Consider the following 142314-nt stretch of genomic DNA (forward strand, 5'->3'; position numbering starts at 1 on the left):
GTTTACACCATTTAGATACTGAGATTTTTAACATTGCCATAATGTTGGAATTTTACCATCCCCTCCCATGATCTCTCCTTTAAAATCATACACTCAGGATCTGCACTCTGAGGCTGACAGTGTGCTTTTCTGTTTTGTTTATTTGATTCTTTTTTTTTTTTTTTTAAAGTGAGGATCGTAAGAGGATGTATGCACTTTGGCAGTTAAACACCCTAAGTCCCAGTCTCCACATCTGTAAAAGTGGAATAATAATTAGGTCTTCTGGGGGTCAGTGTGAAGAGAAAAGTGAAATATAATATGCAAAGCTCCTGGTGCAAAGCTGGGCACGTAGTAAATGCTCAATAAACAGCTGGAGCTGTCAATTTCAATGCGATGCATCACCTGCCTCTATTTTTCTTTGGAAGATGCCAAATGTACATTTTAAAATACCCTTCTACATTAAGGGCTTAAGTGAAACCAAACAGAGACTTGATAGAGATAGACAATGTCATGCCAGATGCCCTTTCATCTAAACCATGAGTCTCAGCTTTGGTGTTATGAAAACAGACTCTCCCAGCAGATGACCGTCACCGTGTATTTGCATTTCAGATGCCGTCTCTATAGCTGCCACAGAAGACTTCCCTTTCCAGAAACACATCTTGCTCTTCAACATCTCCATTCCCAGGCATGAGCAGATCACCAGGGCCGAGCTCCGACTCTACCTCTCCTGTCAAAGTCACGTGGACTCCTCTCACGAGCTGAAAGGAAACATGGTCATTTATGATGTTCTGGATGGAGCCAATGCCTGGGATGCTTCTGGGGGAACCAAGACCTTCCTGGTGTCCCAGGATATCCGGGACGAGGGCTGGGAGAACTTTGAGGTGTCCAGTGCTGTGAAGAGGTGGGTCCGAGCAGACCCCACTAAGAGCAAAAACAAACTGGAAGTGACAGTGGAGAGTCACAGGAAGGGCTGTGACAAGCTGGATATCAGTGTCCCCCCCAGCTCCAAAAACCTGCCCTTCTTTGTCGTCTTCTCCAATGACCGCAGCAATGGCACCAAGGAGACCAGGCTGGAGCTCAGGGAGATGATCGGCCACGAGCAGGAGAGTGTGCTCAAGAAGCTGTTCAAGAGCGGCCTGATGGAGGCAGGTGAGAAGAAGGACGAGGAAGAGGAGGAGGATGTGCAAAGCCACGTGGCCGTGAGCTCGTCTTCGGCCAGACGGAAGAGGAGTGCCGGGGCCAACAACCACTGTCAGAAGACCTCCCTGCGGGTGAACTTTGAGGACATCGGCTGGGACAGCTGGATCATCGCGCCCAAGGAGTACGATGCCTTTGAATGTAAAGGCGGCTGCTTCTTCCCCCTTGCTGACGACGTGACCCCGACAAAACACGCCATCGTGCAGACCCTGGTGCATCTCAAGTTCCCCATGAAGGTGGGCAAGGCCTGCTGTGTGCCCACCAAACTGAGCCCCATCTCCATCCTCTACAAGGATGACATGGGGGTCCCCACCCTCAAGTACCACTATGAAGGGATGAGCGTGGCCGAGTGTGGGTGCAGGTAGTGCTGGCCCGTGGGTGGGGGAGGCAGGGTGGAGGGGGCTCCTAGTGAGAGGTCCTGTGTCCTGCTGGGCATGACAGAGACTAAGTCCACCTGGGTGGCAGCCTGGAGAAGGAAGGGGAGGCACCAGGTCCTTGCAGTAAAGACCTGCTCTCCCTCTCACGGCCCACCCCAAGCACACACCACTGGGTTGAACTGCAGGGGAGGGGATGCCAACAGGCAATGGGGGTTTGGGGAGAAGAGGAAAGCCTGGAAGTGTTGCTGGGGTGGAAGGGGAGATGAAGAAAAGGGGACAAGAGAAAAATTATCCAGAGTCAGCAGAAAACTGAGCGAAAACGAGGCCGAGGAGTATAGATGGGAGATGCGCAGAGATTAATGGAAACTAAAGGACGTGAGAGGCATGGGGTTTATTCCAATAACCTCAGGGAGTGAAGGGGAAAGGAATGGGCTGTGTGCGCCACACCCACTCCACGTTATTCCCACAACCTGTGAGATGGGCGTCGTGACTCCCAATTCACACACGTGGAAGCCAAAACTCGGGCAGTTCAAGTAGCAACAGTCAATGGCATGATTCCAACCCACGGGTCTCCATAGGTCTGTCGATCACCGAAGCCCAGGACCTCCCCAAGTACCCCACTGAGGTTTAGCAGGTCACCTGGTAGCTGAAGACAATTCGACTTTGGGGGCTGGGGAGTGCGGGGCAAACGGGACTGAGGCCGGCCAGTACCCAGCAGGATGACTGGGCTGCCTGTCACATCCAGGGCACGTTCTGACCGCTCCGCGCCTCTGCTGATTCAGTGTCCAGGTGCTTTATAAGATGACCCCTGAGTCACTGAAAACTATCCCCTAAAGCAACTGCAGGATGGAGAGAGGGCAGGACGGAAGCCCTCAGGCTGCAGTGAACACTGTGGCTGGAGGTACTTTGACCTGCTGGTTCCTACAGGGTCACTCGCCGCCGTGGACTCAAACTGCAAGATGGTTTGGAAGGGGGTGCACAGCTAACCCTGAGGGGTGGGGCAGCCCGTGGCCTGTGTCTCTGCAGCTACTTAGCACCACCAGCTCACCAGCCTCACACACCATGGGCTCCCCTCCCACAAGGACTCCATGGATGACAAGACCTTGATTTGAATTTGTTGGAATAAATGCACTCTTGCTTCGGTATTTGCAACGTCCCTATTCTTACTCCATGTACTCAGGTGATGACATCCAGTCCTCCTGGGGGAGGGCTCCTGGCCACTGGCGAACTCAGATCCTTACTGGCCGCATTTGGCTCTGGCTGCACTCGCTGGCTTTCTTGAGCAATGTGTGTCCAGCCCTGGTCCTGGGCTTGGGCCTTGGGACCAGGCTCCTTCCCCACTGACCGCAAAAGAGGACCTCTGACTCTTAAGGTCACACGTGGAATGGGGTGGAGTAGGAAGTTCTGACCGCTGACCAGAGCAGAGCCTATAGGAGGCCTGGAGAGACCTGGGCCATTCCCACTGGTTGAAGTTCCCAGAATATTTTTTTTTTAATGGTTTGTGTTAAATGTTTACATGGAACCAATGAACAGCTTTAACACAAAAATGCAATAAAAACATTATTGTTTAATTACTGGAGTTACAGAAAATACTAATTCCTGGTACGACAATGTTGCTCAATTGTAAGGATGGATGACAGACATCTTTTAGCCCCGGTGGTGTATTTCTGTGCCTGCATCAAAGTCTCACTTGGAAATAAACTCAGAAGTCTAATCTGTGGCCTTTCTTGGGTGTGAGACCTGGGCCTGATGGTCCCCTAGCCCCACACCCTGCCCACCCCTCCCTTCAGGCCCTTCTTTCCCTGGGGGGAAGTGGAAGGGAGAGTCACGGAGAGGGGTGGACACATGTGGGTGGTGTCTCTGCAGGTCGGGGGGAATGGACGCGTCTGTGTAAGAGCCCGTGTGTGGGTATGCGGGCCTGGGTGTGAGCAGGTGTGAAGTGGATACTTGCAAGTGGAAAACGACAGTCAGCCCCATGCCTTCCTTGACCTCCCCACACGTCAGGGGCAGGAGGCTGGGCTCTGGCAGAGAGACACATCCGGCCGTAGATCCTGTCTGCCCGGTGTCCTGAGGCCTGCACAACTCTTCCAGCCTCTGCTCGCTCTACATCCCTGCTCAGACGCCCAGCTCCAGCCAGATACACTCAAGGTCACCCCCTGTTCTCAGCCCTCAGGTGACTGCCGTGGCTGCCCCGTCCCCAGCTCTGCAGCCCAAGTCCACCTTCCATGAAGGCCCAGCTCTAGTGTCCCCTACACACGCCCCCTGGCCCCTCTCTTGATGCTCCAATTCTGATCTTCTTGGCTCTAAGGGACATTACAGTGCTTTTGTCTCCTGGTTGCCATTGGCCTGGTGTGGCGTCTTACTGACCTCTTATCTTGAGCCTCCTGGGGCACCGAGTCCTCTGGGGACAAGGCCCAAGGCCCTCTGACCTCAGTCACTCCCTGGAGGGCTGATGTGGGTTGTGGCTCAGGACAAAGTGATTTGGACGGATGTGCTGGGACAGAACTTGCAAGGAGATCCTGAGAAACACCCTCTGCCTTCCATTTCACTGTGTTCTTTCCACCAGACCCTCCAAAGCTTGTTCAGTCCCAGGCAGAGAATGAAATCCAACAGTGCCATCCTCTGGACACTCTGTTACGCGGCCAATCAACCCTCTGCCTAATGACTGCCGCAGTCAATGCTGTATTTGTAGTGTGTCCTGAAGCGTTTTCATGTTTATCCTCTCAGGGTGATGATCACGGATATGAAGTGGCAGTCCCACAGGGCCACTTAGTGTCATGTTCTGGTCTTGCCATCTCGAAATTCATAATAAATTTTAAACAAGGGTTCCACATTTTCATTCTGTGCCTGGCCCCGCAAACGATGCAGCTGGTTCTAGATGCTTGTGTGTGGTTGGCATCTTGGTTTCCCGAGTCCCAGGGACACTCTGGAGGCTGCTTCAGGCCCAGACACTGACATGATCCTGTAGAACAGCGTGTCGGAGGTTGGCTGCTGAGAGCTTCCCCGGGGTGTGAGTGAAAGGACCAGCCCTGCCCCTCCTCCCTGGCCCACGCCGAGGGGGCCCAGGGGCTTCTCTGGTCTGTGACCAAAGGCAGCAACGCTGTTTGGCTCTCAAAGGCTGGTCCATTCCATCTATATGGCAGCTCCCATGGGAGCAGCCTGACACAAAGGGGGTCCCACTTTTCCCAGATGCGCCTTGAAGGGGAGGCCAGAGACTGTACCCTAGACAGGCCGCACTGGTGGCACACAGATGGCTTCCGTGAGACCAGACCGAATAAACCTTTCGGAACTTCTTTCCTGTTCAAATCAGATCATCTAACTCAGGTAGAAATCTCACACCGTTGTCTCAGCTTCCCTGAACACCTCTCACTAAGACGAGCACCCCTCCCCGAGGAAACCCTTTTCATCAGCATACTGCTCCGCTCCGCAGAAAGATGTCCCTGGGCCCGCAGCAAACGGCTGCTCCTCTGCGGCTCTCGCCCGTGAGCTTCTGTTCTGGATGAGGGTTCCCTTCCTCCCAGAGAGCCTGACACCTGAGCTGTCTTGATGGGGGCTGAGCCCGGAGAGCATTGCTGGGTCTGAGGAGCTAGACAGTGAATATGTGAGCTTCGTGGCCCTCTCAGGACCCCAGTATCACACTTGCATTCTGGAGGCCATTTGGGGCCGCACTTCCAGTGCCTTCCAGGTCATCCACGTCAGTGCCCGACTGTCCTTCCTTCGCCTGGACCATGCTCCTGCTGGGCAGTGCTTGGCCGACGTCTTCCTCTGGCTCAGTGACCATCACCCTGATTTGTCTGGGATGGGCCTGGTTAATGCGTGTTGTCCATGTATAATTGAAATTAGGGCCTCTGTTTGGATGACAGGTTATATGGTGTCCATAGTCAGGGACAGCTCAGGGGCCAATAGCAGAGGGCAGTTGGGAGCAGCAGGGTGGCTGAAGAGCACCGGGTGTGGGGTTGCCTGGCCTGGGCTCAGGTCCTGACCAGGTCACTCACTGGTTCATGGTCACATCAATGGTCACTGAGTCTTGAGGTCCTTGCTTATCACCCCCAAAATGACATGCAAATGCTTCCCGGGTACTTTGGAAAAGTTCATGTAGGTTCTTGCTTCTCTTTCTGAGTAACACTTGGAAAAACGTTAGAGCTACACTATTACCTTTTATTACACTCTTTCACTCTGAATCTTCATTTCTTTCCTCATTATCTTTTTTTATTTCCCTCCTCTTCATTTTTCCCCATGCTCTCCTAGTATCTTCGGCCTTCCTACCTGTACCTGGGTTGGAAGCAAGAGTCACCTCTGCCTACATGTGCCCTCCCCGTGCACATGCACCAGAGGTCCTCCATGTGCTGGGCACCCAAACCTGAAATGTAGCCAGACGTCTGGGAACTGCAAAGACAACTCTCTACTTCCTTGATTTGCCTGGACCCAGGGGTCTCATGGAGAAAATCCTGATGCCTCTTAATTATTGGGGTTCATACATATACAGACATGTCTGATAAACCTGGGAGAAAGAAATGCAAGAAGAACGGCTAAGTCATGGGGGAAAAGTGAGGTCAGCATCTGGAGGGCAGGCCCTGCTCACCAGCAATGTACCGATGACCCCAGACTCAGGGTGAGGCCACCCCAGGCAACACATGTGGACAGAGAGGGCTACAGGTAAACCAGGCCAAAGAGCACCATTGAGAGGGAAAGCTGGAAGAATTAGAGCATGAGGCATGCTAGCTCCCTGGTCTTCCAGAAAAGAGCTGGCACAAGAAAAGGGAGACTTTTCTTAGTGCCTGGAGAGAGAGAAAAAGAAAGAGGGGAGAGAGAGAGAGAAAGAGAGAGAGGAATGAACAGGAGAGAGCAGGAGACAGCCCTCCTGGAGAGTAGATGCTCAAGGGACATCAGAGGTTGAGGACAGCTGAGCCCAGTGGCCTGAGCAGAGCCCCAGGCCCTCCAGGGTCTGCCCCCCGACCTGTTCCAAGACCTCCAGGTGGACCTGCTCTTAGATTTCCAAGGTTGTGTTCCATTCACCATTCCCACCACTCCCATCTCATCCGTCTTATCCTGTGGATTCCCATGGGATGGGGGGGAGATGTTCTGGGTTCAGGCTTCACATCAGCATCCAGCAGACTATCTGCCCTGGAGTTACAGAGACATGGCATTGCTGGGGTTACTAAAGCCATAGGGGATCTAGGCCCTACTCATGTCCCCAACCCCCCCTCTCCCCACAAGTCCATGCCTGGGGTTTCGACACAAAGAGAGGAACCAAAACCCAGGTAAGGGAGGATGGCAATGTCCTCCCTTCCTTCGGCCAATCCACTGCTCCTCAGCTCTGTGATCTTGGGCATGTTCTGTAACCTCCCCAAGCCCCAGCTTCCTCACCCATAAAATAGGAGGAAGGATGGTTTAGGAGAAATCACCTTAGAAGCAGGATGTGAACAAGACCTATGAATGAAGGCATCACCCGTGAACAAATACTTACTGCACAAGACCTTGCGGACTTGGGGCAGCAGGAAACCTACTTGACCCTTGTTTACTATTCTTATGGTTTTACCTCTCTGGTAAAAATGACTGCTTATGCATAAATTATCTCCAGATTTAATTTAAAATAAATCTCATTTATTTGTAAAAAGCATGTGTTCCCAGAACCTCTTTAAGCCCTGCACTCCTGTGCTTTGTCTTTAGGCTGGTTCTGGCCACAACTTTCATTGTCTGTAAACTGGAATTTCTGTCCTCACTGCACAGAAAATGTTTGATACAGGGAAGAGTCAAGGCAGCCACGCGCTTCATAGAGGTTTACCCCCTGCAGAGAAAGCATGTGGGTGATGTTCCCACTGCCGTCAGGACTGTGGTCACTACTCAGAGCGCCAGATACACCTCAGAACTGATCCCAGTTCAGAGCACCACCCCCGCCCCGCCCCGCCCCCCCGGCTCATTGTCTGACACACAGCGCCCCTGGAGGTGCCAATGGGAGCTGCACCCACAGTTACCCTAGGTCTCTTCTGCATCAGGCAAATAATGTTATTTGGGGGCTCTGAACACTTCTTATGTGAACACTTCTTATGTGAGTGATTAACAGCTGGAACGATCTTTATTCTGGGACTTAACTTATTGTTTTCCTTTCATGGCACAAAACTGTAAACATGCTTTGTTGGGAAGTGGGAATAAGGAATAAAGAGAACCAGCCCTTCCTTGCCTAGAGCAGTACTTCTTAGCTCTTCAAATAATTAAAATAATATCGATTCTACATGAACTGTCCCATAAAATAGAAAAAATTAAGGAATAGGAAGAGAAAAAATCCTTTCCAACTCATTTTATGAGGTCAGAACTACCTTAAAGCCAAAGCCAAAAGAAAAGACTACATATGGATAGCCCTCATGAGCATGCAAAAATCCTCAAAAAAAAACAAGTAAATTGAATCCAACAACATATAATAGGATAATACATAATGACCAAGAGAAATTTATCCCACAAATGAAAGACTGGTTAAATATTAGAAAACCAATCAATGTAATCAACCATGTTAACAAACTAAAGAGGAAAAAACATGATCATCTCAATAAATGCATTCCAGAATACTTAACATCTATTCATGATTTTCTTATTAATTCTTAAATACTAAGAATATAAGAGAATGTTCTTAAACTGATAAAGAGCATCTATCAAAAAACAAAACAAAACAAAAACAGATGTACAGTTAACATTACACTGATGATGAAAGACTGAATTGTTTCCCCCTAAGATCAGGATCAAGGCCCCAGAGGTCCTAAGGAGTGCAATAAGGCAAGGATAAGAAATGAAATCTGTAGATGGGAAAGAAAGAAATACAATATGAATATCCCTCTAGAAAACTCTAAGGAATCTATTAAAAACACAATGGATGAATAAATGAGTTTAACAAGGTTGCAGGATATAAGATTAATACACAATGAATAACTAGAAATTAAAATTTTAAGAAAAACATATCATTTACAATAGCACCTGAAAATAATGAGAAATACTTAAGTATAAAACTAACAAAATATTGAATGGGAGAAAATATTTGCAAATGAAGCAACTGACAAAGGATTAATCTCCAAAACTTACAAGCAGCTCATGCAGCTCAATATCAAAAAAACAAACAACCCAATCCAAAAATGGGCAGAAGACCTAAGTAGACATTTCTCCAAAGAAGATATACAGATTGCCAACAAACACATGAAAGAATGCTCAACATCATTAATCATCAGAGAAATGCAAATCAAAACTACAATGAGATATCATCTCACACCAGTCAGAATGGCCATCATCAAAAAATCTAGAAACAATAAATGCTGGAGAGGGTGTGGAGAAAAGGGAACACTCTTGCACTGTTGGTGGGAATGTAAATTGATACAGCCACTATGGAGAACAGTATGGAGGTTCCTTAAAAAACTAAAAATAGAACTACCATACAACCCAGCAATCCCACTACTGGACATATACCCTGAGAAAACCATAATTCAAAAAGAGTCATGTACCACAATGTTCATTGCAGCTCTATTTACAATAGTCAGGACATGGAAGCAACCTAAGTGTCCGTCGACAGATGAATGGATAAAGAAGATGTGGCACATATATACAGTGGAATATTACTCAGCCATAAAAAGGAACGAAACTGAGTTATTTTTAGTGAGGTGAATGGACCTAGAGTCTGTCATATAGAGTGAAGTAAGTCAGAGAGAGAAAAACAAATACCATATGCTAACACATATATATGGAATCTAAAAAAAACCAAAAAACAAAATGGTCATGAAGAACCTAGGGGCAGGATGGAAATAAAGACGCAGACCTACTAGAGAATGGACTTGAGGACACAGGGAGGGCAAAGGGTAAGCTGGGACGAAGTGAGAGAGTGGCATGGACATATATACACTACCAAATGTAAAATAGATAGCTAGTGGGAAGCAGCCGCATAGCACAGGGAGATCAGCTCGGTGCTTTGTGACCACCTAGAGGGGTGGGATAGGGAGGGTGGGAGGGAGGGAGACACAAGAGGGAAGAGATATGGGGACATATGTATATGTATAACTGATTCACTTTGTTATAAAGCAGAAACTAACACACCATTGTAAAGCAATTATACTCCAATAAAGATGTTTTAAAAAATTAAAAACAAATAAATAAATAAAAGTTAGGTTATTTATCTTTTTATTGTTGAGTTGTAAGTGTTCTTTATATGTTCTAGATACTAAACCCTTATCAGATAAATGATTTTCAAATATTTTCTCCCATTCTGTAGGTAAATACCAGTGTCTTTTAATAAATAAAAATACTTTTGAGAACAAAAACAATAAAAATAAAACTAACAAAATATTTACATAATTTATATACTGAAACCATACAACACTGATAAATCAATGAAGACATAAATAAATGGAGTTATACCATTTTCAAAGATTGGAAGTCTCAGTATTGTTAAGATGTCAATTGTCCCCTAACTGATCTATAGCTTCAGTTCAATCCAAATCAATTGTCTGATTCTAAAATCAATTATTGGTATCTAAAATGTACATGGCTTTGGATAAATCCATATAAATCCAAAGGAACTAGAATAACCAAAATAATTTTGATGAAGAATAACAAAGTTCGAGGGATTACATTACATGATTTCAAGACATACTATAAACTATAGTAACCAAAACAGTGTGGTATTGGTGAAAAAACAGACAGAATACAGCAGAACAGAGAGTACAGAAATAGACCCACTCATATGTGGTTAATCACTTTTTGACCTAATGCCAAGGCAATTCAATAGGACAGAAAAGTTTTTTCAACAACTAGTGTTGGCAACTGGACATTGACATGGAAAAAGAAAATCTTGACCCCTTCCTTGTACAATAAAATAAATATACACATACACAAAAATTAACTCAAAATGAATTATAAATGTAAAACCTAAAACTATGGAACTTCTAGAACAAAATATTAAAGAAAAGCTTGGTGACCTTGGACTAGGCAAAGATTTCTTAGATATGGCACCAAGAATATGAATCATAAAAGAAAAAATTGATAAATTGGAATTCATCAAAAACAAGAACTTTTAATCTTCAAAAGACACTGTTAAGGACATGAAAAGACAAGCCACAGATTGCAAAAAAATATTTGCAATACATACATCAGGCAAACGACTCATATCTAAAATGTACAAATAATTCTTACTTGATCAATAGTAAGACAAAAAACAGCCTCCTCCCCCTACCCCCTACAAATGGTAAAAGGGTTTAAACAGACATTTTACTACAGAATATATACAAATGGTCAATAAATATACAAACAGATGCTCAACACAATTAGTCATCAAGGAAGTCCCAATTAAAATCACAATGAGAATGTACTATATACCCATTATAATAGTCAAAATTTAAAAGTCTGACCATGCATACAAATTGTTGGCATTAATGTGGGGGAATTGAAAGTCTCATATGTTGCTGATAGAAATTTCAAGTTTGGAAAACATTTAGATTGTCTCTTAAAATGTTAAACATGCATTCTTGTCCTAGTAAAAATAAAAACATACATCCACGCAGAAACTTATACTCAAATATTCACAGCAGCTGTATTTGTAATAGTTACACTCTGGAAGCAAACTGTAGTTCTATCAACATGTGAGTGGATAATAAATTGTAGTATATCTATACAATGGAATACTACTCAGCAATAAAATAAGTGACCTAATGGTACACTCAACAGCATAGCTGTTTGTCAGTGTTTGTCTGGAGATGGAGACGCAAGGGGATGGATAACAAAGGGGCATGAGGAAAATCTGAGGATGAGGGCAAGATACATTACCTTGCTTGTGGTGATAGTTTCATGGGTGTATACACATGTCAAAACTCACCAAATTGTACATTTCAAAGATGGGCAGTTTATTGTATGTCAATTGTACATAAATAAAGTTGTAAAAAAAAAAACAGAAAAAATACACATTTATTATATAATTTTAAAGTTACTGAAAATATAATAAAGAAAAAGAATAAATAAACAAGTGTCCAACCATTTGATTCAGCAAGCCCAGGTTTGGAAATTTTTCTACAGAAGCAAGAAGCACTAGTCCTAAGAACATGTGTTTGAGAACACTTATCACAGTATTGTTTATAGAAGCAAAAACAGAAACAACTTAAAATATCTTTTGCTAGGGAAACAGATCAGTAAGTTGTCAAGGACAATTATGCAGCCATTAAAAGAACAAACTTTATGCTTCAACTTGGAAGGTTGTTTCTGCTGTATGCTTAAGTGAGTAAAACAAAATGCAAATTATCCTGTGTGCTATTATGAGGTGACACTAGGTAGATGGACAGATGGATGAGCATCATAGATGGGCAGATCCATGGATGGACAGATAGATCTCCTACATATGTGCTTCCACATATGAGCACAGAGAAAAATGAGGACAGCTACACATTAAACTGTTATTATTGGCTGGATTAGAAAGGCTTTGGGAGAAGATTGTTCATACATTTATGAATTATTTAACTTGCAAATATGAGTATGTTTTACTTTATTTTTAGAAAAGTAAAAAGAAAAAGGATTAAAATAAAGTAAAGGCAAGATTCAACTTGCTTTGAAATACATCCCAAAAATATGTTGGCTTGAGGGTTAGAGAGGGGACCAGAGAGACAGAGGTGAGAGAAAGGAAGGGTAATAAAATGTCAATGGTAGAATCTAGGTGAATAGGTCATGGATATTTGCTGTGCCAATTGAAAATGACCATAATGAACACTGAGGGGAAAACTAACATAAAACAATAGATAGGTAGGTATGTAGATAGATAGATAGGAAGATGAATGGATAAATAACCAGACAGACAAGGCCTCTGACCACTGCAAAAAGGGAATCCGTAATGTAGCAGGAGATTAACTTTTTCTGGGATTGCCCAGGCTCCAGGTGTGCTCCATTTGACTCCCAGTAGCACACCATCTGTGCCATTGTCCCCCTTTTAATCTCCCTGGAGTATGCTCTGGAGTGAACACTGTGTCAGGGCCTTTCTCAGGTGTACAGACTCTCCAGATACACAGAAGCCCATGGAAGGTTTGGGTCTTCAGAAGCACTTGGTACCCCCAGGGTCCCTAAGACAACCCCTGCCTCTTGGGTTATCTCTCCCCAACCCCACTGGGGAGTTCTGATCACAGGCTCTCTGCCACTCATCAGCTGCTACTGTGACCTCAGCTTCTTCATTATACCTGCTGACACTGTCACAACAATACTGTGAAGCTCTTCTCCTTACCCTGTTTCCCTTTTGAGGAAGCCAAGGCACAGAGCAGTCATGTCACTTGATCTGGGTCTGTACTTTAGAAAGCGGTAGGGTTTGGGGGTGGCTCCTGAGCCCGTGCTCTTAACACCTCTGCCCACATGGCTGCTTGTACAAGTGAGGGGGAGGCAGGGGCTTTGACTGCATCCCAACTCCAAACTCAGCCCCCAAGATCACAATGGGACTCTCTGTAGCCCCTGGGCCGACAGCTGGCAGAGGCTGCTTGGAAGCTCCTCCTGGCTCCCACAGTGGGACTTGCCCAGAACGTGCTCACCTTAGACAGCTGCCACCTGCTTATGCCCCCCTCATCTGGGGGCCAGGACATCCCTTCCTCCTGGAGAGTTTGGGGAACTCTGGGGACAGAATTTCCTCCCACTGGCCTCAGGCCACACCCACAGGAGGACACATCATCTCCCCTTGCAGGCACTAACTTGGGCACCTCAGGGACTTGCAACAGACCCCAGGCCTGCTTCTACGTCCTCCCTGAGGCTCTGGGCCATCCACACAAATCAAAGCCCCACACCAGCTCCAGGCATCCCATCCCGAGACTGCATTTTAATGAGTCCAGGGGAAACACTTTCCCCAAAGAGATACTTATTCCTGCTTATCTTCATCCACACCTTTCCTGGTCCAAAGGCTTTGCCTGGGTTCAAGCGATGATGGAAAAGTGCCCTCAGAGGATGAGACTGGCATGTTCCGAGTTGTGATTCCCCAGGCGGCGGTGGAGCAGAGGGCTCAGCCTTCCCAGTGGGGACTAAGGAGGCCTTATTATTATAATAAATCAGTCTCACTTGATTGGCTGCAAACGGTGCAGTGATGTGACCATATGTCACTTGGGCATTAAACAAATCCTAATGAGCTAAGAATATGTTTGTTTTAGCTAATTGACCTCTTTGGCCTTCATCAACCACTTGGTAAACATCCTCAGATAATGATTTCCAGAGAGCGGATTGTGGCTCTCGAGTGTGCTGAGAAGGTCCCCCGGCCCCAAGACCACCTCCTCCGGCTGCCGGCTGAGGCACACGTGCGCGCCTGCCTATGGCCACCCGGTCCCAGGAGGGTGCACTGGCAGTAACGGGGCGAAGGGAAAAGAGTGCAGCCAGACGGCTCTCCCAGCGCTCCTCCCTGCCTGTGTGACCACACTCTGAGCCATAGCTGTCTCGTCTGTTAAGTGAAGGCAATGCCCACTCCCAGAGGGATGGGGAGACAAAGCAGGGGTTCTAGGGTCTAGGCTCCGTGGTAGGTATTCTTGGAAATCTGTGCCAAATCAGTCATAAGCTGGACCAAGGTCACTTCTATGCGAAGGAGCAGGAGTCCAGCAGTTCTCTGGGGACTGATGATCTGGATACCTGTGGGGTCTGGACCACAGAGACCTAAGTCCTCCAACTTAGTTCTCCTTGCAAGCAGTGGGCCAGGGGCCGAGCCCTCAACCAGCGAGGGTCTTCTTTAGCCAGCATAATGGATGCTTGTTAGATCTCAGAGCTAACTTCATCTGCCCTGGAATCACCAACCCCATTCATCATGCCCCACAGTGAAGTTCAGACATTTCACTCCAATCATCTGAAAGCTGTCGGGGGGAACCACTTTGGTTCCCTGGATGCATTAGCAAGACAGGGGAATAAACTTCAAGCCGTGAAGTAGATGGAGCCTCAGACTCAACCTCGGCACGGTCTAAGTGACTGTGACCCCACAGGCTTCTTCTGGCTGCCCTCACATCCCCCCACCTAGGATGGTGGGCTTCCGTTAGCTACTGAACTCTGTTTCTTCAGCTACAAAACAGAGCAACTATCTGACACAGAGAACTTATCAGTAATTGAGTGCTTCCTTCTTCCCTGATGCTGTCAAGTGCCTTACCCATATTTTGTCACTTAATCTACACAATAAGTAAGACACTTCCCTAAGGCCACAGAGTAGAGGGTGGCAGCATCAGGCCCCCGAGTTCTCCCTAATTCCAGAGGGGTGTGTCACCCAGTGCAGTGGGGAAATGCTATTTACTTGCAGGTTAACAACTCTGCTTTGCAAGGTAGAGACTGTCAGCCTGTAAAGCATGGGGCACAGTGCCTGGCATGTGGCAGGAACTCAAACGGTAGTTATTCACGTTAGTCTACCAGAGGTGGCGCAGCAAGATGAGACCCCACATACCTTCTGAGTCAAACCACTTCCGCCGCTTCTCCCCAGTCCCCAGGGCTGATGCGCTTGAATTAGACAGGATTAAAGGCTTACCGGAGCTGGAAGCTGCAACCCAACTCCCATGTTTAGCCCCAGACCTTCTGTCCGCTGGCTGAGAAGGACACGGGAGAAAGGCAGCCACGCAGGGCAGTGCTGTTGCCTGGAGCACGGTGTCAAGAGAGCTTTTGTGCAGGAGCCAGCCCTCCCTCTGGATCCCCATGTCAAGAAAATGGGCCCTGCTCTTGCCCATGCTGCTCTGCAGCCTGACTGGCCCTACACACCTATTCCAGCCGAGCCTGGTACTGGACATGGCCAAGGTCCTCCTGGATAACTACTGCTTCCCAGAGAACCTGATGGGGATGCAGGAAGCCATCGAGCAGGCCATCAAGAGTCGTGAGATCCTGGCCATCTCAGACCCTCAGACTCTGGCCCATGTGCTGACAGCTGGCGTGCAGAGCTCCTTGAACGACCCTCGCCTGGTCATCTCCTATGAGCCCAGCACCCTCGAGGCTCCCCGGCAAGCCCCAGCACTCATGAACCTCACGCTAGAGGAACTCATTGCAGGGTTGCAGAACGGCCTCCGCCATGAGGTTCTGGAAGGCAATGTGGGCTACCTGCGGGTGGACGACATCCCGGGCCAGGAGGTGATGAGCAAGCTGAGGAGCTTCCTGGTGGCCAACGTCTGGAGGAAGCTCATGGGCACCTCTGCCTTGGTGCTGGACCTCCGTCACTGCACTGGGGGCCACATTTCTGGCATACCCTACGTCATCTCCTACCTGCACCCAGGGAACACAGTCCTGCACGTGGATACCATCTATGATCGCCCCTCTAATACGACCACTGAGATCTGGACCCTGCCCGAAGTCCTAGGAGAGAACTATGGTGCCGATAAGGATGTGGTGGTCCTCACCAGTGGTCGCACCGGGGGTGTGGCTGAGGACATCGCTTATATCCTCAAACAAATGCGCAGGGCCATTGTGGTGGGCGAGCGGACTGTGGGGGGGGCCTTGGACCTCCAGAAGCTGCGGATAGGCCAGTCTGACTTCTTTCTCACCGTGCCCGTGTCCAGGTCCCTGGGGCCCCTGGGCAAGGGCAGCCAGACTTGGGAGGGCAGCGGGGTGCTGCCTTGTGTGGGGACACCGGCCGAGCAGGCCCTGGAGAAGGCCCTGGCCATCCTCACGCTGCGCCGCGCCCTGCCGGCAGTCATCCAGCGCCTGCAGGAGGCCCTGCGGGAATACTACACACTGGTGGACCGCGTGCCTGCCCTGCTGCACCACCTGGCCAACATGGACCTGTCCTCGGTGGTCTCCGAGGAGGATCTGGTCACTAAGCTCAACACCGGCCTGCAGGCCGTGTCCGAGGACCCCAGGCTCCTGGTGCAGGTGGTCAGGTCCAAAGAAACCTCTTCTGGGCCCGAGGATGAAGCTGAAGAACCCCCGGAGATGGTCTCAGAAGTGCCCGAGGACGAGGCTGCCCGGCGGGCCCTGGTGGACTCCGTGTTCCAGGTGTCCGTGCTGCCGGGCAACGTGGGTTACCTGCGCTTTGACAGGTTTGCCGACGCCTCAGTGTTGGGGGTGCTGGCCCCGTACATCCTGCGCCAGGTGTGGGAGCCCCTGCAGGACACGGAGCACCTCATCATGGACCTGCGGCAGAACCCTGGGGGGCCGTCCTCCTCCGTGCCCCTGCTGCTCTCCTATTTCCAGGGACCCGACTCCGGCCCCGTGCGTCTCTTCACCACCTACGACCGGCGCACCAACGTCACTCAGGAGCACTTCAGCCAGACCGAGCTGCTGGGCCAGCCATACGGCACCCAGCGCGGGGTGTACCTGCTCACCAGCCACCGCACCGCCACCGCAGCCGAGGAGTTGGCCTTCCTCATGCAGTCACTCGGCTGGGCCACGCTGGTGGGCGAGATCACGGCGGGCAGCCTGCTGCACACGCACACGGTGCCCCTGCTGGAGACGCCCGAGGGCGGCCTGGCGCTCACGGTGCCCGTGCTCACCTTCATCGACAACCATGGCGAGTGCTGGCTGGGGGGCGGCGTGGTCCCCGATGCCATCGTGCTGGCCGAGGAAGCCCTGGACAGAGCCCAGGAGGTGCTGGAGTTCCACCGAAGCCTGGGGGAGTTGGTGGAGGGCACGGGGCACCTGCTGGAGGCCCACTATGCCCGGCCAGAGGTCGTGGGGCAGACAGGCGCCGTGTTGCAAGCCAAGCTGGCCCAGGGCGCCTACCGCACAGCAGTGGACCTGGAGTCGCTGGCCTCCCAGCTCACGGCAGACCTGCAGGAGATGTCTGGAGACCACCGTCTGCTGGTGTTCCACAGCCCCGGCGAGATGGTGGCTGAAGAAGTGCCCCTACCACCTCCCATCGTCCCCTCCCCAGAGGAGCTCTCCTACCTCATCGAGGCCCTGTTCAAGACAGAGGTGCTGCCGGGCCGGCTGGGCTACCTGCGTTTCGACGCCATGGCTGACCTGGAGACGGTGAAAGCCATCGGGCCGCAGCTGGTACAGCTGGTATGGCAGAAGCTGGTAGACACGCCCGCTCTGGTCGTCGACCTGCGCTACAACCCCGGCAGCTACTCCACGGCCGTGCCGCTGCTCTGTTCCTACTTCTTCGAGGCAGAGCCCCGCCAGCACCTCTACTCCGTCTTTGACAGGGCCATGTCGAGGGTCACAGAGGTGTGGACCCTGCCCCAGGTGGCAGGCCAGCGCTACGGCTCCCAAAAGGACCTCTACATCCTGGTGAGCCACACCAGCGGGTCGGCGGCTGAGGCTTTCGCTCACACCATGCAGGACCTGCAGCGCGCCACCATCATCGGGGAGCCCACGGCTGGAGGGGCGCTCTCCGTGGGCATCTACCAGGTGGGCAGCAGCCCCTTATATGCCTCCATGCCCACGCAGATGGCCCTGAGTGCCAGCACCGGTGAGGCCTGGGACCTGGCTGGGGTGGAGCCAGACATCAACGTGCCCATGAGCGTGGCCCTCTCCACAGCCCAGGACATAGTGGCCCTGCGTGCCAAGGTGCCCACTGTGCTGCAGACAGCTGGGAAGCTCGTAGCAGATAACTACGCCTCCCCCGAGCTGGGAGCCAAGATGGCATCCAAACTGAGCCGTCTGCAGAGCCGCTATGCCAGGGTGACCTCAGAAGCTGCCCTGGCCGAGATGCTGGAGGCTGACCTGCAGATGCTGTCCGGGGACCCACACCTGAAGACAGCCCACATCCCTGAGGATGCCAAGGACCGCATTCCTGGGATTGTACCCATGCAGGTGAGTTACAAGGGAGACTTGGTCCAGCACAGTCCCAGGAGAGAGTCAACCAACTGTCCGCACATCCAGGGCTCTGTGCAGGGTGCAAGGCAACGGCTTCCAGACGTGTTTTCATGTTAAATTTTTCACCAGTCACGTCTTTTCCTCTCTCTCACCCTACCCTCCAGTCCCTCATGTGCCCATGAGGTCCCTGAGCACCTCAGTAGATCATTGGTACCCACAGGAGCTCAGTTTGAAAAGTGCTAGTATAGAAGGAGCTTCACTCTTGGCTAGGTAGAATGCAAGGGTTTGTAGGGCTTCTCACTGTCAGTGTTGGAGAAAGAGGTTGATAAGTCACATGAGGTCCCCGTGATTTCCTATTCTGGAAATGTGGGGTTTGTGTGCGTCCACATCACCTGCCTGCCTCAGGGGTTTGCAGCTTGTGTGAATGAGTCAGGGGGATGGAGACAGGGAATCAGCACAGGTCCTGGCATCACAGTTGCCTTGGAGCTAGAGCATGGAGCCTGGGGACAGGTCCAGGAGTGTCCACACACAGCCAGGACAACCCCTGCAGTGAGGCTGCCTTGGGTAGACACCGACTGCCTTCTCCTCCCCTCCCCCAATGCCAAGCACTGTCTCCCAAAGGAGTTGTGCTGGGTGGGCGTGCACCCTGACACAAGGGCCAACTGAATGGGAAATTCTGGGCCAGGCTGTGTGGTCAAGATATTTGAAGCCAGCACTGCAGGTCTGGGGAACACTGAAAAGGTAAATCAAGGCTGCAGGGTAGATGAGGGAAAAATTCTCCCGATCAAGGGCCAAAGCACACCGCAGGACTCACCAAGCACTCCCATCAGCAAAGAGCTGGATCTAAAGAACCTTTACAACACCTCTCCATGGTGTTTATCATCTATGATATAACTGCATAGTCACAACAAGTAGGCAGGGCAGCATTTGTCCTAGTTCCCTTGAAGCCAGGACCTGAGATAGGGGCTTAGGCGCGGTCAGTTGATGTGGGAGGTGGTCACTGCAGCAGGAGTGAGGGAGCGGGGAAAGTGGGACAGGAAGTGTGGGCGTGTTATTGAGCCTGTTGCTTCTGAAGATTGCAACACACCCTGACAAGTGTGAGGAATGCCTCTGCAGACGTGACCCCACGGTTCCCGCTCTCTGTTAGCTGAAGGTCTCCCTGGGGACGTGAACTCTCTCAGATTCTGGGGCAGCTTGGAGAAGGTCCTGAAGTAGAGAGTAAAAAACAAGGGTATGCTAGAGGCAAAGCCCTGTCAGCCTGGGTCAAGCTGTGGCTGAAATCAGAGGAGGGCTGAGGGCACCAAAAGCATCTACTGTCGAATTGTTTTCCCATTTTACAAAAAGAGGAACTGAGGCCTGGAGGGGTACAGAGGAGAGTGGCCCATGGCCCAAGGGCTTGTGACTGAGGTCAGCACAAGGCCTGGAGGCCGGGTGTCCTAGTCAGCAGGGGTGTTCCTGGTTTGGAGTCACCTGGTGTGGATTCATATTCTGGCTCTTCCACTTACTGGCTGTGTGACCTTGGACAAGTTACTTAATCACTCTGTGCTTCAGTTTTTTTCAGTAAAAAGATGGCGATAATAGTATCTTCTCTACAGTAACTACTACAACATGCTCAGCACAGGGTCAGATCCCTGGTAAAGACTCAAGCGCCCAGTAGTTCATGTCTTCAGATGATGATGTCCTTAGATGATGAGCTCAGAGACAAAAAGTGTCTGGGGAGCTCAGGGGAGTCAGAGTGGAGACCATGCCTGGGCCTTCCAGCTCTGACGCCAGGGTGAGAGGTTGGCACCCATGAGCATTCCCTGTAAGGAGGCTGCTGACCACTCATTGGGGTTCATATCCCAGGCCCACTACCCATGTAACCTCCTAGATACCATCAGGAAAGGCCCTGGCACCTACTACCTCCTTAGGAAATGTTAGCTCCCTTCCCATGGGCTCAATATATCTCATGATATAAAGGACCTCCGTGACACCCACTTTCAAATCTGACCTTTCACTGTATCTGGCAGAAGTGACAGGGGGTGGATGCTGGGCACGGTTTGGCAGGAGAACAGGGAACCATGGCTATGGGAGAGTTTGACCTGGACTTTCTTCTTTAGCGGAGTTAATTGTCCATTTAAGTACTATGATCAATAATGAAATAAAGATACTCAGAACCTTAAAAAAAAAAAAATTTGAGCTTTCAAATCTCTCCTCTCCTGACACAGAGCCGACCTCCCTCTCTTTCAGATCCCTTCCCCTGAAGTCTTTGAAGACCTGATCAAGTTTTCCTTCCACACTAATGTGCTTGAGGGCAACGTTGGCTACTTGAGGTTTGATATGTTTGGGGACTGTGAGCTGCTCACCCAGGTCTCCGAGCTGCTGGTGGAGCATGTCTGGAAGAAGATTGTACACACGGACGCCCTGATTGTCGACATGAGGTCAGTGGGCGGGGCTCAGCAGTTCCCAGCGAGGCTGGGGCAGCTGCTGGAAGACAGTCAAAGCCATGAGTCTAGTGGGGAAGAAAGGACCCTGGGACGCCGGGCAGACCCCAAGTGGAATAGCCCGCCTGGCTCTCAGGGCTCTGGCCAGCTATTCTGGGGTTCTGGTTTAATTAGCCAGGTGGGGTCCCAACACTGTTGGTTTTTTTAAGCTCAGATGACCAAGGCTGAGAACCACTGAGTTAATCCAGTGGTCCCCAAACTTACCTAGTCACAGGATTCAGTGAGGAGAGAGGGGAAGGGTGACCTTAAACACACTGATTCCAGGACCCCTCCCAGCCCTGCTGAATCCAAAGCCCCAGGAGTGAGGTCCAGTGATCTGTATATTTAACAGGCATCATCCAGGTGACTCTGATGATCAGCCATGTTTGGGACAGCTAGGCTTCCACCTGTGCTTGTGCCTCACATCTTACGAAATCAGCCCAGGACAACCCTGGTCATGAGAATCATAAAGCCAGTGGCCCAGAGAGAATTTGCGATTTAGCCACTATTGTTGCAAAAAGAACTCTTTACGCTACAAAATGATTGTTGTGGGGATGCTTTCAGCTAGACCTCTCATCTGCTTCTGTGAAGGTATGCCTCATACAGGTTGAGTTTCCTTCCGAGAGCTGGGGGAGGGGACTTGGAAAGGTAATGGGTAGAAGAATGCCCTTCAGTGACCAGGTCTCTTGTCACTCCTGGGGCCATAAGCAGACGTGCCCTGGGCACCTTCCATGGGCACTGGGAAGGGGGAAGCCAGCTCCCCTGGGAATTGGACACTTCCGCTCCCCCCTCCCCCCCATCTGCAGCTGCTGGATATACTGAGAGGGAGCTCTGGCTGCTGGCTTGCAAAACTCTTGTGATTCTTAGTCGTCACTAGGTGGCACTGGATCCCAGAGGCAGACTTTCCTCCCTGGAAGATGAACCATCTCCCAGGGCTTGGGTTTGGGTGTACACAGAACTTGAGCTTGGGGACTCCTGTGGCACCTCTGATGACTTTATTCTTCAAACGCTCTATTGAACATCCAAATGACCCTCATGCTAAGTCCCTTTCTGCTTAATTGTGTCATCCACATTTTTCTAAAGAGGAGACCCAGCCCACAGGTGTGCTTTGCTTAAAGATCCTTCCAAGCCAAGGTTTGGAGGCTCAGATGCTGAAGTCATGGGCCCTGAACACATCCGGGCCATCCTAGACAATCAACTGGAAGAGACTCCTAATACACTGCCAGCCCAGTATTCCTCATTACACAAATAAGGAGACAGGGGCCCAGCGAGGTCACACAGCAGGACAAATCCAAATAGCCTGGAATGATCACAGGATCCCTCATCCCCAATGCAGTTCCACAACTCTGAACACTCCACCACACTAAGAGCCATGTTAGGACACCTCAACTAAGATACCTAGTGGGTTTTGTGAAATTATCAAGCATGAAACTAGGGAAGACAATGCTCTCAAAATGTGCAGGCAGCATGGGTGCATGGGAGCAGGCCACGGTCAGTAAGCTGGGGAAATTTATCAACAAGTTCCCGAGTGCAGGACTTAGGGCCTTTAATATAACATATACAATATGTATCACATAATGTATTAATGTGTGAACAGAAGGGGTGGGTAAGTTATGCAGTATTTTCTAAATGAATTTGACCACAAAGTCTCTGGTTCTCAAGAATCTTGTACTCTGGGAAATGCCAACCAAAGAATTCTGTAGGAGGAAGAAAGGACACCAGACTGAGGCTGCCTGGAATTAGAACCCTCCACAGGGCAAGGATTAGGGCACCCAGAGGGGCACCGAGGGCTTCCCTGTGGGCTCCACCCCTCAGTGGGCAACATTTCCCTTCCCTCAGGTTCAACATCGGTGGTCCCACCTCCTCCATCTCCGCCATATGCTCCTACTTTTTCGACGAAGGCTCACCTATTCTGCTGGACAAAATCTACAACCGGCCCAATGACTCTGTCAGCGAGCTCTGGACCCACGCGCAGCTCGAAGGTGGGTACAGAAGCCTTTCCTTCCTATTATCATTCTAGAAGCTTCTGGGAAGTCAAGGAAAGACAGTTTGGGTTCGGGTAAAAGTAACTGTAGATAGAATATAAAGCCCCCGTCCGATGCCATGTACTCTGTACATAAGACCTTTAATCCCTGCAAAACATGTACCATTATACCTATTTTCTAGATGACAAAAATGAGTCCCAACTAGGTCAAATAGCTTGTCTAAGGTCACTCAGCTAATAAGTGATAGCTCCCAAACTCGAACACTGGTTTGTCTAAAACCAAAATGCCTGCCATTCCTGCCACAGCAACCATCAGCCTGCAAGACAAATGTAAAGCTACAAGGGTCCTCGGGCCATCACCAAATCCCACGGCTTTTCCAGTGGTTTTCCATCTCACCTGAACTCTCAGCAGCTTCCCAGCACACCTACCTAAAGGAAGTTCATGACTCTGATGGGGCTTGTGTTACCTGCCCTGGGCCCAGAGCAGTGGCCGGAGGAAGCAGTACAGGCCCTGCGCTTTACAGAGCCACGGCTGTCCAGCCACATCCCAGGTGGACAGCCTTGCTCCATCTCCCTTGCCTAGCTTGCAAAACCAAGGAACCTGCGCGTCCATCTGAAAAGAGGGGGCTGGGAAACCAATGGGGGGTGTGCCTCCTCCGATCAGAAAAGCACCCTGCAATTTTCATTTGCATACTTCCTTATCACACAAGTATTTGGAGGGAATCTTCCAAGATACACATTCAATAATATTGCAAAATGTAAATAAAAATCAGGACCAGATGAATTCTCAATTCAAATAGACATTCAAGACCAGTAGTTAAAAACAGATCTGCAGATCATGGGGTCTTGGAATTGCGATGTCCAGTACGGAAGCCACATGCCACACATGGATTGAGATGCATAAAGTGTTCAGTGCACACCAGATTTTGAAGACTTTCATGAAAAAAAGGATGTAAAATATCTCAATAATTTTATTGATGACATTTTGAGAGGAACAAATTTTAGATTTATTGAGTTAGATAAAACAGTATTAAAATTCATTCTATCAATTTTGTTTTACTTGTTTAATGTGGCTTCTAGAAAACTTGAAATGACATATGTGGCTTGCATTCCGGCTCATGTTGCTTTTCTATTGGACATCACTGTCCTAGAGGGCTGTCGTCATTAAGTCACAAACTTGGCTCTTCTGAGGGTCCAAAGTGAAGAGAGTCTGGTCAGGTTAGCCCTTTTCTCGGGTAAGTCAGTCCAGCCTCTTCCCATCACCGGTGGTAAATTCTCTCAAGCGCTGGCATGCTCAGGATCTGGCACACATCCTTATCCCCATTTTACAGATGCAGAAACTGGGGCTCAGAAAGGTGGGGTGACTTGCCTGTGGACACAAGGACACAGAACTAAATCCCTGGCCCTCCTCTCTGGAGTCTAAGCAGTATGGAGAAGGCAGGTGCCCAGGGTGAGGACTTGACTCCCTATATTGAAGGGCCTTATATCCTGCAGGTGAACGCTACGGCTCCAAGAAGCGTATGGTCATTCTGACCAGCAGTTTGACAGCTGGCGCCGCAGAGGAATTTACCTACATCTTGAAGAGGCTGGGCCGGGCACTGGTCATCGGGGAGGTGACCAGCGGGGGCTGCCAGCTGCCGCAAACCTACCACGTGGATGACACTGACCTGTACATCACCATCCCCACTGCCCGCTCAGTGGGGGCTGCAGACGGCAGCTCCTGGGAAGGGGTGGGCGTGGTGCCTGACGTGGCCGCCCCTGCAGAAGCAGCCCTCGCCAGAGCCAAGGAGGTGCTCCAGCACACTCTGCTAAGGGCGAGGCGGAGCCCACGCCTGCACGGCCGCCGCAAGGGCCACCGTAGTCGGAGCCATAAAAGGGCGGGACCTCTGGGACACATCCAAGGGACACCCAGGCATGAGGTCCTGACTGAGGCCCCCAAAGGGCAGAAAACGGGCCTGCTGCCCTCTGGTTAGGCTTGAGAATCAGAGGTACCCTTGGAGCTCATGTATCTGGTCTCTTCCCAATTGCCAGCATCCTCTCTGTTGGAACACCTCGGGACAGGAAGCTCACCCCCTTCAAAGTCCACCCCCTTCAGGGAAGTGAAGTCCAGATCTATCCCCACTCACGCTTCTTAACCACCAACCCCTGGTCCTCATGCTGTCAACTAGAGCATCTCTGTCCAATAACGTCATAACGTGAGCCACGGATGCCAGGCACATGTGTCACTTTACATTTTTAAGGAAGGTATAAAGAAGCAGGTGAAATTAATTTTAATAGTATACTTTATTTAACCCACTATATTCACAGTAGTATCATTTCAATGAGTATTCAATATAAAAGTTGTTATGAATGAGATGCTTTTGCACCAAGTCTTTGAGATCCGGTGTGTGTCCCGCGCTTATAGTACATCTCCATTGGCACATGTCACGTGTCTAGCACACAGCAACCACCTGCAGCTGGTGGCTCCCATGTGGGACAGTGCAGGCCCAGAGGTCAGGAGCCCCACTCCCCCGCTACACTGTCCCATTCTGTCCTCCCTGCACCTGCATCTTCCCCAGTAGTGTACCTCTCCCACTCTGCCCTGGGATCATTTCTGTCCCCGCCATGCTGTGTAGTCCTCAGGGGTGGAGACCGTCCTACGCATCCTCGTCTCCTACTGCCCAGCCCTTGGCATGGCACCTGACACAGGCAGTGGATACACAGTAAACACACATGCCTATCAAGCTGCAAAACTATGTTTTCCTCCAAGTGGCAGCCCTCAGACACATGAAGACAAGTTCAGTTTCACTTAGAACCCTCTCCTTCCTGCCCTAAACGCTCCCAATCCAATTCTACACAGCAAGTCTATCTTTCCTTCACGATCCTTCCATGACCTTGTTCTCCTGATTCTGCCAGGGACCCAAAAGTGAGCTCTGGTGCCACGCAGAATCCCACCATGCAGCGTTGCTACCAGAGGGGAGAGTGGCCCTGGGTGGTGGTCTGGGGACCTGCCCTGCTCGTCCAAGTGCAGCCGGTCACTGTGCCAGCTCTGGTGACCAAGCTGACTCCTAACAGGGTGAGAAGTTTGAGGCAGGCAGAGCCCAAGACCTCCCCCAGAGTTGGGCCAGCCCTGGGAGGAGACCTGGAGCCCAGGGGTAACCTGGGGGAATGAGAGGCCCCCGGCTTGTGCCCAGGGTCCATGCAACTCTGCTCTGCTAGAGTCACAGGGACCCAAAAATGAAAGACCTCTGAGGCTCTGCCCAAAGTCATGGTGGGGCGAGGCCAGGAGGGCGGGGAGATCCCAGTGCACAGTCCTTGCTCCCAGAGCTCCAGGCTCCAGGACTGCCGGGGTGAGGATGAAGTTCTGGTCCTGTCTGGCCTGGCCCTCTGGTGAGTCCAGGCTGCAGCTGCCAAAGGCGACTCCCCAGGGCACCAGGCATGGCCTGGACTTCATCAGCCCCTTCCCTAGACCTCAGAGATCTGGGGAATCTGGGCCACCACCATCCCTAGGGGTTTCTCCACCAGAACACCTCAAAACAGCCCTGTCTAAACTGGAAAGCCCTGATGGAAGGCAAGATTTCTCTCCAGCTCCTTTTCCTCCTGCTAAATTCAAGTAAGATTCATGGCATGATCGAATTTTAGTAGTTATCATATGTACTGTGATCTCACATTTTTCTTCATTAAACCTACTGCTATCCAGGCAAATGTGTGACCACATTATATGCTTACACTCTAGGACTCTCTCTCCTCCCTCTTTCTCTCTCTCTCACATACACCCACAAAGAGATATATACATATATATACATGCATATATATGTATGTGTGTGTGTATATATATATAATATACATATATATATAATATATATTATATATATATATATATATATATATATATATATACACACACACACACACACACACACACAGCTATGTGATGATTACCTAAATCAAACAATGGTTTCTTCTAGATGGTAGCATTTGGGGTGATGTTTTAACTTTCTTATTTATACTTTCTCTTTTTCTTAAATACTTCTAATTAGCATATATCATTATTTTCAAATGCAGCCGTCATTATTCCAAAAATATAGTAAATAAGATAAAATAAATTATATAACTGACTCACTACCTATACCTTAGTGATCATTAGTGGTTGTTCATTTTTTTATGGGTTTTCCTTTCACATCTTTTGGATTTCCTTGATTTGCACCACTGGTGTTTCCTGCAGCTTAATTTGTTTAAGGTGTCCCATAGGCACTGTGGGGTCACAGATGGCAAATACCCTGGTGGGTCTTAAACAGGAGAAGGGGCGGAGCAGTTTAGGGTGGGTGACATACACAGATCTCTCTTCTGAGCTTCACACCACATGGACATCCATTATTACCATCTCCACCAGAGTCAGCTCCGCCCAGAGCCTTAGACAGGATCAGTTATTCACTGGCGGTCACACATCTAGCACAGTGGATGTTTGCCCTCCTTTAGGCCACCAGCATTTGCACCCCCTTTGGATGTTCAGAGAATTGCTCCCCATATGAACCTGTGGGAAACAGACTTACTCAGAAGCAGAGAGGTGGTTAGGAGCTCAGGTTCCAGCTTGAGCCTGCCCAGATAGGAAGGTCAGCCCTGCCACTTCCAGGCTGTGTGACTCTGGGCAACTTACTTACTTCACATCTCTGTGCCTCAGTTTCCTCATCCATGTGATGGACGAGATAATAGCACCTTTGGGGCTGTGTAGATTGAATGATTAATCTAGTGCTTGGCCAATGTCAGCTCTAACCATTCCCCATGAAATCAGATGTCCTGGACGCTCACTTTTCCAGCTCCCTGGCTGTGGGATATGGACATGTGGTCCTGCCTGGGCCAACCAGAGGCCTGTGTGCCGGACTTTTTTTTTTTTTTTTGGAGCAAGTGACCCAGGGAAGCTTGGTAGCAGCAGTGGCCAGATGTCCAGTGTGCAGGGCAGCATGGCCATGCCCCCACTTATCAGGGGCAGAAGCAGCACCTTCCAGAGGTGGTTCCCCTGCCTGACCACAGCTGAGGTCCTGCTGAGTAGCTCCTTGCTTCTGCCTACTATTCAGCCTGGGCCCCCTGCTTGCCCACCCAACACTGGGTGCAGCCCTGGCTCTTCTCAAGATATCCTTTTCCGCTTCAACCAGCCACAGACTTTGCTTTCTTACAATGCACTGCACCGTCCATCCCCTCTGCCTTGTCTTGAGGTCCTGACTCGGAACCTAAATCCCCACCACAGCCTCCTGCCCCATTTCTGTGTTCCGGCCTGTAGCCAGGGCCACTGCTCTGCCATGCAACTGTCTCCCATGTCCCCCTGCTTGAGGACCCCACTGATGTGCTGTGAGAGGGGCTGGACCAGGCCGCCACCCCCTTTCCCAAGGTATCCCCAGCCACAGACAGGCTGGACTTTCACCATCAGGATCCTTGCTGGAGACTTGACCCAGCTCTCAGGCCATGCTGGAGCACCAGAGGGTAGGACCCCAGCTCTTCTCCCATCTCACTCACCCTCCTGCTTCCTGTGTGCTTCCATCTGCCAAACAGCCCAACACAAAGCAGACGGCCCCGTTTGTGTGTCAGTGAGGGTCATGGCCACCCACACAGCTTTAATGCAACGAAAGGATACAACTTGGAAAGAAAAAGGATACAGCCCGAATCACAGCTGTGGGCAAAGAAACCTGCCTCCAAGGTCTCCAGTGGAGAGCGCTCATCTCACACTTCCTGGTTTCTATAGGATTAGCTGCCTAAGGACCTCCTTGCTACCTTGCAGATCAGGGTGGCTGGCAGTGAAAATAGCCTCCTAATCCAAGCAGCTTAGACTAGCAAGGGTATCAGAGGCTACTGGCTTCCTGTCTCCTGCTCCAGGAAAACATAAGATGACTGGGGAAGAAAAAGTTACATTTAAAGAACAAGAACAGCTACCCTCCTTCCAGAAGGCACTGTCTCCCCAACGCCCATTCAAAATCGCTTTCCAAAAATTCTTCTTTTCTAGGACACGGCACAAATCAAAACACATTGGAGAATAATTTGTTTTTAAAATAAAAGTTTTATTCTATGGATTTCATATCTTACTATATGATGTTTGAACCTCACACATGACTTCTACTACAAAAACATAAACAAAATTATACATATAGGCAGGGCATGTAAAACCCCTTCTCTGAAGAGAAGTGGCCTGCAGGGGAGGCATGCTGCCACCAGGGGGCGGCAGCACCTCCCAAGGAAAGAAAGGCTGGGAGGTTTACCTTAGGACAACGCCTGCTGACTTTCACCCCTCTATAGGGTCTCTCCCTGTGCCTAGAGGAACAGGGCAGTACTGTGAGGTTAGCAGGGCCAGGCCCACCACCCAGCTGGTTCAAAGGCTGGGAGCATAACAGAGTTAGGGGTCTCCAGCTGGTGATCCTGCCCCTCCCCACGCCACCACCACTAACGTGCTTCCTTAAGTCCATGCCATTTTGGCCATCAGTTTTTTAGAGGCAGTTCCACATACGGTCCTGATTTCTGGCCTCTCTTGAGAGCTGCACTTGGCCTGGCACTAAGGATCCTTCACCTAGGACACATGAGCTCCCGGTGTCAGGACGACCCTCGCCTCCTCTTCCCTCCACACCCCCCAAGCCCAGTGGGCTACACATACTTTCATCAACATAATTATATAGTTTTTTGAGTAGGATCTGTGGTCTAAGATTCAGGAATTGGCCGGAAGTAGATATGGACCTAGGACTCTGGCCTTGTTAAGGTTTTACTTCTCTTCCAGATAAAAGCAGAAAGAAAAGCAAATCTTGGTTAAAATTGAGAACTAAAATGGATCTGAATTCAGAATGTCTCATTTTAGCCTCATTAGCACATTTGGGGGACTTTTAGAAATCTTAATGGAATGGCTGCTGTTTGGGAGGTCACATATTGAGATATAATTTGCTATTTTTCCAGCCACTATAGGTATTTTCTCTTCCATTGTCCAAAAAGCAAGCCAAGACTTTCTGTTTATTGGCTCAGTGGCTCCTGTGTTACCTGCCTAATGATGGTATTGCCAGAAAACCACCAGGGCTGAGATCCTGGGAGAAGATCCAGAGCACGTTGGAGGATAGAGGCAAAGACACCAACACAGCATGGGGATGCTGCTTGATGCCAAGAGAGGGTATTCTTAGGTGGGAGGTGCTGGGGAATGTTCTGTAAACTGGAGAGATGGGGGGGGGGGATTTTAAAAAGACAGACTGCCTGTCCTACCAGAATAGGATTACGGTAGAGAACAGATTAAATTAGATATAGAGAATTTAAGGAATGTGGTGATCCTTACGCCAGAATTGTCAAGTAAAATTCATACCTGCTGATGTGATGTTCTGTGGCAACATCATCTGCCAACTCTTAACTGGGATGGAAGGTGGCAGAGAGAGCGTGGGCAAAGTCATGATTAAAAGTGACTGATCTCCAGTCGATACAGGAGGGTAGGAGAGAAAAGGGACGAGACAGGCTTCAACTGCCATGGGGACTTTGGGAAGGCAGCCTGGTGACAAGTAGGAACTGCCACATTAATAAACTTTAAGTCATCACCTCCATGAGTCATCTTGGCGTCTGTCGATTTGAATGGCTACAAAGCAACTTGCATCTACATCAATTTTTACCAAAATGAACTCCACCTTAAAAAGTTGACTTGGGAGATGTTTTCTTGTGCTTCTTCATAAAATTAATTAACTTTAATTTTTTTTCAAAATGTCTCTCTTGCTTATGAATGACACGGTCACTATTAGTAATCATTCTGTTTGCAGCCATAGCCGAGGTTCCCAGAGGAGTGTGGGTGGGCCAGGGAAGACACACCAGTGTAGACATCTCAGGGGTCCTAGCCTTGACCTCACCACCTCTTGCTCTGCATCGCTTTGCCCGTCAGCTCACCGTGGACCTCAATGCTCACTGCTATAAAGTCAGGGGATGGGCTAGAAAGGTAGAATCCCTTTCAATTCTAAATTTCTATTGTTTTAGTATAGTGCACTTATGCCTGTCAAACTGATTTCAAAGAAATTATAGAGCAATCCAACAAGTCAGAGGAGAACAGCTGTGCATCCATTTGAACAGATGTCGAAACCCTTGTGTGAAGCTGGTTTGTCAGGAATGAGGCCAGAACCAGGCATCTCGTTCATTCTTCCCACAAAGGTCTGTCGAATGCCTGCTATTTGCCTACATTGCTCTAGCTGCTGGGGATACAGCAGCGAACAAAACAGCAAAAATCCCTTATGGAACTTACATTCTAGTGATGGGAAATACAAGAAACAAGACAAATCAGTAAAAAGAGTAAGCAAAACAGTGAAAAGTGCTCAAGAGAAGGGCAACAGAAAATGTTGGGGAGGGGAGGAAGGGTGCAAGTTGAAACTGTAGACAGGGAGTCAATGCCTGTCTTAAGTCCCAGTTTTTTCATCATCCACAATGCCACACAACCTGGCTGGGCTGAGCAGACGCATGGCAGGCTGGGAAGGATGTGAGCACAAGTGGGCAGTCCTGGGGTCTTACTCTTGTACTGCTTCTCCAGAACCCATGGTCTTAGGAAAGTCAGCTGACCTCTTGGAGTTCAGTTTCTTCTGTAGTAAAATGGGAATTAAGTATCTACCTCCTGTGGGACTTCTCTGGTGCCGCAGTGGTTGGGAGTCTGCCTGCCAATGCAGGGCACAGGGGTTCAAGCCCTGGTCTGGGAAGATCCCACATGCCGCAGAGCAACTAAGCCCGTGTGCCACAACTACTGAGCCTGCGCTCTAGAGCCCACGTGCCGCAACTACTGAGCCCACATGCCACAACTACTGAAGCCCATGTGCACCTAGAGCCCGTCCTCCGCAACAAGAGAAGCCACCACAATGAGAAGCCCGCACACCGCAACAAAGGGTAGCCCCCACTCACCGCAACTAGAGAAAGCCCACGCACAGCAATGAAGACCCAACACAGCCAAAAATTTAAAATTAATTAATTAATTAATTTAAAAAAGTATCTACCTCCTGGGCATGTCATGTGGATTAAATGGCATAACGTACATCAGTGCACGGTGTGGAGTCTCAGATCCCAACCCCATGAGGTGCCCTCTCCTGGGGACGGCAGGAGAGGGAGGCTCCCCAAAGCTTCAGCCCCCTTCTGGGCACAGCCTCCTGGTGGGCAAATTGTAGCCCCACGCAGCTCCCAAAGGGACCCGGCCAGCAGGGCTCCTCACCTCCTTCAGGGAGGGTGGGGCCTCCAAGCCTCCTTGTAGAAATGGGGGTCCTTCCTTGGTGCCTCTGGGGAGCACTGCTGCTTCCTTCCAGATGCAGAGGAAAAGGCTCAGGGGGTCCATCTCCTCTCCTCCAGCCCACTTTTCCTGCTGCAGCCAGAGGCCCCCTGGAAGGGTTTCTTGGAGCTGACCCTCCAGGGCCCTGGTCCGAACTCCTTTCCTTCGATGCCTTCCTATGTCTCCATCTCAGAGGCCCACCTCCCCACTAAGTCTGCCCCACCTGGGCCTTGGAGCAGCCTCAGACACTACAGCTCAGGACCACCTTCCCCCCAGCACTGCCCTCCCTGTCTGAATCACCAGCTCCTGCTGGACTCTGAGGCTCAGCTCACATCCCCAGCCCTCAGGAGGCCTCCAGGGGTACCCTCGTCCCCTACCCACAGGTCTGACTTGGGCATGCCCCCCGACGTGCCCAGCCCCCCGGCACAGGCCTCTGTTCTGCATCTGTCGCACTGTACCCTAATTATCTCACACCCTGAACAAGGACTATGTTCGACTCACACAGTGGGTCGAACTCACTGTGCCCCCAGCAGGGCCTGGCACACAATCTGGCACAGCACGGGTGCCCAGGGAGGCCAAGAAATGAACGAATATACCGCTGGCTGTGGAGAATGGGTGGGAGGTGGGGGGAGTGGGAGAGAGAGGGGCAGGTGTGGGCTGGGCCAGGGGGGACATGCAGCTGCCTCGGGCAAGGTGGGAGCCTGCCGTGGAGATGGAGAGGGGAGGCGGAGTCTGCGGGTGTTTGGATGGCTGGCTCGCTGCTGGCTGAGACCCCCACCAGCTCCTTCCCACCCGCAAGCCTGAGCTCTGTGACCGAGGCCCCAGTGGAGGGGTTGGAAACTGCAGGTCAAATGAACAAATCTTGAAAGTGAGGTGGAAACCACTCAAAAGAACTGCAGTGACTTGAAAGAAATTCCAACAAAGGGCTTTCACACAGACTGGCTTGTGTTACAGCAGAGTTTATGACCTGAGGTTTGCATTGTTAGGAATAAGGACAAATGTAGATAAACAGCGTAGGTACTGAAACTCAACATGCATCAAATAAACGGAACCCAGAACTCTCCCAGTCTTCACAATGTCTCAAGCCTTAAGGTTTTGTGCATGCTCACCTCCTGAGAGTTAAGGGGTGTGTGTGCGTGTATGTGTGCATGTATGCGTTGTTTCATTTTCCCATTTTCACGTATTCAGAATGTGAAGAACCAGCGACCAGGTGTTGGTTGAATTATTGGTCCCAATTCCGCCGGCCCCTGTAGGATTATACACTCACTCATGACTTCCCCGTTGGCCATATGCACACCTCACCCCTTAACTTTGGGCTTGGCCATCTACTTGTATTGGCCAAGGGGACTTTAGTGGAAGCGAGCCAAGCAGAGGCTTGAGTTGTGCTTGGGTATTTGGACTTGTCCTACTGTGCTCTTGGCGTAACCATGAGAGAAGCGCGACTGGGTAGCCCAACAGTCCTGAGAGAAAAAGCAACCTTGGAGCCAAGATCAGCCAAGCCCAGCTCAACCCCAGCCAACCCACAGGCCCATGACTGAGAAACAGGGGCTCTGCATTGTTTGCCACCAAAATTTTGTCACTTAACGATAGTTGACTAATCTGGATCATGCTAACAGTACTGTTTACTCTGTGATGACACTGCCGGGCACATGCTGGCCATTTCCCACACGTCTTCCCATACAATCCTGACAACACCCCTCAGACACAGGTGTCACCATCTCCATTTTGCAGAGAAGAACGCCGGGACTCAGATAGTTAGAGCAATTTGCCCAGGCTCAGGGCCAGTATGTGAAAGGGCCAAGATCCCAATCCAGGTCTGTCTGCCTCCAAAGCCCACGCTGGGTGCCAGACTTGCTTCCACATGGAGCAAGAGTTACAGTGACGGGAGCAGAGCCCTCACTCTTGAAAATGTCAGAAACACTTGATGCCTATTCGTCACCACACCCTGCCATTAGCAAAGCGCATCATTTCACGACTTTACTTCCTTTAAAGCACATCCTGGGGGCGGGTTGACTTTTTCCAATTATGACTGAGCTGTTCATCCTCAAATGCCCAAGGAGACAGCCCTGCGGACAACTGTGACCAGTCTTTTCGGAGGAAGGCCCCGTGAGCCATCTCAGTCTCACGACTGAGCGCTGGACGCCCTTGTTCCAAACCACCTGTTAACTGTGAGAAGTCATGTGCCGGGAGAGATGGTGGCGCTCGCGGAAGTACTCGTGGCAAACGGCGCACGTGAGGGCCTCTTCTCTCAGCCTCTTAGAATGCAGGTCGGGCCCCACGTGCTCCTTTTTGTGGTGGGACCGCATGTGGAAGACCAGGTCGGAGGTCAGGCAGAAGGAGAGGTTGCATTTGGCGCACCAGTTCTGGGTGGACAGGCCCAGGGAGGTGAGCGTGGGGGGCAGCAGGGCCCAAGAGGCAGTGGAGGAGCACGACGGAGGTGTGGGTATCTGGGCCGTGGCATGCTTGAGCCACAGCATGGGGTCACCCAGGAAAGTGCCGCAGAGAGGAGCATTTGGTGGCACCATTTGCAGGTTCCAGAAATCACCCACCAAAAGCTTGGAGTTGGAAAGTCGACCCCAGCAAGTGACATCTACTGTGTTGATGAGTCCCAGCAGCTCCCCCAGAGCGTCTATAGGTCCGCCTGCCTGGAAGACGGAGGCTGGCCCCGGTCTCCCTGCTGGACTCCTGGTGGGCTTGCTGAAGGCACTTCTCTGCTCCCTGCGGGCTCCACTGGGCCACACTGAGAAGCAGGTGATGCTAGCTGGGTCCCTGGGGATGTCCAGGGCCAGCTGCTGGGGGCCAGGCTGGCCTGCAGAGCCACTGTGCACCCTCTCCTGGGCCTGCCTGCCCCCAAACCTCTTCTTGAGCCGAGGCACCTCCATGAAGGCGCTCTGCCTCTGTTCCCAGCAAGCCTTCCGGGGCATCAGCTTTCCCAGCCTGAGCTTGCCCGGGGCTGCTGACAGCGCCATCTCGGCACAGGCCTCATCCCGGCCACCGCTGCCCGGGGCAGCCTCAGAGCCCAGGCAGTTTGTTTTCTCCAGCAGCACTGGCTTGCGGCCCCAACCCTGCTCGGGTTCACTAAGCCGCCATCTGTTTTCAGCTGAAGGGCTCCGCAGACCTCCCTTCCCGGCAGCCATGGGGACCGCAGGGCCTGGGCCAGCTGAGCAAGGTGGATTCTCCAACAGCTGTCAGTCTCCGAGGCTTCTGGGCCCGGGGGGGGGCCGTGAGACGGAAGGGCTCCCCTGGTGCTTGGGTCGGCACACTCGGACCACAGGGCTCTGCAGAGAGAGGAAGCAGAAGGCAGTGAGAAGTGCGCTCTCCACTCAGGGACGTACAGGAGCACGCAGGTTGTAGGAACTTAAAGAAAGCCTTCTCTCACCTGGGACCTCGGCGTCTCAGGGCAAGTGCTGAGAGGAGCATGAACTTGGGGCAGACAAGTGTCCATGTGAGCCCAGGCTCTGCCAGTCCTCAGCTGTGTGATGTTAGACAAGCAGCCCTTCTAATTAATCTTCTTGGCTAACTTGGCAAGAGACAGTTTTTGTCCTTTGCATCCAAAGAACCCTGACTACTACAGATGCAGCAACTCACCCTGACTCAGAGCACAATGCTTTCACCTCCAGGACTCCATGGGGGGAAGGACCACAGCGCACAATGCTCCCACCCAGAGGCCAGGCTCAGTACTGCCCCTATCTGTCAACCTCCAGACAGCAGCTGCTATCTTCTAACAGTGACACAAGGCTTCTACCAGTCAGTCTGACTTGGTTGAAAACTCTAATATGTTTGCACCCTGATTTAAAGCAGTTTTTGTTCCTTGCTGCTCAGTATGCTAATTTTTCTCCCAAATCATCAGAAATGCCAAGACACTACAAGCACTTGGAGACGGGAGCTGCTGCAGCACAGGTGACCAGAGGGTAAAAGCTGGACAGTAACATCCAGACATGGTGGGTTGGGTCTGGAGCTGTTCCTGGTCCCTGCTCCCACACCTGGGGGCAGCCACCTCTCCACCAGGCCCTGCCCCTGCACCAAGTGTGGGTCTCCCTCTCCACTCTCCTGAAGTGACCACAACTGTTCTTCACACATTCATCCACTTGCTTCTCCTCTGCTCACCCATCTACTGTCAAATGTGCCAGCTGTGCCAACCTGCTGGGCATCACCTGGGGAACCAGCCTCGGCTTTGCCCCTGAGGTGCTCATGGCATCAGGGGAGACACACAATGGCCATAAGTGAGGGTGGTACCCAGGAGGAAAGGGAGCCATCAGCCCTGCTAGGGAGACATTCATCCCTGCCCTTCCCTGATCTGCTCCACCAGCAAGTTCTTGAGGCTTGCAAACCCATCTTCAAGCACCCCCTCAGCTTGTGAGAGGTTTGCTGGACCACCCTCAGCTGAGTGTTCTGACTTTTCATCATTAACAAATATGTCTCCTGAGCCCAGGAGGACCGTGAGGAGGGGACAGCTCCGCTCCTTCCTCACAGGAACATCACTTGAGTTCAACTTAGCGCCTTCCTCTTGCCCTGCCTCCTGCCCCACCTGTAAAAGGAAGCACAGGTGCCTGCCCTCCTTCTCACTATCTTGGCAACAGGAGTCTGTGACACATGTTTTGCATATGTCACCTCCTTCCATCTTCAACACACCTGGAGAGTCATCACCCTCTTTCACAGATGAGGAGGACCCATGTCCTGCAATACTAAGCATCCTTCCCCATGTCGCCTGCAAGGATGAGGCGCAGCTGGGATTGAAACCCAAGTGTGTGTCCCCAAGCCTGCTTTGGTTTCACTGGCCATGTCGCCCTCCCAGAGCCCCCAGAGGTGAACACCAAGTCAACCATGTGACCCAAACACCAAATGAGGGCATGTTGAGGGTTTAGGTCTCCTTTTCCTGCCTTCTCTCCGACTTCTCCCAAGCTTTTACCCCATCAAAAAGTCAAATTCTTTGTCTAACCTCTGAGCTCTTGAGGAAACACATGCCAGCCCTACCTTTCAGCCCATTCCTGTGTGAGCCTGGTCTCGAGCTTTGTCAACCTGAAAGGACTTACAAGACCAGCCACCAGGGAGAGCTGAGCCTCTCCTAACATCCTTTCCAAACTGAGTCCTCAAAGGGGATGCCACTGACATCAGAGATTAGTGCCCACCAATGTTCCTTGAAGAGGAAGAGGCAGTCACATCACTCCACCAGCTGACCCTGAGATGTCCTTCCCACCTCTCTCAGCCTCGAATTCCCATCACCTAGGATTGGGCTTAATTATCTCCACAGTCCTTTCCAGATCTAACAGTGTATGACTCCAACTGGGATGAAGCCACTTCTCCCCCTTTGTCAAAGAATAACTGGTCTGCTTGAAGCCCTGATGCTGAGCTTCCGTGAGCTCACAAAGACACACACACACCCAGGGACACTCATACCCTCACATACACACACACTTTCACAACACATACACACTCACAATCTCATATACACACACTCATATACACATACACTCACATACATACAGTCACATACATTCACATACACTCAAACACATACACATACTATCACACACTCAAATGCACATACACCGTCACACAAACTCCCCCTTTCTCTCGCTCTCTCGCTCTCTGTCTCTCACTGTTCTCCAGATGACAGTTTAGAACCACCTGATGTATCCCACGGCTGGGCAGGAGGCTGCCCTGCTGACCCTGGTCCAGCTGCACCCCTGCATCCCTCTGCACACAGCCCTGCTGCACTACCCTCACAGCTTAGGCAACCTTGTCCAACCACAGCCATGTAGACCCCATTGACAGAACCGTCCAGAGTGCCCTGAGCCACAGATGGGACAACCTTCTCAGCGGTAAAATTTGGAACATGTGGTCTTACTTCAGGATGGAATGTTTGCTAACAGGATGCTTCATGATATAAGTATGCAAGTCACCATTTATTGACTATGTAGGTGTCTACATGCCAGAGATGCCAAGAGCTTAACACACCTTATTTCATGGAGTTTTCACAATAACCACGTGAGGTAATTTGCAGGTCTCAACCCAAATGTGTTCATGTCCAACCTGCAAGTGCCATATTGCTAAACTCTGTGCTGCTCCAGCTTATTGCAGATCTGGCCAACTGCTGAATCCACCCAAAATCGCTTCTGTCAATGCTATCATCCAAATCTTAATAATGATAACAAGAACAAGGAGGAGGAGGAAGAAAAGGAGGAGACCAAGGTACTGAACTGACAGGGGACCTTAGCATGCTGCCCACCCTCCCTGAGGATCACCACTCTCACATGCACCAGCACTGTTGGGTAAGATCACTCAGGCAATGCAAAGAATGTCCTACCAAACTCCATCTGGGGCCCCATCTAACCTCAGTCCACTCCATCTGCGACCATCACCAGATGGAAGTCTTTCAAATGGAAAACGATGTGAGTCTGCCGTGGCTTGTTCCTGGGGAGCCCTGCCAGCTCCTAATGCTCGCCTCCTCTTGTCGAGAGATTGCAGGCTCTTTCCCAGGGTCAACATCAGACTTTGAGCCTCATCCAGCTCCAGGCTACATGCACCTCTGCCATGGTCCTCAACTCCTCTCAAGTGACCTCTGCAGATGTGTGAGGTCATCTCTGGGTCACTCCTGGCCCTGGACAGTGAGTTCTGGGTCAGGAGACCACATGCACAGCTGCTCAGGGCTGCCTCTGTCCCCCTTTCCTACATGGACCTACCAACGCCCTTTGCAACTGGAGGCTGGTTCTCTGTCCAGACAATCGCTGGGCAAAGCAGAGCTGCTCCCTCCTCTTTCTCCCTCCACAGACACCAGCGGTTCTGGTAGCAAGTGGATCTATGCAGCCCTTGTTCTTTTGCTCCCATCCAGTATTAAAAGAACTTTGCTGTCCTCCACTCCCTTCAATAGCCTCAGTTCATTCTGGGCTCTCACCCCCTGACACTATTTACTCATCCTTGTCGCTCTATTGTGTGTGTCCTGAGAAGGGACTCTTCTTGTCTTCCTTGGTTCTTTCAGTCTGAGCTCAGCAAGACAACCCTCTGAGTCACACAGACATCCTTCAGTACCACCCATGGTCTTCCTATTGAAAGAACCTGATTTCAATTCCAGGCTCTGAACCTTTTCCCAGCCTTTAGATGATCTTGGCAACCTTCTAAAACTGAGCTCCCCAAGCCAACAGGGTGTCTGACCATGTCCAATATTCCCTATCAATGGGGATACTTATTCCTCGGGGTTCAGTCCTCCTGGGCCACCAACCATGACTCTGCTGACCAAAACATGAAGTTCTCTGAGAAATGACACCTCACCCACCCTATAGCATAAAAGCACTTGTTTCTCTGTTTATTATCTATTCCTAGATAATAGGAATCATTCATTCATCTGTGAAGCTCTGGCCACATTCTACCTTTTTGTTCATGTTCTAACCAGGCCGTCCCAGGAACCTTTCAGCTTCACATCCACATAGAGGTTAAGTGTGTGGGTTCTAGGGTCAGAATGCCTGGATCAAATATAACTCTGCTCTTACCAATCACATGACCTTGGGCAACGTGCTGATCTTCTCCCTGCCTCTGTTTTCTCATCATGGATCACCTTGGTGCCCACTTCATCAGGTGGTTGTGAAGATTAAATGGATTAACGTGTCTAGAGTGCTAAAGAGCTGGCTCAATAAATGTTAGGTAGCATCAATTTATTATCGCACTAGTTCTGAAGGTTAGAGACAGCCTCAGGGTTGCCTACCCTCCATTCATGCCCCTCCAGGGACCAGCGCACAGGAGTGTTTAACAAGTGGCCAAATGGCCTGGGCAGTTACCTCCTTTCCCCTCCATTTACAGAAGAACTCTTTGCAAACAACTGAACGACAGCATGTTACTGAGATGTCTGCAGATACTTACCACCCCAAGTCAGCTGGTCAGCCTCCAGCTGTCCCAAGCTGCAGCTCAGAAACTAGGTCTTATTTAGTGACACCATCTACACCAACAGTGCCTTCCTGCGCTGCCTTCCTCTTCAGCTAAAACAAATGAGAACAGAAAAAAATCTCCTGCGCCCCAATTCTTTGGTTTCCCCAGACTCTGGAGATGCTTCTCACACCTTTTTGGAAGATTTCTAAGGATAATCATCCATCTACCTCTTCTGCATGTGGATTGTGAGGTGCTGCGTCTTCCCGAAAAGGAAAACACACATGTTTTCTAGACATCCTCCTAGCCCTAGAACCCTGAGAAAATGAAAAATTGAGGAGTTGTCCAGGCCTTCCTGGAGGCTGGCTGGTGGTGCCATGAGGTGGGAAAGAGGACTTCCCAGCCGGCCCTCGAAGGCTCCATGTTCATCTATGCCCACATCCCTCTAGCAGCAATGCCTGCTATGTCCAAGGAAAACCAAATGCAGGATTCTCAGGATGTAGCCAGCTCCCAGGCCCACTGTGAGGTCAGCTGTGGCCCTAACACAACTTGGCCACATGGACCAATTCCTGTGGCAGCCTTCAGAGGAAAAGGCCATGGTTTGTACAACAGACTACTCAGCCAGACTCTACAATAGCATCATTAGCTAGAAAGAAGAGATGCAGCCTATTGAAGAAGGAAAAAAAAATCTAAAAGCACTGCAGCTCAAGACATAGCCTTGAATCAAAAAAAAAAAAAAAAAAAAAGATGTGATCATCTGTTTTTAAAAAAAGTTGTCATCTCCTATTTTTTGAAAAAGATATCTGCTAAGCAAAGCAGGCATGATGGTTCTAAATCATTGGAAAAGCGTGCTCTCCCCCTCCCCTCCCAAAATTCTAATACATGGGAAGTCAGTGGTTAAATGATGTGAAAGACAATTTAACTCTTCAATCCAGAGAACAGTCTCCTAAATCAAAGTGCCATGCTTATACCTATGAATGTGTCCAACGTTCTTTGATACAAAGTGGAAAAAAATTTCTTTCAATAAACACACTGAAATCCTCTTCCATCATTTTTAATTTTTGTTCAATTCTGTGTGATTTATCTATTGACAAATTTCCTTTTGCATATCAACCAAAAAGTTAAATAAGCTGAATTATCACTAAAAATCATAACAAACTCAAAGGACAGGTTAAATTAATTATAAGAACAAAAAGCTTCAAGTTTTGGGCAGTAATTTGCAGCTTTAAAACCAAACAAGTTTTCTTTTTCCAACTTAATATATATATTATGTATGTGTATGTGCGTGTTTGAACATACAGCTATACATGACATAAGAATATCATCAAATAATGAAATCATGTCTCTCTGATAAGATTATATTTTTAAGAAGCAGAAAATTGCTTTGCTATTTAATACTTTCTACTTTATTTCTCACAAATGAACCAGATTTGTTTTTCTATATTTCTTCACTTAGTATGTATCTAAGACAATCTTTGATATGATGATGAAACATTTTCACTGTGTACACAAAAACATTAATTTCCAATACCACAATAATTGTTATAAAAAGTCTGAATCAGTTAACAGTAATTATGGAACCTAATTTTTGCACACCACCAGCATTGACAAGTATATACTTTAGAAATTTATAGTTAATTTCTTATTTCAACTCTCACCCAAATGTTTCACATGCAAAGCCCTGCCCTATTGTCTTCCCACAATTGCTCTCTGAGTCCCACCCTCACTCTCCCCACCAACCTAGCCTTGCACTGCCTCCACAGAAGGATGGTGTGGGCCCCCATGTTCCCTAAATGATCCTGCAAGATTTAGCTTCCTGGTGCTGTCTGTGTCTGTAACTAAAGGCAAAAGGCCAAGAAAAGGATTCATTCAATGCCTTGTCTCTAAAGCCAAGTACTTCTTTCAGCTCACCCTGAAAACTCAGAGATTTACAACTTGATCCTTCATGTATTTTTCCCACAACAGGCACTAAACAGGTTACATGCCCAGATCCTTGGATATAATCTGTTGGAGAAAGGACCTGGGGCAAATGCATCGTTATTACCCTCGTGCCCAGTACAAGCCCTGGCTGAGAATAATGGAGCGGCACAGGGTGGGTGAATGGGTGGATGGATGAATTAAAAGAACTGCAGCCCAAAAAAGTTGACCTAGCAGAAAAAACAAAAATCCAAGGTGGAATTCTTGATGGGGGGAAGGAAAAAGGGAAGAAGCGGGGAGGAGAGAGAGAGGGAGAGAAGAAGAAAAAAGAGAGAAAGGGAAGGACAGGGGACGCAAGTAATAAAAAGATGGATAGGAAAAAGTGAGACAGATGAGAGAAAAATACAGAAGAGGCAATGAGACAAAAGACAGAGGCAGAGGGCAGGGACAGGAGTAGCACGGGAGAAAAAAAAAAAGGAGCGATGGAGAAAGCTGGTGACAGAGGGAAGAGAAGAACCGGGCAGTCAAGGGCAGGACTGAGAACCTGCCCTGGGGAAAAGCTAGTAGAAATGAGATGACTCCCGACCCCCACGCCCACTCGCGGGTCCGTCCCGGGGGGCAGGACAGCGTGTCTCACCTCGGCTCTCGCGCGGCGCTGGGCGCTGGGGACGCGCTGGCAGCCCCGGCCGCCTCCAGGTCGGGGCAGTGACACGCGGGTCGGAACTTGGCGCGCGAGCCCTGGGGGGCCGGCCAGACCCCGCCTTCCCGGGCTGCCCCCGCCTCTGGGGCGTGGCCTCGGGCACCGCCCCGTTCCTAGGGGCCCGCGGGCCTTGGGGGAGGGGCCTGTGAGTGGGCTGAACCCGCAGAAAGGGGCGCCTAGGAGACCCGCTTCCCGGGCACCGCCCGCAGCAGATCTGGACGCCGGGGTGCACGCCGGCTCCGCGCCCACTCGGCTGGGCCCGGCCCTCCCGCGAGTCCAGCTCTGCAAACCCCGGCCCGCCGTCCCCGCTGGTTCAGGCCTAGCCCCGCGCCTCCCAGGCGCGGGACCGAGGAGGGTGCCCTGGCGCGGACCTGCCTTTGGAGGTGGCCCTCGGGCCACGGCGGAGGCTGCACTTGCCGCTGCTCACTCGCCCTGTGCGCCGCGACTTCTACCCTCTTGGGTCGCGGGGACCCGGGCAACAGCCTGGTTGTCAGTGCAGGTATTCCGTGTCCTGCGACTGCGGATCCTCCGTGCTGCCCAGAGACCCCATAAGCGCGTTGGACTCTCCTTCCGCCTCCAGGCTGAGCGGCCACGCAAGCTCCATCTTTGTGGCGCACTGAGAAACTTCCAGACTTCACTGGAGCTGATCGTCGGCCTCTCAGCCTTTCCTGAGCCTCCTCAGTTCTGAAATGGCAGCATTGTGCCAAATAATGGTGAGTTCTGTGACTTCACAGAATGCAGAGGTGTCAGAGAACTTAACTACCCATGGAGGGTGGGACAGGTCAGGGCCTAAAGGGTGGGGACAGGAGGGAATGCCTTCTAAGTGACTACATTCATGCCAGGTCTTGGACTACCTAGGACATTTCCCTGTAGTGAGGGTGAGAGGAGATAGGAGTGGGGTCTCAGGTAACCAGAATTGTTGCAGTGGCAGCCAGGTGTAAGAGTCACATTGTTTGAGCCCAGAAGAGGGGCAGAGCAGGCTAGATAGGGGAGGAGAGAATCCTTGAGGGACTGAGAGGGAGCCCTGAGTCCCCGTTCCTTCCTTCCTTCCGTCACTCAGTGACTGTTCTGGATGCCCCTGAGAGGAGAAGGTGTGGAGACATAAGGAGACAAAGCTCTGTGCTCTTCCCAAAGGGTTGGGAGCATATATTACACAGATAAGATTGTAAAGGAACAAAATTATGATGAGTCTGAGGTGGGCAAAGTGAGATTCAGAACAGACATTAAAGCTCTGAGTAACGGTCCCCAAAACAAAAATTTTCTTCTGTGAAGAGAACCCATTAATGAATATGGACATGAGAGATCAAATCCCAAATGTGCAGCTCACTCAGCCTTAGTGAAATTATAGAATGTCTAGGACAAACCTTGAAAATAATCTGTCCACTTGGAATCCTGTATCTAACTGAACTGTTATTCAAGAGCGAACACAAAACAGAGATATTTTCGGAGGTACAAAGCCTAAGTTGAACACCCTCACAACCTTGGTAAAGGAACCACTAAAGAATGTATTTCAGAAGGAAGGAAACTGAACCCAGATGAAAGGAGACAGTTTCAAGAAACCATGACTGGAAGTCCAAGATCAAGGTGTCAGCAGGGTTGGTTTCTGATGAGACCTCTCTTCCTGGATTTCAGGTGGCCACCTTCCTTCTGTGTCCCCCACTGCCTTTTCACTGTGACTGTGTGAAGGACAGCACTGGCGTCTCTTCCTTTTCTTATGAGGACACTAGACCTATAGGATTAGGGCCCAACACTTATGACCTCACTTAACCTTAATCATCTCCTGAAAGGCCTGACCTCCAAGTGCAGTTACATTAAGGATTAGGGCTCAATATATGAATTTGGGAGGAAGGGCACAATTCAGTCCATAGCATTCAGTAAATATTAAATAAATTGTATCAGTAGTTTAAAGACTTTACACAAAGAAAACAGCAGATATAGGAGATATCATTCCAAATATTCAAGAAGCAGACTATTGTGATCACATTCAAAGTCATCCCAAAAACAACATAAAACACTCCCAAGTGCATTTCTGGAGGCTAGTCTTACGTAATATCAAATCCAGATAAGAGCAGCACAAAAGTAGGAAATTACAGGCCAACCTGTCTCCTGAGTATAGGCAAAAAAAACCCTAAACTAATACTAAATTCAATCCAGCAGTGTTTAAAAAATATCATGGCCAATTTGGGTCTATTTACAATATGTTAATATTGTTTCAGATGCATTAATTTAATTAGCCATATTAATAGATTACTGGAGAAAAATATATACTTCTCACAAAATATACAGAAACTTTTAGATAAAATTCAGGACTTGTTCATGATATCTAGCACACCAAGAATATTAGTGAAATACCCTTATCTGATAAAGGATTTCTACCAAAAGCTTTCAATAAATATCATTCTTAATAGTGATGTGTTAGAGGCATTCTCTTTAAAATCAAGAATGCCTCCATCATAGCTCTACTTGTTGAAGAAGTAATCAAGACAGTGTTTTTTGTTTTTTTTTATACTGACCCAATGGATTTTACAGTTAAATTTTTAGAATAAGAGAGCTTAGCAAGTTGAGTGAATATATCAACCAATAAATACATTTCTTCACAATACCAATAAACAGTTTAAAACTCTATTTTAAAATGCCATTTACACTAGCAGCAAAAATATAAGGTATTTAGAGAAGGCACTTACAAAAGAAGTGAAGATCTTCATAGGGAGATATAAATGAAAAGCATTGAAAAAGACCTAAATAAATGAAGACAATGCCATGTTCACTGATACGAGGAGCCCTGATTGCAGATTCAAATCCCTCCAAATGTATCTGTATATATGTTGATATCATAAACAAATATCAAGAGGGTTTTGGTGGAGACTTGAAGAGTTGATTCTAAAATTTGCATGAATGAGCAAATGGCCAACAATTACCCTAAGAAAAATTAGGTGGGTGATTTACCCTGTACTATCAAGGCTTGCTGTAGCACTCTGCAAATGTTAGGTTAGGTAACTGAACACCGTGTGTATCAGGTGCTACTGGGTTATCTTCTGTAACAAAACCCACCAAATCTAATCAGCTGAAAAGCACAAACTTTATTTCCCACTCATATATCTCACTGTCCCACATATACATGTCCATCCCAGGTTCCCAAGAGGGAGCAGCACGTCACAGTTACTCAGCTACCAGGCTGTTGGATTCACCTGAGTCACACCTGGGTTCTTAAAGATTCTGTCCAGAAGTGGCACATGTTACTTCTATTAACGTTTCCTTGGTGGAGTCAAGTCCAAGCCTGCCATGAATGTGGCAGGGAAGCCGTCCTCCTCTGCAAGAGGAAGGGACAGTGAGGAACAGTAATACAATCGTTCACACAATAATTTAGACAGTGCGGTTTTGACACTTTCAATATAAACCAATAGACGGATAAAGACAGTGGAACGGAGAGCACAGAACCAGGCCCACAACTATATGGAATTTGAAACACATCAGAGGTGACATAAAAATAATGAAGGAAAAAATGGAATAGACAGCAAATGATGCTGGGACAATTTGCTCTAAATATGGGAAACATAAAATCAGATCCCTGGCAAGAATCAGACTTATAAATTAATTCCAGATGGATTCAAGACGTCAGTGTGAAATCTTTAAAACTTTTAAGGTAAAATCTTTAAATCTTTTAAAACTTTAAAACTTTTAAGTTTTAAATCTTTAAAACTTTTAAGATAAAATCTGTTTCAGCTTAACAGGGAAGGATTTCTTAAATAAGATACGAACAGTGCAAATCTTAACAGTTTCACTTAAAAGTGACAAATTCAACATTTGTCATTAAAATTAAGAACTTGTAAAAGAATACATATATATACATAGAATACAAGAACATATATATATATATATGTATTCAGGAATACATATATGTAAATACAATACATATGTAAATACGTATATGTAAATATATGTATTCCTGAATCACTTTGCTGTACACCTGAAACTGACACAACACTGTAAATCAACTATACTTCAATAAAAAAATTAAGAACTTCTGTTTTATTAAAAGGCATTAAATAGAGTGAAAAAAGAGCCACACACTGAAGAAGATCTTTGCAACAATTGATTAAAGATTAATATCTAAATATACAAGGAATGCTAAGGAATCAATATGAAAGAAAAACAACTGAATTGGAGAATGGATACAGGCAGAAACAGGCATTTCACAAAGGAGAGAAAATGAATGACCTGAAATGTGTTGAATAGAAGACCAATCCCATCAGTAATGAGGGGAATGCAAATTAAGACCAAAACAGACGTTGAATCAATAGAAAAATATATAAAAATATGACAATAGCAAGTGTCATGAAGGATGTGAAGCAAGGAAAACCTAATAGGCTCTAGGGAGAAGTATACCAGATTTCATCAATTCCAAATATCATTTATTTAAGATATTCCATTATTTAAAATATCACTCAAACAACAAGAACTACAAAAATCACCAACACAATGCATTTTACCATTTGTAATTTTTGTATTTTCATTATACATATTGAAAGATCTATTTTAGACTTATTACAAATGACTTTTAGCATATATCACTCTTCTTTTGTGCATACAAAAGCCCCTGACTCCCCCCTGGGATTGTCAACAGGCAGGACACTGAGCAGAGCTGCAGGTCACAAAGTCACCATGCCAACCTTCCTGTCCATCATAAGGGACATCACAGGGAATTCTGCCTTCTTGGGGGTGGGGGCAGGCCGAGCAGGTAGTGGGCCATCCCCCAAGGCCAGCCACCTTTGCCTCTTCCGCCCTCAGGGCAGGTACAAGGGGAGGCTCACAGTGCCCCATCGTTGGAGAGCTGGAGGGGTGGAGGCTGTGGCCTGAGGTGGCCTGGAGTGGCCAGGGTCCAATGGGACTGTAGGTACAGCCAGGTAAATGGAGAGTGGCGGGCCCTGGATGCCCAGCCCTGGGCTCTTCCTGTTGCTGTTGCTGCCCCCTCCACTGCTGAGTGCAGGGAGCTTCCAGCATAGCATCCCGAACTGGAGAAATTTCCACCACCTTGACCTTGGCTGGAGAACCATTCACCGCTACCTCAGCCCAGACTGGAGAAGCTTCCACAGGGGCACCAGTCATCACAGGAGCAAAGCAAACAAGTTGTATGACTGCGATGGTGTCTTCGACCTCTACATCGTCTTGGATGCGTGAGTGGCCTTCCCATCTGGCCCCCGTGCTTCTCAAGGCACCACTGTCACCAAGGTTACTGATGGCAAGAAGTGGGCCGGGGGGATCCCAGGCTCTGAGAGAGGGGAGGCAAGGACAATCTTGGTCAGACCCAAGGAACAGACCTCTGTGGCCTCCTTGTTCCTGGACAGAAAGAAAGCCCCAGGCATTTATTTCCTGGGGCTCTTACTTCTGGAAAGGAAAAAGGTCACCATAAGGTTTCTAAATGGCTCTCAGTCTCTACATCAACTTGGCCTGGATCTGTGATCCGCATGCCCCTGAAACAGCTGGAGGGGCAGGCAATTGCTAGGCGCTGCCTTCTCAGCAGTTGTGAGAAGCTCACAGTGCGTTTGGGTTTCTTTTCTTTTCTTTCTTTCTTTCTTTTTTTTTTTTTTTTACCCAAATAACCTCTGTTTTTACTGGGCCCCAGAGAGATTGGTGTATCATCTGTTAGGCATTCTCATAGTGTCACTGCTTAGAAAGTCCTTTGCTTTGCTGGTTCTAACTGCTTTGCTGCTTTCTTTGACAACTTGGAGACCCACGTTACAATTTGTGTGCACTTTCAGAACAGTTTGGTCTGTCTGACTGTGGCCCTGGGAAACCTGTGCTGTGCATTAACTACCTTCTGGCCCTCAAAGAAGGAAAGGGAGGGGTGAATCCTCAGGCTGGAGAGATTGCCTTGGTTCCATTTTCAACTCCTCTGTGGGGCTGAGGATAAAGTTTACTTATTTAGTAGTAACAGTGGCATGACTCTTAATATCATTGAAATATTTTATGGTTTCCAAAGTCCATCACTGCACATCTGTCATCCTCAAAACAATCCTGGGAAGTAAAGTGGGAAGGTATATGCATATGCAATCTCCTGGAAAGAGGAACAGGCTCCTAGAGGTTGGATGAGGTATGACAGAAGCTGGTGGGGGTGACAGGACTGAATCCTGCTGGATTCTGCAAGTGGGAGGAGGAGCTGAGGGTGTCCAGGAAAGGGACCTACACACCCATTTCCCAGCCCCAGGCCATCAGAGAAGAGTAGACCTACAGCACAGCCATAGTGGGCCAGGCTAGGCTTGTCTGAAACCATAGCAAATTCCTCAGTTCCAGAAAAATAACATTGTCTCTCTGGGAACTGTGCTCACTCAGTCTGGTTATAGAAAGCCTTGCTGTCTTCGAAACCATCTTGATGAGAATATTTGGAGGTTGAGGACAAATTCCCTCCTGATGTCCGCTGCTACTCTTGGAGAGAGGGGAATAATGACCACTGAGGAGGCAGCCCCAGCTTTGCAGTCAGGCAGACTCCACTCATCAGTCATGCGGCCTAGGGCAAGTTGCCTCACCTCTCTCTGCCTCAGTGTCCCCATCTGTACAATGGGGACTTCATACCCACCTCACCAGGTTGTGGTGAGGATGAAGGGGAGTTTATATGGTTTGCCCAGCATGTGTCAGATGCAGTCGTGGAGGATGAGCATAAAATAAACTGCCAGGGAAGGCAGAGTCACACACCCTGGGAACTCCCCGGCACTGCAGGGGCCCCTGATCCAGCCCTGACTCCCTGGCTCACTCTCTCCACATGTGCCCTTTGTGGGGAGGTGGGGTGTGGGTCAGACACCTCTGCTGGTGGCACTCCCAAGCTTCTCTGGATCTTTCATCCATTAGCAAACAGTCTTATTCATTCTCTCATTCCCTTGTTCATCCACTCACTGAAATAATTACTGGAAAATGCTATATTCCATTCACTGTTTTGGGCAGTGGGGATAAGGCAGCAAACAAAACTTGAAAAAGTCCTCATCTCTTAGAGCTTTCATATTAGGAGACAAGAAATAAATAGATCAAAGAGGAAATATTGTGTTAGATGGGGATAAACACCAGGGGGAAAATCAGGACAGGAAGATGGGAAGTGCTGAGGTAGGGGCTGTTCTAGAGATGTGCTCAGGAAAGGCTATGCTGACAGACTGGGGCAGTGTGGGGGAGGCTTTGGTGATTTTTGAGCAGAGGAGGTGTGTGATTGGATCATGTTTAAAAGGGTCACAGTTGAAGGGCGCAAGAATAGAGCCTTCCAGGAGACCAGTGAGGGGCCTGGTGCAGGGATCCAGGGAGGAGATGATGGTGGTGTGGACCAGTAGGTATGGGTGGCAATGATGAGTGGACAGATTCTGGAGCTATTTTGAAATTAGAGGCCACAGGATTCCAGAGAGTGTGGATGGGGGGAAAGCCAGGTGTGTCCCTAGATTGGGGATAGGGGTAGGGGATGAAAGCAGTTTCATCACCATGTCTTCATCATTATGTGACTAAGTATTATTATCCCTATTTTACAGATGAGGCAAGGAGGTAGCTCAAGGCCTGGGGATGACCCACCGAAGCCTCCGTATAGAATACATGGATCCAGAATTTGAACTCTGGAATCTTAGTCTTTGTTTTCAACAGTTTGATTATAGTGTACCTTGATGTGGATCTTTTTATTTTATTGCATTTGGAGTTAGTTGAGATTCTTGGAATTGTACGATCATGTCTTTCATCTAATTTTGGACATTTTTGGATGTTATTTCTTCAAATAATGTTTCTGCTTCTTTTTCTTATTTGCTTCAAGAATTCACACCATATGTTTGTTGGTCTGCTTAAGCGTGTCCTACAGGTCCCTTAGACTCTGACCACTTTTATTCATTCTTTTTTCTTTATGCTCCCAACACTAAACAGTGGCAATTGTCCTATCCTCCACTTTGCTGATTCCTTGCTCTGCCTAGTAAAATTTGTTATTGAACCACCCTAATGAATTTTTCAATTTATTATTACACTTTCTGCTCCAAAATTTCTGCTTGGTTTTTTAATAATTTATGTTCTTGGTGATATTTACTTTCCTCATATATCATTATCCTGATTTCCTCTATTTCTTTGTCTTTATTTTCCTACCTCTGAGCATATTTAAGATGCTTTTAAGTGTTTGTCTAGTAAGTCTCATGCCTTGGCTTCTTCAGGAATGGTTTCTGTAATTTTATTTAGTTCCTTTGAATGAACAATGATCCTGTTTCTTTGTATGTTTCACTTTTTTTGTTGAAAATTAGGATTTTTATTACTATAATGTGGTATCTCTAGAAAGCAGAATTCACCACAGCTTACTGGGTTGTATTTGCTTTTATCTGTTAATGTAGACTTGTGTAGTAGTCCGTTTATTCTGCAACTTTTCCAAACTACTTTTGCAAAGAATATTCCTTGTTGTGTGAGATCACTGGAGTTTCTGTTCCCCTAACTCTTATTCACTGAATGTATTGACAGAGATTTCCCAAATGCCAGGATCTGAAACAAACATAAAACCGTTACAAAATTGTAAAAAGACATGGGGTGGCAGGGAGAGGCCACCTCTTCCATTCTTTGCAGAATGTTTCTTTGCTGGGACATTCCTTTAGCACTTAGCTAGACTACCACTGAGCCTAGGGATCAGCCTAAGGTGAAACTTAAGGTCTTCTCAAGACTTTCCTGAACTTTCTCCTGGCCTGAGCGTATGTGTCTGTTTTTAAATTCACCTATGCCCACAGCTGATTTTAAACATCCTAATTGACTCCAGCCAGGTAAGGAGAGTTTTACACAATAATTTGTAAGTAAGGTCGACACTGCTCCCTCTAGATCAAGGACAACCTGGGACTGGACCAGTGATCACGACCAAAACTGCCACCATGCCAGAGAAGGTGTGGGAGAAATGTGATGAAATATGCAACAAAACTCCTACCATTTTGAAAATAGCTATTTCTTGATTGCACATTTGCTTTATTGTTGTAATCTTTTTTTGTTTTCTAGGGCTCCTACAAAGTTGGTGCTGACAGCTTATGGTTGTTTGTTCAATGTCTCCATGGGGGAACGAGGGCTTAGATGTTCAGGTCTGCAGTTTTGGTGACATCATTCATGCTACAAGTTTCTGTTTGCAATTTTATTTTCACATTTGGGAGAAACTGAATGAACATAAATTTTAAACCAAACACTATTATTGTTCACAACAAAAATCTTGAGGCCCCTGACCCTTTCCTCCCCACTTTTGATCTCACTTCCCAGAGGCAAGCCACTTACAAATCTTCCAGATTTTTCTTCTGATAATATGACCGTGTTTCCAATGCTGTGCTTGTATCGACTGCTATTTCCTGCTTTTTGAGGTTTATACATTCTCTATTGAGTTCTTATTAGGGGAAGAGGAAAATTTAGCTTTCTGATAGCTCAGCTCCCCTGCATGATACTGCCGTAGCCACTTCCAATGTCCCAGCATAGTTATCTCACTAAGATGTTTTGGCCTCAAGCTTTAATATCAGAGATATCCTGAAATATTTGGTGACCCTCGTCTCTCCATTCTTATTTAAGAGTGGGCACTAAATCATGATTGAAGCTCTGTGTGCCAGAAGCCCATGTAGTTGCTCTGTTCCAAACTGTCTCCTTCCTGGGGACCTGAGGGTCCCTGTAGTATTTTCCACTGCCATGAGCACTCGTGTTCTTCTGCGTTCTAGAATTGAGACCTTCATTCACAATAATCACACACTGAAACCTTTTCCAGAGGAGGTGGGTGGGTTGAAGACTTTTGTTTCCTATATATCTCCTTTGGAAGATCCTCTTCAGTGGGGGAGAACACAGAGGAGAGGAGTAATGAGAAGGAAAGTGGAATGTGGTATGAATAGTTAGGAAAGGAGTTGCCACGCACTTAAGTATAGGAGCTCCTAAGGAAAAGTGTGTATTGTGGTTGGGTTGACGGAGTCTTATGCTTTGCCACCCACAGTTGTCACAGCAGTGTCTCCCACATCTGCCAAGTTCAGGGGGTAAATCATGGGGTTTGCAGCTAGTTCTGGGTTCAGGTCCATGGAAATTTTGGCAAATTCCTTGACCTGTGAGAGCCTTAGTTTTCTCATCTGTAAAATGGGAATAATGATATCATAGAACTGTTTTGGAATTGGAAATCATGCATGTAATGTGTCTGGTATATACGTACTCCATGAATGATAACCATAGTATTAGAATTATATATCCTTAGTGTACTAGCCATCTCTTGACAGTTCTAGATACAGCCAAGAGGAGGCAGAAGGAATGGTAGAGAGGAGAAGGATGCTTTTGGGTATATGGGAATTACACATATAAATATGACATTCAGGATGTTTATGGGCATGGTGATCACTGGAGGTGAAAGGAAGGAGCTCCTGGTGGTTCCTCAGACTTACAATCCGTATCAAAGACATGAGCCAACATTCACTGGGGAAGAGCCCAGAACAGGGCACCAGCCTCAGTTTCATCCCTACCATCTGCAGAACCTTGAAAAAACACTTAGCCAGTGAGACCCACATTTGCCCTCCGTAACCTGCACTAGTGCACACCTGCAGAGGCATGGGATTGAGCCCTGGCCAGTAGGGCACGTGGAAGTTCTTCCCACCTAGACAGAGGCACCATGAGGCTCCAACCCCCTTCAGCCTCCTCATTCTCCATTCAGGTTCTAAAGTCAGAGCCAATGGCAGTGAGAAACTGAAAGTAGGGATAGGAAGGTCCCACACCTTTCCCTGCTGGTGGGGTATGATGACACCAAGACAGCAGTGTCCCAGGCCTGGGTCTGTTCCTCCCCATGAGTGTTCCCAGAAAAGGCCTTCAGTGTCCAGAGTGGCTCAGCTCTGCAAGCTGATAAGAAAGTAGTGAAGTAAAATAGTCTGAGTAGCACATCCCTCTCCTGCCGGAGGCCAGGGCTCTTGTTGTGGTGTCAAAACTGGGGTACCAGGAGAGCAAACATATCAGAATTGCTTAGCCTTCTCCAACCACTGTATCCTCCCTTATTCCTTGTGTATCAGCCGTCCTGGTTTGCCACCCAAAGTCCCTCATCCCCAAGCACACGTCAGGTTGGTCACCCTCCCCACCACTCACACTGGTGAAAGTTACCACCAAGGTGATCCACTGAGCTTGCTGCGGGAGTGTGGCAGCCTTCAGCTACACGAGGTGGGGAAGAGTTGCCAAAGGGTCTGCTGGAAACGGGAGGCAGCAACTCTGCCCACCAGAAGGAGGTGCCTCATCCCTCTTAATTAAGTCTTCTTTGTTTTCAGGTCGGACAGCGTAAGCAGATCCTGGAATGACATTTGTGATTTAGTAGAAAAACTGTTGAAGAGGTTTACAAAGTAAGGCTGGTGTTTTCCTCTGACAGGCAGAGTACACAGCTCTTTACAATCGGTGGGCATGGGAGTCCTTTGGATCAGGAGCAGAGAGCCCAGGGCAGTGTTCTGAAGCAGAAAGAATTACCAATCACTGGTTGTATCAGGTGTCGACATCCTTCTTGGCTCCTGCCTGGGAATCAGGTTACAATGTGGAGGGCACAGTCTGTCTTTGAGGACCTCATAGATGAGGAAACAGGCAAATCAGTAACACATAGCTAAACACTGGGCTAAAGGGTGCCAGGGACCAAAAGAAAAGAACAAAGGAGTTACTTGCAACTTTAAGGAAAAAGCAAGTATTCTTAGGAAAAAAAAAACCAACAACACACAAGCATGACTTCCTAGAGACTGTGGAATTTTGAACTAAATCTTGAAGGATGAGGAAGGACAGGGTAACAGGAACCATCAAGGAGACTTCTTGTGCAGTTAGTGGTCTGTTTGGCTGGAAAGTGGGGTTACTTCAAGGGAGGGTTAGGAGATGAGGCTGAACAGGACAGCATGGGGCCAAGTCCATGGGGCTCATAATGCCAGGCCCTGGGGCTTATGATTTCCTGCTCTGAGCTATAGGGAGCTATAGATGATTCTAGGGCAGGGGTCTGACATGATCAAGGTTGTGCTCCAGGAGAAAAGTCTGATAATTATGGATTAAATGAGGTGGAACATGAACCAGGGGAAATGGGGAACCCAGCAAGAACCTACTGTAGCAATTTCACAAAAGATGAGAGTCAAGAGACCAGAAGACAGTGGGGGAAAGAGGGAAGGATGTATATGAATGGCTGCTGAGAGGTAGAACAATTTCCCTGAGATAAGAGGCGGGCAGGGAAGACAGGAGAGGAGGGAAGTGTGGGAAGGTCTAGAGAATTTTCCATTAGAAGAGAGGCCAGTGGAGAGGCCCTTATGCAGGAGTTTATAAGTGTCTGCCTTCTTGTGCGTGCAGGGAGCGTGTGCATATGCCTCTGTGTGTGCTGGTGTGTGTGTGTGAGACAGGGACTTTGGGGGTGTTGGGAGTGTAGGGACAGAACATGATACCATCTCAGCACTCACTTTCAGCAAGATCACACATCTTATAGGCCTCCGAATCCTTCACAAAAGGAATGAAACTTCCAGGATTCGAGAAATGCACAACAAAGCAAAAGAGTTGGGGTGGAAGGAGGGAAATTGACATGCACACCTCCCTGGCTGCTCATTGATGTTCATTTTGACCAGTGTGCATGGCTTCTTATGAGCCCATGCTTCCTCCCCAGCCCTAACCTGCGGATGTCCCTCATCACCTACTCCTCATACGGCAACGTTGTCCTAAAGCTCACCTCAGACAGGTAAGTGCCATTTTAAACCCCCAAGGCAGGCCTGGTGGGCAGGGTAACAGAGAGACACAGGCAGCTGACAGTTGCCACTGGGAGCAGGCTGGGCCGTCCCGGGCTCCCCTCATTGTCCACTCTGACCCCCAGCCCCGGCTCCATGGCTCCCACTGACCCCTGGCTGCGCTGGCCCTGGCAGACCCCGTGCTGCTAGACCATCTCCGCCCCCTCTAAGCCCTGCCCTCCACCTGTCCTGTGTCCTCTCAGCGCTCTTCTCTTTTCTGAGAACTGGCTCACTGCAAGGACTCCTGGGATCTGGTGGAGCAGATGTGTGGGCCCTTTGTGAACACTGGCCTGTGTTGGGCACCTGCTCTGTGTGTCACTCTCTGCTCTGGGCCAGTGGGGGAAGAGGGGAGGCACAGTCAGAACCAGGAGGCAGGGATGGGCAGTGCTGAAGTGCTGGAGCTTCAGTGGAGGGGAGCTTGGTCCCTTGGTGGGTCTGAGACAAGGGAGCCCATGAGTGTGGGCTGGGGTGCAGGAGGGAAGCATGACACACCAGCATCTTAGGTGGACCATTCGGTGGGCCCAGCGATGTGCCCAAAGCCCTGGAGGTGGGAAGATATGGAGCTCCTGAGTAGCCGGGAGGTTAAGATACCCGTGACGCAAATGATCGGAACCCAGGGAGTGTGTTGGTGCCAGTGCGTGGACACAGCACTCCCCATGCCTGGCTCCCAGGAGAAGCAGGGGCTGTGCTTCCTGTTTAGTGAGTTAGGGGAAGGCATGGTTTGTGCATGTTTGAGTTTAGAAGAGAGAGACCAGAGTGGGTTTGAAGTGGGAGAAAGAAAGTCCATGGGAAGGGATACTGGCAGGTGGCAGAGAGAGGCGGGGGCGGGCGGGGGCCTCTGGGGAAGGAGCTGCCTGTCGGGGAGAGGAGGACCACTGCCTCCTCCAAGGCAGGGGCCTCAAGACCCAGACTGAGGGAGGTTTGGCGAGGCTCATGGAGGGCATCCCTGGTCCTCTCTGGAGAGTGTAGGAGAGGAAGTCTTCCATGACAGAGGGTTCAGGAGAGGGAGTGGGGCTCAAGGGAGAGGAGAAGATATGAAATCCTCTATGTGTGTATGTTGGAATGGGGGGATACATATCTAGGAGGACAGCTCAAAATCAACCATGGCCCTGATGCTTCCAGCTCGGGAGGAGCCCACAGAATCTTGCTGAGAGCAAGGCTCAGCCCGGGATTGGGCATTCCCAGAACTCCCTAGGAGTTTAGGAGGGTGTGGCAGAGGGCTGGGGTGGGTCCTGGTGTACGGGGTGCGTCCAGCAGTGGCCGATGGAATCTGATACGAGGGGTGACTCTGGTGGGTCTGCAGAGCGTGTCGGCCAGGAATGGGACCAGGGATGGTGCTTTCTGAGCCCTGCCACTAGGGGGAGCAGGCTGAGGATGGCGCGGTCCACGCAGGGCTTGCTCTGGGTGCTGGAGAAGCCAGACGGCACAGGGCTGGGAAGCCCCAGGGGTGATGGCAGGGGTGGGTGAGAACTGGGAAGAGGTGGAAGGGGCTCTTATGGTATGAGAGGGGTATTTTAAGAGCAGGAGGGATTGGTGAGGGTGCTGGGAGCCTGGTGTCCCTGTATGAGAAGAGCTGGGAGGGCAGCACTAGGGAGAGCCACTCAGGTGAGAACTTTGCCTGGTGACTTGAGTCCTGGACAGGAGGCTGGGGAGGGCTGAGCGTTTCAGGATATTGCGAGGTGCGAACGACAAAACTGAAATCTTCCCCAAAGCGCCAAGACCTGTATTTATGCTAGACTAGGCAAGGCCTGCTTTGGCCTGCCCTGGCCATTGGTCCCAGGTCTCCTCTCCTCCTGAACTGGATTGAGTAGGTCTGGGGCTCTCATATCTCACCACACATGAGCATCGCTTCTGTCCACAATGAGAAATCAGCCTTCAGGGACCACATTCTCCTTAGACTTGCTGTGACTGCTCAGCCCATCACCCTGGATTAGCCTGAACCTAAGCCCCAGCCCTGGTGTGTCCCAGTCCCATCCCCTGCTATCTGCTTTAACAGAGGCTGACAGCCCATCCCCATGGCAGCCTGGGGTCACTGCTCTTCCTCTCACATGGACAGGCCTCAGGCCTCTTTTGCAGCTTGTGGTCTCTTTCTTCAGGAGCACATGAAGCCCAGGAGCCCTAGACTCTTAACGGAGCATCCTGACTACTTCCTTCAGTACCGATCCAGAAGGGGAAGTGGCTTGGAGGGACCAAGTCCACCTCAGGAGTCTGTGGCAGGGGAGGAGGGGACAGGGCAGGGGTATCAGCAGAGTGACCTTTCCAAACTCAGCCTTGCCTGTTGGAAGGTGACGTGCCCTCACCAGGGACCCCTTAGGTGCCAGCAGTACCGCCAGTCACATTGGGGGTGCTGGATTCACAGGTGCACATCCATGGGTGCTCCCCCCTCACCACGGACGGTCAAGGCAGGGCCCTTGCTGAGTCCCCTGAGGTCTGCATGCCTGAGACAGGGATGAGCACATTGAAAGCCAGGCCCCACCCATGGGGCCAGCAAAGCAGCATCCTCCACACCCACTGAATGGGAGACAGAGAAGCGTTGACCAAGGCCTGTCAGTGTCAAAGACACAGGCAGAAGGGTCACAGGGTGGCTAGTGTCTTCTCTTGTCCAGGGAGGTCTGCACAGGGCAGAATGGCACCAGGACAGCTGGAGCTGTTTTATAGCAATCAACCCTCATTGCTCCTCAACCCTCTTTTCTGATTTGTTTTCAGAAATGAGCTAAAACGTGGTCTTAAAAGACTTCGGGATGTAGTGCCCTCAGGACCCAGAAACATGCAGGCAGGATTGAGAAAGGTACAGACTCTACGGCTAAGGGAATTTACTCTGCTTTGTCGAGTTCTTAAAGAATTATTGGGTCATCTCACTGCCCTCCCCCAACATTCCTTCATTTTGTTGCAGGCAAATGAGCAGATTTCGAGAGTTTTCTACAATAGTAAGTTGCCTGCTGACGTCACTGTGCTCAGGTGGGACAGAGCCAGGCGCGGGCCTCAGCGAGGGCTGGTGCAGACCCCCTCGGCCAATTCCTAGCACTGACCCTCGGAACGAGTCCCTTGCCCTCTCTGTGCTGCAGGTTCCTCCTCTGCGCAGTGAGGATGAAAACCACCCCCAGGGATGCTTCCGAGAACCACATGGCATCATGCATTACGTTCCTGGTTCTTACTAGATATCAAGTGCTTGACCTATGGTTGGGCTGCATGAAAAAGAAAAGAGAACTTCCAGGGATGGCGAGCAGACGGGGTTCAGTTTAGGGAACAGAGACCTTGGCGTCCCCCTGGCTGCCCACACTTTGTCCACCACAGTTCTGGCTCTGCCTCCTTTCCCTTGAGCCTCTTCCCTCTGGTTGACTCTCATCCTGTGACTGTGCCTCCGACTGTGGCAATGGCTGTACTTGGCCCAGACCACCTGCATCTAGACTGTAGGGTTGCAGCCCTTGTCAGGAAAGATGCATAGGCTGCTGGGGAAAGGCGGGGAGCTGGGCGGGGGCTGCTGCCCAAGCACCTTGACAGTCATTCTGGTTGCTCCTCTCTGTGCTCACCTGAGAGGCTTGTCCTCGTCCAGTGAAGTAGCTGCAGTTGCCTTTCAGGGCAAAGGCTGTGCCACCTGCCCATAGTGAGGGTCCACTAGGAAGGGCTCTGATCTGGTCTCAGGCTCTTCCTCTGTCAAGTGGGCCCTGGGCTGAGGCCCCTTCTCCCTCCAGGCGTTCTGGGTAGTGGGTGCTCCGGTCAAGGTGGCCTCTCCCCAGGAGGGGGAGGTGTGGGAGCAGAGCTGTGGGCCCGGCAGCCTGAGGCAGGTCACTCCAGGTGCCTTGCTGACCAGGCCACTCCCTCCTTCTTCTGCAGACAGGAAAGCTGCCAGCCTAGTTTATGCTCTGACCGCTGGACCACTGCTGCCATCGACATTAGGGGATGCTAAGAATGAAGTGAGTCTAGTCCATCATTAACAGCTCTGTGCCTCATGTATTTGTGTATTTTATACTCAAAATCTTTCTTCTGTTAGGCCAGCAGGCTTCGGAATATGAAGACCAAGGTTTACTGCCTGGGTGTAAAAGACTATCAGAGAGACCAGGTAATTCAGAACAGGTAACCAGGTGCCACTCTTGAGCCCAGTTGGAGAATGCTTTCAAAGGCAGTTGTCCCATGGTCCCCCAGAGGATGGCCCTCTACCCGTCCCAAGTGTTTGGACAACAGGTAGCCACAGCAGATGAATAGCCAGTGTTGTGTAAAGCTACACACCATCGATGTGGGTGGAGGAACTTTCCACTTGCCAAGGGTGGGCTGCTGGCAGATGCCAGGGTGTGGCCATTGGAGTCCAACATGGCAAGAGGCAAGAGCCTGTCTTCTTGGATAGGATCTGCTGTGTCCTCAACCCCTGGCTGTGTGCCAACCATCTCCTCTTCCTTGTAGCTGATTCAAATTGTAGAAGGAAAGACCCACATGTATGATGTGCCCAAATCCAGTGATAAGGAAGGCTTTATTATATCGGTGAGTGTGGGCTAAATGTGAGAAGGGGGATGGGTGGCTTCTCACCATGGTCACGCCTGCCTCTCTCTCTGACCCTGCCACCCATCTGTCTGTTCCAGCTCGTGGGAAATTCCTGTAAGGAAGTTATGGGTGGGGACACATTCTATGCCTGTGTAAGAGGTACGTGCTGGAATCACTGTTCTAGACTGAATGGCATTTGTGCATGTGTGGAGTGAATGTGCCTGAGTGTGTCTGTTTGAGGATGGTGTGTGTGTGTGTGTTTGGTGTGTGAAGTGTGCATGCATGGGGTGTTTTTACAGAAATATGTCGGGTATGTTATCGTGCGTTAAGTATATAAGTAAGTGTGTGTTTGTATGAGGCATGTCTGCCACAGATTGTGGTGTGGATATTGTGTGTAATTACATTTTCTTCCAGTTTTATTGAGATATACTTGACATACAGCTCTGTGTAAATTGAAGGTATACCACAAAATGACTTGACATACATATGTTAGGAAATAACTACCCCAGTAAGTTTAGTGTAATTGCCTTTTTAAAACTCAAAACCAAAAGCTTTATTTAGACATGAGAAAAATAAAGGACAGAGTGCCTCATCCTGTTAAGAAAAAAAAGAAATAAGAAAAGATATTTTTAAACCCTGAACGGAACACTAGCAAATGAAGTCCAACAATATATGAAAAGGACAATACCTCAACACTAATTAAGGATCACCTCAGATATGCAAGTCTGATCAGTATTTAAAATACCAGTGTAGGGACTTCCCTGGTGGGCCAGTGGGTAAGACTCTGCACTCCCAACACAGGGGGCCCGGGTTCAATCCCTGGTCGGGGAACTAGATCCCACATGCATGCCACAACGAAGATCCCGCATGCCGCAACTAAGACCTGGTGCAGCCAAAATAAATAAATAAATCTTTTAAATAAATAAATAAAATATCAGTGTAATTTACCACATTAGCAAAATGGAGAAGGAAAACATGATTATTTCAATGGATGAAAAAAAGAATGGGACAAAGTTCAAGTCCAGCATCATAAGAGGAACACAGCCTGACAAAGGCATCCACACAAATATAGCCAACGCTACACCCAGTGGTTCAATGGAGTCAGCCTCTCCCTGAGGTCTGGAACTTGACAAGGATGCCCTCTCTCCCCCGGAAGGGTCCCTGCATCAGTGTGGGGAGGATCCTGTGCAGTTGCTTTTCTGGTAGAAGCCCTCTCTCTCAGTGAGCTCTGTGCGTGCCGGCTCGTACGTCCACATCACTGGGATTTGTGGAGCTGAGGTGGGTGGATAAGCACACGCTCCCACTGGTAACAGCACACAGCTGGATGCAGCTGGACGCAGACCCAGGAAGCTGGTCCTGGCCGCGGTGCTCTGAACTGCAAGGTTACAGTGCAATAGGCCATGGGGTCACACAGAGCAGTGTTTATATCCGAGCTCTGCTGCCCACGGGCACGAAACCAGCGCAAAATGCTGAGTATCTGCGAGCTCCACTTTTGTCGCCAAGAAGTAGGAACAGCAACACCCACTATCAGATCTGCAGGGAGACGTAGATGCAGTGGAGCTCACAGTGACTGGCACAGGACCTAGGAGCTGGCAGCCCTCACCAACAGGAGCTGGCACTAACACTTCCATCACTGACCCCTGGTGCTGCCCCCACCCCCGGGCTGAGCCCAAGGTGGGGAGGGAAGTGGTTAAGGAACATCCAGGATGAAAGTGTCTCCAGCTGAGCCCGCTGTGGGTGGCAGCTGTGTGACTCCTCCTGAAGCCCACACTGTGACCTGCAGTGCGAAGTGGGGACATGGGTCACTGCTTCTCTGGTGTCACGTCTGAGCCGTGCAGCACCCTGACAGCTTCAATTCTCTGATTATGTCCCTGGGACATACACAGGCCTGTCAAACCATAGAGGAAGATGCCCATTGTCATTCATGCCCTGTGGTGGCCCAGCTGAGGTGACAGGTGCCCATTGCACACCCTCTGCAAGCGTGGCCCAGCAGTGCTGCTCTGACCTTTACAGCTGCTGTCATCTTGTCAAAAGCTGCCACACAGCATGACTGTCACTTGGAGGGAAAGCTCAAGGCAGGAACCTGGACCCCAAATAAAGTAGAAGAAGCTGTTCATCAGGCTGTCCTTCTGAATAAGTCAGTGGGCTGGGTGTGAGGAAGCCGGGAGTGGGGAGGCCCTCTTCAGTCTCTCGGCCTCCCTCCAGGACTAGGCAGAGGCCTCTGCTGGCCTCCCTGCCTCCAGGCATGTGCTCCAGCCCATCCTCTTCACAGGGTCTGAGGGGCAGAGAAGGCCACTTCCCTACCCCAGCCTGACCATGGAGGCTGAGGCCCCCGAGCCAGACAACCAGACCCTCCAAGGTCCATCCTCTGCTCTAAGCCCACCTGCTGCAGAGGCTGGGGCCTGGGGGGACTGGGCTCCCTGCAAAACCTTCCTCAGCTTTACAGGGTCCAGCCCACCCAGCCTTTGAGACTTCACTCTCAGAGTGCCTCAACCCCGAAGTCTTTCCTGGTCAGCTTGCCCCATGGCTTCCCACAGCCTTTGCTCTGTTCCTGTCATTAGTCACTTGTCACCCAGTAGGAACCATGACTTCTGCCTCACTGTGTCCATGGCTTTATTTTTAAATTTTTATCATTCACCTCATATTTTTCTTCCTACCTTTTATTATGGAAATTTTCAAAACAACAGCAAAGTGGAAACAATTGTACAATGGACACCCCTCTCTCCATTACCTGGATTTACAATTTATATCTGACAACATTTCTCTTATCATTTATCACAGGGCTACCTCACCTCCAAACCCTTCACTGTGCATATCTTTACCTGGTAACGATTTTTGTTGAGTTCTCTTTTTGAAATGCAGCAAACAAGTGCATCATTTGCCGAGTTCTGACAAATGCACACACCTGTGTAATCCCCAACCCTGTGAAGGCTCAGACACTACATTTGCCCCCAGAAAGTCCCCTCAGCTCCCTTCCCAGGCAATCCCTGCCCCACCCCCTGGAGGCAGCTACTCCCTGATTTCTTCCTCCACAGGCTAGTTTGCTGCTTTAGAACCTCTCCTCAGGGACTCACAGGGGGTGAGCGCAGGGCCTGGCCTGGGGCACTCGGCACCGTGGTTTGGGGATTCATCCCTCCTGTGTGTTGCTGGGTTGGCCCAGGGCTTGGACCCCAGAGGCAGGCTGGAGGCGGCACCTGGTCACTCCTTTTCCTGTATGTGACTGGGCCAGAGTGAGTGTGTGCAAGAAGCCCAGCAGGTGGGTCCCAGCAGTGGTGGCCATAGGAGGACACAGTGCAGAGCAGGGCTTCCCTCTGAGGCCCGGCATCCAGCTCTGCGTCTCGGCCAGAGACCCTCTGGGGGGGTGGAGGGGGCAGGTTGTGCGGGGCAGGAGGACCTGCAGGATGAAGGCAGGACACACTGCGCAGACGGGGACACTCCTGCAACCAGCCTGGGTCCAGGCTGTCCTCCCACCGTGATAAGGTCCCCCTTGTCCCATCCTACTCTCTCCAGAGATAACAACCACAAAGAGTTCAGCTTTTATATGTAAAGACCTACCTAAGTGTACTTTACAAGGATATTTTTACATTAATGGATCATACAGTACATAGTACTTTCCAGCCATCTACATAGTATTCCATTGCATGGATGGAACAATTCATTTCATTAGTCTCCCTTGATCAATATACAGATTGTTCCTAGTAAGTTGATACTACAACTCACATTGTAGGGACTGTCCGGATGCTTACTCCTCTTGGGTCAGAATATCCCTGGGATCAAGACCAGAAGTAGAATTGCTGCCTTAAAGGGACACCCTGGTCACAGTTGGTCAGTGTCCAGTTTCTCTCAAAGTGACTGTCCCAAGCAGCATGTCGTGCTCCCAGACCCGCCCGCCCCAGGGCAGGTCACGTCCACCTGTGCGCCCGTGTCAGTCTCATGCAGGTCAGATGCCCTCTTCATGCTCATCTCCATTCGGGTTTCTCAGGGAGATGCCTGCCTTCCCAGTAACTCTCTCTAGAGGCCCCGGATGACCTGGTGTATAATTTTCTTCCAGAGAGAAAGCTCTCTGTTCCAGAAAGGATCAGTATCCCACGGGCTGTTGGTCCTTCTGCCTCTGATGGGCAGCGGCACTGTACATGGGAAATACAGCCCTGCAAGCTGATTTTAGTCCTTCGTGCAACTTCATTTTCATCCTCTGGTTGTAACTGTTGGAGGAATTGGTTATGGGGTGTTGGGAAACAGAAGAGGCTGCTACCTGGACAAAGAAAATTCCTTTATTTTGAAGTCTCTTCTGCTCAAAAATCTGAAACCATCACCCTGCCTTCCACTTTGGAGACTTGCCGGAGTCCAGAAGCCCCCCTTTGGGAGCGGCAGTGCCTGGGGCACAGGGGGCTCTGCTGCAAAGGTGAAGCAGCACGCAAGCGGGGCTGAGGGCAGCAGGAGACACAAGGAGGAAGGAGGGTGTCCAGGCGGAGGGCAGCGTGCGCTGCTCCTGAGGACGCGGCATGGGCTGTGCGCTGGGCTGTCAGATGGCCCTGCCCTCGGCTGCCGCCCTCCTTCCTGTCAGCTACGTGGAAGAGGAGAGTGCGTCCAATCTTCACCATAAGGCTGGGACTGGCCATGTCCCTAATCGGGGCTTTCTGGTTCCAACTCACAGCCCAGTGAGCTGAAAAACCACATATCAGGGTATCAGGACGTGTCCCCGGAGAGCAGGGTGATAGATGTTTGGAATTAAGACAGGAGTGGAGGAGGTGTAAGTGGGTGCTGGATTGGGTTCTCGAGATCAGATCCTGGCCCTGAACCTGCCAGGGGTTGGGGGGTACCTCCTGCCCTATCTTAGCTCCAATTTCCCTCTCTGTAAAACTGGAATAGTAGATCATGCCTAGCTCATGTGTTTGGGAGATTTAATGGAGGAAGTGTAAAGATTGATTGGCGCACAGTAGATGCTTGCTTGTTAGGAATGTCATTTTGGATGAACACGGGGTACATGCCTTGGCCTGGCACAGATTTGCCCATTTCTGGTTCCTCTTGGCTTTTTGCTTGTGGCAGGAAGGCTATACTGGCTCTTTTTGCCTCATCTAGAGCCTGACCTCTCCATATTCAGGCAGCTGAGGTTTCCCTTCTCTGCCTGTATCTACTTACAATATGGTTTATTAGTTTAGAGTTATGCTTCTTTGCAAAAAATAATCCTAAAGTGTAAATTGCAATAATCCTAAAGTGTAAATTGTAAATCCTAAAATGTAAATTGCAAAAATAATCCTAAAGTGAGACTAAGGGGCAGCAGCCCTGCTCAGGGTGGACCAAGTTGTGCTGGCAAAGGTGCGTACGCAGGATACAGTCCCAACTGCTTTTTCCAGGACAAATACGGATTCCCGTGTCACAGTGAGCAGGGCCTTTATGAAGTGTGAGCAGTGAGGGTGCAGCCTGGCAGATTTGGGTTCAGAAGCAGCATTGTGCTGTTGGCCACTGGGCATGGCATGGGGTGTGTCACTTAGGGAAATCAAGGCTGCCCTGAGTGGGCCACACGTCTGATTTCTTAGCACAAGGTAATCAGCTCACCTTCCTTGCTCTTTTTCCAAACCTCAGTGCTCTCCCCACTCTCCCAGGTACTTAGGCTCTTCCAAGGGTAGGGTCACTGCCGTCAGGTGCCCTTGGAGGCCAGGCAAATACCACGAGTAAGAGGAGTGGGCCAAGCCAAGCCAAGGACGATTGGCTGCAGTGAGAGGGGTCCTGGAGGGAAGTTGGTTGCTGGACCATTATGGAGCTTTCTGATCCGAGAAGGGCAGTGGCCTCTAGCCCAGTCAATGGTCGCCCTGCAGAAATACAAATCCACTGATGCCAGATGTTCCCACTTTTCCAAAGAAGCTAGTAATCTGGATTATTATCCAGATTACTAGCAGACTATTACTTTTTTTGAAAATTTTAAAAATTATTTTTTATATTGAGGTGTAGTGATTTACAGTATTAGTTTCAGGTGTATAACATATGGATTCAAAAATGTTATGGCTCATACTCCATTTAAATTTATTATAAAATATTGGCTATATTCCCTGTGAAGTACAATATATCTTGTAGATCATTCATTTTACACATAGTAGTTTGTACTTCTTAATCCCCTACCCCTATCTGGTCACTCTCCCCTTCCCTTTCCCCATTGGTAACCACTAGTTTGTTCTCTTTATCTGTGAGTCTGTTTCTGTTTTGTTATATTCATTTTTGTTTTATTTTATTTTATTTTATTTTTAATTAATTAATTAATTAATTAATTTATGGCTGTGTTGGGTCTTCGTTTCTATGCGAGGGCTCTCTCCAGTTACGGCAAGTGGGGGCCACTCTTCATCTTCATCGCGGTGCGCGGGCCTCTCACCATCGCGGCCTCTCCTGCTGCGGAGCACAAGCTCCAGACGCGCAGGCTCAGTAATTGTGGCTCACGGGCCCAGCCGCTCCGTGGCATGTGGGATCCCCCCAGACCAGGGCTCGAACCCGTGTCCCCTGCATTGGCAGGCAGACTCTCAACCACTGCGCCACCTGGGAAGCCCTGTTTTATTTTTTTTAGATTCCACATATAAGTGATAACATACAATATTTATCTTTCCCTGTCTGACTTATTTCACTAAGCATAGTACCTTCCAACTCCATCCATGTTGTTACAAATGGCAAAATTTCATTTTTTTATGGTTGAGTAATATTCCATACTGTGTAATATTCCACACATATATACATATATATCACATCTTCTTTATCCATTCATCTGTTGATGGACATTTGGGTTGCTTCCATGTCTTAGCTATTGTAAATAGTGCTGCTATGAACATTGGGTTGCATGTATCTTTTTTTTTTAATATCTATTTATTTATTTATTTGGCTGCATCAGGTCTTAGTTGCAGCACACGGGCTTCTCTCTAGTTGTGGCACGTGGGCTCTAGAGTGCACAGGCTCAGTAGTTGTGGCACACAGGCTCTCGAGTTGTGGCGTGCAGGCTCTAGAGTGCGTGGGCTTAGTTGCCCCATGGCATGTGGGATCTTAGTTCCCCAACCAAGGATCAAACCTGCGTCCCCTGCATTGGAAGGCGGATTCTTAGCCACTGGACCACCAGGGAAGTCCTGCATGTATCTTTTTGAATTAGAGTTTTCTCTGGATATATGCCCAGGAGTGGGATTGCTGGATCATATGATAACTCTATTTTTAGTTTTTTAAGGAACCTCCATAGTGGTTATACCAACTTACATTCCCACCAAAAGTGTGCAAGGGTTCCCTTTTCTCCACATCCTGGCCAACATTTGTTATTTGTGGTCTTTTTGATTATAGCCATTCTGAGAGGTGAGAAGTGATATCTCATTGGGGTTTTGATTTGCATTTTTCTGATGATCAGTAATGTTGACCACCTTTTCATGTACCTGTTGTCCATCAGTATGTCTTCTTGGGATAAAAAATGTTTATATAGGTCTTCTGCCCATTCTGTAATCAGGTTCTACATTTTTTTGATATTGAGGTGTATTCCCTGTTTATATATTTTGGATAATAACCCCTTATCTGTCATATCACTTACAAATATTTTCTCCCATTCATTAAGTTGTCTTTTCATTTTGTTGATGACTTCTTTTGCTGTGCAAAAGCTTTTAAGTTTAATAAGGTCCCATTTGTTTATTTTTGGTTTTGTTTCCCTTTCTTTAGGAGACAAATCAAAAACATAGGGTTACAATTTATGACAAAGGGTGTTCTGCCTCCTTTCCTTTCTAGGAGTATTATGGCTTCCAGACATATATTTAGTTCTTTAATCCAAAATGAGTGTATTTTTGTACATGGTGTGAGAAAATGTTCTAATTCCATCTTTTACATGTACCTGTCCAGTTTTGCCTGCACCACTTATTGAAGAGATTGTCTTTTCCCCATTGTATATTCTTGCCTTTTGTGTCATAGTTCAATTGACTATATGTACATGGGTTTACTTTGGGGCTCTCTATATCTATGTGTCTGTTTCTGTGTAGTACCATATTGTTTTGGTTACTGTAGCTTTGGAGTATAGTCTGAAAATAAGAAGCATAATACCTCCAGCTCTGTACTCTCCCAAGAAATTTTTGGCTATTTTGTGTCGAGAAAGTATGCAGACTTTTAAACATGGGGTCCAATTGTTTGAAGACACTTGAAAAGTTAACAAAATATGTCATCCAGCCAGCTTCAGCCCACAGGCTGAGAATCTACTTTCTGCAAGCAGAGAAATTGCAAACTTTGCCTTGATCTGATGGGACCTGCAGGAAGACCTGAAGCAGGAGGAATCAGACTGCCAGGTCCAAGGCTGTGCTGGCATTTCTGAGGAATATTCCTCGAGTTAATTGACTTTAGGCAAATCAAGCATCTGGGATTGGAATTAGCCAGCCTGGGCCAGGAGGCAGAGGTGGAGGCTAATGACCTTGGACTTGCAACAGGATGACTTGCATGTTATCCTGGACAGCTCCCCAGGGGGAAGGCCCAATAACTGCCCTCTCTGGATCCCCTAGTATTTGCTTCAGGGCCCAGAAATCCCCAGCAGCCTGGAGAGAGGCTATGGCCCAAAACTGTATCTTAGCAAATCAATGTCTCCCACCCTGACGGAAGGAAGTGCTTGGTGAATCCCTGGGGGGTTATGTGAGGTACATGAAGGGGCAGGAAGAGGGAGGAGAAGAGCACTCATTGCAGACTTCAGAACCACAGCTAAGACAGGATTTCACCTTCCATAGAGGATTCTCCTGTGCAGGGTCCTCGCCTCCTTCTTGCCTCACCCAGGTCCTGGCCTTGCTCCTGGGGTCTCCAGCCTGCCATAGGCAGAGAGAAACACAGGGAGGAGGAGCAGACTACCAAGTGTCAGAAAGCCCCACAGCCACCCAGGCTTGTGTGCTCAGCTCAGACAAGAGTCAGGACTGTCTTCAGCTTGTGTTATCCTGGTTCCTCTGTCATTTATGTAAGGGAGGGCCTGGTGGAGAGCACTGCCTGTGCCTCTTAGGGAAGACCTTGGACCATCTGGGTCGGAAACCCATGGCTGGGTTCGCCTCTGTGGAGGGGACGACATTGGGTGCCTTTAATGAGCTTGATGGGTCAGAAGTGGTGGTGAGAGGCCCCCTGATTGCTCAAAGCCCAGCCCTGCTGCCTCAGAGTGGACCATCAGTGACAACAGGTGAGCCCAGGGGGAAAACAGATGTTGGTTCTGACACAACTGCTTCCTCAGAGGAGTCCCGTGGGAATTCAGTTATGGGGTAGCCTGCAATAATTGTGAGATCAGAGGGAAGTCAGCACTCAGCCACTCCTAACACAGACCTTTGGATGTTGCCTTTACAGAATCCTACCAACTTGGGTTTTATGCATATGGCCTAAGTCCAGACAGAATGAAAGACTATACTTGCAGATATAAGTTGGACAAAACCGAAGTCTTCAGTAAGTACCCACCTTGGTGCCTCCAAGTAACACACTTCCCACATTGCTCTGCATTCCTTACAGCCAACCAAGACTTCAAAGCCCTTGCTGACCATTCACTGTGGACACTGTGAGGATAGAGGCAGCATGGACAATGGAAGGAGGGACCTGGCTGGGAAGCCTGGCCACCTCTCCCTTCATCTCAGGCCAGGAAGTGATCAATCCCCAGCACATCAAAAGCGTCTTGGGTCAGGGCTACACCTTTCAAAGCTGGGTTGGGGGTGCTGGGTCTGTCCTCACTGCTACACTCCCCCCACACTCTCCTCGGCCCTCACTTCCCTTGAGAGACAAGGACTTGAATCTCACGAGTCTGCTGGTGGGAAGTGGAGGCGGCCCCAGGGCCCTGAGTCTGGGCCAGGTGCACTGAGCTCTCCCAGGACCGTGTGGTCACCTGGGATTGAGAGAATGCCAACTGCCAGGCCTGGGCCCTGGAATCCTGGCTCTGGCCCACATTACATGTGTGATCTTGACCTAATGAGTGTTCTGTTCTCAGCCTCTATTATCTGTACTGTGAAATGGGGCCAGTATGGTAGGTGCAGTAAGCCCTATCACATATGTAAAGCTACTGTTTGGAAATACTCAGGCACCAGGTGTCCCTCCAGGAAGGGTGAGAGGCCTGAGGAAGCACACAGTTGGGGCAGCAGATGTGCCCTCAGCACTGAGGTGGGCCTGATCTCCCACACAGAGCGCCTGGGGACAGTGGGACTTTCTCTTCTTCCTCAACTCTCCCAGTTAGCCTCCTGATACATTGATTTAATATGATTATATTATTTTCAATGACTTCTCATTCCAGGGCCATCTGGTAAACCCAGAGCGAGCCCTCACCCCATCACACTTCTGGGCCATCTCTCCTTCTTCCACAGGTGCATAGAATGCGCAGGGCTCTGCCATTGCCACACTCTCACACCACATAGTGTGTAGATGGCCTCAGGGAGTTAGATATCTCTTAGTTTATACTTCAGAAGTGATTAGGACTGAGTAACACATTTATATGGAGAGCTAATGTTTATTACATCTGCTGGTGTGCTAAGTGTCTTACATGCACTACCCCAGTTAATTCTCAAAAGACCTAGTGTTATTGCTTTGTATGCAGCTGATGCAGCAAGAGCTAGAAAGTAGACACAGGTGACCTGATTGCATAATCTAGGACTTTGACCTTGCTGATGACAGTCCTTGAAAAAGATTGGGGACAGCCTATCCTCCAAGAAGTGTATTCAGATACCTCCTCTGGGTTCAGTGGCTATACTGTTTTCTCACCCTTGGTGTCACCTGTGTTTCTCTCTGAGGTGGACCAGCACTAGGGTTTCACATGTCCTGCACTCCTCTGCTGACCGCCATGCTGTACGTGGTCAGAGGCTGACCAGAAGTGGAGGATCAGGACTGTTTATTGCCATGAGCCCCGATGCACTGATGAGGATTGATGTGGTTGTCTCTAACTGTATTTTCCTCTGATTAAAACATCTGGGGAAACATTTTTGTATATATAGAAAAGCATAACAAGGAATAATGTTTAAACCAATATTTCTGTATGTTTTATATTATCTATTTTAGTGTATAATGATTTCATGTATTAAGAAATCTTTAAAATACAGCAATGGAAATATTTGGTTTAATCAGTTAATATTGGTTTCAAAGCTCCTCTGTAGTCAACCATGCTTTTCTTGGCCCTCAGTATGCGAGGTGCCTGTCTTCACCTCACTCTCCCTGCTCTGTGAATACTATGGAGATTACACCACATTTCCTTGTGATTTTTTCACACTAATCCCAATCACCCTACCCCTCAGACACAAATCATTCCCCCGAAATAAAGCCGGTGATTACTTTCAATATCAGCACCAATGAGGGGAACACAGTTCAGAAGTTCGTAGCTAATCTGAGAACCGAGTTATGGCCGAAAGCTGGTCACGTGGAAGGGGACCATCTGTGGGGAACAGGCCTCGCCTGTGGCCACGGTCAGGGTGTGAGAAGATTTAGGGCTCAGGAGAGAGAAGGTTCCACAGCTACTAGTTACGGGCTGTCTGAGCCTCCGGAGTACCACCTCCCAGCTCCCACAAAATTACAGAACAAGCACGAACACAGAAGCCCTGTTCCCCTCAGGCTTCCCTGTGTCCATAAATGGCACCGCCACCCACCCAGGCGCTCTGCTCACTCACCTGCACGTCGTCCTTGACTCCTCTTTGCTCTCATCCCACATCCAGTCCACCTGCAGGCCCTGCTACCTCTGTGTCCAAACTTACCCGAACCTGGCCAGCCACGCCACAGGCTCACTGACCTTAGAATAAAGCCCAAACCCCTTCCCAGGGCCCACGAGGCCCCGCCCCCTCTCCTCACTCACCTCTTTCCCACAACAAGCTCAGCTAGTTATGCCTCAGGCCTCGGAACAGGTGTCCACAGCCTGGACCCTCTTCCGCAGACCTTTCCCTGCCTTTCCCCTCATCTGGTTTCAGCTCCAGGAACACCACCTCAGAAAGACCTTATCTTTAATGGGAATTTTCAATAACATACAAAAGTAGCAAAAATCGTATAATGCCCTTGAAGCAGCCTTCCCCTGCTTTCAGTAATTACCAATCCTGGCCAATCTGGTTTTGCTGATACTCTCACCATTGATTATTGTGAATCTAATCCCAGACATCCCATCATGTCCTGTATAAATATTTCACTTTCTCTTAAAGAGAAATTGAGTCTCTAAAGGACAGGACAGGTCACCTGCTCCTAAGCAGCTGTCCCTTCCCCTCCTTTCTCTATCCTGTCCCTTGCTTATTGATGTCACTGCACTTTTCACTCTGGCGCTTATTTTGTTCATTGTTTGTTACTTTATTGTCTGTCTCCCTCTCCAGTCCCGCAAATGTCAGGTCCTTGAGAGCAGGGCCCCTGCCTGCCTTGTTCCCACTAAACGCCAGAGCCCTGACAGTGCCTGGTGCACAGTAGGTGTCAGAAGAAGGCAGAGAAGAGAAGCTGCTTCTGCCAAAGTGGTAGCTTTCCTTGCCAAGGGCAGGCAGAAGGGGAGGGGCGGATGGGTGGACAAGTCCACTGACATTCTTCTCATGTGCTTGTCTTTCAGCTAAACCACCTAACTCAGTGACTGAAGAAAAAATAATTTGCCCAGGACATATTTTTCTTAAGGCTGGACAGTAAGTGTTTAGGTTCGGGGGCCATTTGGGCAGCTGTCGCTACCATGAGGAGTCCAGAATGTGGACTGCCCCCTTTACTGGGGCAGCACATGTCTGTCTCTGGGAGGGCTCAGGGCATCCTCCACACCTGCCCTGGTTGACAATCCACTGAGGTGCTCAGGGATCCGCGGTGGCCCAGGCTCTGCTGAGGAGGGCAGGATGTGGGAGATGGTGTGCCCCAGGGCTGGTACCTTTGCTCCAAGCAGCTTTTCCGAGTGAAGCCAACATACCGTGTACATACAGAGGAGTCGGGATGGTGCCATCCCTGGTCACTTTGCTCCTGGTCTTGAGGGCATCTGACCCCATGCAGGGCTCCTCACTGCCTGGTCAGCCCTCATTGCAGAGGTCAACCTCATGGTGCCTGGGGATGGGCTCCCCTTACCCTTGCTGCCTGCATTTGAGGAGCCCCAAATGCCTAAAGTGCAAAGCCATTACCATGAGGAGAGCTAGGGCTACAGATTGAGCCAAGTGCAGGAACTGTGTCTATCCTGACTCTTGGGTCACCATCTGCCCTTTGCTTTAGGGTGGTCGTTGTTGATTACTCTCTGGACCTGGGCAATACCTGGAGTGAGAGAAGCTTGAAAATCACCAGCAAGGACTGTGTGAGTGAATGTTGGGCTGCAGCATCCCTCCGGGCTAGCCAGAGACCCTGCTTGTGAGGGAGAGACAATCAGGGATGTAAGACAGGGGAATAACATCACAGGGGAAAGGCCAGCAAGTACAGAAGTAGCCTTTGCAGATACGCAACTCGGGTAGCATTTCACAGCCAGCTCGGTGCCCTTAGTCCTTTACTGCGGAGCTGTCCCCCTACTCTGGTTTGTGAAATTCACTGGAATGCTTCTGCAAGACTTGGGGTAAAGCCAGCTGCCCAGGTCCTGCAGAAACTCTGCCCTCTCTGTGAACCAAGTATCATTGAAGGTATGTGGAAGGGACCAATTCGAGCTCTAAGCAGAGTTCAGAAACAGTGCTGAGGCTCTGCCCACCCTGGACACACCTTGCCACCTCCCCTGGCCCTGGTCTTGTGGTGGGGAGCTCAAGGCTCCATCCTGGATTCCAGCCGGGGTGAGCGGGAGAGGCTGGGGCACTGTGTACTAGGGGACAGGGTCCAGGGACTCTGGGACACCTGGGCCCGCCAAATCGGGGTCCCCAGCACAGGGGTCTGGAGAGTGGGAGCAGCCGTGGTCGTGCATAGTCAGGGTGTGTTTGCACTGCGCTGGTGTAGCAGCGGGCAGAGCTCTGCACCCTCTCACGACCATCACAGCCCTGGCCTCCCACGCCTGTTTGGGGAACACCGGCTGTCACTTTGCAGATGTCATCAACCTCCCTGCGGCCGCACCTCCTTTCTCGTGCTCCTCAGTTGCCCCTCTCCGCTAACTGGCTCTGATCTCTGCAGGGGGACTCTCCCCTCTGTTGCTGGAAAGCTGGCAGGGCAGGTGGGAAGGGCAGGGCTCAGCTCAGGGAGAGGAAGCTGGGAACAAAGTGCTGCTCCCAGGAGCCCTCTTTTCCCAGCTCCACAGCATCTGGGCCCCTTAGCCTGGGGCAGCCCGCCATGGGGGACAGAGCGTGTTGGCCTGGAGTGAGGTTTCCCTGGGAGGAGGGACGCGTGTGCCTAATGCCACCGTCCTTGTGTACAGTCCCAGCTGGTGAGGGTTCGCGCAGCGTGACGGTCCCCTGTGTGTCTGTCTCCGCTGGTCCCTGCACATCCACCTCCGGACCCGAGATTAACCTCCACGTTTCCCAGCAGGAGTCCCGCCACCGGACGGCCCCCGTCCACAGGCACATTGAGAAGAGAACTCGGGAGCCGCCCGTGGCTCCGGGCCCAGCACAGGGTCACCCTCAGCCCCACTCGGCCTCTCCTTTCGGCCTCCCTGTTTCCGGGGCACAGGCTCTCTCTTCCCCCTTCCCCCACTGCTTCTCTCAAGCAGAGGCTTGATGTAGGGAAGGGCTGGGCAGCGCGGGTCCACAGATGCAGCACACGTGCCCTCGGTTATGCACAACAACAAGAGAACAGAGCCCGTTCCTTAATCCCCCACGTGGACCTGGCCTGTGCGTGGGCTTTCTATAGCCTCTCTCTAATGCTCTCAAGTGCTCGCTCACTTCCTCACTCCAGATGTGCAGACACAGGCTCCAAGGTTGCAGAGCGGGGAAGTAGGGGAGGGAGGCAACGGGGAGGTGAGGAGGGTGTCCTGCCTCTGCTCTTGCACCCACACCTCTCTGGGGCCCCAAAGCCCCTCCCTCACCCATCTGTGTGTTGTAGCATTTTGTGATCCTCACAAAACCCCTGTACTCTTAGCCAAGGCAGGCAGTGAGGGCTGGGTTGTCACTGCATGGAGGACTGGGCTTCCTTGACAGGGCTCTAAGGAGAGTCTCGGAACAGGGCCAGCGGTGGGGTCTGTGGCCCAGGGCTCCACAGTGGCTCTCTGGGTACCAGCCATGATCTCCTCGCCCCACTGTGGTCCCTCTGGATGAGGCAACCTGAGGAGAAGGGGAATGGTGAGGTCTGGTGTGGGAAGTGGATATTGGGTTCACGGGAAGAGATCATCCAGGCCAACCCCAGGACTTTGGCATGTGTGCCCTGTACAGCATGAGACTGTGGAGCCCCCAGCTGTCCCAACTACAACCACAGTGACCACAATGCCTACCACTGTCAGGACCAGTAGGACGACAACAAGGACGACGACGACCCCAACGCCTACAACTGTCAGGACCAGTAGGACGACAACAAGGACGACAACGACCCCAACGCCTACAACTGTCAGGACCAGTAGGACGACGACAAGGACGACGACGACCCCAACGCCTACAGCTGTCAGGACCAGTAGGACGACGACAATAACGACGACGACCCCAACGCCTACAACTGTCAGGACCAGTAGGACGACGACAAGTACGACGACGACCCCAACGCCTACAACGGTCAGGACCAGTAGGACGACGACAAGGACGACGACGACCCCAACGCCTACAACTGTCAGGACCAATAGGACGACAAGGATGACGACAAGAACGATGACAACGAAGACCACAGTGCCTACCGCTGTCACCATGACAACTACCGTGACAACTGTTGTCACAACCACAGTGACTACAGTTGTCACAGAGGAGGAGACCACAGTGCCCATGGTTGTCACCCAGAGCCCAGTTCCCAGCAATCCTCTCTTGTACCCTACACTCATCCCGTCCCTAGTCGTGATACCGTTGCTGCTTGTCTGCATCTGCTGCTGCAAGAGGGTGAGTGAACCCTGCCCGCACAGCCTGCATCCAGCCCTCACCAACCCCGGAGGGACCAGGCCAATGCCTGCCCCATGATTCTGCCTGTGGTCAGGTTCCATCAGCTCTGGGGTCCTCACACCAGCAAACAAGGCACAGACTCTGTCCTCCCGTCCCGGGCATAGACGCAGCCTGGGCTTCTAGGGGGCCACCTGCTTCGTGCTTTCACCTTCACAGGGAGGTGGCCTATGGGCTGTCCTGGCCCCTGGGGCAAAAGGACCCCAGACCTCCTGAGACCAGGGCTGCCCCACAGCAGTCAGGCTTCTGAAGGACTCAGGTAGACCAAGGCCCCAGGAATCTCCACTGTTGGGGGACAAAGAGGAGTCTGCAAGGGCACTGATGGCCCAAAGGGAGAAGGATGCTGGCCGGGAGGATGCTAACCCCGGGGGCAGCTGTGCCTTTGAAAGCAGCATGGATCCCTGTCCATCTCTGGTGCCTTCCGTCATTCCGTCGTCAGTCACCACTAAGTCACCAGGATGTGCAGGGCCCCGTGCTGGGCACAGAGGGGCAGAAATGAAGCAGCCACTACCCTTGCCCACAGGAGCTCACCATCTGGTGTCTGGTCTGGTATTGGTAGCTGGAGGGCATTGAGGGTAAATGTCACCTTCAGAGGGTGTGGCAGGTGTCCTGATAATGATAAAGGACAGAGACTGGCCCCGGGTGGGAGGGAAGGCAGAGGCGCTGGCCGGCTGGGTTTGCAAGGACACAGGCCAGAGGTAGGTAAAGAAGAGGAAGAAGCAGAGTGAGAAAGGACAAGCAAAGCAGCACAGAAGCCAGCAGGTCAGATTTCTGCAAAGGGCGAGAAGTGAGGAGAGAAAGCAGGGTGGGGGAGAGGGAGGTGGACTGTCATCCCTGAGGGCTGGGAGGCAGGGAGGGCTGCAGGGGGAGGGAGGGAAGGGGAGAGGAGGAGGGGTGTGGGGAGTGTTCTCTTGTCTTCATATGATGTCAGGGCTGCTGCTGAAAACTCTACCAGGGACCAGGGGCCTTAGTGTGCCTGTCTCCCCCTTGACCCTCCACGGAGGTACCGATTCCCCTTTGATGACCGAGGAGCCTGAGGCTCAGGGAGGTGGAGCCTGTTGGCCACACACACCCAGGCTGTGGGCACCTAGGTTGACACCCCAAAGCCCAGGTTTGATCCCTTACTGCTGCTGAGCAAGGTCCCCTCCTGTCTGCATAGCTGAGCCAGATCCCTCCATGCCCCTTCCAGCCTGTGTTTATGTCTCTTTAACATCCTAGATCGTCAAGGAGCCACCACCAGCCCAGAAACCAGAAAAAGTAAGTGGTGTATTTCGTTGTGATGTTGTCAGCATACTTGATGCACACACTGACCTGCACAGAGAGGCCCTCTGACATGTATGGGGAGATGCCCTCCCCTGACCCTCCAGCTCCCACCTACCTGGGCAGAGAGAGGTGGCAGATAGAAGAGGGTGACAGAGGGCAGGGAGGGACCCCAGAGAGGACCTGAGACTCACAGAATGTCACCCAGACAACACGGTTCCCCACCTCCGAAGACAGCCTGAACCAGGGCCTTTATCACTGAATCAGCAACATGGGGTAGCCTATTTCAGGAACAGCTATGATCCCTCCTGGTATAAATGGGCTTTTTCTCAATTCCAAAATCACTCTTTGTAGACTGATCCTTCCCAGGACTCGCACGAGCATTTGGAAAAGAATCCTCAGGTTTCAGGGACCTGGTCCCCCTCCCCGGGCTCTGATGTATGCTGGGATCCATTTCCTTGGTCTTCATCCCTGTTTCATGTCAGGATGAGGGTCTTGGCAGGGTTGGCCTTTAGGGACTGGGGGCTGAGGAGGGTGGAGGGAGTCCTAACCTGACTTTGAGCTGTTGGGGCACAGCGCAGGTAAGCACAGGGACCAAGGGTCAGGTGAGGAGGCTGGGGCTGACCCGGGGTAGGGGCCCAACCCAGGGCCCATAAGAAGTAGTTAGAGCAGGGCTGCCGCGTCCCGAGGCAGGCGGACCTGGGCCTGAGATCTGGTGGGAAACAGGGTCACTGCCCGGGCTGACGTCTACACTGGCTGCAGTGTGGCCGGGGGAGGCTGGATCTGCCAGAGTCGGGTGAATACAGCCCTGTCTCCTGCTAATGCCCACACCCCTGCCAGCCTCCGTCACATGGCACAGCCTCACGCCCAGCTTCTCCTGCAAGGGTGGCCGCCAGCAGCCAAGGGGACAGGGTACAGTTTGTTGATGTTTGGAGAAGAGCCATCTTTATAAACCAAAAGGAGTTGGTGTGTTTTTCACATGGAGGCCACTCTCTTACAGTGCCGGGTCCTGCTCATTTGTCCTTCATTCTCCAACAAACATTTGCTGACTGGCCAGTACTTGACAGGAGCCCAGGCAACAGATGTCATGTGTCTGCACCCAGGAGCTGCCAGACAAGAAAGCCTGCAAATTTTTTCTCTTTCTAGAAGCCATGCCCTGTACAGACCAGGGTGATTGTCTCCTGCTGTGGGTGCCAAGAAGACAGGATAAAACAGATGGAGGTGACAAGGACCCTTAGGAAGGGAGGGATGAGCCCCTCAAGGCTGGGGGTTTGGAGGAGGGGGAGCCAGTTCAATGCACACAGACTTGGGCCTAAAACACCTGGCTTGGATGGAGATGAGCTTTATGGGCTCTGGTCTCCCACCCCTCGGTGACAGAGAAAAACCAGAGGCCCTCCCAACCCTAGTGGCCCAGGGGTGGACAAAGAGCTGGAGGCTCAGGTGCCCGCTGCCTCCAGGCAGTCCCAGCACCAGGGACCTCCCTGTGGGATGGGCCCATATTTCTGGATGTTGGGGGCTGCCTCACAACCGGCCGATTCCTGATTCTCACAGAGGATGTCATCAGCTCTGGCAATGTCCTGGTTTCACTGGCCAGTAACTGGATGAGTGAAAACATACAGTGACAAACAGCCACACACCGGTCAGGGGAAAAAAAAAAAATGAAAAAGAAAAGAAACTTCTGAGCCAAGATCTTAACAGCATTAAACTACCCGGGAGTGCCTATGGCTCCTGTGTGCTCAGTGAGGGACGGAGAGAGCTCACTGCATTGTCCTTGAGGCCCCTGAGATGGGAAGACAAGGGCCACATGGAGGAGGGGGCCTGAGGACACTTCCCTCCCCCAGGTGACTGAGATCCCAGCTGGCAGGGGGCTGAGAGATGACAGGGACGAAGAGGGCCGCAGGTGGCAGGTGTGAGGAAGAAAGACCCCACCATCTCTGGGTTCAGCTTTGCCCTCCTCCCCTTAGTCCTGCCTCTGTCGCTGTGGGATCCATTAGTACTCCTGGGAGCTTCAAGTGGCAGCCGGAGGGCCGGCCCTGCATCTCCCCTGACAGTCAGTGTGAGGGCACGGAGAAGCCAGAGCTCACCCTACAGAGATGGAGGAAGCACCTGCCAGGGGCTCGTTCCTGCCGCAGGCCCGGCCCCACCTTCTGCCCACACCACGTCCACGTTTTCACCTGTTCTTTGGTTTTCTCATCTCTCTCTCCCCGCCCCATTTCAGGACCCTTCCCCCTGAGCAAGGACTGGGTCTCTTCCCTGCCTTCTCCCTCTGAGCCCCGCAAAGTCAGGCCCTCTTCCCTCTTCTTCAAGCTCCTGCCCAGTCCCCGTGCCCCCCTCACCTTTATCCTTGAGGACCTCTCCTTGGCTACTGCATACCTCCTCCAAACTTTCACACTTTTTTCAAAAGTAGCCCCGACTTCTCCTCCTACACCAAAAGTACTGATTTGTTCCAGAATCCAAAACAATCTGTGACCCACAGTGACGAGCTCCCAACAAACACAGAAGGCTTTTAAGCCCCCTGCCCCAGGTGATGGCTGCAGTGCTGTCCCAGCCAGTGTGTGGGGACACAGCCCTGGGGAGCCATGGGAGACAGAGGGGACACCACCCATCTGAAGGCAGCGTCTGTGCCTGTAGCTTCCTCACAACCACATCTGCTTTTCAGGGAAAACTGGATACTTTTTACGACTTTGTCCAGCACTGCAGCCAGGTGCCATTGATGTGGTGTCCGCCCAGGGACACGGTAAGCAGGGCACAGGGATGCTCCCCGTGGGCTGGGGTCTTGCTTTGGCCCTTGACAGTTGCCCCCGGGACTGTGGGTCAGAGAGCCCTCTCCGGGCATCTGCTGAGAAGAACGCCCAAGGCGTGGAGACCTGGAGCTCATGAGCCTCCAGACGATTCTCAACATGGCGCCCGTGCATTTCCCCTGCGTCCTCGTCTCAAGGATGTCAGGACCTTTCTTCTCCAGAGCAATGCCCAGCAATTCCAATCTTAAGCGAAAAGGGCTGGAGAGGCCTATGGGACTCCCGTCCATCGTCCCTCCCTACTGCCCACCCGACCCTGTGGGACTGCTGGCTGCACCCCATCCATGAGATCCTCCCGGGCTGGTCACTCAGCTGCAGGAGTGGTGGAGGACATGGTGACACCCCCTCCCCAATGTTGTCTGGTCAACACTGACTGGTTTTACCAGGTAGTAAAGATGCCCTCCTTGTGTCAGTGCCTGTGACAATGTGGAGAAGCCCAATTTCTCCACTTGTCATCCTTGTTATTTAATAATAATAATCAGAGATAATTTTATTGCGTCCTTTCTGTGGGTCAGTTGCTCAAGAACTTTACATGTTTTCACTGCTTTAATCCTCCCAGTAAATGTACAGGTAGATACTACTGTACTGGTAGATCCCAGCTTTATGGAGGCGGGTCTGACCCACAGAGAGGCTGAGTGACTTGTCCCAGCTCACAAAGGATGGGAGCAGCAGAGCGGAACTTTAATTCTGAGCCTGGCTCCACCCTTCTCACTGCTCTGCTCCCCTTTCGGTTCAGCACTCATGGTCTCATGATGGTTACCCCCAAACCATCAGAGAGCTGCCCCTCTCAGGCCTCCGGATCTGAGGAGGGCCTTGCTCCTGGTTCTCTTGGGAAGCACCTGCCTGGGCATCATATTCCTGGGTGTCCCCATTATGAGACCTTTTGTACAGACCGGGCCAGGGGCCTGGAGAATGTTGCAGTCCCAAGATCTGTAGTGAGGTCTGTACTGACCACATTCACTGAATCAGGAAAACACTGGCTCTTGGTGGCTGGACAGGTGGGCATTTAGAAGCTCTGGATAGGCCTGAAAGTCTCTGGACACTGCGGATGACACACCTGAGGCATGCTCACACCCAGCAGAGACATTGTCTGGTGACAGTGGTGTCGGGGCTCCTTCCACAGCTGGGCTCGCGGCTCTGGGTATGAATCGAGCTCTGAGTCCAAGCCTTGCTTGCACAGAAGCCCCATTCTCCACCTGTCTCTAGACAGCTCTCTAGAGACTTGAAAGTCATGAATATCTCAGTGAGTGCCTCTTTGGCCAGATCAGAATCTGTGAGAGAGTGACAGTTAAGCTGAGAAATAATTGATAAAAATAAATCCAGAGAAGTCCTTCCAAACGGAGGAAACAGCCAGTGCGTATGCCCTGGGGCTGTAGGGCTTGGTGAATTGAAAGGCTGGAAATCAAGTGCTGCCCTCATCAATCCAATGGTCAAGATATTCACAGGATACCCAGTGTCACCCCATAGGGTGTGGGGGACAGAGGCACACCAGCCCTGCAGGTCAGAGTGTTGCAAGGGCACCAAATCCAGTTGTTCCCCTGCATGTGGTCCACACACATCGAGCCCTCTGATGATGAATGAATGAATGACTGAATGGGCACTTCTAGTTACACGTGCTCCTGTGTAGAGGCTTTAGGTCATTTCTGTGACACAAGGAGGCATTTTGGATCTGACAATATAAGGCACAGAAATCTGCTTTGCGGGGCACTGTGCAGGAATGGGGAAAGGTCCCTTTGGCATTTTCTGGAGTGATTGTAGGAGAGTACTGACTTCAACCTGTTACCAAATCTGCGAAGTTAGTCTAGTTTCTGAAACGCTCCAAGCCTTACCTTTTTTTTTTTAACAAAAACAGGGATAAAATAATAAAATGCCACTGAATAATGCAGTTATGAAGAATGCTAGGTCAATTTTCGGTGAGGCTAAGAAAGTGTCCAGGTGAGTCCGAATAACCCAAAGTCCAGAGGTCCTGGAGTCCCATTGACAAATCCAGTCCAGGGCTGCCCAGAGATGCTGTCAGCTGGTCAGTGTGGTCACCACCCTCCCTGTGGTGCTGCAGACAGATTATCGTGTCCCAAAGGGTCTGCATCAATCTCTACCCAAACCAAGGGGTCTGTATGTGCTGCTGCCTCCAGAGCCCATCACCCATCTGAGGGCACCGTCACCTGCCCTTGCACTGTGGACTCAACCCCAGCCTGAGGGTTGTAGTGAGAACTCATCCCTTCTGCACATACTCACCAAGAGAGCCTGGGCAATGCTGGGGCTACAGTGGCAATCAGCCCTTGTCCTTGCTAACCGGGCTCCCAGTGCAGAGGGGAGCAGGCAAGTTCAACACCAGAGCAAAGGGAGTCCAGAGTCAAAACAACGGGGCTCCATAGGGAAGGGAGGGCAGATGTCCAATATCTGAACAGAGTCTAGAATTAGGAGCGCAGGCTGGAGGCCAGCACCCAGGGAGAGGAAGGGCATCAACAAAGGCTCACCCTGGGGATCCTGACAGGTCCTGAGCCTGCTCTCCTTGAGCCAGGGAAACCACAGCCTTCTGCTCCCAATTCCAATGGCTTCTCAGTGACCTTCTCTCTACTCTTCTTCACACAGGGGAGGTGCACCAATTTCACCTTAATGAATCCCCACTGCACACAAATGTTCTGCGGCCCAAAGATCTGCCTTCAACCCAGCCAGGAGTGCTTCCCCCTCAGTAGCTGCTGTTCACATGGTCAACATCTCCCACCCACACGCTCTCAGTCACTCTCCAGGATGCTGCCGCTGATCCCTCCTACTGCCTGGAAGCTCTGCAGAAGTACTTTGTCACTCCCACCCCCATAGACCAACATCTAAAGCACCAAAAACACAAAATTGTTAAGAGCCCCTTTTGTACTGAATTGGACACATATATTGTGTTTTGGTTTACAGTCAAAAGGAGTTGGGATTTGTTGTTGATTAGCAAGAGAGTTTGTTACCTGGTGAGCACTGCTCCACTGTATGAGATGCAGCTATACTGCTCCGCCAGGACAAAGCACCCTGGTGTCCTGTGGATGTAGACATGATGAGTCTCATTCCCCACAGACAGGTCTTCATCTGTCACCATGGGTTGAGATACGTGGGGTTTTAGCCAAAATATGCTCTTTCCAAAAAGCCCACAATATCTTTGATGTATGAATACAGTCTGGTGTCCATTACTCACTTGCTGTTACTTAATCTCCTGGGCAAGTTACTTAATCTCCCTGTGCTTCAATTTCTCACTGAAAAGATGGATAATGGTGTCTCCTCTACAGGGTGCCATGAGGGTGATAGTAACTGCTACAGTATGCTCAGAACAGGGCCAGGTCACTTGTAAAGACTCAGGGGCCCAGTAGTTAATGTCTTCTCCCTCTGCCCCAGGGAGGGAGAGGATGATGAGCTCAGAGACATCAAGAACTGTGCGGTGAGGACCAAGGTGTTAGAAGAAATCATGACTGGGCCTTTCAGCTCTGGATACCAGGACGTGGGCTTGCCGCACTTGAGAATTCTCTGTAAACTGCTGACCACATGTAGGTTAACATCCAAGGCCACCACCCATGTAATCTCCAAGACACTGTGAAAAAAAGGTCCTTAAACCTACTACCTCTTTCAGAAATGTAAGTTCCCTTCCTGTACCTTAATATTTCTCATAATATAAAAGTAATTGCAGGGTCCCAATTTCCCATCAGCTCCTCTGATGACAGAGACAGACCCCCCAATTTTTCAGATGCCTCCTAAAGAATACTTTGAAGACATGATCAGGTCTCCTTCCACACTTACATGCTAGAGGACTATCAACAGGCAAGAATTCACTGTGAAAATCACAGAATATATATGTGAAGATGAAGCAACACCATGGACCACAGAGTCCAAGAAGGGAAGAAGAGACTGCTTACTCAAATACCAGTGCACATACCAATGCAACAAATAAGGGACCATGAAGAATCAAGGAAACATGAGATGATGAAAAGAAATGAATAAACTCTCTAAAGAAATAGAGATCTATGGACTCTTGTAGAGAGAATTCAAAATAATCCTCTTAAAATAGTTTAGTGAAATACAAGAAATACACATAGACACACAACTTCATGAAATTCAGGAAAAAAATGTATCAACAAAATGAGATGTTCAACAAAGTAATAGAAACCATCAAAAGAACAACTGGCAACTAGAGCTGAAGAATACAATGACTGTACTGAAGAATATAATAAAGAGATTCAACAACAAACTCAAGCAAGCAGAAGAAAGAATCAGTGAACTAAAAGATAGGTCATTTGAAGTTATCCTGCCACAGGAGTGAAAAGAAAAATTAATTTAAGAGTGAAGAAACACTCTGGGACATTACAAACAGAAGGAATAGTGAATTATGGGAGTCCCATATGAGAAGAGGAAGAGAAAAAGACAGTATGTTTGAAACAAAAGAGTTGAACACTTACCAAACATGGAATGAGAGATGTACATCCAAATTCATGAAGCACAAAGAATCCCAAATAAGCTGAGTCTGCAATGGCTACGGGAAATCACATTGTTAGTAAATTGTCTATGGTCAAAGACACAGGGAATTTTGAAAGCAACAAGAGAAAAATGAGTCACCACATGTAACTCACCACCATAAGAATTTAGAGGGACTTCCCAATACAAACTTTGTAGTCCAGGAGAGAGAGGGGTGATGTATTCAAGTATAGAAAGAAAAAAAAAAATCCTGTCAAAGAAGAATATTGTACCCAGCAAATCTGTTCTTCAGAAATGAAGACAGAGATTGAAAATATATCAAAACAAACAAAACTGAAAGAGTTCATCACCAGAAGACCTGCTGTACAAGAATTGCTGCAGGAATTTCATCAAGCAGAAATAAATGCATAATAATTAGCATTGTGAAAACATAAGAAGTTTTTAAAACTCACCGCTAATGACACACATTGTCAAAATCAGACCCTGTAATACTGTAATTTTGCTGTGTAATTCACTTAGAACAATAGTTAAGAGGTGAAAATGTATTAAACAACCATAACTACAATAATATCTTATTGCATACAAAACATAAAAATATATAAATTGTCATATTGATAACCTAACATGTGAAGGATGGAGAAATAAAGGGAAAATTTATGTATGCTATCAATGTTGTTATCAGCTTAGAATAGGATGTTATAAATATATTTTAGGTATGCTTCATGATAACCACAAAGAAAAAACCTCTGGTAGATATAAAAAAGATGATAAAAGAGGAATCTAAGCATACCTGCTACAAAAAGTCATCAATTAACAAAAGACAGCAAGATAAGAAGCTATGAAAAATGGACCCATAAAACACATGAAAAAATTAACAAAATGGCAATTGTAAGTATTTACATATCAATAATTACTTTAAGCATAAAAGAATTAAATTCAATAGAAACACATAAAATAGCTGAATGGACCAAAAAAAAAAAAATGTCCAGAAATATGCTCCCCACAAGAGAATTACTTTAGCCTTAAAGACACCCAAAGATTAACAGTCATGGAATGCAAAAAGATACTCAAGCAAATGGTAACCAGAAGACAGCATTGATATCTATACTTACATCAGACGACATAGACTTTGAGCTAAAAATGCTCCAGGGACAAAGAAGGTCATTATATAATGATAAAAGAAAAAGACAATCCATCAAGAAAACACTGCAATTGTACATATATATATATGCACTCGATATCAGAGCACCTAAGTATATAAAGCAATTATTGACAGAACAAAAGGAAAAAAAATAACACAATAATAGGTGAGGACTTTAATAACCACTCTAAACAATGGAAGGATCATCCAGATAGAGAATTGATAAGGAAGCAGCAGATTTGAACAAAATTATACACCAAAGGAGACCTAAAAGATACACACATTTCATTTCATACAACAGCAACAGACTATACAATTTTCTCAATCACCTATGGACCATTTTCTAGGATAAATCATATTTTAGGCCACAGGCAAGTCTCGATAAATTTAAGAAGACTGACATCATGCCATGCATTTTCTCCAACTACAATTGTATGAAACTAGGAATGAATATCATGAGGAAAGCTGGAAGATGCTAAATTACATGAAAATTAAACAACGCATGCCTGAGCAACCAGTGGACCAGAGAAGACTTTTTTAAAAACAAACAAATATCTTGAAAATTGAAAAGGCAAACACAGTATGTAAACCAGATCACACAGTATGCAACAAAAACATTTCTAAGGAGGAAATTTATAGAAGTAAATGCATATTTTAAGGAAAAAAATATTTCAACCTACAGAAATATTTTAAAAAGCACAAAGTTAGGAGAAGGAAGAAAATAATAAAGATTGGAGCAGAAATAAATGAAATAGTAAACAAGAAAACAATATGAAAGGTTAACAAAATGAAGAGTTAGTTTTCTGGAGAACATAAACAGAATTGACAATAGTTTAGTTAGACTAAGCGAGTAAAAGAAAGAGAAACCAAATTGATAAAATTATAAATGAAGGAGAAGACATGAAAACTGGTATTACCAAAATTAAAGTAACTATAAAACTCTACTATTTAACAACTATACATCAACAAATCGGACAATATTGAAGAAACGGGGAAAGTCCTAGAAAGTACAACCCACCAAGACTAAATCCTGAAGAAACAGAAAATCTTAACAGACCAATAATGAGTAAGGAGATTCAATTAGTAATCAAAAACATCCCAACAAAGAAAAGCTCAGAACCAGATGGTTATACTAGTACATTCTACAAATGTTTAAAGAAGAATGAACAACAATCTTTCTCAAACTTTTCTGCAAAAAATGAAGAGGAAGAAACACTACCAAAGACACTTTACAAGGCCAGCACTACCCTGAATCCAAAGCCAGAAAAGGACATTTAGGAAAGGAAAACTATAGACCAATATCCCTGGTGAATATAATGGAAAAAATCTCAACAAAGTACTAGTGAACCATTTAAAGGATCATACACCATAATCAAGTGGGATTCTCCCCTGGAATGCAAGGATGGTTCAACATACACAAAACAATAAATGTGATAGATTAATACATTAAAGGATGTTCAACATCCTACTCATTAGGAAAATGCAAATCAAAACCACAATGAGATATCACCTCACACCTTTTAGAATTCCTATCCAGGTGCACTGATGGGTGGAGATGCTTGGAGGGATCCATGTCAAAAGCCCATGTCCTCACTGCAAGGGGTCTATAAAATGTACATTTAGCTTTTCCACCTCTACGGTGCAGGAAAGCCAAGTAGAAGGGATGACATACAGAGGTTCATTGAACCAACAGACAGAACCTGTCACTGTGGCATTGAGTACAGCTCACCACATGAAGAGGCTGAGGGGACACATACATGCAACTCTGTCCCCCAAAAGTGTCCTCTCTCCCCTTAACTCTCTTTGAGAAAAGAGTTTTTTGTGGCATGTGGCCAGCGGTGGTTCACAGCCAGCTCATAGTGCCTTGAGAGATTTTCAGGAATTTTGTGAGCTAGCTGTTTTAACACAGCCATTATCGAAAACCACATTAAGTAAACTATTAATAAATTATATAAACACAATAAATATCCAAAACTCAGCACTTCCTAATTCTTTTACTAGTTTTCACTATTGAATATCTTGCTGTGGATGGTACCACAACTGTTGGGTCTGTATGTGGGCTGTGGTGCCCTGCTCCTGTGCATTTCTGCCCAACGCCACATCTAATGACATCAAGTAAGCCATGATGGGAGCATCTATGGCATATGCTATAAATCAGGGCTTCATTGCTTGATTCACTGATTATCTGGACTTAAGAATATGAGGGGGAAAAGTTAATTTAGTTTAAACTAAAAATTATGTCCTGTCTGAATTCTTTCCATTGTGATTAGTGCGAAAATTTGAAAGAATATTCTTCAACTGTTAAACTATTCTCTATTTTGTAAAAGACATCACTCAAAACACTGAGAAACAATTGAAATTTAGACAGCTGTCTTCATTGTTTCATTTTCATGTTAACTTTACCACAAATGAAAATACCATCTGACATTCCTGTTGGAACTACATGCTGAGAGCCAGTTATTAAACATTTACCAGCACACCACCCATGAGACCCAAATGATTTGGAATTCTGGGCACTGGAATACCAGAGACACCCTCCTGGTGTTGGAAGGGGGGCAGGAAATCCTCCAAAGGGCAGGAAGAAAATAGAATACAAAAAGAGAAGTCAGAGGGAACTGAAAAAGCAGGTGCAAGGCAGTTAAAAAAAGTAAGTTAGAACTACATCAGGAGTGTTTTGCAAGGACTGTTTATGAGCAAGGCATATGGTCCAGACACAGAAACCCATTCCATATCTCTTAGGGGTGATTTTCATTCATTTATTCAACAAATACAAATCTCTGCTCAGCCTGTAGATAAAAAGATGAATACAGTGGAGCCACTACTGCACATTCAGTAAGAGGAAGAAAGCCTAGTTATAGTAGGATCTACTGAAGCCTGTGTTAATGGTGTGGGAAAACTGTTGCAGGATCAGGGATGAATAGTCACTAATCATGTGCTACCTAAGAAATGCCCCATCAAGGAGGTGACATTAGCTCTGGAGTTTGATGGATGAATAGGAGTTTTCCAAGAAGCAATGGTGAAAATAACACAGGCAAAGAAGGTCTAGGCATCCTCCAGTCATGAGGAAAAGGTTGAGGGACAAAAGTTTAGTAGGACACAGAGCCACCCTTAAATAATACCCTTCTATTCATACTAAGCCATCCAGACCCACCTGTGACTCCATCCCCACTGAGTGCATCAGGGGAGGGAAAAGGAAGAGGGTCACAGTAAGAGCCGTCAAGTTGCACAGCTCCTTTCTCTATAGACCTCACAACAGCTTACCTTCATTAACCCTCATGTCCTCAGGCTACCCTGGGAGGTGTGAGCAGGCACCCACCCCCCATCTGATGCCCGCCCCGGGTCACAGTACAGATGGGGGCCTGAGGTACTCATACTTGCCCCGCCTGCCAGATAGAGCAGGTAGAGCAGGGGCGCGAGTCAGGGGTCCTGATCCCCAGTGCGGAGACTCACAGAAGTTCTGCCCACACTCCAGGGGCCAGTACCTAAACTGAAGGCTGAGAGAGGACTACTTTTATCCCCAATAGAAATTATAATCCAGTGCTATGACCTTCCGCAGTTAGCAAATTTATCCTGTGTGAGGACTGCCAGGTTTGCTGTCAGGGTGCAGAGCCAAAGCTCAGGGTGTGTGGAGCCTGCTGGGGTCCCAACACTGTCCTTGCTATTACCCAGCCTGACCCTCTCCTCCTGGAGAAGGACTGCATGTCTATTCACCTGTGTACCCCACAGGACTTCATGAGGTGGCAAGTAGCACACTCTCAGGAAGTGTTGGCTGCACTGGACTGAAGGGCACTCTTTTGTACCCAGGTTCTTAAACCAGCAAATGGGAAGGCAGGATTACATGATAACTATGAGAGTAAAGCAGACATCCGATGGTTTGGTTTGAATGTATGTTTGTCCTAAGCAAACCTAATTTCAGTTTGAGGGGATTACCAGACTCTCTGAAGCAGCTCAATCCCTGTATTTTTCCAAGATTAGTTGTCCAGTCCTCCCTTTAATGCTGGGATCTATTCTCTCCTCCCCCATCGCTTCTCACCCTCACCAAAACCTTCTAATTAATCTTCTTGACTCAGGTGGCCAGAATCGGTCTTTGTTGTTGGTATCTAAAGAACCCGGACTGCTATAGATGCAGCAACTCACCCTGACTCAGAGCGCAATGCCACCTGCTTTCACCTTCAGGATTCCATCACAGAGGAGGGACCACACACGCACAACTCTGCCACCCAGAGGCCAGGCTCAGTACTGCCCCACATCTGTCAGCATCCAGGCAGCAGCTGCTGTATTGACACAAGGCTTCCACCAGTCAGTTTTGACTTGGTTGACAACTCTAATATGTTTGCACCCTGATTCACAGCAGATTTTTTTCCTTGCTGCTCTGCATGCCAGCTTTCCTCACAAATCATCAGATGTGCTTGGACACTTTAAACCCCTGGAGACGGGAGCTGCTGCAGCACAGGTGACCAGAGGGTAAAAGCTGGACAGTAACATCCAGACATGGTGGGTTGGGTCTGGAGCTGTTCCTGGTCCCTGCTCCCACACCTGGGGGCAGCCACCTCTCCACCAGGCCCTGCCCCTGCACCAAGTGTGGGTCTCCCTCTCCACTCTCCTGAAGTGATCACAACTGTTCTTCACACATTCATCCACTTGCTTCTCCTCTGCTCACCTGACTGTCAAATGCCCTCTTGTGACAACCTGTTGTGCATTAACAGGTGAATCAGCCTCTGCTTTGCCCTTGAGGTGCTCATGGCTGCAGGGGAGACACACAACGGCCATAAATGAGGTTGGCACCCAGGAGGAAAGGGAGACATCAGCCCTTATGGGAAGACATTCATCCCTGCCCTTCCCTGACCTGCTCCACCAGCAAGTTCTTGAGGCTTGCAAACCCATCTTCAAGCACCCCCTCAGCTTGTGAGAGGTTTGCTGGACCACCCTCAGCTGAGTGTTCGGAGTTTTCATCATTAACAAATATGTCTCCTGAGCCCAGGAGGACCGTGAGGAAGGGACAGCTCCGCTTCTTCCTCACAGGAACATCACTTGAGTTCAACTTAGCTCCTTCCTCTTGCCCTGCCTCCTGCCCCACCTGTAAAAGGAAGCACAGGTGCCTGCCCTCCTTCTCACTATCTTGGCAACAGGAGTCTGTGACACATGTTTTGCATATGTCACCTCAACACACCTGGAGGGTCATCACCCTCTTTCACAGATGAGGAGGACCCAAGTCCTGCAATACTAAGCATCCTGCCCCACGTCTCCTGCAAGGATGAGGCACAGCTGGGATTGAAACCCAAGTGTGTGTCCCCAAGCCTGCTTTGGTTTCACTGGCCATGTCGCCCTCCCAGAGCCCCCAGAGGTGAACACCAAGTCAACCATGTGACCCAAACACCAAATGAGGGCATGTTGAGGGTTTAGGTCTCCTTTTCCTGCTTCCATTCCAACTTCTCCCAAACTTTTACCCCATCAAAAAGTCAGATTCTCTGTCTCACCTCTGAGCTTTCAACAGCTCCTGAGGAAACACACGCCAGTGTTAGCCTTCATCCCACTCCTGTGTGACCCTGGGTTTCATTTGCCGTTTTATCTTGAAAGGATGTCCAAACTGTGCCACCAGGGACATCTGAGCCTCTCCTAACATCCTTTCCAAACTGATTCCTCAAAGGAGATGCCATTGACATCAGAGATTAATGACAACCAATGTTCCTAGACGAGACAGAAGCGGCCATATCAGTCCAGTGAGTGACCCTGAACTGACCACCCCACCTCTCTCAGTCTCAGTTTCCCATCAGTAAACTGGGGTTGGGCTAAATTATCTCCACAGTCCTTTCCAAATCTACCAACGTATGACTCCAGCTGGGATGAAGCTGGAGTAATTACTTTTTTAAAACTCAAAACAAAAAATATAATTAAGAAATAAGAAAAGATATTTTTTAAACCCTGAACAAAACACAAGCAAATGAAATCCAGCAACGTATAAAAAGGGCAATACATCAAGACCAATTAGGGATCACCCCAGAAATGCAAGTCTAATTCAGGTCTGAAATATCAATATAATTTACCACATCAGCAAAATGGAGAAGGGAAACATGAGTATCTCAATGAATGAAGAAAAAAGTTGTAATAAGTTCAAGTCCAGCATCATAATAGGAACAACCTGACAAAAGGCATCTGCACAAATTCTCTCAGCTAACCTTGCCCACAGTGGTTCAATTGGGACAGCTTATCCCTGGGATCTACAACTTGACAAGGATGCCCTCTCTCCCCCCGAGAAGGTCCCTGTATCAGTGTGGGGATGATCCTGTGCAGTTGCTTTTCTGATAGAAGCCGACTCTCAGAAACATCAAGAAGTACCTGATGAGGACAGGGGTGTAAGAAAAGTCATGACTGGGACTTTCAACTCTGGGTACCAGGACATGGGGTTCCTATACACGAACATTCTCTGTAAAAGCCTACTGACCACATGTAGGTTCACATTCCAAGCTCACCAAGCACATAAACCTCAAGAATTAATTGGAACAGGCCCTGACACCTGTTACCTCCTTCAGAAAGGACCCTAAGTCTCTAGAACAGAAGACCAATCCCATCAGTAATGAGAAGAATGCAAATTAAGACCACAAAGAGATGCTGAATCAATAGGAAAATATATAAAAAGAGGACAATACCAAGTGTCATGAAGAATATGAAGCAAGGAAAACCTAATAGGCTATTGGGAGAAGTACACCAGATTGTCTCAATTCCAAAACAACATTTATTTAAAATATTCCATTATTTTAAATACCACTCAAAAAATGCTTTTGATCACTTCCAATTTATGTTTTACCTATTGAAATATCTAAGCTTATTAGAGAAGGATTTTAGCGTATATCACTCTCCTTTTATGCATATAAAAATGAAGGTAATGAAATAAATTGGTTAAGGTATTCTAAAAAGTTTTACATTCACAATCTTGGCTTTTTAATCACTTTTGACTTAGAGTTGCGTATGCCCACACAGAACAGAGACAAGCCATCGCCACTCAGCCTTCTCTGATTTCTGGTCACAGAACCCAGGAGAATAATAAAATAGTTCTTGTTTTATGCGACTGAGATTGGGGTGATTTGCTACACAGAAGAAGATAACTGCCATGTCCCTCATTCACAAAGGACTTTGACATCCTTACAGGCCTTCCTCCACTTCTACACCCTTTCATCCACTGGGTCACACGAGTGACCACTGCAGCACTCTAGGCTCCCAATTCCTTGACCCAACAGTGATGTCCTTATCTAAGCCACCTCAGCTGCCTTCTTTCAGTTGACAGAAAGGCAGGGTTTCCCGAGGAATTTAATGGCCACCTGGGAGAGATTGGGATAAAGAACAAATGGACGTTTCATCTTGTTCCCACCCGTGCCTCCCCACTGGGATTGTCAATAGCAGGACACTGAGCAGACCTGCGGGTCACAAAGTCACCACGCCAACCTCCCTGTCCATCATAAGGGACATCACAGGGGAGGATTATGCAGGTAGTGAGGACATCCCCCAAGACCAGCCTCTTGCCTCTTCTGCCCTCAGGGCAGATACCAGGGGAGGCTTACAGCACCAGTGCACCTTAGTGAAAGGGCTGGAGGAGTGGTGGTCCCTGGGAACCAGCGGAGGTAGCACATGCCCCAGCCTGAGGTGGCCTGAAGTGGCCAGGGTCCAGTGGGACCACGGGGCTGGCCAAGAAAATGGGGAATGTTGGGCCCGGGATGCTGGGCTCCATGCTCTTCCTGATGCTGGTGCTACAGCCTCTAGAGCTGAGCCCAGGGAGATTCCTGCACCACCTCCCAAACCACAGAAGCTTCCACCTGGGCACCAGCCATCAAAGAAACAACTGGGAGAAGCTGAAATCCTGCGAGGGTGCCTTTGACCTGTACTTCATAGTGGACGCGTGAGTGGCTCTCCCACCTGGCCCGGGTGCTCCTTAGGGCACCTCTGTCCACAGGACCACTGAGGACAGGAAGCAGTGCAAGGGAACCCAGCCTCTGAGAGAGGGGAGACAAGAACAGTCTTGATTAGACCCAAGGAACACACCTCTGTGGCCTCCTTGTTCCTAAGTTAGAATCAGTGTGCCAGGCCTTTGTTCCCGGAAACATTTATATTTGGAAAGTAAAAAAAACACCATAGAGTTTCTGGATGGTTGTCAGTCTCTCCATCAGCTTAACCTGGATCTGTGACCTGCACGTCCCTTACACAGCTGGAGGGGCAGGTGATTGCTAGGAGCTGTCTTGTCAGCACTTGGAAGAAGCTCACTGTGATTTCTGGGTTTGTTTGGTGTTTGTTTTGTTTTGTTATTTACCCGAATGACCTCTATTTTTCCTGGGACCCAGGGAGATTGTTATGTCATCTGTTAGACATTTACATAGTCTCACTGCTTAGAAAGTCCTTTGCTTTGCTGGTTCTAAATGTTTTGCTTCTTTCTTTGACAACTTGGAGACCCACGTTACAGTTTGTATGCACATGATGAACAGTTTGGTCTGTCTGCTTGTGGCCTTGGGAAACCAGGGTTGTGCATGTTGTACCTTCTGGCCCTCAAGGAAGGACAGGGAGGGGCGTGTCCTCAGACTGGACAGATTGCCTTGGTTCCATTTTCAACTCCTCCGTGGGGCTGAGGATAAATTTTACTCATTCAGTAGTAACAGTGCTATGCCTCCCAATATCACTGAAGCACTTTACGGTCCCCAAAGCCCTTTACTGCACATCTGTCATCCTCAAAACATTCTGGGAGGTAGAGTAGGGAAGTTATTTGCTTATGCAATCAACTGGAAAGGGGGAAAGTTCCTAGACATTGGATGAAGTAGCCCAGAGGCTAGTGGGTGGGACAGGACTGAGTCTTGCTGGATTCTGCAAAGGGGAAGAGGAGCTGAAGGTTTCCTGGAATGGGCCCTATGCACCCATCTCCCATCCCCAGGCCATCAGTGAGGAGTAAGCCTAGAGCATGGCTACAGTGGGACAGGCCAGGCTTGTCTGAAAGCACGGCACACTCCTCACCCTCACCCCCATCTGGCTCCTCAGTCTCCATCCTGGCACTAAAGTTAAAGACAATGGGACCAAAAAACTTGAAGGAGACCAGGAAGGGCCTGCAGTTTTCCCTGCTGGTGATTATCATGATGTCAGGACAGCAGTGTCCCAGGCCTAGTTTGCAGGCTGATGAGAAAAAAAAATGGTAATAAAACAGCCTGAGTAACACATGCTCCCTGGCCTGAGGCCAGGGTACCTGCTGGGTGTCCATACGTGAGGGACGAGAGGCAACGTGTCAGAATCGTTGGAGGCGTTTCTAACCAACGAATTCTCCCTCTTTCCTTGTCTTAAAGCCCCAAGTAAAATGATCAACCATCCTGGTTTGCCACCCAAAGACCCTCATCCCCCTGCACATGGGTCTGGTTGTTTACCCTCCCCAGCACTCACAGTGATGAAAGTCACCACCAGGGTGACCCACTGAGGTCACTGAGGGAGTGTGGCAGCCTTTCGCTACCTGGGATGGGGAGGATTTGCTAAAGTGTCTGCTGGAAGCTCGAGAGGCAGAAACACTGCCCACTGGATGGATGCGCCTCATCCCTCTGACTCAGGTCTTCTTTGTTTTCAGGTCACAGAAGGCGAATGCTACTTGGAAGGACATTTACGAATTAGTGGATGAAATAGTGGAGAAGTACACAAAGTACAGCTAGTATTTTCTTCTGCCGGGCAGGGTACATAGCTCTTTAGACTCGGTGGTCACAGAAGTCCCTTTGGTCAGGAGCACAGAGTCCAGGGGGGTGTTCTGAAGCGGAAAGGACGGATCACGCTGGTTCCATCAGGTCTCAGCAGCTTTCTTGGCTCCTGCCTGAGGTCAGGCCACATTGTAGGGGACACAGTCTGCCCTTGAGGACCGCACAGATTAATAAACAGGCAAACCAGTAACCAAACACCGAGTTAAACTGTGCCAAGGGCTAAAAGAAAAGTGAAAAGGAATTTCTTGTAACTTTAAGGGAAAAGCAAGTATTCTTATCTTTTTAAAGTCAAGTATGACTTTTTAGGGGATGTGGAATTTTGAACTAGATCCTAAAGAATGGGGAAAACAGGGTAGAAGAACGATCAAGGAGATTTCTTGTGGAGTCAGTGGTCTATTTGACTGGAGCATAGCGTTAACTCAGGGAAGCCTGAGAGATGAGTCTAGACAGGGCAGTGTGGAGCCAAAACCATTGAGGCTCATAATGCCAGGCCAACGGGCTTAGAATTCCGCTGTGAGTAATTGGGAGCTATAGATGATTCTTGAGCAAGTGTCTAATATGATACATGAGGTCCTCCAGGTAGAAAAGTCTGATAATAGTGGTTAAAATCATTTGTAACAAGAGCCAAGAGCAGTAGAGAGCACAGCTAGGGACCTATGGTAGCAATTAAGAGAAAAAATAATGAGGGTCAATGGAGCAGAAGACAGTGGAGGGAGAGAACAGGGAGGGAGGTGTGAAAGGCTGAAAAGAGGTACAATAATTTCTTTGAGATGGGCAGGACATGGGGAAGGTGGGCAAGGAGAGAAAAGGGGTGAGTCTCAAAGAAGTTTACAGTAGAAAAGAGGCCAGTTGGGAGGCTCATGCAGAAGTGCATGAGTATCTATCTTCTTGTGCATGCCTCTGTGTGTGTGTGTGTGTGTGTGTGTTTGTGAGAGAGAGAGAGAGAGAGAGAGAGAGAGAGAGATTTTGGGGGGTTGGGAGTATAGGGAGGGAGCAGGAAGGCCCCACACCTCCATAGGCCTCAGAATCCTTTACTAAGTTATAGGAACTTCCAGGGTTCAGGAAACGGGTCCCCAAAGCAAAACACTTGGAATGGGACCCGGGAAATTGACATGCACCCCCTACCTGGTTGCTTGTTGACTTCGTCTTCATACTTCTCCAGCCCTAACCTGAGGATGTCCTTCATCACCTACTCCACACTGGGTCACACCCTCATGAAGCTCACCTCAGACAGGTAAGAACTGCTTTAATCCCCCAAGGCAGGCCTGGTGGGAGTGGTCACAGGGAAAAACAGGGAACTGAGGGGTTGCCTGAGACCTCATGCGGACCCACTGGGAGCAGGCTGGGCCGTCCTGGGCTCCCCTCAGTGTCCACTCTGACCCCCAGCCCCGGCTCCATGGCTCCCACTGACCCCTGACTGCGCTGGCCCTGGCAGACCCCCGTGCTGCTAGACCATCTCTGCGCCCTCTAAGCCCTGCCCTCCGCCTGTCTTGTGTCCTCTCAGCACTCTTCCCTTTTCTGAGAACTGGCTCACTGCAAGGACTCCTGGGATCTGGTGGAGCAGATGTGTGGGCCCTTTGTGAACACTGGCCTGTGTTGGGCACCTGCTCTGTGTGTCACTCTCTGCTCTGGGCCAGTGGGGGAAGAGGGGAGGCACAGTCAGAACCAGGAGGCAGGGATGGGCAGTGCTGAAGTGCTGGAGCTTCAGTGGAGGGGAGCTTGGTCCCTTAGTGGGTCTGAGACAAGGGAGCCCATGAGTGTGGGCTGGGGTGCAGGAAGGAAGCATGACACACCAGCATCTTAGATGGACCATCCGGTGGGCCCAGCGATGTGCCCAAAGCCCTGGAGGTGGGAAGATATGGAGCTCCTGAGTAGCCGGGAGGTTAAGATGCCCATGACGCAAATGATCGGAACCCAGGGAGTGTGTTGGTGCCAGTGCGTGGACACAGCACTCCCCATGCCTGGCTCCCAGGAGAAGCAGGGGCTGTGCTTCTTGTTAGGTGAGCTAGGGGAAGGCATGGTTTTGGGTGTCCCTGTCTTCTGCATTTCAGAGAGAGAGACCTGAGTGGGGTTGAGGTGGAAGACAGCAGGTCAGTGGGGGGCTGTCAGGCAGGTGGCAGAAAGAGAGGCGGGGGCTGGGTGGGGGCCTCGGGGGGAGGAGCTGCCCGTGGGGGAGAGGAGGACCACTGCCTCCTCCAAGGCAGGGGTTCAGAGCCTGAATCAAGGGAGCTGTGGGGAAGCTCTTGAGGGTCTCTGGGGCCCTCTCTGGAAATTGGAGGTGACGATGTCTTCCTCAAGGGAAGGTGTCAGAAGTGGGAGTGGGCTCAGGGGAGTGAAAAATGGGGTGGAATCTTAAGAAGTGAAGGGCCTGATGAGGGCATAAGCAGCCTAGTGCACAGAGCTGGGAGTAGGGATGGGGGAGGCAGCCCAAGAAAAAGGCCCACTCAGGCGGGAGTGAAGACTGGCCAAGCTCAGTCCCGGGCCGAAGGCTGGGGAGAGATGAGAGCTCCAGCATATTGAGGGTGCTGTCAACAAAAGAGAAATCTTCCCAAAAGTGTCAGGAAGAGGGGAGGGTGTTTGTGCTGGGGTGGGCAGGGCCTGGTTTGGCCTCCACTGGCCCGGGGTCACAGCCTCCTCAGCTCCTGGGCTGGGTCAGGCAGGGCAGGACCTGGGGCTCTCAGATCACACCTCAGGGCAGAATCCCTTCTGCGCAAAGTGAGAGCCAGCCTTCAGGGACCACGTTCTCCTTAGACTTGCTGTGACTGCTCAGCCCATCACCCTGCATTAGCCTGAACCTAAGCCCCAGCCCTGGTGTGTCCCAGTCCCATCCACTGCTGTCTGCTTTAACAGAGGCCGACTGCCCATCCCCATGGCAGCCTGGGGTCACTGCTCTTCCTCCCACATGGATGGGCCTCAGGCCTCTTTTCCAGCTTATGGTCTATTTTGTCAGGAGCACATGAAGCCCAGGAGCCCTAGACTCTAACGGAGCAGCTTGACTACTTCCTTCAGTACGGATCCAGAGGGGGAAGTGGCTTGGAGGGTCCAAGTCCACCTCAGGAGTCTGTGGCAGGGGAGGAGGGGACAGGGCAGGGGTATCAGCAGAGTGACCTTTCCAAACTCAGCCTTGCCTGTTGGAAGGTGACGTGCCCTCACCAGGGACCCCTTAGGTGCCAGCAGTACCGCCAGTCACATTGGGGGTGCTGGATTCACAGGTGCACATCCATGGGTGCTCCCCCCTCACCACGGACGGTCAAGGCAGGGCCCTTGCTGAGTCCCCTGAGGTCTGCATGCCTGAGACAGGGATGAGCACATTGAAAGCCAGGCCCCACCCATGGGGCCAGCAAAGCAGCATCCTCCACGCCCACTGAATGGGAGACAGAGAAGCGTTGACCAAGGCCTGTCAGTGTCAAAGACACAGGCAGAGAGGTCACCACAGGGCCACTTGTGTCCTCTCTGGTCCAGGCAGGTCTCCACAGGGCAGAATGGCATTAGGGCAGCTGGTCTGTTTTGTAACAGTCAACCCTCATTCCTCCTCAACCCCCTTTACTGATTTTTTTCAGGAATGAAATTCGTGACGGTCTTAGCAGACTTCAGAATATAGTACCTAGTGGAGCCACACACATGCAGGAAGGATTTAAAAAGGTACAGATCCTACAGCTCTGAGACTTTATTCTGCTTTCTCAAGTTCTTAGAGTATTATTGGGTCATCTCACTGCCCTCCCCCAACTTTCCTTCATTTTGTTGCAGGCAAATGAGCAGATTGAAAGAGTTTACTCCAAAAGTAAGCTGCCTGCTGACGTCACTGTGCTCAGGTGGGACCGAGCCAGGCGCGGGCCTCAGCGAGGGCTGGTGCAGACCCCCTCGGCCAATTCCTAGCACTGACCCTCGGAGCGAGTCCCTTGTCCTCTCTGTGATGCAGGTTCCTCCTCTGCGCAGTGAGGATGAAAACCACCCCCAGGGGTGCTTCCGAGAACCACATGGCATCATGCATTACATTCCTGGTTCTTACTAGATATCAAGTGCTTGACCTATGGTTGGGCTGCATGAAAAAGAAAAGAGAACTTCCAGGGACGGCGAGCAGACGGGGTTCAGTTTAGGGAACAGAGACCTTGGCGTCCCCCTGGCTGCCCACACTTTGTCCACCACAGTTCTGGCTCTGCCTCCTTTCCCTTGAGCCTCTTCCCTCTGGTTGACTCTCATCCTGTGACTGTGCCTCCGACTGTGGCAATGGCTGTACTTGGCCCAGACCACCTGCATCTAGACTGTAGGGTTGCAGCCCTTGTCAGGAAAGATGCATGGGCTGCTGGGGAAAGGCGGGGAGCTGGGCGGGGGCTGCTGCCCAAGCACCTTGACAGTCATTCTGGTTGCTCCTCCCTGTGCTCACCTGAGAGGCTTGTCCTCGTCCAGTGAAGTAGCTGCAGGTGCCTTTCAGGGCAAAGGCTGTGCCACCTGCCCATAGTGAGGGTCCACTAGGAAGGGCTCTGATCCGGTCTCAGGCTCCTCGTCTGTCAAGTGGGCCCTGGGCTGCGGCCTTCTCCCTCCAGGAGCTCTGGGTGGTGGGTACTCCAGTCAAGGTGGCCTCTCCCCAGGAGGAGGAGGTGTGGGAGCAGTGCTGTGGGCCCGGCAGCCTGAGGCAGGTCATTCCAGGTGCCTTGCTGACCAGGCCACTCCCTGCTTCTTCTGCAGACAGCAGTGCTTCCAGCCTGATTATCACTCTGACCACTGGACCACTGCTACCAACGACATTACGGGAAACTAAGAGTGAAGTGAGTCTTGTCCATCATTACCAGCTTTGTGCTCCATGTATTGGGGTATTTTTACTCAAACCTTTTTTTCCCTCTTAGGCTGACAAAGCTCGGGATATGGGGGCCAAAGTTTACTGCCTGGGTGTAAAAGATTATAAGAAAGACCAGGTAATTCAGAACAGCTAACCAGGTGTTCAGCTAACCAGGTGCCACTCTTGAGCCCAACTGGGGAAAGCTTTCAAAGGCAGCTGTCCCAGGGACCCCCAGAGGATGGCCCTCTACCCACCCCAACTGTGTGGAGAACAGATTGCCACGGCCAATGAATAGCAAGTGTTGTGTAAACCTACACACCAGAGGTGTGGAAGGCGGAGCTTTCCAGTCCCTAAGGGTGGGCTGCTGGCAGACACCAGGATGTGGCCCTTGGAGTCCAACACGGCAGAAGGCAAGAGCCTATCTCCTGGGACGGGATCTGCTGTGTCCTCAAGCCCTGGCTGGGTGCCTACCATCTCCTCTTCCCTTGTAGCTGCATGATATTGTAGAAAGAAAAGACCAAATGTATGGGATAGACGAATTCAAGTCCCTGGAAAAGCTTGTTACCTCGGTGAGTGTGGGCTAAGCATGAGACGGGAGATGGGGTGTCTTCTCCCTATGCCTCTGCCATCAGTCGCCCTGACCCTGCCACCCCACTGTCTGTTCCAGCTGGTGGAAAATTCCTGTATGGAAGTGATGGCTGGGGACACTTACTTTCTCTGTTTAGGAGGTAAGAGCCAGAGTCACATATCTATACAGAAGTGTGTGTCTGTGTGTGTGTGTGTGTGTGTGTGGGTGACACATTTGGGTGGTGTGTGGGTGTTGTGACTGTAGGGTGTGTGAACATGGTGTGTTTCTGTATGTGGTGTGATAGTGTGTGTGGTGTATGCATGGTTTGAGTGGAGTGAGTGTGTATGGTATGTGTGTGTGGTGTCTATGAGTGTGGTGTCTGTGTGTGATGTGTGTGTGTATGAGGTGATTGTATGGAAATCTGTCCAACATATGAGTGTGCAGATATGTAAGTCAGTGTGTGATTGTATGACGTGTGTATGTTGGGAGTTGTGTGTGGATATGCATGTGTAATTACTTTTATGATCCAGCTTTATTGACATGTAATTGAAATATAGCTCTGGATAAATTTAAGGTATACCACATAATGGTATAGACTTGAATACATATATTGCAAAAAGGTGACCAAAATGAATTTAGTTTATAAAACTAAAACCAAAAGTTCTTTTAAAAATTATATATATACTTTAAAACCCTCAACAACACTTTTAGCAAATGAAATCCAACAACACATAAAAAATATAATACATCAAAACTAATTAGGGATCAAGCCAGAAATGCAAGTCTGATTCTGTATATGAAATATCAATGTAATTTACCACATCAGGAAGATGGAGAAGGAAAACATGATTATCTCAATGGATGAAAAAAAAAGTTGGACACAGTTCAAGTCTGACAAAGACATCCAACAAGTACTCACAGCCAACACTACACCCACTGGTTCAACGGGGTCAGCCTCTCCCTGAGGTCTGGAACTTGACAAGGATGCCCTCTCTCCCCCGGAAGGGTCCCTGCATCAGTGTGGGGAGGATCCTGTGCAGCTGCTTTTCTGGTAGAAGCCCTCTCTCTCAGTGAGCTCTGTGCGTGCCGGCTCGTACGTCCACATCACTGGGATTTGTGGAGCTGAGGTGGGTGGATAAGCACACGCTCCCACTGGTAACAGCACACAGCTGGATGCAGCTGGACGCAGACCCAGGAAGCTGGGCCTGGCCGCGGTGCTCTGAACTGCAAGGTTACAGTGCAATAGGCCATGGGGGTCACACAGAGCAGTGTTTATATCCGAGCTCTGCTGCCCACAGGCACGAAACCAGCACAAAATGCTGAGTATCTGCGAGCTCCACTTTTGTCGCCAAGAAGTAGAAACAGCAACACCCACTATCAGGTCTGCAGGGAGACGTAGATGCAGTGGAGCTCACAGTGACTGGCACAGGACCTAGGAGCTGGCAGCCCTCACCAACAGGAGCTGGCACTAACACTTCCATCACTGACCCCTGGTGCTGCCCCCACCCCCGGGCTGAGCCCAAGGTGGGGAGGGAAGTGGTTAAGGAACATCCAGGATGAAAGCGTCTCCCGCTGAGCCCGCTGTGGGTGGCAGCTGTGTGACTCCTCCTGAATCCCACACTGTGACCTGCAATGCGAAGTGGGGACATGGGTCACTGCTTCTCTGGTGTCACGTCTGAGCCGTGCAGCACCCTGACAGCTTCAATTCTCTGATTATGTCCCTGGGACATACACAGGCCTGTCAAACCATAGAGGAAGATGCCCATTGTCATTCATGCCCTGTGGTGGCCCAGCTGAGGTGACAGGTGCCCACTGCACACCCTCTGCAGGCGTGGCCCAGCAGTGCTGCTCTGACCTTTACAGCTGCTGTCATCTTGTCAAAAGCTGCCACACAGCATGACTGTCACTTGGAGGGAAAGCTCAAGGCAGGAACCTGGACCCCAAATAAAGTAGAAGAAGCTGTTCATCAGGCTGTCATTCTGAATAAGTCAGTGGGCCGGGTGTGAGGAAGCCGGGAGTGGGGAGGCCCTCTTCAGTCTCTCAGCCTCCCTCCAGGACTAGGCAGAGGCCTCCGCTGGCCTCCCTGCCTCCAGGCCTGTGCTTCAGCCCATCCTCTGCACAGGGCCCGAGGGACAGAGAAGACCACTTCCCTACCCCAGCCTGACCATGGAGGCTGAGGCCCCCGAGCCAGACAACTGGGCCCTCCAAGGTCCATCCTCTGCTCTAAGCCCACCTGCTGCAGAGGCTGGGGGCTGGCAGGACTGGGCTCCCTGCAAAACCTTCCTCAGCTTTACAGGGTCCAGCCCACCCAGCCTTTGAGACTTCACTCTCAGAGCGCCTCAACCCCGAAGTCTTTCCTGGTCAGCTTGCCCCATGGCTTCCCACAGCCTTTGCTCTGTTCCTGTCATTAGTCACTTGTCACCCAGTAGGAACCATGACTTCTGCCTCACTGTGTCCATGTCTTTATTTTTATTGATCAGTAAATTCTTTTTCTTTCAAACTTTTATTATGGCTAATTTCAAACCTGCAGCATAGTGGAAACAATTGTACAGTGGGCACCCCTATCTCCACCACCTGGATTCGCACTTAATATCTGACTGTATTCTCTTTCGTATTAATCTATCTAGCTCTCTTTCTCTGTCTGTCTTCATCAGTCCATCTGACTTTCTGATGCATTTCAAAATAAATTACAGTCATCAGGCTACCGCACCACATATCTTGAATTTGGAAACAATTTTTGTTAAGATTTCTCTTTTTGAAATTCAGCAAACTTAAGTGTATCATTTGATGAGTTCTGACAGATGCACGCAATACCTGTGTAACCACAAACACCATGGAGAGTCACAGCACTACATTGGTTCCTCTTTCATTTATGGTGGAGAGCACTGCCTGTACCTCTTAGGGAAGACTGTGGTACTTCAGGGCCTGGGTTTGCCCCTATGGAGGGTAGGAGACTGGGTGTCTTTCAATGTGCTCAACAGTTCAGAGAGGTTTGTAGCAGCAACCTGAGTGCTCAAAGCCCAGTCCAGCAGCCTCAGAGTGGACCCTCAGTGACACCAGGAGAGGATCTGGCACAGGAGGTACACAGATATTGGTTCAGACAGAGCTGCTTCCTCATAGGAGTCACTTGGGAGTTCAATTTTGGATGACCTTCTGTAACTGTGAGATCAGAGGGAAGACAGCACTCAGCCCCTCCTAACACAGACCTTTGGATGTTACCCTTGCAGAAGCCTACGAAGTGACATTTTTTGCATCTGGCCTAGATCAAAAAAGGAAGGATGAAATTGTTTGCAGATATGAGTTGGGCTTCAGCAAAGTCTATGGTAAGTAACCTGCTTGGTACCTCCAAGTAAGAAATATCACACAACACACTGCATTCCCTTCATCCAACCAAGCCGTCAAAGCCCTTGCTGCCCACTCACTGTAGACACTATAAGGATAGAGGCAAAGTGGACAAGTGGAGGGAGAGACCTGGATGGAAGCCTGGTAACCTCTCCCTTCATATGCAAAGCCAGGAACTAATCAACACCCCAGCACATCAAGACCTGTTTTGAAAAGGTAAAGACAATGGATAATCCTTTAGCCAGGCTCATCAAGATAAAAAGAGAGAGGACCAAAATTAAAAAAATAAGAAGTGAAAGAGGAGAAATCACAACTGATATCACAGAGATACAAAAAGTCATAAGGGAATACTACAAGCAGTTACAGGCCAACAAATTGGACAACCAAGAAAGAATGGATAAATGTCTAGAAACATATAATCTTCCAAGACTGAATCAGTAAGAAATAGATAATCTGCACAGACTGATAGCTAGTATTGAAATTGAATATGTAATCAACAAACTCCCAGCAAACAAAAGTCCAAGATGAGATGGCTTCACAGGGGAATTCTACCAAACTTACACAGAAGAGCTAATACCTGTCCTTTTCAAACTATTTCAAAATATTGAAGAGGAGGGAACACTCCCAAAATCACTCTATAAGGTCACCATTACCCTGATAGCAAAAGTAAACAAGGTCACTACAGAAAAAGAAAATTATAGGCCAATATCTCTGATGAATATAGATGCAAAAAACCTCAACAAAATATTAGCCAACTGAATTCAACAATATATAAAAAAGAATCAACACCATGATCAAGTAGGATTTATTTTAGGGATGCAAGAATGGTTCAATATCCACAAAGCAATGAATATAATTCACCACACTAACAACAGTAACGAAAAAAAGGATAAAAATCACATGACCATCTCAATAGACACAGAAAAAGCATTTGACAAAATTCAACATCCATTCATGATTTTTAAAATAACTCTTATCAAAGGTGGTATAGAGGGAGCATATCTCAACTTAATAAAAGCCATTTATGACAAACCCACAGCTGACATAACACTTGACAGTGAAAAGCTGAAAGCTTCTCTTTTAAAATCAGGAAAAAGACAAGGATGCCCACTATTATCACTTCTATTTAACATATATTGGAAGTCCTAGGCACAGCAATCAGACAAGAAAAAGAACTAAAAGACATCCAAATTGGAAGGAAAAAGTAAATCTGTCACTATTTGCAGATGACATGATACTATATACAGAAAATGATACAAAAAACTCCACCAAAAAAAAAACTATTAAAACTAATAAATGAATTCAATAAAGTTGCAGGATGCAAGATTAATATACAGAAATCTCTTGCATTTCTGTACACTAATAATAAAATATCAGAAAGTGAATTTAATAAAACAATCCCATTTACAATTGCATCAAAAAGAATAAAATACCTAGGAATAAACTTAACCTAGAAGGTGAAAGACCTATACTTGAAAACTATAAGACATTGATGAAGGAAAGTGAAGAAGATACAAATAAATGGAAAGAAAGGTCTTGTTCATGGATTGGAAGAATTGATATTGTTAAAATGTCCATACTACCCAAAGCAATCTACAAATTTAATGCAATTCCTAGGAAAAAAATCTGTGACATTTTTCACAGAAATAGAATAAGTAATCCTAAAATTTGTATGTAACTACAAAAAAACCCTAATAGTCAATGCAATCTTGAGAAAAAAGAACGAAGCTAGAGGTATTGTGTTCCTTGTGTTCAGACAATACTACAAAGCTACAGTAATCAAAACAGCAGAGTAATGACACAAAAATTGACACATAGATCAATGGAAGAGTAGAGAGATACCAGAAATAAACTCATGCACATATGGTCAATTAATCTATGACAAAGAAGGCAAAAATATACAATAGAGAAAAGTCAGTCCCTTCAATATGTGGTGCTGGGAAAATTGGACACCCTGCACATAAAAGAATGAGATTAGAACATTTCCTCACACCATATACCAAAAAATCTAAAATTGCATTAAAACAATAGATACTGGAGAGGGTGTAGAGAAAAGAGAACCCTCTTACACTGTTGGTGGGAATGTAAATTGATACAGCCACTATAGAGAACAGTATGGAGGTTCCTTAAAAAACTAAAACTACCATATGACCTAGCAATTCCACTCCTGGGCATATACCTGGAGAAAACCATAAGTCAAAAAATACATGCACCCCAATGTTCATTGCAGCACTATTTACAATAGACAGGAGAAGGAAGCAACCTAAATGTCCATCAACAGAGGAATGGATAAAGAAGATGTGGTACATATAAACAATGGAATATTACTCAGCCATAAAAGGGAAAAATATTGTGCCATTTGCAGAGACGTGGATGGACGTAGAGACTGTCATACAAAGTGAAGTAAGTCAGAAAGACAAAACCAAATATTGTATATTAACGCATATATGTGGAATCTAGAATAATGGTATAGATGAACTTATTTGCAAAGCAGAAATAGAGACACAGATGTAGAGAACAAATGTATGGGTACCAAGGAGTGAAGGGGCAGGGTGGGATGGATTGGGAGATTGGGATTGACATATATACACTACTATGTATAAAATAGATAACTAATGAGAACTGACTGTATAGCACAGGGAATTTTACTCAGTGCTCTGTGGTTACCTAAATGGGAAGGAAATACAAAAAAGGGCAGATGTATGTATACAAATAGCTGATTCACTTTGCTATACAGCAGAAACTAACACAACATTGTAAAGCAACTATACTCCAATTAAAAAAATGCACTGAAGATGTAAATATAAGACCTGAAACCATACAACTCCTAGAAGAAAACATAGGCAGAATATTCTTTGACACAAATTGTAGCAATACCTTTTTGGAACTGTCGCCTAAGGCAAAGGAAACAAAATCAAAGATAAACAAATGGGACCAAATTAAACTTATAACCTTTTGCACACCAAAAGAAACTATTGACAAAATGAAAAGACAACCTACTGAATAGGAGAAAATATTTGCAAATGATATGACTGATAAGTCAATATCCAAAATATATAAATAGCTCAAACACTTCAGTATCAAAAAAACAACCGGTTAAAACATTAGCAGAGACAATCCTGCAGCCTGTGGACCAAAAACCACAGTTACAGAAAGACAGAGAAGATGAAAAGGCAGAGGGCTATGTACCAGATGAAGGAACAAGAAAAAACCCCAGAAAAACAACTAAATGAAGTGGAGATAGGCAACCTTCCAGAAAAAGAATTCAGAATAATGATGGTGAAGATGATCCAGGACCTCGGAATAAGAATGGAGGCAAAGATTGAGAAGATGCAAGAAATGATTAACAAAGACCTAGAAGAATTAAAGAACAAACAAACAGAGATGACCAATACAATAACTGAAATGAAAACTACACTAGAAGGAATCAATAGCAGAATAACTGAGGCAGAAGAACGGATAAGTGACCTGGAAGACAGAATGGTGGAATTCACTGCTGCGGAACAGACTAAAGAAAAAAGACTAAAAAGAAATGAAGACAGCCTAAGAGACCTCTGGGACAACATTAAACGCAACAACATTCGCATTATAGGGGTCCCAGAAGGAGAAGAGAGAGAGAAAGGACCAGAGAAAATATTTGAAGAGATTATAATCGAAAACTTCCCTAACATGGGAAAGGAAATAGCCACCCAAGTCCAGGAAGCGCAGAGAGTCCCATACAGAATAAACCCAAGGAGAAACACGCCGAGACACATAGTAATCAAAGTGGCAAAAATTAAAGACAAAGAAAAATTATTGAAAGCAGCAAGGGAAAAACGACAAATAACATACAAGGGAACCCCCATAAGGTTAACAGCTGATTTCTCAGCAGAAACTCTGCAAGCCAGAAGGGAGTGGCATGAAATACTTAAAGTGATGAAAGGGAAGAACCTACAACCAAGATTACTCTACCCAGCAAGGATCTCATTTAGATTTGATGGAGAAATCAAAAGCTTTACAGACAAGCAAAAGCTAAGAGAATTCAGCACCACCAAACCAGCTCTACAACAAATGCTAAACGAACTTCTCTAAGTGGGAAACACAAGAGAAGAAAAGGACCTACAAAAACAAACCCAAAACAATTAAGAAAATGGTCATAGGAACATACATATCGATAATTACCTTAAACGTGAATGGATTAAATGCCCCAACCAAAAGACATAGACTGGCTGAATGGATACAAAAACAAGACCCATATATATGCTGTCTACAAGAGACCCACTTCAGACCTAGGGACACATACAGACTGAAAGTGAGGGGATGGAAAAAGATATTCCATGCAAATGGAAATCAAAAGAAAGCTGGAGTAGCTATACTCATATCAGATAAAATAGACTTTAAAATAAAGAATGTTACAAGAGACAAGGAAGGACACTACATAATGATCCAGGGATCAATCCAAGAAGAAGATATAACAATTATAAATATATATGCACCCAACATAGGAGCACCTCAATACATAAGGCAACTGCTAACAGCTATAAAAGAGGAAATCGACAGTAACACAATAATAGTGGGGGACTTTAACACCTCACTTACACCAATGGACAGATCATCCAAAATGAAAATAAATAAGGAAACAGAAGCTTTAAATGACACAATAGACCAGATAGATTTAATTGATATATATAGGACATTCCATCCAAAAACGGCAGATTACACGTTCTTCTCAAGTGCACACGGAACATTCTCCAGGATAGATCACATCTTGGGTCACAAATCAAGCCTCAGTAAATTTAAGAAAATTGAAATCATATCAAGCATCTTTTCTGACCACAACGCTATGAGATTAGAAATGAATCACAGGGAAAAAAACGTAAAAAAGACAAACACATGGAGGCTAAACAATACGTTACTAAATAACCAAGAGATCACTGAAGGAATCAAACAGGAAATCAAAAAATACCTAGAGACAAATGACAATGAAAACACGACGACCCAAAACCTATGGGATGCAGCAAAAGCAGTTCTAAGAGGGAAGTTTATAGCTATACAAGCCTACCTAAAGAAACAAGAAAAATCTCAAGTAAACAATCTAACTTTACACCTAAAGAAACTAGAGAAAGAAGAACAAACAAAACCCAAAGTTAGCAGAAGGAAAGAAATCATAAAGATCAGAGCAGAAATAAATGAAATAGAAACAAAGAAAACAATAGCAAAGATCAATAAAACTAAAAGTTGGTTCTTTGAGAAGATAAACAAAATTGATAAGCCATTAGCCAGACTCATCAAGAAAAAGAGGGAGAGGACTCAAATCAATAAAATCAGAAATGAAAAAGGAGAAGTTACAACAGACACCGCAGAAATACAAAACATCCTAAGAGACTACTACAAGCAACTTTATGCCAATAAAATGGACAACCTGGAAGAAATGGACAAATTCTTAGAAAGGTATAACCTTCCAAGACTGAATCAGGAAGAAACAGAAAATATCAACAGACCAATCACAAGTAATGAAATTGAAACTGTGATTAAAAATCTTCCAACAAACAAAAGTCCAGGACCAGATGGCTTCACAGGTGAATTCTATCAAACATTTAGAGAAGAGCTAACACCCATCCTTCTCAAACTCTTCCAAAAAATTGCAGAGGAAGGAACTCTCCCAAACTCATTCTATGAGGCCACCATCACCCTGATACCAAAACCAGACAAAGACACTACAAAAAAAGAAAATTACAGACCAATATCACTGATGAATATAGATGCAAAAATCCTCAACAAAATACTAGCAAACAGAATCCAACAACACATTAAAAGGATCATACACCACGATCAAGTGGGATTTATCCCAGGGATGCAAAGATTCTTCAATATATGCAAATCAATCAATGTGATACACCATATTAACAAATTGAAGAATAAAAACCATATGATCATCTCAATAGATGCAGAAAAAGCTTTTGACAAAATTCAACACCCATTTATGATAAAAACTCTCCAGAAAGTGGGCATAGAGGGAACCTACCTCAACATAATAAAGGCCATATATGACAAACCCACAGCAAACATCATTCTCAATGGTGAAAAACTGAAAGCATTTCCTCTAAGATCAGGAACGAGACAAGGATGTCCACTCTCACCACTATTATTCAACATAGTTCTGGAAGTCCTAGCCACGGCAATCAGAGAAGAAAAAGAAATAAAAGGAATACAAATTGGAAAAGAAGAAGTAAAACTGTCACTGTTTGCGGATGACATGATACTATACATAGAGAATCCTAAAACTGCCACCAGAAAACTGCTAGAGCTAATTAATGAATATGGTAAAGTTGCAGGTTACAAAATTAATGCACAGAAATCTCTTGCATTCCTATACACTAATGATGAAAAATCTGAAAGAGAAATTATGGAAACACTCCCATTTACCATTGCAACAAAAAGAATAAAATACCTAGGAATAAACCTACCTAGGGAGACAAAAGACCTGTATGCAGAAAACTATAAGACACTGATGAAAGAAATTAAAGATGATACCAACAGATGGAGAGATATACCATGTTCTTGGATTGGAAGAATCAACATTGTGAAAATGAGTATACTACCCAAAGCAATCTACAGATTCAATGCAATCCCTATCAAATTACCAATGGCATTTTTTACGGAGCTAGAACAAATCATCTTAAAATTTGTATGGAGACACAAAAGACCCCGAATAGCCAAAGCAGTCTTGAGGCAAAAAAATGGAGCTGGAGGAATCAGACTCCCTGACTTCAGACTATACTACAAAGCTACAGTAATCAAGACAATATGGTACTGGCACAAAAACAGAAACATAGATCAATGGAACAAGATAGAAAGCCCAGAGATTAACCCACGCACCTATGGTCAACTAATCTATGACAAAGGAGGCAAAGATATACAATGGAGAAAAGACAGTCTCTTCAATAAGTGGTGCTGGGAAAACTGGACAGCCACATGTAAAAGAATGAAATTAGAATACTCCCTAACACCATACACAAAAATAAACTCAAAATGGATTAGAGACCTAAATATAAGACTGGACACTATAAAACTCTTAGAGGAAAACATAGGAAGAACACTCTTTGACATAAATCACAGCAAGATCTTTTTCGATCCACCTCCTAGAGTAATGGAAATAAAAACAAAAATAAACAAGTGGGACCTAATGAAACTTCAAAGCTTTTGCACAGCAAAGGAAACCATAAACAAGACGAAAAGACAACCCTCAGAATGGGAGAAAATATTTGCAAATGAATCAACGGACAAAGGATTAATCTCCAAAATATATAAACAGCTCATTCAGCTCAATATCAAAGAAACAAACACCCCAATCCAAAAATGGGCAGAAGACCTAAATAGACATTTCTCCAAAGAAGACATACAGACGGCCACGAAGCACATGAAAAGATGCTCAACATCACTAATTATTAGAGAAATGCAAATCAAAACTACAATGAGGTATCACCTCACTCCTGTTAGAATGGGCATCATCAGAAAATCTACAAACAACAAATGCTGGAGAGGGTGTGGAGAAAAGGGAACCCTCTTGCACTGTTGGTGGGAATGTAAATTGATACAGCCACTATGGAGAACAATATGGAGGTTCCTTAAAAAACTAAAAATAGAATTACCATATGACCCAGCAATCCCACTACTGGGCATATACCCAGAGAAAACCGTAATTCAAAAAGACACGTGCACCCGAATGTTCATTGCAGCACTATTTACAATAGCCAGGTCATGGAAGCAACCTAAATGCCCATCAACAGACGAATGGATAAAGAAGTTGTGGTACATATATACGATGGAATATTATTCAGCCATAAAAAGGAACGAAATTGAGTCATTTGTTGAGAAGTGGATGGATCTAGAGACTGTCATACAGAGTGAAGTAAGTCAGAAAGAGAAAAACAAATATCGTATGTTAATGCATGTATGTGGAACGTAGAAAAATGGTACAGATGAGCCAGTTTGCAGGGCAGAAGTTGAGACACAGATGTAGAGAATGGACATATGGACACCAAGGGGGGAAAACTGCGATGAGGTGGGGACGGTGATGTGCTGAATTGGGCGATTGGGATTGACATGTATAAACTGATGTGTATAAAACTGATGCCTAATAAGAACCTGCAGTATAAAAAAACAAACAAAACAACTAATACTAAACTTTCATTGGGTTATTTGTATGGAAATATGTTAATATAAATGTTTCAGACATTACATGAAATTTCTAAAAATCTTATATTTGTATTTGTATGGAAATATGTATGGAAATATGTTAATATAAATGTTTCAGACATTACATGAAATTTCTAAAAATCTTGTATTTGTATGGAAATATGTATGAAAATATGTTAATATAAATGTTTCAGACATTACATGAAATTTCTAAAAATCTTAAAAAAAAAAAAAAAAAAAAACATGAGCAGAAGACCTGAATAGACATTTTTCCATAGAAGATATACAGATAGCCAACAGGTACATAAAAAGATGCTCAACATTACTAATCATGCAAGTCAAAACCACAATAAGATATCATCTCACACTTGTCAAAATGGCTCTTATCAAATGTTGGCCAGGATGTGGAGAAAAGGGAACCCCAGTATACTGTTGGTGGGAATATATTGCACCAACAAATTGGTGCAGCCACTAGAGAAAACAGTATGGAGATTTCTCAAAAATGTAAAAATAGAATTACCATATGATCCAGCAATTCCACTATTGGATATATATCTGAAGAAAAAAAAACACTAATTCGAAAAGATACATGAACCCCAACATTCACAGCAGCATTATTTATAATAGACAAGATACGGAGGCAACATAAGTGTCCATCACAGATGAATAGATAAAAAAGATGTGGTAAATATTACTCAGCCATAAAAAAGAATGAAATTCTATAATTTGCAACAACATGGATGGACTTACAGGGTATTTATGCTAAGTGAAATAAGTCAGACAGAGAAAGAAAATACTGTTGCGTTATCACACATGGAATCTAAAAAATAAAACAAATGATTGAATATCACAAAACAGAAACAGACTCATAGATGTAGAGAACAAACCAGTGTTTGCCAGCGGGAAGAGGGAAGCAGGGAGGAGCAAGATCCAGGGGTAGGGGATTAAGAGGTAAAAACTGCTATGCATAAAATAAATAAGCTACAGTTTATATTGTACAGCACAAGGAATATAGCCAATATTTTGTAATAACTTTAAATGCAGTATAATCTATTAAAAATTTTAAATCACTATGCTATACCCCTGAAACTAGTATAATATTATTTAAAAAAAAACTATACTTCAATTAAAAGAAAAAAAAGAAGCTCCTCTGCAGTCAACCATGCCTTCCTTGGCACTCCGTATGCGAGGTGTCTGCCATCACTTCACTCTCCCTGCTCTGTGAATACTATGGAGATTACACCACATTTCTTTGTGATTTTTTCACACTAATCCCAATCACCCTACCCCTCAGACACAAATCCTTTCCCCTAAACATAACTGGTGAGTAGTTTCTATATCAGCACCAATGAAGGGGAACACAGTTCAGAAGTTCGTAGCTAATCTGAGAACCGAGTTATAGCCAAAAGCTGGTCACGTAGAAGGGGACCATCTGCGGGGAACAGGCCTGACCTGTGGCCACGGTCAGGGTGTGAGAAGATTTAGGGCTCAGGAGAGAGAAGGTTCCACAGCTACTAGTTACGGGCTGTCTGAGCCTCCGGAGTACCACCTCCCAGCTCCCACAAAGTTACAGAACAAGCACGAACACAGAAGCCCTGTTCCCCTCAGGCTTCCCTGTGTCCATAAATGGCACTGCCACCCACCCAGGCGCTCTGCTCACTCACCTGCACGTCGTCCTTGACTCCTCTTTGCTCTCATCCCACATCCAGTCCACCTGCAGGCCCTGCTACCTCTGTGTCCAAACTTACTCGAACCTGGCCAGCCATGCCACAGGCTCACTGACCTTAGAATAAAGCCCAAACCCCTTCCCAGGGCCCACGAGGCCCCGCCCCCTCTCCTCACTCACCTCTTTCCCACAACAAGCTCAGCTAGTTATGCCTCAGGCCTCAGAACAGGTGTCCACAGCCTGGACCCTCTTCCGCAGACCTTTCCCTGCCTTTCCCCTCATCTGGTTTCAGCTCCAGGAACACCATCTCAAAAAGACCTTATCTTTAATGGGAATTTTCAATAACATACAAAAGTAGCAAAAATCGTATAATGCCCTTGAAGCAGCCTTCCCCTGCTTTCAGTAATTACCAATCCTGGCCAATCTGGTTTTGCTGATACTCTCACCATTGATTATTGTGAATCAAATCCCAGACATCCCATCATGTCCTGTATAAATATTTCACTTTCTCTTAAAGAGAAATTGAGTCTCTAAAGGACAGGACAGGTCACCTGCTCCTAAGCAGCTGTCCCTTCCCCTCCCTTCTCTATCCTGTCCCTTGCTTTTTGATGTCACTGCACTTTTCACTCTGGCACTTATTTTGTTCATTGTTTGTTACTTTATTGTCTGTCTTCCTCTCCAGTCCCGCAAATGTCAGGTCCTTGAGAGCAGGGCCTCTGCCTGCCTTGTTCCCATTAAATACCAGGGCCTTTTATAACAACTATAAATGGAGTACAACTTTTAAAAAGTGTGAATCACAGTATTGTACACTTGTAATTTAGGGAATATTGTACATCAACTGTACTTAAATAAATAAAGTTTAAAAAACCAAAATACCAGAGCTCTGCACAGCACTTAACACATGGTACATGTCAGAAGGCGGCAGAGAAGAGAAGCTGCTTCTGCCAAAGTGGCAGGTCTGCTTCCAAGGGCAGGAAGAAGGGGAGGGGCGGATGGGTGGACAAGTCTACTGACATTCTTCTCATGTGGTTTTCTTTTAGATAAAAAACCCACCTTTATGAATCAAGAAAAATTAATTTGCCCAGGACATACATTTGACAAGGCTGGACAGTAAGTATTAGGCTTGGGGGCCATTTGAGCCAAGAATTTCAGAAGCCACCTCTGCTGGGGCAGCACATGTCTGTCTCTGGGAGGGCTCAGGGCATCCTCCGCACCTGCCCTGGCTGACAATCCCCCGAGGTGCTCAGGGATCCGCGGTGGCCCAGGCTCTGCTGAGGAGGGCAGGATGTGGGAGATGGTGTGCCCCAGGGCTGGTACCTTTGCTCCAGGCAGCTTTTCCGGGTGAAGCCAACATACCGTGTACATACAGAGGAGTCGGGATGGTGCCACCATACCGCCATCCCTGGTCACTTCGCTCATGGTCTTGAGGGCATCTGACCCCATGCAGGGCTCCTCACTGCCTGGTCAGCCTTCACTGCAGAGGTCAATCTCATGGTGCTTGGGGATGAATGCCCCCTACCCCTGCTGTCTGCTCTCTGGTAGCCCTGAATGGCTGATGTTCAAAGTCATTTCCATGAGGAGAGCTGTGTGCTATGGACTGAGCCAAGCGCAAGAACTGTGTCTATTCCATCTGGTGGTTACCCTCTGCCTTTCTGTGCTTTAGGGAGGTCTTCATCGATTACAGCCTGGACAATGGTGTCACCTTCGTAGGCGAAGACCTGAAAATTGCCGGCAAGGACTGTGTGAATGACAGGGTAGGCCTGAGCCTCCCTCAGTGGATGGAGGCAGAGACATCCTGGGGAGATGAGGTGAGGGGAGCAAAGTCCCTGGGGAAGGCAGAGCACGAAGCTTATGAGACAGGCATCTCAGGCAGCATCTCACAGCCAGACAGGTGCCCTTAGCCCTTCATCAGGTTGGTAAAATTCATTGCAAATTCTTCTACAAGAACACCGAGGTTGCAGGCAGCTATCCAGGTCTTGCAGAATCTCTGCTCTCTGTGAACCAAGTGGCACTGGAGGCACTTGAAAGGGACCAATTCGAGCTCTGAGCAGACTCCAGAAACAGTGCTGAGGCTCAGCCCACCCTGGACACACCTTGCCATCTCCCCTGGCCCGGGCCTTGCGGTGGGGAGCTCCAGGCTCCATCCTCGATTCCAGCCGGGGTGAGCGGGAGAGGCTGGGGCACTGTGTACTAGGGGACAGGGTCCAGGGCCTCTGGGACACCTGGGCCCGCCAAATCGGCGTCCCCGGCACAGGGGTCTGGAGAGTGGGAGCAGCCGTGGTCGTGCATAGTCAGGGTGTGTTTGCACTGCGCTAGTGTAGCACTGGGCAGAGCTCTGGACCCTCTCATGACCATCACAGCCCTGGCCTCCCACGCCTGTTTGGGGAACACCGGCTGTCACTTTGCAGATGTCATCAACCTCCCTGCGGCCGCACCTCCTTTCTCGTGCTCCTCAGTTGCCCCTCTCCGCTAACTGGCTCTGACCTCTGCAGGGGGACTCTCCCCTCTGTTGCTGGAAAGCTGGCAGGGCAGGTGGGAAGGGCAGGGCTCAGCTCAGGGAGAGGAAGCTGGGAACAAAGTGCTGCTCCCAGGAGCCCTCTTTTCCCAGCTCCACAGCATCCGGGCCCCTTAGCCTGGGGCAGCCCGCCATGGGGGACAGAGCGTGTTAGCCTGCAGTGAGGTTTCCCTGGGAGGAGGGACGCGTGTGCCTAATGCCACCGCCCTTGTGTCCAGTCCCAGCTGGTGAGGGTTCCCGCAGCGTGACGGTCCCCTGTGTGTCTGTCTCCGCTGGTCCCTGCACATCCACCTCCGGACCCGAGATTAACCTCCACGTTTCCCAGCAGGAGTCCCGCCACCGGACGGCCCCCGTCCACAGGCACATTGAGAAGAGAACTCGGGAGCCGCCCGTGGCTCCGGGCCCAGCACAGGGTCACCCTCAGCCCCACTCGGCCTCTCCTTTCGGCCTCCCTGTTTCCAGGGCACAGGCTCTCTCTTCCCCCTTCCCCCGCTGCTTCTCTCAAGCAGAGGCTTGACGTAGGGAAGGGCTGGGCAGCGTGGGTGCACAGATGCAGCACACGTGCCCTCGGTTATGCACAACAACAAGAGAACAGAGCCCGTTCCTTAATCCCCCACGTGGACCTGGCCTGTGCGTGGGCTTTCTATAGCCTCTCTCTAATGCTCTCAAGTGCTCGCTCACTTCCTCACTCCAGATGTGCAGACACAGGCTCCAAGGTTGCAGAGCGGGGAAGTAGGGGAGGGAGGCAACGGGGAGGTGAGGAGGGTGTCCTGCCTCTGCTCTTGCACCCACACCTCTCTGGGGCCCCAAAGCCCCTCCCTCACCCATCTGTGTGTTGTAGCATTTTGTGATCCTCACAAAACCCCTGTACTCTTAGCCAAGGCAGGCAGTGAGGGCTGGGTTGTCACTGCATGGAGGACTGGGCTTCCTTGACAGGGCTCTAAGGAGAGTCTCGGAACAGGGCCAGCGGTGGGGTCTGTGGCCCAGGGCTCCACAGTGGCTCTCTGGGTACCAGCCATGATCTCCTCGCCCCACTGTGGTCCCTCTGGATGAGGCAACCTGAGGAGAAGGGGAATGGTGAGGTCTGGTGTGGGAAGTGGATATTGGGTTCACGGGAAGAGATCATCCAGGCCAACCCCAGGACTTTGGCATGTGTGCCCTGTACAGCATGAGACTGTGGAGCCCCCAGCTGTCCCAACTACAACCACAGTGACCACAGTGCCTACCACTGTCAGGACCAGTAGGACGACGACAAGGACGACGACGACCCCAACGCCTACAACTGTCAGGACCAGTAGGACGACGACGAGGACGACGACGACCCCAATGCCTACAACTGTCAGGACCAGTAGGACGACGACAAGGACGACGACCACAACGATGACAACGAAGACCACAGTGCCTACCACTGTCACCATGACAACTACCGTGACAACTGTTGTCACAACCACAGTGACTACAGTTGTCACAGAGGAGGAGACCACAGTGCCCATGGTTGTCACCCAGAGCCCAGTTCCCAGCAGTCCTCTCTTGTACCCTACACTCATCCTGTCCCTGGTCGTGATACCGTTGCTGCTTGTCTGCATCTGCTGCTGCAAGAGGGTGAGTGAACCCTGCCCACACAGCCTGCATCCAGCCCTCACCAACCCCGGAGGGACCAGGCCGATGCCTGCCCCATGATTCTGCCTGTGGTCAGGTTCCATCAGCTCTGGGGTCCTCACACCAGCAAACAAGGCACAGACTCTGTCCTCCCGTCCCGGGCATAGACACAGCCTGGGCTTCTAGGGGGCCACCTGCTTCGTGCTTTCACCTTCACAGGGAGGTGGCCTATGGGCTGTCCTGGCCCCTGGGGCAAAAGGACCCCAGACCTCCTGAGACCAGGGCTGCCCCACAGCAGTCAGGCTCATGAAGGACTCAGGTAGACCAAGGCCCCAGGAATCTCCACTGTTGGGGGACAAAGAGGAGTCTGCAAGGGCACTGATGGCCCAAAGGGAGAAGGATGCTGGCCGGGAGGATGCTAACCCCGGGGGCAGCTGTGCCTTTGAAAGCAGCATGGATCCCTGTCCATCTCTGGTGCCTTCCGTCATTCCGTCGTCAGTCACCACTAAGTCACCAGGATGTGCAGGGCCCCGTGCTGGGCACAGAGGGGCAGAAATGAAGCAGCCACTACCCTTGCCCACAGGAGCTCACCATCTGGTGTCTGGTCTGGTATTGGTAGCTGGAGGGCATTGAGGGTAAATGTCACCTTCAGAGGGTGTGGCAGGTGTCCTGATAATGATAAAGGACAGAGACTGGCCCCGGGTGGGAGGGAAGGCAGAGGCGCTGGCCGGCTGGGTTTGCAAGGACACAGGCCAGAGGTAGGTGAAGAAGAGGAACAAGCAGAGCTGAGAAAGGACAAGCAAAGCAGCATAGAAGCCAGCAGGTCAGATTTCTGCAAAGGGCGAGAAGTGAGGAGAGAAAGCGGGGTGGGGGAGAGGGAGGTGGCCTGTCATCCCTGAGGGCTGGGAGGCAGGGAGGGCTGCAGGGGGAGGGAGGGAAGGGGAGAGGAGGAGGGGTGTGGGGAGTGTTCTCTTGTCTTCATATGATGTCAGGGCTGCTGCTGAAAACTCTACCAGGGACCAGGGGCCTTAGTGTGCCTGTCTCCCCCTTGACCCTCCACGGAGGTACCGATTCCCCTTTGATGACTGAGGAGCCTGAGGCTCAGGGAGGTGGAGCCTGTTGGCCACACACACCCAGGCTGTGGGCACCTAGGTTGACACCCCAAAGCCCAGGTTTGATCCCTTACTGCTGCCGAGCAACGTCCCCTCCTGTCTGCATAGCTGAGCCAGAGCCTTCCATGCCCCTTCCAGCCTGTGTTTATGTCTCTTTCACATACTAGATCATCAAGGAGCGACCACCAGCCCAGAAATCAGAAAAAGTAAGTGGTGTGTTTCGTTGTGATGGTGTCAGCATACTTGATGCACACACTGACCTGCACAGAGAGGCCCTCTGACATGTATGGGGAGATGCCCTCCCCTGACCCTCCAGCTCCCACCTACCTGGGCAGAGAGAGGTGGCAGATAGAAGAGGGTGACAGAGGGCAGGGAGGGACCCCAGAGAGGACCTGAGACTCACAGAATGTCACCCAGACAACACGGTTCCCCATCTCCGAAGACAGCCTGAACCAGGGCCTTTATCACTGAATCAGCAACATGGGGTAGCCTATTTAGGAACAGCTATGATCCCTCCTGGTATAAATGGGCTTTTTCTCAATTCCCAAAAGACTCTTTGTAGACTGATCCTTCACAGGACTCGCGCGAGCATTTGGAAAAGAATCCTCAGGTTTCAGGGACCTGGTCCCCCTCCCCGGGCTCTGATGTATGCTGGGATCCATTTTCTTGGTCTTCATCCCTGTCTCATGTCAGGATGAGGGTCTTGGCAGGGTTGGCCTTTAGGGACTGGGGGCTGAGGAGGGTGGAGGGAGTCCTAACCTGACTTTGAGCTGTTGGGGCACAGCGCAGGTGAGCACAGGGACCAAGGATCAGGTGAGGAGGCTGGGGCTGACCCGGGGTAGGGGCCCAACCCAGGGCCCATAAGAAGTAGTTAGAGCAGGGCTGCCGCGTCCCGAGGCAGGCGGACCTGGGCCTGAGATCTGGTGGGAAACAGGGTCACTGCCCGGGCTGACGTCTACACTGGCTGCAGTGTGGCCGGGGGAGGCTGGATCTGCCAGAGTCGGGTGAATACAGCCCTGTCTCCTGCTAATGCCCACACCCCTGCCAGCCTCCGTCACATGGCACAGCCTCACGCCCAGCTTCTCCTGCAAGGGTGGCCGCCAGCAGCCAAGGGGACAGGGTACAGTTTGTTGATGTTTGGAGAAGAGCCATCTTTATAAACCAAAAGGAGTTGGTGTGTTTTTCACATGGAGGCCACTCTCTTACAGTGCCGGGTCCTGCTCATTTGTCCTTCATTCTCCAACAAACATTTGCTGACTGGCCAGTACTTGACAGGAGCCCAGGCAACAGATGTCATGTGTCTGCACCCAGGAGCTGCCAGACAAGAAAGCCTGCAAATTTTTTCTCTTTCTAGAAGCCATGCCCTGTACAGACCAGGGTGATTGTCTCCTGCTGTGGGTGCCAAGAAGACAGGATAAAACAGATGGAGGTGACAAGGACCCTTAGGAAGGGAGGGATGAGCCCCTCAAGGCTGGGGGTTTGGAGGAGGGGGAGCCAGTTCAATGCACACAGACTTGGGCCTAAAACACCTGGCTTGGATGGAGATGAGCTTTATGGGCTCTGGTCTCCCACCCCTCGGTGACAGAGAAAAACCAGAGGCCCTCCCGACCCTAGTGGCCCAGGGGAGGACAAAGAGCTGGAGGCTCAGGTGCCCACTGCCTCCAAGCAGTCCCAGCACCAGGGACCTCCCCTTTGGATGGGCCCAGATTTCTGGATGTTGGGGGCTGACTCACAGCCGGCCGATTCCTGATTCTCACAGAGGTTGTCATCAGCTCTGGCAATGTCCTGGTTTCACTGGCCAGTAACTGGATGAGTGAAAACATACAATGACAAACAGCCACACACCAGTCAGGGGAAAAAAAAAATGAAAAACAAAAGAAACTTCTGAGCCAAGATCTTACCAGCATTAAACTGCCCGGAAGTGCCTATGGCTCCTGTCTGCCCAGTGAGGGACGGAGAGAGCTCACTGCATTGTCCTTGAGGCCCCTGAGATGGGGTGAAAAGGGCCACATGAAGGAAGGGGCCTGAGGACACTTCCCTCCCCCAGGTGACTGAGAACACAGCTGGCAGGGGGCTGAGAGATGACAGGGACGAAGAGGGCCGCAGGTGGCAGGTGTGAGGAAGAAAGACCCCACCATCTCTGGGTTCAGCTTTGCCCTCCGCCCCCTGATCCTGCCTCTGTCGCTGTGGGATCCACTGGTCCTCCTGGGAGCTTCAAATGGCAGCCGGAGGGCCGGCCCCGCATCTCCCCTGACAGTCAGTGTGAGGGCACGGAGAAGCCAGAGCTCACCCTACAGAGATGGAGGAAGCACCTGCCAGGGGCTCGTTCCTGCCGCAGGCCCGGCCCCACCTTCCACCCACACCATGTCCACGTTTTCACCTGTTCTTTGGTTTCCTCATCTCTCTCTTTTCCCCCCGTTTCAGGACCCTTCCCCCTGAGCAAGGACTGGGTCTCTTCCCTGCCTTCTCCCTCTGAGCCCCGCAAAGTCAGGCCCTCTTCCCTCTTCTTCAAGCTCCTGCCCAGTCCCCGTGCACCCCTCACCTTTATCCTTGAGGACCTCTCCTTGGCTACTGCATATCTCCTCCAAACTTTCACACTTTTTTCAAAAGTAGCCCCGACTTCTCCTCCTACACCAAAAGTACTGATTTGTTCCAGAATCCAAAACAATCTGTGACCCACAGTGATGAGCTCCCAACAAACACAGAAGGCTTTTAAGCCCCCTGCCCCAGGTGATGGCTGCAGTGCTGTCCCAGCCAGTGTGTGGGGACACAGCCCTGGGGAGCCATGGGAGACAGAGGGGACACCACCCATCTGGAGGCAGCGTCTGTGCCTGTAGCTTCCTCACAACCACATCTGCTTTTCAGGGAAAACTGGATACTTTTTACGACTTTGTCCAGCACTGCAGCCAGGTGCCATTGATGTGGTGTCCGCCCAGGGACACGGTAAGCAGGGCACAGGGATGCTCCCCGTGGGCTGGGGTCTTGCTTTGGCCCTTGACAGTTGCCCCCGGGACTGTGGGTCAGAGAGCCCTCTCCGGGCATCTGCTGAGAGGAACGCCCAAGGCGTGGAGACCTGGAGCTCATGAGCCTCCAGACGATTCTCAACATGGCGCCCGTGCATTTCCCCTGCGTCCTCGTCTCAAGGATGTCAGGACCTTTCTTCTCCAGAGCAATGCCCAGCAATTCCAATCTTAAGCGAAAAGGGCTGGAGAGGCCTATGGGACTCCCGTCCATCGTCCCTCCCTACTGCCCACCCGACCCTGTGGGACTGCTGGCTGCACCCCATCCATGAGATCCTCCCGGGCTGGTCACTCAGCTGCAGGAGTGGTGGAGGACATGGTGACACCCCCTCCCCAATGTTGTCTGGTCAACACTGACTGGTTTTACCAGGTAGTAAAGATGCCCTCCTTGTGTCAGTGCCTGTGACAATGTGGAGAAGCCCAATTTCTCCACTTGTCATCCTTGTTATTTAATAATAATAATCAGAGATAATTTTATTGCGTCCTTTCTGTGGGTCAGTTGCTCAAGAACTTTACATGTTTTCACTGCTTTAATCCTCCCAGTAAATGTACAGGTAGATACTACTGTACTGGTAGATCCCAGCTTTATGGAGGCGGGTCTGACCCACAGAGAGGCTGAGTGACTTGTCCCAGCTCACAAAGGATGGGAGCAGCAGAGCGGAACTTTAATTCTGAGCCTGGCTCCACCCTTCTCACTGCTCTGCTCCCCTTTCGGTTCAGCACTCATGGTCTCATGATGGTTACCCCCAAACCATCAGAGAGCTGCCCCTCTCAGGCCTCCGGATCTGAGGAGGGCCTTGCTCCTGGTTCTCTTGGGAAGCACCTGCCTGGGCATCATATTCCTGGGTGTCCCCATTATGAGACCTTTTGTACAGACCGGGCCAGGGGCCTGGAGAATGTTGCAGTCCCAAGATCTGTAGTGAGGTCTGTACTGACCACATTCACTGAATCAGGAAAACACTGGCTCTTGGTGGCTGGACAGGTGGGCATTTAGAAGCTCTGGATAGGCCTGAAAGTCTCTGGACACTGCGGATGACACACCTGAGGCATGCTCACACCCAGCAGAGACATTGTCTGGTGACAGTGGTGTCGGGGCTCCTTCCACAGCTGGGCTCGCGGCTCTGGGTATGAATCGAGCTCTGAGTCCAAGCCTTGCTTGCACAGAAGCCCCATTCTCCACCTGTCTCTAGACAGCTCTCTAGAGACTTGAAAGTCATGAATATCTCAGTGAGTGCCTCTTTGGCCAGATCAGAATCTGTGAGAGAGTGACAGTTAAGCTGAGAAATAATTGATAAAAATAAATCCAGAGAAGTCCTTCCAAACGGAGGAAACAGCCAGTGCGTATGCCCTGGGGCTGTAGGGCTTGGTGAATTGAAAGGCTGGAAATCAAGTGCTGCCCTCATCAATCCAATGGTCAAGATATTCACAGGATACCCAGTGTCACCCCATAGGGTGTGGGGGACAGAGGCACACCAGCCCTGCAGGTCAGAGTGTTGCAAGGGCACCAAATCCAGTTGTTCCCCTGCATGTGGTCCACACACATCGAGCCCTCTGATGATGAATGAATGAATGACTGAATGGGCACTTCTAGTTACACGTGCTCCTGTGTAGAGGCTTTAGGTCATTTCTGTGACACAAGGAGGCATTTTGGATCTGACAATATAAGGCACAGAAATCTGCTTTGCGGGGCACTGTGCAGGAATGGGGAAAGGTCCCTTTGGCATTTTCTGGAGTGATTGTAGGAGAGTACTGACTTCAACCTGTTACCAAATCTGCGAAGTTAGTCTAGTTTCTGAAACGCTCCAAGCCTTACCTTTTTTTTTTTAACAAAAACAGGGATAAAATAATAAAATGCCACTGAATAATGCAGTTATGAAGAATGCTAGGTCAATTTTCGGTGAGGCTAAGAAAGTGTCCAGGTGAGTCCGAATAACCCAAAGTCCAGAGGTCCTGGAGTCCCATTGACAAATCCAGTCCAGGGCTGCCCAGAGATGCTGTCAGCTGGTCAGTGTGGTCACCACCCTCCCTGTGGTGCTGCAGACAGATTATCGTGTCCCAAAGGGTCTGCATCAATCTCTACCCAAACCAAGGGGTCTGTATGTGCTGCTGCCTCCAGAGCCCATCACCCATCTGAGGGCACCGTCACCTGCCCTTGCACTGTGGACTCAACCCCAGCCTGAGGGTTGTAGTGAGAACTCATCCCTTCTGCACATACTCACCAAGAGAGCCTGGGCAATGCTGGGGCTACAGTGGCAATCAGCCCTTGTCCTTGCTAACCGGGCTCCCAGTGCAGAGGGGAGCAGGCAAGTTCAACACCAGAGCAAAGGGAGTCCAGAGTCAAAACAACGGGGCTCCATAGGGAAGGGAGGGCAGATGTCCAATATCTGAACAGAGTCTAGAATTAGGAGCGCAGGCTGGAGGCCAGCACCCAGGGAGAGGAAGGGCATCAACAAAGGCTCACCCTGGGGATCCTGACAGGTCCTGAGCCTGCTCTCCTTGAGCCAGGGAAACCACAGCCTTCTGCTCCCAATTCCAATGGCTTCTCAGTGACCTTCTCTCTACTCTTCTTCACACAGGGGAGGTGCACCAATTTCACCTTAATGAATCCCCACTGCACACAAATGTTCTGCGGCCCAAAGATCTGCCTTCAACCCAGCCAGGAGTGCTTCCCCCTCAGTAGCTGCTGTTCACATGGTCAACATCTCCCACCCACACGCTCTCAGTCACTCTCCAGGATGCTGCCGCTGATCCCTCCTACTGCCTGGAAGCTCTGCAGAAGTACTTTGTCACTCCCACCCCCATAGACCAACATCTAAAGCACCAAAAACACAAAATTGTTAAGAGCCCCTTTTGTACTGAATTGGACACATATATTGTGTTTTGGTTTACAGTCAAAAGGAGTTGGGATTTGTTGTTGATTAGCAAGAGAGTTTGTTACCTGGTGAGCACTGCTCCACTGTATGAGATGCAGCTATACTGCTCCGCCAGGACAAAGCACCCTGGTGTCCTGTGGATGTAGACATGATGAGTCTCATTCCCCACAGACAGGTCTTCATCTGTCACCATGGGTTGAGATACGTGGGGTTTTAGCCAAAATATGCTCTTTCCAAAAAGCCCACAATATCTTTGATGTATGAATACAGTCTGGTGTCCATTACTCACTTGCTGTTACTTAATCTCCTGGGCAAGTTACTTAATCTCCCTGTGCTTCAATTTCTCACTGAAAAGATGGATAATGGTGTCTCCTCTACAGGGTGCCATGAGGGTGATAGTAACTGCTACAGTATGCTCAGAACAGGGCCAGGTCACTTGTAAAGACTCAGGGGCCCAGTAGTTAATGTCTTCTCCCTCTGCCCCAGGGAGGGAGAGGATGATGAGCTCAGAGACATCAAGAACTGTGCGGTGAGGACCAAGGTGTTAGAAGAAATCATGACTGGGCCTTTCAGCTCTGGATACCAGGACGTGGGCTTGCCGCACTTGAGAATTCTCTGTAAACTGCTGACCACATGTAGGTTAACATCCAAGGCCACCACCCATGTAATCTCCAAGACACTGTGAAAAAAAGGTCCTTAAACCTACTACCTCTTTCAGAAATGTAAGTTCCCTTCCTGTACCTTAATATTTCTCATAATATAAAAGTAATTGCAGGGTCCCAATTTCCCATCAGCTCCTCTGATGACAGAGACAGACCCCCCAATTTTTCAGATGCCTCCTAAAGAATACTTTGAAGACATGATCAGGTCTCCTTCCACACTTACATGCTAGAGGACTATCAACAGGCAAGAATTCACTGTGAAAATCACAGAATATATATGTGAAGATGAAGCAACACCATGGACCACAGAGTCCAAGAAGGGAAGAAGAGACTGCTTACTCAAATACCAGTGCACATACCAATGCAACAAATAAGGGACCATGAAGAATCAAGGAAACATGAGATGATGAAAAGAAATGAATAAACTCTCTAAAGAAATAGAGATCTATGGACTCTTGTAGAGAGAATTCAAAATAATCCTCTTAAAATAGTTTAGTGAAATACAAGAAATACACATAGACACACAACTTCATGAAATTCAGGAAAAAAATGTATCAACAAAATGAGATGTTCAACAAAGTAATAGAAACCATCAAAAGAACAACTGGCAACTAGAGCTGAAGAATACAATGACTGTACTGAAGAATATAATAAAGAGATTCAACAACAAACTCAAGCAAGCAGAAGAAAGAATCAGTGAACTAAAAGATAGGTCATTTGAAGTTATCCTGCCACAGGAGTGAAAAGAAAAATTAATTTAAGAGTGAAGAAACACTCTGGGACATTACAAACAGAAGGAATAGTGAATTATGGGAGTCCCATATGAGAAGAGGAAGAGAAAAAGACAGTATGTTTGAAACAAAAGAGTTGAACACTTACCAAACATGGAATGAGAGATGTACATCCAAATTCATGAAGCACAAAGAATCCCAAATAAGCTGAGTCTGCAATGGCTACGGGAAATCACATTGTTAGTAAATTGTCTATGGTCAAAGACACAGGGAATTTTGAAAGCAACAAGAGAAAAATGAGTCACCACATGTAACTCACCACCATAAGAATTTAGAGGGACTTCCCAATACAAACTTTGTAGTCCAGGAGAGAGAGGGGTGATGTATTCAAGTATAGAAAGAAAAAAAAAAATCCTGTCAAAGAAGAATATTGTACCCAGCAAATCTGTTCTTCAGAAATGAAGACAGAGATTGAAAATATATCAAAACAAACAAAACTGAAAGAGTTCATCACCAGAAGACCTGCTGTACAAGAATTGCTGCAGGAATTTCATCAAGCAGAAATAAATGCATAATAATTAGCATTGTGAAAACATAAGAAGTTTTTAAAACTCACCGCTAATGACACACATTGTCAAAATCAGACCCTGTAATACTGTAATTTTGCTGTGTAATTCACTTAGAACAATAGTTAAGAGGTGAAAATGTATTAAACAACCATAACTACAATAATATCTTATTGCATACAAAACATAAAAATATATAAATTGTCATATTGATAACCTAACATGTGAAGGATGGAGAAATAAAGGGAAAATTTATGTATGCTATCAATGTTGTTATCAGCTTAGAATAGGATGTTATAAATATATTTTAGGTATGCTTCATGATAACCACAAAGAAAAAACCTCTGGTAGATATAAAAAAGATGATAAAAGAGGAATCTAAGCATACCTGCTACAAAAAGTCATCAATTAACAAAAGACAGCAAGATAAGAAGCTATGAAAAATGGACCCATAAAACACATGAAAAAATTAACAAAATGGCAATTGTAAGTATTTACATATCAATAATTACTTTAAGCATAAAAGAATTAAATTCAATAGAAACACATAAAATAGCTGAATGGACCAAAAAAAAAAAAATGTCCAGAAATATGCTCCCCACAAGAGAATTACTTTAGCCTTAAAGACACCCAAAGATTAACAGTCATGGAATGCAAAAAGATACTCAAGCAAATGGTAACCAGAAGACAGCATTGATATCTATACTTACATCAGACGACATAGACTTTGAGCTAAAAATGCTCCAGGGACAAAGAAGGTCATTATATAATGATAAAAGAAAAAGACAATCCATCAAGAAAACACTGCAATTGCACATATATATATATGCACTCGATATCAGAGCACCTAAGTATATAAAGCAATTATTGACAGAACAAAAGGAAAAAAAATAACACAATAATAGGTGAGGACTTTAATAACCACTCTAAACAATGGAAGGATCATCCAGATAGAGAATTGATAAGGAAGCAGCAGATTTGAACAAAATTATACACCAAAGGAGACCTAAAAGATACACACATTTCATTTCATACAACAGCAACAGACTATACAATTTTCTCAATCACCTATGGACCATTTTCTAGGATAAATCATATTTTAGGCCACAGGCAAGTCTCGATAAATTTAAGAAGACTGACATCATGCCATGCATTTTCTCCAACTACAATTGTATGAAACTAGGAATGAATATCATGAGGAAAGCTGGAAGATGCTAAATTACATGAAAATTAAACAACGCATGCCTGAGCAACCAGTGGACCAGAGAAGACTTTTTTAAAAACAAACAAATATCTTGAAAATTGAAAAGGCAAACACAGTATGTAAACCAGATCACACAGTATGCAACAAAAACATTTCTAAGGAGGAAATTTATAGAAGTAAATGCATATTTTAAGGAAAAAAATATTTCAACCTACAGAAATATTTTAAAAAGCACAAAGTTAGGAGAAGGAAGAAAATAATAAAGATTGGAGCAGAAATAAATGAAATAGTAAACAAGAAAACAATATGAAAGGTTAACAAAATGAAGAGTTAGTTTTCTGGAGAACATAAACAGAATTGACAATAGTTTAGTTAGACTAAGCGAGTAAAAGAAAGAGAAACCAAATTGATAAAATTATAAATGAAGGAGAAGACATGAAAACTGGTATTACCAAAATTAAAGTAACTATAAAACTCTACTATTTAACAACTATACATCAACAAATCGGACAATATTGAAGAAACGGGGAAAGTCCTAGAAAGTACAACCCACCAAGACTAAATCCTGAAGAAACAGAAAATCTTAACAGACCAATAATGAGTAAGGAGATTCAATTAGTAATCAAAAACATCCCAACAAAGAAAAGCTCAGAACCAGATGGTTATACTAGTACATTCTACAAATGTTTAAAGAAGAATGAACAACAATCTTTCTCAAACTTTTCTGCAAAAAATGAAGAGGAAGAAACACTACCAAAGACACTTTACAAGGCCAGCACTACCCTGAATCCAAAGCCAGAAAAGGACATTTAGGAAAGGAAAACTATAGACCAATATCCCTGGTGAATATAATGGAAAAAATCTCAACAAAGTACTAGTGAACCATTTAAAGGATCATACACCATAATCAAGTGGGATTCTCCCCTGGAATGCAAGGATGGTTCAACATACACAAAACAATAAATGTGATAGATTAATACATTAAAGGATGTTCAACATCCTACTCATTAGGAAAATGCAAATCAAAACCACAATGAGATATCACCTCACACCTTTTAGAATTCCTATCCAGGTGCACTGATGGGTGGAGATGCTTGGAGGGATCCATGTCAAAAGCCCATGTCCTCACTGCAAGGGGTCTATAAAATGTACATTTAGCTTTTCCACCTCTACGGTGCAGGAAAGCCAAGTAGAAGGGATGACATACAGAGGTTCATTGAACCAACAGACAGAACCTGTCACTGTGGCATTGAGTACAGCTCACCACATGAAGAGGCTGAGGGGACACATACATGCAACTCTGTCCCCCAAAAGTGTCCTCTCTCCCCTTAACTCTCTTTGAGAAAAGAGTTTTTTGTGGCATGTGGCCAGCGGTGGTTCACAGCCAGCTCATAGTGCCTTGAGAGATTTTCAGGAATTTTGTGAGCTAGCTGTTTTAACACAGCCATTATCGAAAACCACATTAAGTAAACTATTAATAAATTATATAAACACAATAAATATCCAAAACTCAGCACTTCCTAATTCTTTTACTAGTTTTCACTATTGAATATCTTGCTGTGGATGGTACCACAACTGTTGGGTCTGTATGTGGGCTGTGGTGCCCTGCTCCTGTGCATTTCTGCCCAACGCCACATCTAATGACATCAAGTAAGCCATGATGGGAGCATCTATGGCATATGCTATAAATCAGGGCTTCATTGCTTGATTCACTGATTATCTGGACTTAAGAATATGAGGGGGAAAAGTTAATTTAGTTTAAACTAAAAATTATGTCCTGTCTGAATTCTTTCCATTGTGATTAGTGCGAAAATTTGAAAGAATATTCTTCAACTGTTAAACTATTCTCTATTTTGTAAAAGACATCACTCAAAACACTGAGAAACAATTGAAATTTAGACAGCTGTCTTCATTGTTTCATTTTCATGTTAACTTTACCACAAATGAAAATACCATCTGACATTCCTGTTGGAACTACATGCTGAGAGCCAGTTATTAAACATTTACCAGCACACCACCCATGAGACCCAAATGATTTGGAATTCTGGGCACTGGAATACCAGAGACACCCTCCTGGTGTTGGAAGGGGGGCAGGAAATCCTCCAAAGGGCAGGAAGAAAATAGAATACAAAAAGAGAAGTCAGAGGGAACTGAAAAAGCAGGTGCAAGGCAGTTAAAAAAAGTAAGTTAGAACTACATCAGGAGTGTTTTGCAAGGACTGTTTATGAGCAAGGCATATGGTCCAGACACAGAAACCCATTCCATATCTCTTAGGGGTGATTTTCATTCATTTATTCAACAAATACAAATCTCTGCTCAGCCTGTAGATAAAAAGATGAATACAGTGGAGCCACTACTGCACATTCAGTAAGAGGAAGAAAGCCTAGTTATAGTAGGATCTACTGAAGCCTGTGTTAATGGTGTGGGAAAACTGTTGCAGGATCAGGGATGAATAGTCACTAATCATGTGCTACCTAAGAAATGCCCCATCAAGGAGGTGACATTAGCTCTGGAGTTTGATAGATGAATAGGAGTTTTCCAAGAAGCAATGGTGAAAATAACACAGGCAAAGAAGGTCTAGGCATCCTCCAGTCATGAGGAAAAGGTTGAGGGACAAAAGTTTAGTAGGACACAGAGCCACCCTTAAATAATACCCTTCTATTCATACTAAGCCATCCAGACCCACCTGTGACTCCATCCCCACTGAGTGCATCAGGGGAGGGAAAAGGAAGAGGGTCACAGTAAGAGCCGTCAAGTTGCACAGCTCCTTTCTCTATAGACCTCACAACAGCTTACCTTCATTAACCCTCATGTCCTCAGGCTACCCTGGGAGGTGTGAGCAGGCACCCACCCCCCATCTGATGCCCGCCCCGGGTCACAGTACAGATGGGGGCCTGAGGTACTCATACTTGCCCCGCCTGCCAGATAGAGCAGGTAGAGCAGGGGCGCGAGTCAGGGGTCCTGATCCCCAGTGCGGAGACTCACAGAAGTTCTGCCCACACTCCAGGGGCCAGTACCTAAACTGAAGGCTGAGAGAGGACTACTTTTATCCCCAATAGAAATTATAATCCAGTGCTATGACCTTCCGCAGTTAGCAAATTTATCCTGTGTGAGGACTGCCAGGTTTGCTGTCAGGGTGCAGAGCCAAAGCTCAGGGTGTGTGGAGCCTGCTGGGGTCCCAACACTGTCCTTGCTATTACCCAGCCTGACCCTCTCCTCCTGGAGAAGGACTGCATGTCTATTCACCTGTGTACCCCACAGGACTTCATGAGGTGGCAAGTAGCACACTCTCAGGAAGTGTTGGCTGCACTGGACTGAAGGGCACTCTTTTGTACCCAGGTTCTTAAACCAGCAAATGGGAAGGCAGGATTACATGATAACTATGAGAGTAAAGCAGACATCCGATGGTTTGGTTTGAATGTATGTTTGTCCTAAGCAAACCTAATTTCAGTTTGAGGGGATTACCAGACTCTCTGAAGCAGCTCAATCCCTGTATTTTTCCAAGATTAGTTGTCCAGTCCTCCCTTTAATGCTGGGATCTATTCTCTCCTCCCCCATCGCTTCTCACCCTCACCAAAACCTTCTAATTAATCTTCTTGACTCAGGTGGCCAGAATCGGTCTTTGTTGTTGGTATCTAAAGAACCCGGACTGCTATAGATGCAGCAACTCACCCTGACTCAGAGCGCAATGCCACCTGCTTTCACCTTCAGGATTCCATCACAGAGGAGGGACCACACACGCACAACTCTGCCACCCAGAGGCCAGGCTCAGTACTGCCCCACATCTGTCAGCATCCAGGCAGCAGCTGCTGTATTGACACAAGGCTTCCACCAGTCAGTTTTGACTTGGTTGACAACTCTAATATGTTTGCACCCTGATTCACAGCAGATTTTTTTCCTTGCTGCTCTGCATGCCAGCTTTCCTCACAAATCATCAGATGTGCTTGGACACTTTAAACCCCTGGAGACGGGAGCTGCTGCAGCACAGGTGACCAGAGGGTAAAAGCTGGACAGTAACATCCAGACATGGTGGGTTGGGTCTGGAGCTGTTCCTGGTCCCTGCTCCCACACCTGGGGGCAGCCACCTCTCCACCAGGCCCTGCCCCTGCACCAAGTGTGGGTCTCCCTCTCCACTCTCCTGAAGTGATCACAACTGTTCTTCACACATTCATCCACTTGCTTCTCCTCTGCTCACCTGACTGTCAAATGCCCTCTTGTGACAACCTGTTGTGCATTAACAGGTGAATCAGCCTCTGCTTTGCCCTTGAGGTGCTCATGGCTGCAGGGGAGACACACAACGGCCATAAATGAGGTTGGCACCCAGGAGGAAAGGGAGACATCAGCCCTTATGGGAAGACATTCATCCCTGCCCTTCCCTGACCTGCTCCACCAGCAAGTTCTTGAGGCTTGCAAACCCATCTTCAAGCACCCCCTCAGCTTGTGAGAGGTTTGCTGGACCACCCTCAGCTGAGTGTTCGGAGTTTTCATCATTAACAAATATGTCTCCTGAGCCCAGGAGGACCGTGAGGAAGGGACAGCTCCGCTTCTTCCTCACAGGAACATCACTTGAGTTCAACTTAGCTCCTTCCTCTTGCCCTGCCTCCTGCCCCACCTGTAAAAGGAAGCACAGGTGCCTGCCCTCCTTCTCACTATCTTGGCAACAGGAGTCTGTGACACATGTTTTGCATATGTCACCTCAACACACCTGGAGGGTCATCACCCTCTTTCACAGATGAGGAGGACCCAAGTCCTGCAATACTAAGCATCCTGCCCCACGTCTCCTGCAAGGATGAGGCACAGCTGGGATTGAAACCCAAGTGTGTGTCCCCAAGCCTGCTTTGGTTTCACTGGCCATGTCGCCCTCCCAGAGCCCCCAGAGGTGAACACCAAGTCAACCATGTGACCCAAACACCAAATGAGGGCATGTTGAGGGTTTAGGTCTCCTTTTCCTGCTTCCATTCCAACTTCTCCCAAACTTTTACCCCATCAAAAAGTCAGATTCTCTGTCTCACCTCTGAGCTTTCAACAGCTCCTGAGGAAACACACGCCAGTGTTAGCCTTCATCCCACTCCTGTGTGACCCTGGGTTTCATTTGCCGTTTTATCTTGAAAGGATGTCCAAACTGTGCCACCAGGGACATCTGAGCCTCTCCTAACATCCTTTCCAAACTGATTCCTCAAAGGAGATGCCATTGACATCAGAGATTAATGACAACCAATGTTCCTAGACGAGACAGAAGCGGCCATATCAGTCCAGTGAGTGACCCTGAACTGACCACCCCACCTCTCTCAGTCTCAGTTTCCCATCAGTAAACTGGGGTTGGGCTAAATTATCTCCACAGTCCTTTCCAAATCTACCAACGTATGACTCCAGCTGGGATGAAGCTGGAGTAATTACTTTTTTAAAACTCAAAACAAAAAATATAATTAAGAAATAAGAAAAGATATTTTTTAAACCCTGAACAAAACACAAGCAAATGAAATCCAGCAACGTATAAAAAGGGCAATACATCAAGACCAATTAGGGATCACCCCAGAAATGCAAGTCTAATTCAGGTCTGAAATATCAATATAATTTACCACATCAGCAAAATGGAGAAGGGAAACATGAGTATCTCAATGAATGAAGAAAAAAGTTGTAATAAGTTCAAGTCCAGCATCATAATAGGAACAACCTGACAAAAGGCATCTGCACAAATTCTCTCAGCTAACCTTGCCCACAGTGGTTCAATTGGGACAGCTTATCCCTGGGATCTACAACTTGACAAGGATGCCCTCTCTCCCCCCGAGAAGGTCCCTGTATCAGTGTGGGGATGATCCTGTGCAGTTGCTTTTCTGATAGAAGCCGACTCTCAGAAACATCAAGAAGTACCTGATGAGGACAGGGGTGTAAGAAAAGTCATGACTGGGACTTTCAACTCTGGGTACCAGGACATGGGGTTCCTATACACGAACATTCTCTGTAAAAGCCTACTGACCACATGTAGGTTCACATTCCAAGCTCACCAAGCACATAAACCTCAAGAATTAATTGGAACAGGCCCTGACACCTGTTACCTCCTTCAGAAAGGACCCTAAGTCTCTAGAACAGAAGACCAATCCCATCAGTAATGAGAAGAATGCAAATTAAGACCACAAAGAGATGCTGAATCAATAGGAAAATATATAAAAAGAGGACAATACCAAGTGTCATGAAGAATATGAAGCAAGGAAAACCTAATAGGCTATTGGGAGAAGTACACCAGATTGTCTCAATTCCAAAACAACATTTATTTAAAATATTCCATTATTTTAAATACCACTCAAAAAATGCTTTTGATCACTTCCAATTTATGTTTTACCTATTGAAATATCTAAGCTTATTAGAGAAGGATTTTAGCGTATATCACTCTCCTTTTATGCATATAAAAATGAAGGTAATGAAATAAATTGGTTAAGGTATTCTAAAAAGTTTTACATTCACAATCTTGGCTTTTTAATCACTTTTGACTTAGAGTTGCGTATGCCCACACAGAACAGAGACAAGCCATCGCCACTCAGCCTTCTCTGATTTCTGGTCACAGAACCCAGGAGAATAATAAAATAGTTCTTGTTTTATGCGACTGAGATTGGGGTGATTTGCTACACAGAAGAAGATAACTGCCATGTCCCTCATTCACAAAGGACTTTGACATCCTTACAGGCCTTCCTCCACTTCTACACCCTTTCATCCACTGGGTCACACGAGTGACCACTGCAGCACTCTAGGCTCCCAATTCCTTGACCCAACAGTGATGTCCTTATCTAAGCCACCTCAGCTGCCTTCTTTCAGTTGACAGAAAGGCAGGGTTTCCCGAGGAATTTAATGGCCACCTGGGAGAGATTGGGATAAAGAACAAATGGACGTTTCATCTTGTTCCCACCCGTGCCTCCCCACTGGGATTGTCAATAGCAGGACACTGAGCAGACCTGCGGGTCACAAAGTCACCACGCCAACCTCCCTGTCCATCATAAGGGACATCACAGGGGAGGATTATGCAGGTAGTGAGGACATCCCCCAAGACCAGCCTCTTGCCTCTTCTGCCCTCAGGGCAGATACCAGGGGAGGCTTACAGCACCAGTGCACCTTAGTGAAAGGGCTGGAGGAGTGGTGGTCCCTGGGAACCAGCGGAGGTAGCACATGCCCCAGCCTGAGGTGGCCTGAAGTGGCCAGGGTCCAGTGGGACCACGGGGCTGGCCAAGAAAATGGGGAATGTTGGGCCCGGGATGCTGGGCTCCATGCTCTTCCTGATGCTGGTGCTACAGCCTCTAGAGCTGAGCCCAGGGAGATTCCTGCACCACCTCCCAAACCACAGAAGCTTCCACCTGGGCACCAGCCATCAAAGAAACAACTGGGAGAAGCTGAAATCCTGCGAGGGTGCCTTTGACCTGTACTTCATAGTGGACGCGTGAGTGGCTCTCCCACCTGGCCCGGGTGCTCCTTAGGGCACCTCTGTCCACAGGACCACTGAGGACAGGAAGCAGTGCAAGGGAACCCAGCCTCTGAGAGAGGGGAGACAAGAACAGTCTTGATTAGACCCAAGGAACACACCTCTGTGGCCTCCTTGTTCCTAAGTTAGAATCAGTGTGCCAGGCCTTTGTTCCCGGAAACATTTATATTTGGAAAGTAAAAAAAACACCATAGAGTTTCTGGATGGTTGTCAGTCTCTCCATCAGCTTAACCTGGATCTGTGACCTGCACGTCCCTTACACAGCTGGAGGGGCAGGTGATTGCTAGGAGCTGTCTTGTCAGCACTTGGAAGAAGCTCACTGTGATTTCTGGGTTTGTTTGGTGTTTGTTTTGTTTTGTTATTTACCCGAATGACCTCTATTTTTCCTGGGACCCAGGGAGATTGTTATGTCATCTGTTAGACATTTACATAGTCTCACTGCTTAGAAAGTCCTTTGCTTTGCTGGTTCTAAATGTTTTGCTTCTTTCTTTGACAACTTGGAGACCCACGTTACAGTTTGTATGCACATGATGAACAGTTTGGTCTGTCTGCTTGTGGCCTTGGGAAACCAGGGTTGTGCATGTTGTACCTTCTGGCCCTCAAGGAAGGACAGGGAGGGGCGTGTCCTCAGACTGGACAGATTGCCTTGGTTCCATTTTCAACTCCTCCGTGGGGCTGAGGATAAATTTTACTCATTCAGTAGTAACAGTGCTATGCCTCCCAATATCACTGAAGCACTTTACGGTCCCCAAAGCCCTTTACTGCACATCTGTCATCCTCAAAACATTCTGGGAGGTAGAGTAGGGAAGTTATTTGCTTATGCAATCAACTGGAAAGGGGGAAAGTTCCTAGACATTGGATGAAGTAGCCCAGAGGCTAGTGGGTGGGACAGGACTGAGTCTTGCTGGATTCTGCAAAGGGGAAGAGGAGCTGAAGGTTTCCTGGAATGGGCCCTATGCACCCATCTCCCATCCCCAGGCCATCAGTGAGGAGTAAGCCTAGAGCATGGCTACAGTGGGACAGGCCAGGCTTGTCTGAAAGCACGGCACACTCCTCACCCTCACCCCCATCTGGCTCCTCAGTCTCCATCCTGGCACTAAAGTTAAAGACAATGGGACCAAAAAACTTGAAGGAGACCAGGAAGGGCCTGCAGTTTTCCCTGCTGGTGATTATCATGATGTCAGGACAGCAGTGTCCCAGGCCTAGTTTGCAGGCTGATGAGAAAAAAAAATGGTAATAAAACAGCCTGAGTAACACATGCTCCCTGGCCTGAGGCCAGGGTACCTGCTGGGTGTCCATACGTGAGGGACGAGAGGCAACGTGTCAGAATCGTTGGAGGCGTTTCTAACCAACGAATTCTCCCTCTTTCCTTGTCTTAAAGCCCCAAGTAAAATGATCAACCATCCTGGTTTGCCACCCAAAGACCCTCATCCCCCTGCACATGGGTCTGGTTGTTTACCCTCCCCAGCACTCACAGTGATGAAAGTCACCACCAGGGTGACCCACTGAGGTCACTGAGGGAGTGTGGCAGCCTTTCGCTACCTGGGATGGGGAGGATTTGCTAAAGTGTCTGCTGGAAGCTCGAGAGGCAGAAACACTGCCCACTGGATGGATGCGCCTCATCCCTCTGACTCAGGTCTTCTTTGTTTTCAGGTCACAGAAGGCGAATGCTACTTGGAAGGACATTTACGAATTAGTGGATGAAATAGTGGAGAAGTACACAAAGTACAGCTAGTATTTTCTTCTGCCGGGCAGGGTACATAGCTCTTTAGACTCGGTGGTCACAGAAGTCCCTTTGGTCAGGAGCACAGAGTCCAGGGGGGTGTTCTGAAGCGGAAAGGACGGATCACGCTGGTTCCATCAGGTCTCAGCAGCTTTCTTGGCTCCTGCCTGAGGTCAGGCCACATTGTAGGGGACACAGTCTGCCCTTGAGGACCGCACAGATTAATAAACAGGCAAACCAGTAACCAAACACCGAGTTAAACTGTGCCAAGGGCTAAAAGAAAAGTGAAAAGGAATTTCTTGTAACTTTAAGGGAAAAGCAAGTATTCTTATCTTTTTAAAGTCAAGTATGACTTTTTAGGGGATGTGGAATTTTGAACTAGATCCTAAAGAATGGGGAAAACAGGGTAGAAGAACGATCAAGGAGATTTCTTGTGGAGTCAGTGGTCTATTTGACTGGAGCATAGCGTTAACTCAGGGAAGCCTGAGAGATGAGTCTAGACAGGGCAGTGTGGAGCCAAAACCATTGAGGCTCATAATGCCAGGCCAACGGGCTTAGAATTCCGCTGTGAGTAATTGGGAGCTATAGATGATTCTTGAGCAAGTGTCTAATATGATACATGAGGTCCTCCAGGTAGAAAAGTCTGATAATAGTGGTTAAAATCATTTGTAACAAGAGCCAAGAGCAGTAGAGAGCACAGCTAGGGACCTATGGTAGCAATTAAGAGAAAAAATAATGAGGGTCAATGGAGCAGAAGACAGTGGAGGGAGAGAACAGTGAGGGAGGTGTGAAAGGCTGAAAAGAGGTACAATAATTTCTTTGAGATGGGCAGGGCATGGCGAGGTGGGCAAGGAGAGAAAAGGGGTGAGTCTCAAAGAATTTTACAGTAGAAAAGAGGCCAGTTGGGAGGCTCATGCAGAAGTGCACGAGTATCTACCTTCTTGTGCATGCCTCTGTGTGTGTGTGTGTGTGTGTTTGTGAGAGAGAGAGAGAGAGAGAGAGAGAGAGATTTTGGGGGGTTGGGAGTATAGGGAGGGAGCAGGATGGCCCCACACCTCCACAGGCCTCAGAATCCTTTACTAAGTTATAGGAACTTCCAGGGTTCAGGAAACGGGTCCCCAAAGCAAAACACTTGGAATGGGAGCAGGGAAATTGACATGCACCCCCTTCCTGGTTGCTTGTTGACTTCGTCTTCATACTTCTCCAGCCCTAACCTGCGGATGTCCTTCATCACCTACTCCACACTGGGTCACACCCTCATGAAGCTCACCTCAGACAGGTAAGTACTGCTTTAATCCCCCAAGGCAGGCCTGGTGGGTGTGGTCACAGGGAAAAACAGGGAACTGAGGGGTTCCCTGAGACCTCATGCGGACCCACTGGGAGCAGGCTGGGCCGTCCCGGGCTCCCCTCAGTGTCCACTCTGACCCCCAGCCCCGGCTCCATGGCTCCCACTGACCCCTGGCTGCGCTGGCCCTGGCAGACCCCCGTGCTGCTAGACCATCTCTGCGCCCTCTAAGCCCTGCCCTCCGCCTGTCTTGTGTCCTCTCAGCACTCTTCCCTTTTCTGAGAACTGGCTCACTGCAAGGACTCCTGGGATCTGGTGGAGCAGATGTGTGGGCCCTTTGTGAACACTGGCCTGTGTTGGGCACCTGCTCTGTGTGTCACTCTCTGCTCTGGGCCAGTGGGGGAAGAGGGGAGGCACAGTCAGAACCAGGAGGCAGGGACGGGCAGTGCTGAAGTGCTGGAGCTTCAGTGGAGGGGAGCTTGGTCCCTTGGTGGGTCTGAGACAAGGGAGCCCATGAGTGTGGGCTGGGGTGCAGGAGGGAAGCATGACACACCAGCATCTTAGGTGGACCATCCGGTGGGCCCAGCGATGTGCCCAAAGCCCTGGAGGTGGGAAGATATGGAGCTCCTGAGTAGCCGGGAGGTTAAGATGCCCATGACGCAAATGATCGGAACCCAGGGAGTGTGTTGGTGCCAGTGCGTGGACACAGCACTCCCCATGCCTGGCTCCCAGGAGAAGCAGGGGCTGTGCTTCTTGTTAGGTGAGCTAGGGGAAGGCATAGTTTTGGGTGTCCCTGTCTTCTGCATTTCAGACAGGGAGACCTGAGTGGGGTTGAGGTGGAAGACAGCAGGTCAGTGGGGGGCTGTCAGGCAGGTGGCAGAAAGAGAGGTGGGGGCTGGGCGGGGGCCTCGGGGGGAGGAGCTGCCCGTGGGGGAGAGGAGGACCACTGCCTCCTCCAAGGCAGGGGTTCAGAGCCTGAATCAAGGGAGCTGTGGGGAAGCTCTTGAGGGTCTCTGGGGCCCTCTCTGGAAATTGGAGGTGACGATGTCTTCCTCAAGGGAAGGTGTCAGAAGTGGGAGTGGGCTCAGGGGAGTGAAAAATGGGGTGGAATCTTAAGAAGTGAAGGGCCTGATGAGGGCATAAGCAGCCTAGTGCACAGAGCTGGGAGTAGGGATGGGGGAGGCAGCCCAAGAAAAAGGCCCACTCAGGCGGGAGTGAAGACTGGCCAAGCTCAGTCCCGGGCCGAAGGCTGGGGAGAGATGAGAGCTCCAGCATATTGAGGGTGCTGTCAACAAAAGAGAAATCTTCCCAAAAGTGTCAGGAAGAGGGGAGGGTGTTTGTGCTGGGGTGGGCAGGGCCTGGTTTGGCCTCCACTGGCCCGGGGTCACAGCCTCCTCAGCTCCTGGGCTGGGTCAGGCAGGGCAGGACCTGGGGCTCTCAGATCACACCTCAGGGCAGAATCCCTTCTGCGCAAAGTGAGAGCCAGCCTTCAGGGACCACGTTCTCCTTAGACTTGCTGTGACTGCTCAGCCCATCACCCTGCATTAGCCTGAACCTAAGCCCCAGCCCTGGTATGTCCCAGTCCCATCCCCTGCTATCTGCTTTAACAGATGCCAACTGCCCATCCCCATGGCATCCTGGGGTCACTGCTCTTCCTCCCACATGGATGGGCCTCAGGCCTCTTTTCCGGCTTGTGGTCTCTGTCTTCAGGAGCACATGAAGCCCAGGAGCCCTAGACTCTAACAGAGCAGCTTGACGGCTTCCTTTAGCACCAATCCAAAGGAGGAAGTGGCTTGGAGGGTCCAAGTCCACCTCAGGAGTCTGTGGCAGGGGAGGAGGGGACAGGGCAGGAGTATCAGCAGAGTGACCTTTCCAAACTCAGCCTTGCCTGTTGGAAGGTGACGTGCCCTCACCAGGGACCCCTTAGGTGCCAGCAGTACCGCCAGTCACATTGGGGGTGCTGGATTCACAGGTGCACATCCATGGGTGCTCCCCCCTCACCACGGACGGTCAAGGCAGGGCCCTTGCTGAGTCCCCTGAGGTCTGCATGCCTGAGACAGGGATGAGCACATTGAAAGCCAGGCCCCACCCATGGGGCCAGCAAAGCAGCATCCTCCACACCCACTGAATGGGAGACAGAGAAGCGTTGACCAAGGCCTGTCAGTGTCAAAGACACAGGCAGAGAGGTCACCACAGGGCCACTTGTGTCCTCTCTGGTCCAGGCAGGTCTCCACAGGGCAGAATGGCATTAGGGCAGCTGGTCTGTTTTGTAACAGTCAACCCTCATTCCTCCTCAACCCCCTTTACTGATTTTTTTCAGGAATGAAATTCGTGACGGTCTTAGCAGACTTCAGAATATAGTACCTAGTGGAGCCACACACATGCAGGAAGGATTTAAAAAGGTACAGATCCTACAGCTCTGAGACTTTATTCTGCTTTCTCAAGTTCTTAGAGTATTATTGGGTCATCTCACTGCCCTCCCCCAACTTTCCTTCATTTTGTTGCAGGCAAATGAGCAGATTGAAAGAGTTTACTCCAAAAGTAAGCTGCCTGCTAACGTCACTGTGCTCAGGTGGGACAGAGCCAGGCGCGGGCCTCAGCGAGGGCTGGTGCAGACCCCCTCGGCCAATTCCTAGCACTGACCCTCGGAGCGAGTCCCTTGTCCTCTCTGTGATGCAGGTTCCTCCTCTGCGCAGTGAGGATGAAAACCACCCCCAGGGGTGCTTCCGAGAACCACATGGCATCATGCATTACATTCCTGGTTCTTACTAGATATCAAGTGCTTGACCTATGGTTGGGCTGCATGAAAAAGAAAAGAGAACTTCCAGGGACGGCGAGCAGACGGGGTTCAGTTTAGGGAACAGAGACCTTGGCGTCCCCCTGGCTGCCCACACTTTGTCCACCACAGTTCTGGCTCTGCCTCCTTTCCCTTGAGCCTCTTCCCTCTGGTTGACTCTCATCCTGTGACTGTGCCTCCGACTGTGGCAATGGCTGTACTTGGCCCAGACCACCTGCATCTAGACTGTAGGGTTGCAGCCCTTGTCAGGAAAGATGCATGGGCTGCTGGGGAAAGGCGGGGAGCTGGGCGGGGGCTGCTGCCCAAGCACCTTGACAGTCATTCTGGCTGCTCCTCCCAGTGCTCAACTGAGAGGCTTGTCCTCGTCCAGTGAAGTAGCTGCAGTTGCCTTTCAGGGCAAAGGCTGTGCCACCTGCCCATAGTGAGGGTCCACTAGGAAGGGCTCTGATCCGGTCTCAGGCTCCTCGTCTGTCAAGTGGGCCCTGGGCTGCGGCCTTCTCCCTCCAGGAGCTCTGGGTGGTGGGTACTCCAGTCAAGGTCGCCTCTCCCCAGGAGGAGGAGGTGTGGGAGCAGTGCTGTGGGCCCGGCAGCCTGAGGCAGGTCACTCCAGGTGCCTTGCTGACCAGGCCACTCCCTGCTTCTTCTGCAGACAGCAGTGCTTCCAGCCTGATTATCACTCTGACCACTGGACCACTGCTACCAACGACATTACGGGAAACTAAGAGTGAAGTGAGTCTTGTCCATCATTACCAGCTTTGTGCTCCATGTATTGGGGTATTTTTACTCAAACCTTTTTTTCCCTCTTAGGCTGACAAAGCTCGGGATATGGGGGCCAAAGTTTACTGCCTGGGTGTAAAAGATTATAAGAAAGACCAGGTAATTCAGAACAGCTAACCAGGTGTTCAGCTAACCAGGTGCCACTCTTGAGCCCAACTGGGGAAAGCTTTCAAAGGCAGCTGTCCCAGGGACCCCCAGAGGATGGCCCTCTACCCACCCCAACTGTGTGGAGAAAAGATTGCCACGGCCAATGAATAGCAAGTGTTGTGTAAACCTACACACCAGAGGTGTGGAAGGCGGAGCTTTCCAGTCCCTAAGGGTGGGCTGCTGGCAGACACCAGGATGTGGCCCTTGGAGTCCAACACGGCAGAAGGCAAGAGCCTATCTCCTGGGACGGGATCTGCTGTGTCCTCAAGCCCTGGCTGGGTGCCTACCATCTCCTCTTCCCTTGTAGCTGCATGATATTGTAGAAAGAAAAGACCAAATGTATGGGATAGACGAATTCAAGTCCCTGGAAAAGCTTGTTACCTCGGTGAGTGTGGGCTAAGCATGAGACGGGAGATGGGGTGTCTTCTCCCTATGCCTCTGCCATCAGTCGCCCTGACCCTGCCACCCCACTGTCTGTTCCA

General features: G+C 48.7%; 6 protein-coding genes across 22 annotated transcripts in view; 5 read left to right on the forward strand and 1 right to left on the reverse strand.

The window, feature by feature from the left end:
* The window catches only part of GDF2 (growth differentiation factor 2), a 4181-nt gene extending 2454 nt beyond the window's left edge, over window positions 1-1727 (forward strand). The window contains exon 2 of the mRNA XM_007178742.3: window positions 589-1727. Coding sequence (XP_007178804.1) covers window positions 589-1541 — 953 coding nt within the window. The 3' untranslated portion in view covers window positions 1542-1727. The remainder of the gene's footprint in view (window positions 1-588) is intronic.
* A 13467-nt stretch (window positions 1728-15194) lies between these two features.
* RBP3 (retinol binding protein 3) lies at window positions 15195-24664 on the forward strand. Its single transcript, XM_007178750.2, has 4 exons — window positions 15195-18242; window positions 20475-20665; window positions 22547-22689; window positions 24186-24664. The coding sequence occupies exons 1-4, from the start codon at window positions 15195-15197 to the stop codon at window positions 24662-24664; spliced, it is 3861 nt and encodes a 1286-aa protein (XP_007178812.2).
* Window positions 24665-32912: 8248 nt separating this feature from the next.
* ZNF488 (zinc finger protein 488) lies at window positions 32913-42373 on the reverse strand. Its single transcript, XM_007178743.2, has 2 exons — window positions 42323-42373; window positions 32913-35189 (listed from the first exon to the last, which is right to left on the reverse strand). The coding sequence occupies exon 2, from the start codon at window positions 35046-35048 to the stop codon at window positions 34074-34076; it is 975 nt and encodes a 324-aa protein (XP_007178805.1). The 5' UTR covers window positions 35049-35189; window positions 42323-42373; the 3' UTR covers window positions 32913-34073.
* A 172-nt stretch (window positions 42374-42545) lies between these two features.
* Window positions 42546-82698, forward strand: LOC103003954 (anthrax toxin receptor-like). 10 transcript variants are annotated; one of them, XM_057531541.1, is made up of 18 exons: window positions 42546-43098; window positions 47373-47559; window positions 49888-53694; window positions 54972-55043; window positions 57796-57877; window positions 57983-58016; window positions 58924-59003; window positions 59081-59149; window positions 59488-59565; window positions 59664-59724; window positions 68875-68970; window positions 72071-72140; window positions 72703-72781; window positions 74763-75410; window positions 76686-76724; window positions 77874-77948; window positions 79387-79464; window positions 82118-82698. In XM_057531541.1, exons 4-18 carry the CDS (start codon window positions 54985-54987, stop codon window positions 82343-82345), a joined length of 1776 nt encoding a protein of 591 aa, XP_057387524.1. In that variant the 5' UTR covers window positions 42546-43098; window positions 47373-47559; window positions 49888-53694; window positions 54972-54984; the 3' UTR covers window positions 82346-82698. The 10 variants fall into 10 exon arrangements, with proteins under 10 accessions (XP_057387524.1, XP_057387526.1, XP_057387523.1 ...); XM_057531543.1 differs by having other exon boundaries at window positions 53623-53694; XM_057531540.1 differs by lacking the exon at window positions 47373-47559 and having other exon boundaries at window positions 49888-53834.
* Window positions 82699-95608: 12910 nt separating this feature from the next.
* On the forward strand, window positions 95609-124756 carry LOC103001522 (anthrax toxin receptor-like). The gene is made up of 16 exons (XM_057530349.1): window positions 95609-95633; window positions 95985-96056; window positions 98383-98464; window positions 98570-98603; window positions 99509-99588; window positions 99667-99735; window positions 100091-100168; window positions 100267-100327; window positions 103395-103490; window positions 114394-114463; window positions 115017-115161; window positions 117036-117470; window positions 118747-118785; window positions 119934-120008; window positions 121445-121522; window positions 124176-124756. Exons 2-16 carry the CDS (start codon window positions 95998-96000, stop codon window positions 124401-124403), a joined length of 1629 nt encoding a protein of 542 aa, XP_057386332.1. The 5' UTR covers window positions 95609-95633; window positions 95985-95997; the 3' UTR covers window positions 124404-124756.
* A 12379-nt stretch (window positions 124757-137135) lies between these two features.
* LOC103004223 (anthrax toxin receptor 1-like) overlaps window positions 137136-142314 on the forward strand; it is a 16070-nt gene continuing 10891 nt past the window's right edge. For 6 of the 8 annotated variants that reach the window (XR_009005585.1, XR_009005588.1, XM_057530371.1 and 3 more), the window contains exons 1-7: window positions 137583-137690; window positions 138034-138105; window positions 140432-140513; window positions 140619-140652; window positions 141558-141637; window positions 141716-141784; window positions 142140-142217. Coding sequence is in view for 4 of the 8 variants with exons in the window: in XM_057530371.1 (XP_057386354.1) it covers window positions 137662-137690; window positions 138034-138105; window positions 140432-140513; window positions 140619-140652; window positions 141558-141637; window positions 141716-141784; window positions 142140-142217 (444 nt within the window). In the remaining 4 variants the exon portion in view is untranslated. Of the gene's footprint in view, window positions 137394-137582; window positions 137691-138033; window positions 138106-140431; window positions 140514-140618; window positions 140653-141557; window positions 141638-141715; window positions 141785-142139; window positions 142218-142314 lie in introns of those variants that run through there. The other 2 variants (XR_009005586.1, XR_009005587.1) reach the window with 2 other exon arrangements.

This window comes from Balaenoptera acutorostrata, chromosome 16, assembly GCF_949987535.1.
Source record: "Balaenoptera acutorostrata chromosome 16, mBalAcu1.1, whole genome shotgun sequence".
NCBI lineage: Eukaryota > Metazoa > Chordata > Mammalia > Artiodactyla > Balaenopteridae > Balaenoptera > Balaenoptera acutorostrata.

Bases quoted from the DNA above. Each gene is read 5' to 3' on its own strand.
- RBP3 (XM_007178750.2), top strand. From the start codon at position 15,195: ATGTCAAGAAAATGGGCCCTGCTCTTGCCCATGCTGCTCTGCAGCCTG. The intron at 20,666-22,546 runs GTCAGTGGGCGG...CCCTTCCCTCAG, and splicing joins GCCCTGATTGTCGACATGAG to GTTCAACATCGGTGGTCCCA. The intron at 22,690-24,185 runs GTGGGTACAGAA...TATATCCTGCAG, and splicing joins GACCCACGCGCAGCTCGAAG to GTGAACGCTACGGCTCCAAG.
- ZNF488 (XM_007178743.2), bottom strand. From the start codon at position 35,048: ATGGCTGCCGGGAAGGGAGGTCTGCGGAGCCCTTCAGCTGAAAACAGA.
- LOC103003954 (XM_057531538.1), top strand. From the start codon at position 54,949: ATGAGCCCATGCTTCCTCCCCAGCCCTAACCTGCGGATGTCCCTCATC. The intron at 59,004-59,080 runs GTGAGTCTAGTC...TTCTTCTGTTAG, and splicing joins TAGGGGATGCTAAGAATGAA to GCCAGCAGGCTTCGGAATAT. The intron at 76,725-77,873 runs GTAAGTGGTGTA...TTCTCTTTCTAG, and splicing joins CAGCCCAGAAACCAGAAAAA to AAGCCATGCCCTGTACAGAC.
- LOC103001522 (XM_057530349.1), top strand. From the start codon at position 95,998: ATGTCCTTCATCACCTACTCCACACTGGGTCACACCCTCATGAAGCTC. The intron at 99,589-99,666 runs GTGAGTCTTGTC...TTTCCCTCTTAG, and splicing joins TACGGGAAACTAAGAGTGAA to GCTGACAAAGCTCGGGATAT. The intron at 121,523-124,175 runs GTAAGCAGGGCA...TTCTTCACACAG, and splicing joins GGTGTCCGCCCAGGGACACG to GGGAGGTGCACCAATTTCAC.